This window comes from Vulpes vulpes, chromosome 12 (assembly GCF_048418805.1).
Source record: "Vulpes vulpes isolate BD-2025 chromosome 12, VulVul3, whole genome shotgun sequence".
In the NCBI taxonomy this organism is placed as follows: Eukaryota; Metazoa; Chordata; class Mammalia; order Carnivora; family Canidae; genus Vulpes; species Vulpes vulpes.
In genome coordinates, this window is record NC_132791.1 from 130252981 (window position 1) to 130377326 (window position 124346).

Genomic DNA, 124346 nt, shown 5'->3' on the forward strand with positions numbered 1-124346 from the left:
CACAGGGGTGCATGTATCTCTTCAAATTAGTGTTTTTATGTACTTTGGGTAAATTCTCAGTAGTGGAATTACTGGATCACATGGTATTTATTTTTTTAATTTTTTGAGGAGACTCCATACTGTTTCCCACAGTGGCTGCACCAGTTTGCGTTCCCATCAACAGTGCACAAAGTTTTCTTTTTCTCCACATCCTCGCCAACACTTGTTATCTCTTGTCTATTTGATACTAGGCATTCTGACAGGGGTGAGGTGATATTTCATCATAGTTTTGATTTATATTTCCCTGATGATGAGTGATGTTGAGCATCTTTTCCTGTGTCTGTTGGCCATCTGTATGTCTTCTTTGGAGAAATGTCTCTTCAGGTCCTCCGCCCATTTTTAAATCAGATTAGTTGGTTTTCTAGTGTTGAGTTATTTATATATTTTGTATATTAAACCTTTATTTGTAAATGTCTTCTCTCATTAAGTAGGATGACTTTTCATCGTGTTGATGGTTTCTTTTGCTGTGCAAAGTCTTTTTATTTTGGTGTAGTCTCAATAGTTTATTTTTGCTTTTGTTTCTCTTGCCTGAGGAGGCATATTCAGAAAAATGTCTCTAAGACCAATGTCAAAGAGGTATGCCTACATTTTCTTCTAAGATTTTTATGGTTTCAAATCTTACACTCAGGTCTTTAATCCAAATAATCCATTATTTTGTGTATGGTATACAAAAGTGGTCCAGTCTCATTCTTTTGTATGTAGCTGTCCAAGAAGTATTTATTGGAAAGACTGTATTTTCTCCATTGGATATTCTTGCCTCCCTTGTCATAGCTTAATTGACCATAAAAGCGGATTTTATTTCTGGGCTCACTATTCTGTTCTATTGATCTATGTGTCTATTTTTGTGCCAGTACCATACTGCTTTCATTATTATAGCTTTGTAGCATATTTTGAATCTGGGATTGTGATACCTTCCAACTTTGTTCATCTTTCTCAAGATTGCTTTGACTATCTGGGGTGTATTGAAATTCCATATAATTTGAGGATTATTTTTCCTCATCCTGTGAAAAATAGTACTGGTATTTTAATAGGGATTGCACTGAACCTATAGGTTGCTTTGGGTAGTGTGGACCTTTTAACAATATTCTTCCAAACCATGGGCCTGGTGCATCTTTCCATTCATTTGTATTGTATTCTATTTCTTTCATCAGTGTTTTATAGTTTTCAGACTATAGTTCTTTCACTTCTTTGGTTAAGTTTATTCCTAGGTATTTTATTCTTTTTGATGCTATTGTAGATGGGACTGTTTTCTTCTCTTTCTACTACTTTGCTTTACTTACTAGTATATAGAAATGTAACAGATTTCTATGTATTCTGTATGTTTGTATCCTGTGACTTAACTGATTTTTTACTTCGGATAGGTTTTTGGTGGAGTCTTTAAGGTTTTGTTTGTATGGTATCATGTCTTCTGCAAATAGTGAGTTTCACTTCTTCCTTACCAACTTGGATGCCTTTTACTTCTTTTTCTCATTTGATTTCTGTGGCCATAAATATTAATGGTAACAAAAAGATCTCTAAGAACTTCATCAAAATTAAAAATGTTCTCAATGGTGAAAGACACCTTCCAAACTTTGGAAGAAAATATCTGCAAACCACATATCTGACAAAAGCTTCATTTAAAAAATCCAATTAGAAAATGGGCAAAAAAAAAAAAAAAAAAACTGTGGAAGGAGCCTTGGTGTCCATCGAAAGATGAATGGATAAAGAAGATGTGGTTTATGTAAACAATGGAATATTACTCAGCCATTAGAAACGAAAAATACAAAAAAAAAAAAAATAAATAAAAATAAAAAAATAAAAAAAATTAAAAAAAATAAAAAAAATAAAAAAAATAAAAAGAAACGAAAAATACCCACCATTTGCTTCAACATGGATGGAACTGGAGGGTATTATGCTGAGTGAAATGAGTCAATCAGAGAAGGACAAACATTATATGGTCTCATTCGTTTGGGGAATATAAATAATAGTGAAAGGGAATATAAAGGAAGGGAGAAGAAATGGGTAGGAAATATCAGAAAGGGAGACAGAACATAAAGACTCCTAACTCTGGGAAACGAACTAGGGGTGGTGGAAGGGGAGGAGGGCGGGGGTGGGGGTGAATGGGTGATGGGCACTGAGGGGGGCACTTGATGAGATGAGCACTGGGTGTTATTCTGTATGTTGGCAAATTGAACACCAATAAAAAATAAATTTATTATTAAAAAAAATAAAGCTCCAAAAAAAAAAGAAAATGGGCAAAAAACATGAAAAGAAAATTCACAAGAGATATAAAGAGAGCAAATAAGCATGAGGTATTCAATGTAGACATTAGGAAAATGCAAATTAAGGCCATAAGAAATATCACTACATGTCTATCAGAACAGCTAAAATGAAAAATAGTGGCAATACATAATTCTAGCAGTACAGGAAAATGGATCTCTCATATATTGCTGGTAGGAATGTAAACTGGTACAGTTGGAAATTAGTTTGGCAGTTTTCTTTTTGATATTTTTAAAGATTTTTTTTATTTATTCATGAGAGACACAGAGAGAGAGGCAGAGACATAGGTAGAGGGAGAAGCAGGCTCCCCACAGGAAGCCCGATGTGGGACTCAATCCCCAGACCGGGATTATGCCCTGAGCTGAAGGCAGACACTCAACCCCTAAGCCACCCAGGGGTTCCAAGCAGTTTTCCTTTTTAAAGGAAATATACACTTATATGCCCCAGCAATTGCACTCTTGGGCATTTATACCAGAGAAATGAAAAGTTTTATTCACAGGAACTAGTCAATGACCCACTAGTTGTGGCTCCTTTACTTTTTAAAATTTTTTATTTTAAAATAAAAAGATATAATTGATATATAACATTATGTTCATTTCAGGTATACAACATAACAATTTGATGTTTGTAAATTCTGTGAAATAGTCACCACAATAAATCTAGTTAACATCCATCACCATGTATAGTTATAATGTCTTTCTTGTAATGCGGACTTTTAAGAATTACTCTCATAGCAACATTCAAATACACAATATAGTTTTACTAACTGTAGTCACCATGGTACAATATATTCCTGTGACTTATTTATTTTATAACCGGAAGTTTGTAACATTTGGCCACCTTCACTCATTTTGCCCATGCCCTGTCCCTGCCTCTGGCAACCACCAATCTGTTCTCTGTCACTCTAAGCTCCAGTGTTTGTTCTGTTTAGATTCCATGTGTAAGTGATAAAGCACCTTTATTCATAATAGCCAAAAGCTGAACACAATGTAAACGTCCCTCAATAGATGAACACCTAAGCAAACTGTGGTACATCCATATATGGAACATTTCTCATCAATTGCAAGGAGAAAACTATTAAAAGACAAAACAACTCTTGGATGGATCTCAAGACATTATACTAAGTGGAAAAAACGCCAATCTAAAAAAGTCACAATAATAACATTTATATAATATTCTCTAAATGACAGAATTATGAAGATGGAAAACAGATAACTGGTGGCCAGGTCACGGGATGGTGAGAGGCTGGAGGGAAGGGGCAGGTGTACAGATGTACTGGTGTACTGGTGTACTGGCAGGTGTACAAGTGTACGCACGAAAGGGTAAGCCAGGGAAATCCTTGCGGTAAAGGACTAGCTCCTCTCTGCTTGCACTGGTGGTTGCACAAGTCTCCACAGGTGATAAAATGACAGAGCAACATACAAACATTGCACCAGCATCATTTCCTGGCTGCAATATTGTGTTATGACTTCATAAGATGTAATCAGGGGAAATAGAGGAAAGTTACCTAGGTCCTCTCTGAACTATCTTTGCAACTTCGTGATCATTTTTAAATAAAAGGGTTTTTTAATGCTAATTTTTAAAAATTTAATATTTAATATTTGATTTGTCTGTTGCCCCCAAAAAGTCTTAAAGACACTAAGGGAAAAAAAGGTAAGTTCAAGAAAAATATATAAAATTATATGCTTCACTTATTTTTTCTTTTAGAAAGGCTAAGTTATATATATGCTTATGTACCTATAGAAATTTCTTCAGTGATGGTCAAGAGATTGATAGCAGAGGCTGCCCCTAGGAAGGAGCAAGCTGGGGAGGACTCCAAGGAGGAGATGCTTTCTTTCTTTTTTTTTTTTTTTAAGATTTTATTCATTTACTCATATGAGAGAGAGAGAGAGAGAATGAGGCAGAGGGAGAAGCAGGCTCCATGCAAGGAGCCCCATATGGGACTCGATCCCAGGGCCCCAGGATCACACCCTGTACTTAACCACTGAGCCACCCAGGCGTCCGGGAAGAGATGCTTTCAAAGGTCCATTAGTAATCACACAGGGACCACAGGCACAGAAGTGGGACAATCAGAGCTCATGGCCACTGACAGTAAGAACTCAATAAATGGTCATCGCTGTCATCTCTTCTATCTGTTGTGAGAAAAAATAAAGTGTTTATGGTAACAGGGAACTAAGTGATTTGTATTCACCCTCCTACTGAAAACCAGGATACGTGAGTTTTAGAATGCTCTTAGCCCATCAGATATGTGGTAGAGGACATCCCTGGAGACATGTGTAGATGACTCCACTGTCAACAAACCAAACGTGGCCAGCCCAGGCGGGTCAGGCAGACATGTGACCTGGGGCATGTGTACTATTTAGGAAATGATTGAGATGGTGAGAAATTGGAAAGAACTCCCAGAGGAGGCATTCAGATGCAAATGCTTCCAGGATGCAGCCTGGGCCAAACCCACCCCCTCTGGGTCCTGCCACCCCCTGGTAGCACCCGTCCCTGTCCGCTCGCTGAGGCATCCAGTCCATTGGAGCCACATCCACTCACTAGAGAGTTCTTGGTGCTGACCTGACACTCACCTTTGATGGCTTCTCTGTATTAACCCCTATTCTGAGCATTTCCTCTACAAGGAGGACTAGTTGGCCTGGTTTGAGTGGGTCTGAGAGGGTTTGCTGCTGTCCCTGAGAACCAGTTCCCACAGGAAGCTCTCAGAGCCACCGGCGGGTGGGTGAAGGGGCTCAGGGTCGTGTTGGGCACAGTGGGGTCAGATGCAGCCTCTGTCACGTCCCAGCTCTAGGATCCTGGGAAGAGATTTCATCTCTGCATGTCCTCACATTCAAACTGAAGGTAGTAAGAACACCAAGTTTGCGGGTCTGCTGTGAGGATTGATTGTGGAACCATGTAAAATGCCAAGTAGATATGAAAGAAATGACATCTTCTGCTGGAAAACCATTGTCTAGACGTTATTTGGGGCTAAATGGCTTAACCTTGGAATTTTATGACCAGTGGAAATCAGCAAACTTTCAGGAGTGATTTCACAGCCAAGGAGCGAAGGTGATACTTCCTGCCTTCCCAGCCCAGCAGGTGTTTCCGCATACTGTCACCAGATGGCAGTGGCCTCCCAGAGTGTGTGAGCTGGGAGGACGGAGGATACCCACAGCCTACCTCCATGTTACAAATCAGGCCCCAAGCCACACCAGATAATAGGGTAGCCCCTCACTCAGTGGCTGGGGCGTTCAGGGCCCCCTCCTGATGTTTCAGGGGTGAGGGGACGATGGTGCAGAAGAGCAGCTCACTTCTTCCATAAAGGCCCTCCCTCCACTCCCGTGAGTCTGCCCCTGCTGTGGAACCTTTGCCTCCTCTCCTGACTTCCTAGACCCTCACCCCCCAGGAACCTGTGCAGCTCACCCCGTGATACACCAGCTTACTGGCCCCTGTGTCCACATTGAGGTCCAGGTGAGCAGGGACTGCTTTCTGCCCCCCAGGACCCTATGCTTAAGAGTGGTGCCTGCTACAGAATCACTAACATTGGCTCCACAAATATTTTTCAGATGAAAGGTAAATGGAGACCCAAGTTCTCAGAAGTTGCTCATCCAGCAGCTGAAACAACATCCTGGCTTCTCTTCAAGAAAGCAAATCCAGACTCGAGCAAAGGAGACTTGGTCCATGCAGCCTGGGTAGGATGCTGGCAGTGACTCCTGGCTGTGAACGTCACATCTCACTCCTGCCTCTCCCTGAACCTTCAGGACAATGGCGGGGTTAAGAAAGCCCCCTGAGATCAGGGGGACCTCAGGAGCCCTTCCCCTGCTTGTCAATAATGAGGCTGGGAACAGAGTCCTTTCACAGAGCAGCAACCACCAGAGGCTACTTTTCCTCCGTGGGGTTTTCACCTGTGCCTCATTGTCCTGTAGGTGCTCCAAATGCAGTTGACTCCCTGTACACAGCACTTGCTCACAGCCCAGCCATGGGACTCCGGCCAGCGCTTCCCGGGGACCCCCCCCCCCCAGCCTGGGCAAGTGTTCCTCCCATCCAGTCCCCTGTCTTGGCCCTGTCTTCCCAGGGCCAATGCAACAGGCCAGTTGATGAAACTCACAGCCCTGACCTTGACCTTCTGCTCAGAACCTTCTGGGCCGTTTCCAGGCCTGTCCCCCAGCCCTGAAGCCTTCTGTGCCCCTGCCCCTCTATGCAGACTGACCCTCTCCAGACCATACTGCGTGCCACGGAGGCATCTATTGACATCTGGCATCTGTTGACAAGACCTATCAGGTCAGGTTCTATTTTGTGTGGTGGATTGTTCACTAGACCAGAAGGACTTGGAGGACAGCATCTCATCTGACTCTTTAGTGAGGGTCTTTTTTATACCCAACACGGAGAAATCAACCTGGAGTGTTTCCCCACTACCTATTGAGTAAATTCAAAGCCTCTTGCCATGTCACCCAAGGTCCCCAGCACATCCCCTGAGTACTCAACGACTCAAGCCCTGTGTACTATTGTTTACTGAACGGCGTTTAATGAGGCTCCCCCTCCTTTAAATAATCACAGTGGATGTGCAAACTTCACTTTACTTTCACAAATGAGATCAGAGTATTGGCCGATTCTCCTAACTCCTATTAATGTAAATAATTCTATTTTATTTTATTTTATTTTATTTTATTTTATTTTATTTTATTATTATTTTATTTTATTTTATTTTATTTTATTTTATTTTATTTATTGAGAGAGAGAGAGAGAGAGAGAGGCAGAGACACAGGCAGAGGGAGAAGCAGGCTCCATGCAGGAAGCCCGATGCTGGATCACACTCCGGGCTGCAGGCCACGCTAAACCACTGTGCCTTCGGGGCTGCCCAATAATTCTTAAATGTCCATCTTTCATGTAAGAATATTGAGCATTGCACAGAGTGTGGTAGACACAGTATTGTGCCCTGCTGCTTAACCTGTTTTTATTTACATGAATTTTACAAGAATAAGGTAGTTGATCTGCTGGGTGACCACAGAACTGTGTAACGATGTGCTTGTAGCTGACAATGTTGTACACTTAAAAGTTTATTAAAAAGTAGCTTGCATGTTGTGAGATTTTTGCCACAATTAAAAAAGAGCCAGAAAGGCAAAAAAAAAAAAAAAAAAAAAAGAATAAAAGAGAGTAGAGGAAGAGCATGCCAGGACCGAGTACGTGGGGAGCACCAGACTCCCTGCGTCAGACCTCAACTCGAGGCTCCCATCTGTGCTTCATAGCTTTCACTCACCCCAGTTCTGTTACATGTGAACAATGCCACACATCCCATCTTCACCCTAGATGCTAGAGGAAGAATAAATGATTTTTTATAAAATTTTATAGATTTTTAAATAAAATTTATAAAATTATTCACTGAGATAATATTGGGAGAAATATACTCTATAAATCAACATTTTAATTATTATCTGAGCAAATTAATGACTTGTACTCATCTCAGAAGCATACTATAACCTAGGACCACTCTGAGAAGGTCTTGTCAACACTGCAGAACTCTGTTACTGGATTCCGACCCCATCACTCATGTCAGGGGAAACTGTGCTCCCTCAGAAAAATGTAATTTCCTCGGCTGTGTTACTCTCCATCGAGGCTGGGTTTTCTCTGCGCTGTGAGCATTTATCAGAGTGAAGATGGAGTCCAGCGCATTTTATTCTGGGAATGAGATACTCAGCACTTACATCCAGACTAGAAACAGGAAAGAGGCAGATCCCCACTTACGGATTTCAAAGTCCCAGATGCTGAGGATTCTGAGCATTTTCACGGTGTCACTCTGGCCCCACACTAAAGGGACCACTGACCTCAAATCAACCCAGACTTCACAGGGGATCCATGTAGGTTCCACTCACGAATGCGGACACTGCCACGCTCCAGGTGGGAGGCAGGTGGAGGTCACTCAGGTACGTATTGCTCAGGCCGCAGCGTCTCTTTGCTAAGCAAGGGCAGGCACCGTTATTATTTAGTGCGTTCTGCTTCTCACTGTGCTTAACAAAGGCAATCTGGGGACGTTTGTAACACAATTAAAATACAACTGCTGGTAGGTTTTATGCTCTCTGTCAACATAAGTGAAGGTCAAACACATGGAAAATTTATTGTGTTACAAAATAATGCTTTGTATATTTTCATTTGCCACCATGTATTTTTTTCTTTTCTTCTTTGGTTGCTCCACTGACTCTGGTAGTCATTTAATATCATGTTGTTTAGCCTGCACACCTTTATATGTTTTCCAGGTTTTTTTCTTGTGATTTATTTCTAGTTTCCTATGGTTGTGTTGGGAAAATGTTCAGCACCTTCTAGTATAAGCTATTTATTCCAGGAAGAAGGAGGCTTGCATTTATACATCAATTTTGAGGGATGGATACGGCTGTCTGAGATGCAGTAGCAGACATGAGAAGACAGCCAGCATGCTCTTGGCCAAAGGCACTGGGCAGGGCCACTGGTCTAGCTCCACCCACTCAACTTTTCAGAGGTTATTCCTGCTGACTCCTCCTATTCTAGAGTTGTTCCCTTACTGGTAACCAGTACAGCCAGGTTTCTCTGAGAGACACTAGGAGGCAAAGAGGAAAGAAACTAGGACATCTCTCTTGTTCCTGGGTGCAAATACCGGAGGACCTGCATGGGGAACCCTGAGCCCTTAGGAAGACGGGTGGAAGGGCTACGGGACTCAGCGCTGGGTGGGGTGCCCCAGGGAGAGGAGCAGGAGCATCAGGAGCTGTCTGGCCAGACACAATAAGGTCAACGTGATGACTGTGGATCAACCCCCAAACCAGCACTTAGCCCCTGTCAGCACGCCAGCAGGATGCCTCTAAGTGCTTACTGGAGCTCTTCTACATGTATATTTTCCTGCTCCAACACATACTTAACGCAGATGTCGGGTTGTGGTAAGGGACCTCTCTCAGGACTATTTACCTGCACCAAGCCGTGATGCTCATGTGCACAAACCTCTACTTATTTGGTCCCATTTGAAGGATTAAAAAAAAACACCTCTTACTGACTCTCCCACTATAATTTTCCCTGTTCTTTCTGGTTAAGAAAGAAAAGGAAGCTTGTAGAGTAGTTACACTCACTCCAAAAACTACAATAAAAAAGGCAGAGGTCCCTCCCCTGCTGGCAATTCAAGAACCTCTTTTTCAGAAAATGTGTAAAGGACACTGTACAGAAAAGAATCAACATGGCAGGCCCGAACAGCATCCTTAAAAGTTTCTGCTTGTAAGGTTGGCCATTGACTGGCTTCTAGAAATACAGATTTTAGAAGGGTTCCCACCAATAATGGCTAAGAAAGGCTCACTGTACTCAGACTGTTTGTACAAATAATATGGCTTATGGTGAACACCTGCTTTCCTTCTGGGAGTCTGGGATTAGAAAACACACCCAGCAGAGGTGGACAGAGGGGGCGAGTCACCAGCTTTTTAAAGAGTTTCCCTGGTCGACAACTCTTCACATATATTGTCACAACCTGTTGCAAGCAGGTCTATGTGACCCCACTGGAAAGGACCCTAGGAAATATGCACCGGCTTTCCCTGGACCTGGCCCCTTCCACCTTTGCCCTCTGCTGATTTTTCTCTGTATGCCTCACAGTAATAGATCACAGCCATGGTGGTGACTCTATGTGGAGCCCCACCCATGGTCCTGAGGCTCATGGAGCCAGGGGTGGGCACAGGGAATCCTTCCACTCAGCCTCCTCTGCTTTGCTATGCTCTAGAGCCATGATCATGGTTGTGAAACCGAATATACTTGAGCTAAGAATCTGTGGCTTAAATAGAAGATTTGAACTCCAAACATCAACTAGGGAGTTGATCTATGTCTTGCACATGTGAGGAAACATGATAAACTTCTTGTAGTCATTGTAGTAGTAGTATTTTGCCCTGGAAAAGCAGCATTTAGTGTATGAGCTGATCCTGTACTCAAGAAAAGAAACTTGCTGTGTAAGTTAAGTGCTAGTTGACACAAATGATCCTCTTCCAAGTAGAATCACCTCAAAACTAGAAATCCAAGGATACTCCTTGATTTTTTATTTTTTATTTTTTAGGCCCTGCATTTAGAAAACCTTGGCTTTTAGAGAGGCATTTAGAAAACCTTGGACTTAAAAGGTATCTCAAGGGCCCCAATCTTCTCCTATCTGTGTAGAAATGCTCTAGAATATTCCTATTGGGTATTGCTTGAGCACTTTACTTACACCCAGGGCTTCTAGGATTTTCCCTCCAAAGTTCCCTAAGGAAATAATTCTTATTGACAAAGAAGTAGTTATAGGTGTAGTACAAACCGGATCCACAAATATAAATACCTCTAAATGTGCCTGGTTTTGCCTAAAAATCCATCTGAATCTGGCTTTCTATTTTACTGTATGTCTCTATTTGCTTAACATGAAAATGTTATAGATCCAGGCATCACCTGGCACATGTATTGCTGTGAAGATAGTCATCACATTTCAATAAGCACAGTCTGAAATATAATACATTTTTATGTGACTTTTTTCCTAATTACAAAATGCATAAAAGCACAATGTAAAAGGACCACATGACCTACATAACCTACTCTGGCCCTCATGATAACTGCTTCTAATATTCAAGTGTGTGCCTTGGACATTTTTTAAAGAAAAAAAAAAGAATTGTAATATCAAGTGACACATTCTAGTTGCATAAGAAAGAGACAGAGACAGAGACAGGGGGAGAGAGAGAGAGAGAGAGAGAGAGAGAAGGAGAGAAAGAGAATTATAATTTCAATAGAAAAAAACTTTAGTTTGACTGAAAGACCTGGAGGTGAGACAGAAAATTAGGTATAATAACCATGTTTCCATTTTAAAACATACCTTTCCAGTAAGGATCCAAAAGCTTTAGATACTATATGGCAAAGACTGAGTCCAGAGCATTGAAAAAAGGATGTCTGCGCCTTTATTCCCCCAGATGCTTTGTTAATGTAAGGTTAGGCCCCTCTGCAGCCCCTAGTTAGCCCCACTCCACTGCTGTCAGCAGAATCACTGCACAGAGTAAGAACAGTGTTGGGGATTTATTTTCCAGTTATGTATATAGGTCTTTCTAAGAGAACTGGGTCTCATAATAAAGACAATTGTGCTTGTACAACTATTAAACTCTGTGGTTGGCCAAATAGAAGACCTTGTAGGGTTTCCAGGGCCTGAAAGAAGTGAATGTTATATACACACATACACACACAGAGAGACGAGAGAGGGTAGAACCATGGGGAGGAACAAAGTCCTACTGAACAACAACCTCCCACCAGACCTCTCAATTAAGGACTGGAATTTACTCCAAAGACTGGAAACCTGGGGATGCCTGGGTGGCTCAGCAGTTGAGCGTCTGCCGTTGGCTCAGGTCATAATCCTGGAGTTCTGGGATCGAGTCCTGCATCAGGCTCCTGCAAGGAGCCTGTTTCTCCTTCTGTCTCTCTCTGTGTCACTCATGAAGGCTAAATAAATCTTAAAAAAAAAAAAAAGGGATGAGCCCTGGGTGTTATGCTATATGTTGGCAAATTGAATTCCAATAAAAAAATATATTAAATAAAAAAAGACTGGAAACCTGGAAATGGTGACAGTGCCCTACAAGAATTCCACTCTCTGTCTACTCCTGGTTCTGCTGTTCAACAGCTGGTTTCTCTAAGCCTGTTTTCCTATCAGTAAAGTGGGTATAGCAATGTTCACCTAGAGGAACTGAAGTTATTATATTTTATAATGCCCGGAATGTAACAAGTATTTCATACACAATAGCTCAGAGGACTATTCTGCTGGTAAAAATAAATAAATAAATAAATAAATAAATAAATAAATAAATAAATAAATAAAACGTACTTTATAATCTATACGGTTATCTGGGAATGGGAAGAGGCCAAACCTTTCTGGAATGCTACTCTGTAGAACTCAGGATTACAGTTAATAAGGTCTCCACTGACCAAGGAAGGAAAACAAATTTCAGCTGAAGGAACCTCTCCAATCAGTGAGGAGCTGCTGTCTGGAGTTGCTGCCTTGTGAAAAAAATCCTGAAAGACTCAGAAAGAAAGAGTTTTGTGAGAAATCAGTTCTGTCTTCCAATGGTTCAGAAGGGAAAGGATTACAGGATTCATGCCTGGCCCTGCAGTCCCAGATCATCTAAAGGAGTATGTATGTTAGACCTCCAGCCCGCCTGGGCACCTATCGAAAGGCTCCTGCTGGCACTCTCGCTCCTGATCTGCAACTGCTCCACTTAGTTTTGCAGAAGTTTTCATGAATGGATAACAGCAATTATAAACATCAGGCTTGTAAGGTGTGTATGCTTCATGATAAACCCACAATATCCCAACCTTTTCAAGTTTTCCCAAATGTATAATCCCAATCCCTTATTTATACTCCCTCTTTACTCATATCACAATTCTTTATTCAATCAACAGCTTAGGTTTTTTGATTATGTAAATATCAAAAATAGTTTACTATGATTAAGTTTCCATTTATGTACTGTTGTTCCTAAAAAGTTTTTTCCCCAAAAGTTAGTTATTGATTTATTTCTCATTGCTTAGTTTTCTATGTACTCATTCCAAGTTTTTTCAAATGCTCCAGTTGATTCAATGTGTGCATATTGATAATTATGCAACTCAGGCAGCCCGGGTGGCTCAGCGGTTTAGCTCTGCCTTCAGTCCAGGGCCTGATCCTGGAGACCCAGGATCAAGTCCTGCGTCAGGCTCCCTGCATGGAGCCTCTTCTCCCTCTGCCTGTGTCTCTGCTTCTCTCTCTCTCTCTCTCTCTCATGAATAAATAAAATCTTTAAAAAAAGATAATTATGCAACTCAATACTATCCAACCATTTAATTTAACTCCATTTTTCCTCTCTGAGGATGAAGCTGCCCACCCTGATCCAGTAGGTCTCTAGACTTGATGCTCAGCTATTTATTTAAACTATTTAAACTTCCCTTCATTTCTCTTCTGTATTATCTCCTCTGACTCCCAGATAGCATGTCTTTCTCTTTCTTTACCCCATCAATTCACTGAACCATATTCTCCAGTAACTTCCTGAGACAGAATACATGGAAAAGTGATTTTTTGACTTCTTGATTTGTGTCTTGATTGATAGATTGGTCAGGTATAAAAACCTAAGTTAAAGTTATTTTCCCTTAGAATTTTGAAGACATTTCTCCACCCTCTTCTAGAGTCTAGTAATCTAGCCATTTTAATTCTAATCCTTTCATTGTAATCTGTCTTTTCTATCTTTATCTGTTACTCTGAATCTCAAAGTAATATGCCTTTATGTGGATCTTTTTGCATTCATTGTTTCTGGGTATCTGGTAGACCCTTTCAGTCCTAAAACTCTCTGCTTTCACAAAAGAGAAAATTCTCTTTATTATTTATCTGCTAATTTCTTCCTCTCTCTGTTCTTAGTTTTCTCTTTCTAGAACTTTTTTTGGTTAGATGTTAATTCTTCTGGCTTGATCTCCAATTTTCTTATTTTTTAACTCTAATTTTCTTACCTCTTCATATTTTTATATTATTTTCTGGACAATATCCTTCACTTTACTTCTTACTTGTATTTTTTTTAATTTTATATATTTATTCATGAGACACACAGAGAGAAAGAGAGGCAGAGACACAGGCAGAGGGAGAAGCAGGTTCCATGCAGGGAGCCTGATGTGGGACTCCATCCCAGGTCTCCAGGATCAGGCCCTGGGCCGAAGGCGGCACTAAACCGCTGAGCCACCCGGGCTGCCCCTCACTTGTATTTTTAATAAAATTAGCCAATTTGTTTGTATCAGTCAGGTTATTTAGTTGCAAGCATAAGAAGCAAATTCTGGCTAGTTGAACAGAAGGGGAATGTAGTTAAAACATGTGGAGTAGCTTATGGAATATATGACTTGAAGGCTACAATAACCAAGAAACCCAAATATCTCCCAGAATTTGTTCCATAAAGATGCTACCTCACCATAACTGGACACAGTCACCATACCTTGCACTTCCAAGGACACTCCCACTGGATACTGATGCTGTCACTAGAATTTCTTCCAATCCACCCTGGTAGCTGGAAGTAACCACAACTGCCAGACCCACCAAAATGAATGTTTAGCCCCCGAGTCCTCCTGTCCTAGTATGGAAAAATGAATTATGCCCTAGTTGTTGTCAAATGCTTGGAATTTTCAATTTCAGCACTGGAGGCTGATCTGACCTCATAAGTAGAGAATCTCTAAACATAGGATAAGAGTTTAGATACTGGGTGATCACAAAAGATGAAAATGTCCAAAGAAGTCCACTCCTTTATCTTCCCTACACCAGTATTCACCCTTCTTCTACACTACACTTCTAAAGCAAATTGTCCTAAAAGATAACATACGTAACTCACTATCCTTTATCCAACTGAAAACATGTTCGCCCTTTGTCCTAACATTTAAAAAAAATAGTCAACCCAAAATCTTATTATTATTTGTTGCTTTCATTCCAAGGCCAGGATCTCTGAGTGATGTCCGTTCTCCTCTGGTCATGCAATGGTCCCATTTTTCATTCAATATCTTTTAATCTATAGATAAATGTGTAAAGATAACCATAACAAACAAATATAAAGTGGTGACAGAGGAGAAGAAGGGAAAGAAGACCATAAATTCAACTGTCTAGGATACATAGTAAAATAAAATACAGGTGGATCCTTACTTCTGCAAATGACTATAAAGCTTGTGATAGGCTGAAGAATGGCTCCCAGAGACAGATCCACATCCTAATCCATGAAACTTAAATATGTTGCCTTACTTAGAAAAGAGGCTTTGTGGATGCAACTAAATTAAGGATTTTTGAGGGGTGCCTGGGTGGCTCAGATGGTTAAGTGTCTGCCTTTGGCTTAGGTCATGATCTTGGGGTCCTAGGATCAAGCCCCATGTCGGGCTCCCTGCTGCCCCCCCCCCACTGCCCACTCATGCTCTCTCTCTCTCTCTCTCAAATGAGTAAATGAAAAAATCTTTTTACAAAATTAAGGATTTTGAGACATTATCCTGTGTTATCAGTGCAAACACTAAACCTACTCACAATTATCTTAATAAAAGAGACAGAAAACCATTTGACACAGCAGAGAGGAGAAGTCACTGAGACCATGGAGACGGAGTGGAATGATGCCGTAAGAAGCCAAGGGACTTTGAGGTCCTTGCCTGGCCTGCTGATGCCTCTTCCTGAATCTTCTCTTCTTAATACGTTAACTTTCTTGACCTCTTCCTTGTATGATGTGCTTTGAGTGCCTCTTATTTTCTGATTCCCATCTGTGGAGTTTCCATTTATGGTCATTCTAAAATGGGGATTCAAGAACTAGTCACAATGGTTCAGGTGTGTTCTGATCAGAGCTGAGACAGGGAATTATCTGGGCCAGCGCTTCTTTTGCAGGATGACCATCCAATCCCACAATACACGCAAGGCAGGGATCTCAAGCCCCAGACAGCTGATCACTCTACTTCTAGGCAGTGCCTATTCAGGAGCATACCGTCAATCAAAGAAATCGAGGAATTCCTACTCCTCACTGCAGCTCCCACAAAAGCAGGCTATTACCCCCAATTCCACTGTTTAGGATCAAGTCTTGTTGCATAATTTTTTAACTACAAAATTGATGAAAGTGGCAGTGTATTATGTTCCATTTGTCCATTTTACCTTATTTACATTTTTCAAATTCATCTCATTTTTTCCTCCTCAGTTCAAGCCACCAAGTTCTCTGGTGGGTTATTGCTCATCCAGCTATTAGAGTCCCACTGCTTCCAGTTTTTCTCACCAGGGCCAGAGTAAGCCCTCCAAAATACAATTAATGAGGCCATTCCTATCCCAAGACCTTTAGGTAGGGATAAATCCATCACTCTTGCCTTCTTAATATGACTTGCAAGGCCCCACATGACAAAAGCATATATACTGCTTCATCTTCATCCTTCACCTGCCCAACCAGTCTGATGAGTGAGCCATGCCAAACATTGACAGGCTTGCCCAAACATGGCCCTGTTCTCTTCCACCTTCAGGCCTTTGCTCTTGCTCTTCTGTTTTCCTAGGACCCTCTCCATCTACCATTCTGTCCTCTTTACCTGGCCTTCTCCTTGGCAAGCTTTAAGACCCCAGATAGCTCCCTCCTCCAGGAAGCCTTCCTGACTCCCACCGCTAAAGTTTCCCCTCCCATTCTCCTCCCTCAGCACAGTGACTAGTACTTGTGCCATCATATGTATCATAACTCTTTCTCAAGACACCAGGCCAGGAAGTCCATAACCAAATAAAGATAGTTGATACAATCCATATACCTTAAAAAAAATCAGTTGGACACCCAGCAATACACTGTGTTGACCTTTAGAATCCTTTGGCCTTGAAGAATAGAGAACAGCCCCCCTTTAGTATGTCTGAGAACAGGACAAAATGAGTAAGGGGGGAAACCTAGAAATGTGATGGGAAAGAAGGAAGACAAAAACAATAATGATGATGTAGAGTTTGCTTGCAAACAGTGGTATTTGCAGGTCCCAGGAACTGAGTCACCAGCACTTCAGTCACCCACGAACGGTACAATCTGGAGTGGTCTGGCCTGTTTTAGTACCCTGTCATCAGCTCTAAGTCCACATCCCAATGATGGGTGTTGGCCTGAGCAGAAGACCAGAAAGAGAGGAAACAGGGCTGTGTCCTATTTCTGGAAATGAAGCAGTGTTGTTGAGAGAGTGAAGGAGTGTGTATTCATGCATTTAGAGGACTACACAAAGAGGTAATGAAACGAAGAAAAATCTCAGTCCCCAAAATCCCCATTAGGGAAAGCACTGCATTTGTCCTGGAATAAACGTCTTACTCAAAGCTGAGAATGCCTCACATCCTTAGGTATGTACTCTAGAAACATGAACCAGAACAACATGAACCAGTTGTTCTGTATCATAGAGAAGTGAGAGGTTTAAAGTTCCCTTCAGAGAAAGAAGGAGAGGTTTCAGAGAATCCCCAGAAGCAGCAAGAAAAGGAAGAATCGAAAAGAGTGGAAGTATCAGATGGTTAAACCATCACCAAAAAAAGGCTGAAATAAAATATTATTTATTCATGACTTTACAACTGGAAACTTGTGCCCCTTAATTCTGGACAGCATAGGGAATATAGTCAATAATATGGTAATAATGTTGTTTGGTGATAGAAAGTGACCATGCACATCACAGTGAACACCAAGTACTGTGCAGAATTGTCAAATCTATATATTGTGCACCTGAAATAATAAGACAATGCATGTTAATTATACTTCTGTTCTTAAAGAAGAAAAAAGTATAACTTATTAAAAAAAAAAAAACCTGGACCTCCATGTGTCCTTCCTTTCCTGGATATTTTAAAAGAAAACTATAGGGTCAGCATTGTTTGCAGAAGTTTAAACGCAGGTTTCTGTAGAGACATTGGAGATCTTCTTGCTCCTGTGATTCTATGACATTTCATGGAATCAAGAGCATGATTACACCTGAAGAGCTATAATAAAAACAAACGCTAGGTTTAATTACCACATCCAAAAGTGCCTGCTTCGTCTCTTTTGCTGCTGTTTCTTATATTTTTCACCTAAACTGCTTCAAACTGCAAATTAGCATTTTAAAAAGATCCTGGGTTCTCTGGGGCGGCGGGGGGGGGGGGGGTAAATATTTCTGAATTCAGAACATGATTCGGGTTCCAAGTCCATATTTTTGCTGCTGCTATACTTTGACAGAAGGATAATTTGCTAACCTGCTCTCTGCCGTTTGCATTGATCTCATGGGAATGGGAATGCTAAGGTGAGGGAAATGCGATTTCTGCTTTTAGCAAACTCCTAATCTTGTTTGGGGAACAGAAATATGATAAATAACCCAAGTTAAAGGAGGTACATACTGAAATAGAGTTATGTGGAAACACTACCTTATAAGAAACGTTTATTTAAGACTTGGAAAAATATGTGCACTGCAAATCTTAAGCCTCGTCTTCTGCGGTGGTATTATATCCTGTTATCCTTCCTATCAAATCATGACTATAGCTACAGCCTTGCAGAGAGAAACAACAGAACCACGATGATAGACAATGATGCCACGTGAGAGGAAGAAGGCTCCAAGCCCCAAGCTGGAGCTTCACTCCATAAAGGGAACCCGTCTGCTAATCAGATTATTTTTCAGGGGAAGCCAGTGTGTGGCCTCACCATTAAGAAGGTCAAACAGGGTTAGAAGACACAAAATACCCCAGAAAGAGTCCCATAGGGAAGTACAGCTCACCATGACCACCACCATTTTATCTGGATGAAATCGGGCAGAGATAAACATCATGAGTAGAGAAAGAAGTCTTAAGAGGGCCATCTGCCCCTTCGTCAGGCTGGCTCGTGGAAGAGCAGGGCGCTGGCATCATGACCACGTCCAGGAGAGCAGCCCAGCCAGGCACTGTACCCTCAGACCTGGAGTGGGGCTGGGGTGGTGAGGAGCACACGCAACAACTTCCTTCCGTTCCCTGTGGGCTCCAATTGCTCAGGAATGCACAGTTTTAACCAGAGCCAGGATTCTATTCCTGATACTAAAACAAAAGAAGAAGGTAAATACAAACAGGAAACGTAAAGCAGTTAAGGTTGAAAGCATTGGCAGGGTCAAAACCCCTCAGTGTTTATCCCTCACCTCATCTCCAAGATGAAGTTCAAGCACTGGGTGGGGTGCACAAGACTCCTGGTGATCCGGGCCGCTAGCCTCTCCTGCCCGTGTCCTGCCATTCCACCTGCCCTTTCTGCTGCGAGAACTCTGGCTTGTCACGTTCTTGCACAAACCAGACCACCTGACACCTTCCTGTCCTCAGGCTGGTTCATGCTGCCCATCCCAACACGCACAGCAAGACTTCCCTGACTTCTGCCATCACTAGCGACATGACATCCCATGCCTGCCCCTGACTCCCATTCTGTGACTGCCCTATCTGTAGGGCCGTCTCTCGGACCAGCCACCGAGCTCCTGAAGAGTGGAGCTGGTCCTGTTTCTGCCATATCGCTGGTGCCAGGCAGGTGGCCATTTGTCAAGTGCGTAGTGACTGTGACATCTGTCTACTTCAGGCAGCAATTCTTCCATCTTTTGCTGACAGAAACCTCCTAATCATTGTTCCGGGGAAGATAGGGAGGACCAAGAGAAAGGGAAAAAAGTGAGCCACGTGTCCTCAAAGACAATGCTTCTTAACTGTGGAGTGGTGGGAAGGGAAGAGGGGAAGGAAAGATACATTTGGGATATGTTTAAAAGTTTGGGAAGGAAAAATCAGGAAAAGAAAGAGAAGAAAAAACAGAATATTCTTATAACCTCTCATTACCCTGTATGTGTGTGTTAGCAGTTCTAAGCTGTTCGAAGGCATCCAAATCAAAAAGGGAGTTAAATTGGGAGGCTTTGACAGATAAATCATATCTTAGGATTATAGTAATTATTATCTATGATATTAAATTATAATTGTATGTTGTATATGAACATAATATATGATGGTATGTAATATATAATATATGTAAAGCTATATAATAACAGCAGACACTATCCAGCACTTTCTACGCTCCAGGCAAAGTGCCAAGCATCGACGTACACCATTGCCTTCAATCGCTCCAACTCCATGTAGTGGGGTCTCCATATCCTATTTCATAGTGAAGAAACTAGAGCTTAGAGGAGTTCACTTGCCCAGGACCACACAGCTGTCGTGCCTACTTGTCTTGTGTAGATATGAACAGTCAGAGAAATCTATAACTTAGTAACTGAGACTTCCCATCATGGTGCATAAATAGGCCTGTCCAAAGAGTAGGTGTTCCAAAAAGAGCTTGCCAGGACTCCTGCTTTTTTACAAAAACATCACTTGTGTCTCAAACAGACTAACGGTGCCTTCCCAAAATGGAATGTTGCCCCCGTTTAGAATTGGGTTAATTGTAAGTGAATCGTAACAAGGGAATGGTTTCCTTTGAATCTGTCCCAATATGGGACAGTGCTTATAAATTAGGGAAAGTGCTTATAAAACAAAATTGAGATTTTATGTAACTATTTCGTGGGTCTGGAGAAAGCATTTATTTACAGAAGTACTTTGGGATTGCAGAATAGAGAGATCTGTGGCTCTGTCCTCATAGACATTAAAATAAAAGTACTTGAGAAGCTGGGTGAATACAAAGTATATTGTAATTGCTGTGGACACTGGACGGAAAGGTCTGTGTTTGGGAATCCCTATGACGGTGCAGTCCAGGACAGTGACACTTTATTCTACTTCTTTGCAATCACTGCTACTCCCATGGCACTTTGCCCACCACTTTGCTTACCCAAAAATACAAGTCTTCATATCCAATGACTTCCCAATTTTACCAGAATCCTCTCTCTGAAGGGGTTTATGTTACTGCATTTACAGAATTTCAATATCTATTTTTTCTATCCTTGGGACAGAAGCATTAAGCATCAGTAATGGGCCCTGAGGAGCGATGAGGCTGGAATAGGGTTATTTTAAGTCATTATTGTCAAGTTTATTTTAAGTTCATCCACAGCATGAGTTTTGCAGCCACCATAGGACCTAGTTGTCCTTGTCTTCCTTGCACTCTGCTCTTTCTCAGGTGACATAGGGTCCAGTTGACTGACAGCCTCCAGCATTCTGCTTCCGGAGCAGAAGGATGCGCTCTGCTCCTCCGACTGCAGACAGAAGGACCTGCTGCTGCCGCTAGCCTGCCCTGGAGCTTGTGCAAGGACTGGGTTGCGCCCCGGGCTGGAAAGCCTCCCACACCATCCCTGGAGCTCCGTGAAGCCTAGAGGATCCTTAATCACCCCAGTCACACTCCATGCTCATGCAGCCCAATCCACCCAACCCTGTGCTCATATATTGGTGGATGCTGTGGCACAGCGTCCGGATGCCCCTATCAACCAAGGGGTGGATTGCCTCCCCCAGACATCAGGAGCACAGCAGTCATTCATCCTTTCCTCAACTCCTTCAACTCACGAGATGTCCATCCCCTGAAGCCACGTCCCCTTCCCAGGGAAGACTGCACCCGTGACTGGGACAGCTCCAAGGGCCCTGTCAGCTGCAGAGCTGCCCCCTGGGGAAGGGGGGGAGACTGTCCTGAGACTGACTCAAGACAGTCTCCCCTCCCCCACCCCAGGCTCTCCTCCCCTGCCTTTCCCCATGTGGTGACCCCAGCAACTTCTCTACACTAATGCTCATCTCCGGGTCCACTTCCACAGATGCCCAGTCTATGACAATACACAAATCATGGGTACCACGAAAATCAAATATTTCCATTCAAACCACATTACGTTTGAACTTTTTCTCAAATGTAGAGAAATGACTATGTGATATTCTTAAATACCAACTTTTCATCCTTCTTCCACTTTTACCAAGTGATTTGTTCTTTCATTCAACAAATGGGTTGATTTATCCAACAAAATATATTTTGTGAATCTATTGGATGTTCTGCCTCAACAAGCACATTTGCTGGACGTCAGCTTTCTTGAGCATGGGGCACAGTGGAAGGGGACAGACAAATCGCCCAGCAGCGCCAGCGAATTAGTCCACAGGTGCAGAGGTGATGGTTAGCCACATCCAGAGAGACAGGCAGGCGAGATCGACATGCCCCAGGGAACCCTTCCGTAGAGAGCACGAAATAGGAAAGGCAGAGCAGCATGGGAGCTCCTGGCAGGACTCACGGGTGACATGGAGTTTAGGACGGATGCAGCGAAGGCCGCAGCGAGGGAGGCCAGTGAAGTGAGGCCAGGACAGGAATGCCATGCAAAGCACAATGGGCATTTTCTTACAGGTCTGTGGAGCCCTTGAAAGTTAGGTACAGAGTAGCATGACTCTATTTCATGCTTAAAATGTTACCTTGGTAACAGGACAGAGTTTGAGTCAGAAAGTTGCGAGACTAATGCAGGGAGACAGGTCAAGAGGGAGCGTTAGTGACCCAAGGGTGAAGTGAAGGAGGAGAAAGGAGGTGAGGAGGACAGGAAGCTGTTTAGATTATCGTTTTTTATGATTTTTTTAAATATTTAATTTTCTAGAAGCTTCAAACTTACAGAGAAGCTGCAAGAACAGTAAAAGAATTCTTACCCCGTGGTCTTATTCTGATTCTGTTGACTTATGCCAGTAATGTCCTTTTATCCAAGGATCCATGTGGCACCAAGTTGTCTCATTCCTCTGTTTTTTCTCAACCCAGGGCAGCTCCTGTCCTTCCTTCACTGTCATGACCTTGACGTTGTTTAAAAATTATAGCCATTATTTCATAGAAAGTCTCTCAGTTTGGGTTTGCCTGAAGCATCCTTGTGAACAGGCTCAGGTTACGTATTTCTGGCCAGAGTGTTACAGAAACTTTGTTCTTTTCTTCGCCACCTGTTGGGTGGCCCATGGTGTCTATTTATCCCATTCCAGGTGGTGGTAGCTTCTCCCCTTGGTACCTGATACACACTTTGTGTGATGGCACCTGTAACTCTGTAAAAATCCCTTTCTTCACCTGCTCTCACCTGTCAGCTTCAGCAATCCCCTGATGTTTCTTGCCTCCATCAGTGCTAAGATGGCTTCCAAAGTTCCTATGGAAACTTTCCTTCCATGGTTTCTAAAGTCATCATTCTTTTTGTGCCTGTTTATTAGTTGAAAGGAAGAGCTTTCTCTTCTCTCCACTATGTGTGTGTGTGTTTATATCAGGGTAGACTCACGGGCTCCTATTTCGTTTAGGACTAATACCCTTTGCTATCCTTCTGTGTTTTGAGGCTGACAGTGTCCCAGACTCCGCTGGAGGAGGCTCTACCACACTGCCTTGGGTCTTTTGGCATGTTTCCATCTCCACATTACACAGCCCCACAAGATGTTCTAGGTTCTTCTTTTAATTTCCATCCTCAGCTCTAGAATCTGCCATTTCCAAGAAGTCCTAGTTCCTCTTTGTGGAGGTGGTTTTGGAAACCAAAATCTGGGTGCAAGGTGTGTGTATTGTTCCTGGAGTATCCCTGCTCCAGGCCCTTCACCTCTTAGGGGACATGGACTTGCATCCCACTGTCCACCTGCAGCCACAAGTCACAGCCAACACAGAACCCTTGAGTTCCCCAGCTCACAAATTCATAGCTTCTTTGGTCCCCCATATCTTGGCAAAAATTCACAAATGATATCCACTGAGTGTTGGGTATGAGTCCAACACAGTTCTGAAAGCTTCATATGCCCTAACTTTTAATCCTCACAACATGCCTATTAAGGGATACATTGTGATTGTCATTCCCACTTTGCAGATGAAAAGATTGAGGCATAGAGGTCTACATCTCAGAACCTGTCCGTGACCCACTCCTGCCCCTTCGGCCCACCTCAGAGGTTACCCGGTTGCAGAGGTCACAGGCAATCCCCATCTCCTTTGGAGGGCATGCTCTGGTCACAGGTGCATACCTAACCCATGTGGGACAGTCTGGATGCTCTTGGGAATGAATGTCTTGAAAGCAACTTCAGTGAGGACAGGGGTGAATGGATAAACAGCCCAGCTCACCCTCCCAGGGGACAGTTCTGAAGTGTCTGCCACGCACCAGGCCTCAGAGGGTCCTTCGTGCGCTAGAGGCCCAAACGCCCACAGTGGTAACCTTGTCATTAATGTACCCGTTACTGGCTTTTGTCCTTTTTCTGAACAATGACCCAGGGAGCTCCTCCTCCTACTCCGGGGGTCACTGCACCCAGATGGTTGTCTTGGAGACCACTCGCACAGGAGACGGTGAGTGCACTGCCCAAAGTCACACGGGTACCTAGCGATGGAGTTAGAGTCTAAACCCAGGCTGACTGCCCCAGACTGCAGCACAAAATCACCAGGCTGTCCTGCATCCCATTCACCACTTCTCAGACAGAATAGGATTCATTCTGACTCCTCTATTGCACACACCGCATTCTCGCCATCCTTCAGCCCTATGATCTCCACGCACCCTAGCCTGGACAACTGTTACCCATGAGTCTGAGTCAGTGGTCCTCATACCAAGGCATGTATCAGAATCTCCTGCAAGCTTTTTGAAACACGGGTTGCTGGACCCCTATCACCAGGGTTTCCAATTCAGTAGGTCTAGAGTGGGGCCAGGAATATACAAGCTCCCAAGTGACGTGGATGCATCTGTTCCAGGGGCCACAGCTTGAGAACCACCAAGCTAATGACCACCACCTTTTGCCTGCCCACGGAGCAGCCCACCTGGTGTCCCTGCTTCCACCTGGGCCAGACCCACCCCTTCAGGCCCATTAAAGCCGATGGCACATCTACTTGAAAACCCCGCGGTTCCTCTCCCTCCAGTAGAGAGTCCACTGCAGATGGGATGACCCTGAGGGCACTCGGACTCCCTCAGATGGCAATCCTCACACTCACCCTGCCCCAGCCACCCCACTCCTGCCTCTGCCCCAGACACCAGACTCCTTCCCAAGTCAGGTCCTTTGTATCCACTATTTCCTCTACCCGGAGCATCCTTCCCCCTAAATACTAACGAGATAGCATTTTCAGCACATTCAGATCCCTGCTCCTATGCTCGCTTCCCGCTTCTTTTCCTGCACCTGCAACAGTGCTGGCACATGCAGAGGACACTCCACTCCATTTTTGGACCTTTGTAAAAGAAAATTAAGGAGGGGGAAGTGGTGAGAGGGTGGTAGAGTTAGAGTGTGTCTTGCCTTCAAAATGGCTCAGTGTTTACATGTAGATAAAACCTAGAGGGAGACTGGAGACGTCAAAAGGAACCGCTGGCAGCCACCCACTTGCAGAAACTGCTGACTTGTGCCCTGAAATACACGTCTAATTTAGTGAAGTGGCTCACTAGAGCTGCTGGGCAGGTGGAATGTGCTCTGATGGACTTAAGACACCCCTCCTTCCCCGTGTGCAGTGGTAAACACATTTCCATTCAACCTCAAGTGCTCACGTCAGTGATCATGGCATTACAGCCTGGGATTTTATACCAACAAACAACTGCTAACTACATGGACATGTCTGTCTTCCATGGTTCATGATGCAGGACACACATGTCATCAGCCCCCTGGCTGGGCCTTCCATATTCCTCCTTGGTGACCCCTCACCCCCACTCCTACACACCACCCATCTATGCTGTGCATCTTTCCAGGGCAGCCCTTCTTCTGATGCAGACCTGGCACTGCCACTCAGACAAGAAACCCTCTCCTGGCTTCCCGTCATGTACTGCCAACGCCCAGATGCCGTAGCCCCCCACACAGTGCCTTGCTCAGGCACTCCTCACCCCTTGAACAAACTCAGCAAGTCCTCAGAAGGTCCTGGCCTGTGTCTTCCATTCTCATCAACAGAACTGCAGGTGAGAAGGATCTTCTAACAGACAGGTCTCTGCCCATCTTTTCTGCCCCATCTCCTGACACTGCCCCCATGTCACCCTGGGTGTGAAAATACCTTCGACTTCCTAGAGCAGGTGCTCCTTGACATCTCATCCCTCGATCCCCTCAGCTCCAATCTCCTTCATCCCCATCACCCTGACCACCTGTCCTTTCCCCTGACCCACCCTGCTGGGGGGTCTGTAGTGGGACCGAAAGGCCACCCTGAGCCTCTGTCCCCCACCCTCCCCATCCTCAGAAGCCCAGGCAGACTGAGTTTCCATCTTCTGTTCTCCTTTGGACCTAAAGATTATTCTACTAAGTACACTGCAGGGTACTTGGAGTGTACAGCCGGGTCTCTCTCAGGGGCTCTAAGACCCTGACAGGCAGGAACAAGTTTCTGTTTACTGCTTGTGCATCCAGCACTGAGCCCAGAACCAGTGTACCTTGTAAATGCAGGTGCTTTTCATCCATGGCCAACAAAGGAACAAGCAAAATGCACAGCCAAGTTGATCGCACACGCCTTCTGTTTGTGCAAATGCAAACTATATGTAAAAAGTATGTGGAAAGATGTTCAAATTTCCACTTACTGTTTTTATTTATTTTTTAAAGATTTTATTTGTTTATTCATGAGAGACACAGAGAGAGAGCCAGAGACATAGGCAGAGGGAGAAGCGGGCTCCATGCAGGGAACCCGATGGGCTGATCCCGGGATCATGACCTGAGCCAAAGGTAGACGCTCAACCACTGAGCTACCCAGGAATCCCTCCACTTACCATTTTTAAAACATTGGGTGGCATTAAAGGAAAGTTCACCAAAAGCGTGAAGTAAAAAGTCTGAGCACCTGACCCCAAGGGTTCCAGTCCTGTGGTGGCTTTCCTTCCAACTTTCCTTCTTTTCTTTAGCAAACACAGCACCAAATCTATTCAATTCTGGAGTTTGCTCTTTTTATTTAAGATTGTCCCTCCTAGTACTTTATGCCTTGCTATCTTATTTCTAATGACTTAATTATATAATATTGAGTTGTCATAACGTCTATAACCACTTCCTTTCTTTCAGACACTGAGCGGCCTTCCACGTCTTTGTTGTACAACAAGACATAAAATAAACATTTCTGTTTCTCTTCTTTTTAATGACTTTCTTAGTGAAAATTCTTAGGGATGGACTATTACCCACATAGTACAGCCCCTCTCACGGCTCTTGGTATGTGTGGCATGATTGCTTTCTGGAAGGATTCTAGCTGCTTGCAATGTGAAGTCTCATTTTTGTTACAGTCACTCTGTATTCATCTACGATCTTATTCCAGGTTCTCAGTCTGAGCTCCTGGGACGTGAGAACTGCCTCGTGTCTTCGCATATCCAGAGCCCGAAGAGTAATTGATGCTCAACAGAGGAATTGAATGTGAATTAATGAAATAAATGAATGTGAATGAATGAAATGGACTATGAATTTATTGAAAAACTGTACTGTCTATATGTTGAATATAGTGCAATCTGTATTTTATATGTTTTTATTTGTATATATAATAATCATATATAAAATACATATATATATGTATTTTATACATATGTATTATATATATGTACATAATGTGAAAGAATCATCCAATCTAACTTGTCCATGTACACCCGGAACCCAAGCCAACAGGCAGAACCGCACGTAAGTCAAGCCGCCCTCAAGCATCTCTATCTCGTAGTCAGTCTTCTGGAGGCAACTCCATAAACTTCTTCAATAGCTCATTTTAATGATAACGATGGCTAGATCAAAAGGCTATTTGTTTCCTTCTCTCTACTAAATGGATAGACCTGTTTTCTTCCTGCTCCTCCTTCTGCCCCTCCCCCCCAATCTACTACAGCAGTAAGATTTTTCTCTAATCTTAATAAAAATGTGAAAACTTCAAGTCATAATATAATTATAAAATATTACATGAACTACAAGCTAAATAAATGAACAATTTTTAGAAGCCCACCGTTCAAAGCAGGGTGTATTTCCTGGAAGAGTCTGAAGGAAGTACAGAACCTGGGTGTGGGCTGAGGCTAGCTGCTGCCTAACTGCTAAAAGGTGGCCCCACTGTGAGGCATTTTCCCAGGCTGGGACTGGACTCCTTAGAAATCCAGAACTTCAATCCTTTATGAAAGCTAGATTAGGGATCCCTGGGTGGCGCAGCGGTTTAGCGCCTGCCTTTGGCCCAGGGCGCGATCCTGGAGACCCAGGATTGAATCCCACGTCGGGCTCCCAGTGCATGGAGCCTGCTTCTCCCTCTGCCTGTGTCTCTGCCTCTCTCTCTCTCTCTCTCTGTGTGACTATCATAAATAAATACAAAAAAAAAAAATTTAAAAAAAAAAAAAAAAAAAAGAAAGCTAGATTACTAGAGATTAAAATGTAAAAACCAGAATAACAACTGGATTGTTTGCAATGAGAAAGAGCATCAGGGAGCTGCTCGGTCTGCTTAGCCATGTTCTGTGGGGCAAGACACAGCAGGAGAGCCAAGGAGCCCAACAGTCTGTGTGCCAGCCACACAGGTCCTGTGTGCCCCAGTGCAGCGCAGGGCATAGGCACAGGTGTGTGTGCTCCCCGTACTGCCAAGGACACAGGATCTGAGCTCCAGTAGACCTGGGGTAGTGTATCAGAATGCAAGAGAGAGAGAGAGAGAGAGAGGTCACTATGGAAATGACCTCAAATCTAGTTTAAGTGAGAAGGCTTTTATACATTTTATACATTTATACATTTTGTCTGCTTAGCAAGTATATGTGATAAATTATATGCAACAAACTTCCCAAATGACATTCAAACAAGAAGAATGTCACCAGTAAAAGCACTGCTCTGATGGCAAGAGGAGGACTGAGTGCTCTGTGACTGGGATATTCTTGACACTTTTGATACATTTTTTCATTCATCCCATCCCCACGATGCTATCTGCTCAGCTAACACAGTGTTTTCCAACTTTTGCATGTTAGTGAAAACACAACCCTTGGGGCCCATTCCCAGGGCTTCTGATTCAGTGAGTCTGGGTTGGGCCTGAGAATTAGCATTTCCAACAAGTTCCAGGTTAACAGTGATGCTGCAGGGCCAGGAACCACACTTTGGGAATCACTGATCAAATCCATTCATCCATTCCAAAGGCACTTGCTCCAACCCGCCAGGAGCCTGGCACCAACGTGAAAAGATAAATCAAACGTGATTTTGCAGGAACTGGTGTCCACTGAACACTCTGCCAAGGCCTTCCTTACACCTTGATTTGCTCCTTTACAACAATCCAACAATGTGGGTATCTTCCCCCATATTTTACAGATGAAAATACCACAGCTGAATGAGATCAGGTGCCGTGCTCCAAGCCCACGGACAGGTGTCAGAGCTGGGATTTGTCTCCTGGATGCCAAGTGGCCATTGGATAGCACACTATCTGCTTCTCTGACAACACTGAGCTTACACACAGTATTGTTGTCAGTGTTTTGCAGAATAAATAATAAAAAAACAACCGTGATGTCCAGAGAGGTTAAATAACCTGCCCAAGGTCACCCAGCTAGGAAGTATCTTAAAACTGGATCTCACTTTGATGTCAAAGTGCTTTTCACACCATATAAACCATTTTTCCACGCTGTCTCTAGATCAAGATCTATGTTAATTGGATCCAGGAGAAAGAATATGAACCCAGCTAATCAGAGTGCACAGAGAATGCATAGTTCTTCCAATGCTTCAGTTAACTAAGATGCATCTCGTGCATTCACTTATTCAAGGCTTTTCTGACAGCTGTCAGCCTGCTTTCTGCCCTAAGTCAGCACTGTATAATGCAGTGTTTCCTTGATGATTCAGGATCCTGCATGCCCAGAACCATCCTTGGGAATAGTGCTCATTATTGGGAAATGCCCGAGTGGATGCAGGAGATATAGGCAGCTGGATCAGATTTGGGGGGAGGGGCACAATTACCAAAGATGGATTAAACTCTATTTTAATCATTGACCTCTTCTGTCAGTGGAATGGAAAAAGGCCCCCGAGCTGAGACCCATCAAATGTTTCCATTAGATTGGGTTAAAATTAATCAGGTACACCCCAATTCGTGCAAGCAGCTGACAAACTTCATGCAAACAGACTGTATCTCTGCCTCTGTGACTTGGCGAATCGCAGAGAATGAAGGTCTCCCTGACTCCCATGCACTGTCCTGTTACCCCGTCATCAGGGAAAGAAATGAGCTGTATAATTACCTTTTGAGACATGATTCATCCTTGCTCCAAGGGTGCAGACCTGTTTGATGCTATAAAAGCAGCTCCAGGCCAGAGTGCAAATGTGCAGTGTCTGCCTCATCCCAGGCTGATATAAGCACGAGGCGCCCCGAGGAGATGACGGTGCTCCCCACGTGCGGCCTGGCTCTGCTGCTCGGCGCAGCCCTCGAGTTCTGCACTGCGGCCCCCTCCGTATCTGCAGCCGCCCCCAGGACGACCCAGAACAACTACCACCTCGCACAGGTTTGTAAATCTTTACGCAATTCCCTCTTCCTCCTCCTGCCCTGGAAAACCTACGAGGGTGTAAGGAGAAATCAAGGGAAAATCTGTTACTGTTTTAAGGTCATCTCACAAATGCCCTGGAGCCCAGGAGAGGCTCCATCCTGGAGGTTTAAGGCCCATGTCTGGTGCACTAGGAGCCCTTGTGGCCTGACCAAATAAACAAGTAGCTGGGTAGCTTGCTCCATAAGGAAGCTGAAACAGCTTGCACAAATACATGCAAGACAAAAAGATAAGGAATTTGAGGAGTAATGTCGGAATAAGGCCAGAAAAATAAAACCTGAGGTGTAAGTGCCGCACACACAGGATAGGTTGTAAACGTAGTGCTCAGCTTCCTGGCGGTCACAGCAGAAAGATTTCCTGTGTTCACGCAGTAGCAAACAGCTCCAGTGTTGAGTGCAAATGAGATCAAAATCCAAAGTGAACAAGGTTTGTCCTGGGTGCCTACCTGCTCCTCACAAGCCTGTCCTCTCTAAAGCATGTTTCTAAGTACCTTGCTTACATACTTTCCTCTTTGAAGATCTTTCTGAACTGGTTGGAAAGGATGGGATACAAATAATTCACGCTAGAATTTTTGCAACGATTATGGGACTCAAAATGATTCAACATCTATTAGCTCCCAAGTGAGTTTTGCACTGAAAGGAAAGAGGCAATCTGTAATCTAAGGAGACATCCCTAGGGGCACCTGACTGGTTCCATCGGTAGAGTGTGCGACTTGATGTCAGGGTTGTGGGTTCAAGCCCCATGTGGAGTGTAGGGATTACTTTAAAATCTTGGAGGAAAAACTGTCTAACGATGGAACTCAACATTAGTGAGCAGTGTGCAGATGAGATGTTTTTTGGGCCAGGGCCTCTCTCTCAATCATCTGTCAGATGTGAGCGCATCTAATGATTGCCAGCCTAGCCGCCACAATGCTTTCCCACCTGCCAAGCTACACTGGGCAGTGCTTCGGTGGTTGCACTGCAGAGCTGATTTGCACGCACTCACACTGACTGTTTGCACGACCCATCCATCCATTCTGATGAGTCAGCCCCCACCATGCCTGTCATTAAACATTTTAATATCAACCCTGCTTATAATCAAGGTAGCAGATGCCGAGAAGAGAACTGCTAAACTGCACTTCCTTTGATTTGAAGCCATTGTTAGATAAACTAAATTCAAGATAATGTATCTCAGAATTCCGAGGTATATTTCAAATCGTGTTTCGATGGTATCATGTTGTAGTTTGGGGTCCTGTCTCCCCACCTATAATTATCCATCTGCTAGCATCATGCCGTTCTGACTGAGAAACTATAGCCTTTGTGACCTCTGGAAGGAGGGTCATGCTGAGGCCAGAATCCATGCGAGAGAGCCGAAGACTATGATTCTAGTCCCAGTCCGGACAAACGATAGTCATCGGGCTAAACCAGCCATGCATATTCACCTACATGTCATTCACTGCTCCTGTCCCACAGTGGTGGAGTCCCGCAGCACTGCAAATACTACCACCCTTCACAGGGAAAAGTAGCTGGCCCCCGAGCAGTCTATGCACGCATAAGACCAGAAGGTCTCAGGAAAGGATATGCTTGCTAGGAGTATTCAGGAAGAATGAATGGAATGCTGAGGATCCCTTACTACTTCTGCTCCAAAGTAAGTTTGCCCTTCTTGGGCCCCCTCACCACTTAACTCACAGAAAGATCTTCAACCAAGGGCCAGGGAAACATGAGAAAGGCACCTGCTCCTGCAACAGCCCCAGCCACCAGCTCTGCCAGGAAAAAGGCATCCTCTTTGGCAGGCTAGAGTGATCTGGGAAAACCTCTAAAGTGAGTCCCAGGGACTAGAAAGAATTATCCCACCCTGTGGTTTGTAGAAATACAGCAGCCCCCTCCCCCATCTGCTTCACATCGTTTCAGTTATACACAGTCATTCCTGGTGGGAAAGTGGATGGTTCTCCTTCTAACATATCAGAAGGTGCATTAGTAGCTTCACCCACTTCAGGCACCTGCCACATCACAGCACCCACGTGGTTCCCCTGTCACATCACAGCACCCCATCATGCATTTGCCACATCATAGTGCTCACATTATCACCTCATATCATCACAAGAAGTGTGAGTACAGTAAGATTTTTTGAGAGAGAGCCCACATTCACATAACTTTCATCACAGTACATTGTTATAGTTGTTCTATGTTATTATTAGTTATTGTTGCTAATCTCTCACTGTGCAATTAATTTATAATTAAACTTTACGGTATGTACATAAAGGAAAAAAACAGTGTTTACAGGGTTCAGTACTATCTGCAGTTTCAGGCACCCACTGGGAGCTTTGGATCATATTCTCTGTGAATAAGGAGGCTTCTATATGTAACCACCTTACAACACAACAAATGAAGCCATATGAAAATATGCAGTTTAAGTTCATCCGTTCAATGATTATTTACTGACAGCTGATGGTGTGCTCTGTGCCAGAGTCTGTTCGAAAAACTGGAGAAACGTCAATGAACAAAACAAGTCAAACCCTGTTCTTGCGGCACTTACATGGGGATAATGGAGGTGTGAGAGGGGAAGGTGCTGGGAGGAGATAGTCAATCAACAAGCACCCGAGATTATTTCAAAGTGATAAGTGATATTGGGAAAAATGAGCCAGGATGATAGTGACTGGGACAATGCGGGCGGGTGGGGGGGGAGGTTCACCCAAGTAGTTCAGGAAGGCTTCTCTGTGGAAGTGATATTCGAGGTGAACCTAAACTGTAAGAATGACCCAGTTGCATGACCCTGAGGGGCAAGGAGCCTGGCTATTTGTCAGGCTGGTGGTGGGAGCTGGGAGAACATTCATGGAGACTGGCTGGGTTCCATAGCCAGGTGGCCAGTGGACCAGGGGGCCCGCGAGCCAGGGTCAGGATAATCAGCTTCCACATGGCTCCCTTCTTTCCAGGGAGAACAGACCATTTCTTGCATCTACAAACATGAAACAGGCAAATTTTCTAAATGCCATATGCTTCCTCCCAAACTCACTAGCACAATAATCTACACTTAAAAAGATGAGCAGATTTTTAGTTTACGTACTTAATGTCCACTTGTGTTCTTTAACTTCTGTTTTTCTGATGAGCATAAAGGCTTTGAAAATTATGACTAATAAAACACTTAGTCTTAAACCAGAGTTTTATTCTATTTTTATTTGCATTTAAAAACCAGTAATATAAATACAATATTTAAAACAACATATAGGGACACCTGGGTGACTCAGCGATTGAGCGTCTGCCTTTGGCTCAGGGCTTGATCCCAGGGTCCCAGAATCAAGTCCCACATCAGGATCCCTCCCACCTCCCTCCCTCTGCCTATGTCTCTGCTTCTCTTTCTGTGTCTCTCATGAATAGATAAATAAAATCTTTTTAAAAAATGAAAATAAATAAAACAACATATAACACCTTGTTAAACTGTCCTTAAAAATCATGTAAACTTTCATCATCACATTATTATAAACTTGTTATTAAAGATAAAGATTAAAATTGAAAGCTTCCAAATACAGACTGTTAAATCTAGAAGTTTTTACTACCATTTTACTTTCTGTGCATGAAAAGATTTTTAAATTATTATGTTTGGTTCCTAACTTTGTCGCTGATTATGATTGCATGAGAAAAGTTTTATTTTTATGCTATTTTCATAAACATCACCTTAAAGAATTACAAATATTCCAGAATATAAGTAAGGTATAATTTATTTAATTGCTTCCTTTGCTGGATCCATAGATTATTTCCACATGAACAGTGTTGCTGTGAACGCCTCTGTACACCAGCCTGAGCTAAAGGATATTTTTTTCAGCACAGATTTCCAGAGGAGGAATTAGTATGTGAAAGGGTGTAACACATTTAAAATATGCCAGCCACTCAAACATTTTCACACTGAGGACCTTCCTGGATCCTGCGCTGGTATGGTCAGTAGAACAAATGCCAACCTCATGTTGTAGATGAGAGCCCTGAAAACATGTGAAGGGCATTGCCTGAGCTTGTTAGAAGCTAGGATTCCTCACACAGCATCCCAGTCTTCATGATTCCCTCACTGGGACTCAGCAAAAACAGAAGGAAATGTTGAAGAAATGCTTTCTTGGACTTCACCTTGTTTTGAAGCACACTTGACTCAGTTTAAGTTCTTAATTCTCAAGAAGGATGCCAGGAACACACACTGGATGAAGAGCTGTTGCTGAGGAGCTGGGCCAGTAGCTGAGACTGACCCCCTGGGTTTCCATTATTTCACTATCTCAAACCCAAGAGCCAACCCTAACATCCTGTAATTTTAAGAACCAAGAAGTGGGAAAGGTGAGAGCAAATAGGATGACTCTGGGGGACCTAAAACCCTTGACCCCCAAAGCCAACAGGGCCAGGCATTGAGCCAACAATACCCAAGTGTTAGAATGAACACAAATGCAATTCTCAGTGCTCATCAAAGTGCCTCCCTGAGTGTCTTGAGTCTGGAAAGATGCTACAAGCTTGTCAAAAACGTAGGCAAGAAAGTTCCCAAATAACTTGGGCTCTTAATACTCAGAACATCTGATGAGTCTTCAAAGAAGAAAAAGAAAATACTCATATTTTCCCTGAAAGAGAGGAGCCCAAATATTAACGGAGCATGTACTCCAAGTCCAGAACCATGGCAGGTACTGTTTTAATCCTCTCTTTTCTGGCCAGACTGAAACCTTTCAGCTGTAGGTCTAACATCTTCTGCATGTTTTAAAGAAAAAAAAATTTATTGTAGAATTATATATGTCCACAGCAGGAAAATCATAAAACGTAAGTAACAAGAAAAGGATCATCCTCAGTTCGATCACTGAGATAAAACCACTACTCATCCCTTCATCTGTGTTTCTCAAAACACCTTGCTCTGACTCCAGGGTGAGACCGGGGTGAGGAATGCTAAGGATCGTAACCTGCCTGTATCTAAAATATTGATGTTTTATTCATCGTGGATTTTTCTGCATTAATTTTTTTAGTGTTGCATTAAATATTATTCTTTCCGATTACTGAGTTTTTGAGGATCCTCCCTTCCTCATTCCAGTCCGCGTGCATGAGTATTCATCAGTGTGCGTATCCGTATGCACACACTTTGTTCACACATGGCTTATCCTGTAGGAATAGTTGTAAACTTCTTTCTGCTTAATAGGTCGTGAGCATCTTCTCTTACGTGACCATATTTTGTAAACCAAAACACAGAAACTACCAAGGGGACAGAATTTTTTGAAACTCAAACTGTATCAGGAAGTACAGAGCATCTGTTCTGCACAGAGCTTATGTCTGAAAAAGCATAATTCAGACCTGGTGTGAGTGTCATGCTATCACAGCATTAATTTGAGCAAAGACAAAAGGCTCCAAGAATCGTCATCTCACAAAGAAAAAACCAGAAACAGGAATGCTTACAATGGCATGCCCAGAGATGGGAATGAGCCGCCCTCAGGGCCACGGCTGTTTCCCAGAGCTCTTCACCCAGGCTCCGGGCTACACCCCCCCCCCACCCCTCCTCCTCCTGGGTCCTCGTCCCATGAAGATTCTCACAAGGAACCACCACCAGGGAAGTGAGGTTCCCCTGCCAGCCGGGCAGGAGCTGAGGATTGGTTGGCCCCCAGGAAGCATACGGAGCACCTTGTCCACACAAGCCAGTGCATCTCTTCTTTTACCTTTTTACTGAGAAACTGCAATCCACGTTCACAGCAGAAAATTTTGGGATGTAGGAAAGGATGAAAAATAAATCGTCACCCATAGTGTTAGAACCAGAGGTAAAGGGTGGCCCCAGGTGGCTCAGCAGCTTAGCGCCACCTTCAGCCCAGGGCCTGATCCTGGAGACCCCGGATTGAGTCCCACATCAGGATCCTTGCATGGAGCCTGCTTCTCCCTCTGCCTATGTCTCTGCCTCTCTCTGTGTCTCTCATGAATAAATAAATAAAATATTTAAAATATATATATTATAATCTTTATAAAGACTTCACCTCCACTTTTCTCAGTATATTGTCATTATATTGAGTGCATTACTGCATGCCATTAAATATTTTCCAAAAATGTAATCCTAGAGGCCTAGTATCACTTCATATGAATCTATAATAATCTATCCAACAAATCCCCTATTGTTAGACATTAAGTTGTTTCAATGTTTTATTATTTTTGTATATAAATTTGTACACATAACATAAATCATACACACAATTTATATAGAATATAAATATGGCTAATGTGATAAATATTTACATACAGTAAATAAATTCTTCCTATATAATACATAAATATAAAATGTTATATGAAGTAAAATATACACGTAAATCTTTTGCTGCTCTGTGCTTCCCTGAAATCAGGTGGGTAGTTGAAATCCCTGTGCCAACCACAGGCTCTGGCCAGGCACTTGTAGGAGTCTCACTCCACCCAGGAAGTCCTAGAAAATCTTGAATGATCAGTTTAGAGGTTTTAAGCCTTAATGTGCCAAAAAGCCTATAATCTATGGATAACTGTACTTGCCCCAAGGGACAAAAGGCCAGTCCTGGAAACATGTGCTGCAGGACAGGTCAAGCCCATGCACTGGACACCAAACGATGTAAGACCAGCAGGGAGACAGAAGGGCTGTGTATCCTTGAACCAGATGAGAGGCCGACACTCAAGCCTCTGAGCCTTAAAAACATGTCAATCTGGGGATCCCTGGGTGGCGCAGCGGTTTAGCGCCTGCCTTTGGCCCAGGGCGCAATCCTGGAGACCGGGATCAAATCCCACATCGGGCTCCCGGTGCATGGAGCCTGCTTCTCCCTCTGCCTGTGTCTTTGCCTCTCTCTCTCTCTCTGTGTGACTATCATAAATAAATTTTAAAAAAATGTCAATCTTGCACAATGTACAATGAAAACATGGTACCAAGGACTGCCTTCTAGGGAAATAGAATAGTCTTGGTTTTGCAAATTGGGTGAAGATTTCAATGACAAATAAGTGACCTGCGGGGAAAATGTCCACATTATTTTCCTCCCATTATTTTTTCCTCTTAAAATAACAAGACCTCATAGGAAAACTATAAAATGCAAGTGAGTAAAGAGACTACAATCCCCACTTCCCAGACATAACAATTGTTAATAATGCGGCATGTACCTGTCAAAGCTTTATCTGTGCAAATATATCTAATATTTCTCACAGATGGGAATATACTGTCCATGCTGTTTTTAACTTGTCGAGAATATTGTCCCTTTCTAACCTGAGCTTGAGTCTCTCCTGGAGACTGTATCGCAGACATGTCAGCCTGCCTCTCCGTTCCAGGCATATCTTGACAAGTATTACACAAGCAAGGCAGGGCCCCAGGTCGGCGAGATGGGGGCGCCAGGAGGCAGAGCCCTGATCAAGAAGATCAAGGAGCTGCAAGCCTTCTTCGGCCTCCGCATCACTGGCAAGCTGGACCGGCCCACGATGGACATGATCAAGAGGCCCCGCTGCGGAGTTCCCGACGTGGCAAACTATCGCCTCTTCCCAGGTGAACCCAAATGGAAAAAAAATACTTTGACATACAGGTAATGAGATGGAGTCTTTCCAAAGTCAGAGAGAAATCCCCCTCTCTCCTTTTCTTATCTTTTAGAAATTCCTTCCTTCCAATCTGTGTAAAAATCCCGACTCATCACAATCATTAGGAAGCAATTTTATGGCTAACGTTTAGACAGTGACATTGGAGGACTCACTACAAAACACCATCTCAGGATTACCATAATGGCCAGCCGTTTCGGGCTTTACAAATAATGTTATTAATCAGAGAGACAACACACTTGTCTTTAAAGAAAAATAACCTAGTTTAGGATTAATAGCCTGACAGTACCAACCCGTTTTCTTAAAACAAGTTCCTCCTCAATCAGAAGGAAACAATAAAGTTCACCTATTAACAAAGTAACTTTTTTATTAATTCCAAAAATTATTTATTGATGATTTATTAAATGCCTACTATAGACATTCAATTTTGGAGATACGAAAGTGAGTAGATCTCCTCCCCCCACCTCACAGTCCCTGTTGGGAGACACACAAGCAAACAGATCATCAAGTCCTCAAGTGACAAGTGTGAGCTCGCAGGTCTAAGCAGAAAACTGTGGTTGCACCTGGAGGGAGGGCAGGGATCCATTCCTGGGCCAGCAGGCCTCCTTCCTGGAGGACCCCCTGTCCGCCTGAATGCCTGAGCTGGGTTTGGAGGCCAGGGACACTGTTGCATGGGCTTTGCACCTGCTGGACAGATGTGGCATTGCAAGAGGGCGGCCCACGCTTGCATTCTTGCACCAGGCCTGGCTAACTGGAGCGTTTTCCCAGGGCAGGTGGAGTCCGGGCAGATAGAGGTGTGCTGGGGGGTGGCCCAGTGAGCGGGTGCCACCCTGGGCCGCAGAGAGCCACTCCAGGCTTCCGCCAGATTTTGTTCTTAGGATAAGCAAATCTGGCTGAGAGCGGGGTACAGGGCGAGGCCAGACCGCTTAGTCCCTGAAGGGCTGTTCTGGAGCTGCCCCCTCACGCTCACAGAAGTCTCCTTAACGCTCTCGGGAATTTTGCAGCTTGTTGTTAACTGCCCTAGAATCCCGCAAGCTGTCGGTAAACAGAGCCATTATTAAAAATTAAGCTATAAAACCTGCAATGAAATAAATTATATTTCTACACAAATTGCTAAATATTACATTGTGTATGCTAGATAGAACTAGAAATGTGATCAAACGTTGCTACCTGTTCACCACGCCACACGTTACTACCATCGGCGTTCATGAGGTCATTGGTGCAGTTTTATCCGTACCATGGATGTGCTGCCGCTTGTCTCTTCCCAACTGTACACACAGGGCTGGCAGGTTGGTGGCTTGAAACTCTCGCCAGTGAGAGTGTTTACAGCACGGACATCAGCCAAGCCCTCGAATGAGAGGTTAGGGCTCAGCAGTTCGTCCCCAGTCCCGGTGGCCCAAGGGAGGGCAGCAGGGCAGAGCCACAGAGGCTGCCCATTGGTGGCTACGAGCCCGAGTCCAGATGGTGGCACTCTGAACACAGTTATCACCCTGCTAACACCCAAGAATGCGGCAAAAATCTAAATATTTGGGGAAGAAGCGCCCCACGTGGAGTTGAACAGGAAACATATAAACCCATGAAGTCTTCCCATCATTTTCTTAAACTGTCTTACAGAATGTGAGTATGCACAGCAAAGACCAGAGCCGTCCATCCAGCTGATCTGAGACTCAGAGAAGTATATTGTTGTGATACTACTCCCTAGACAGGCCCCCCAAGCCCCTCAGCACACTCCCACTGCCCACCTGCTCCCTCCCAGGCAGACCCCAGCCCCAGAAAGCCCTAGAGGCCACTTCGCACCCGATGCAGACACTGGACCTCAGGATAACTTCCTCTAACAGAACCGGAGGATTGGAATAGACTGTGGCTTAGTGCTGTGTGCAGACGTCTGGGGTCAGAGAGGGCATGACACGCACAGCCCGGTCATATCTCACGGCCATTGTAAGAACGGACTTGCTGGGGCCCGTGTCTACAGGGGGCACATGCTCAGAGTATTTGTGGTTACCGCCCCCCATCCCCTCTATGTCACCCCCTGCCCCCGCTGCACTGCCCAATCTCCATCTCCGTGAAAGATCCTCGAGTTCCTCCATCCACCGCCGAGGTCACTGCTAGCCATGCCCTCCATAGGACCTGGTCCCTTCCCCGGTGACTGGTGGTTGAGACAGCACCACCTCTATCGCAGTAATCCGGGTACCTGCCACGGTGCAGGTGTACAGGTCACCCCGCACATTTATTTACGCAGCTTCTCAGGTAGTTCTCACAGGCGCTAGCTGGACCGCCACTCAGGAGGCTTTAAAAACCACTGGCTTTTATTCAGAGTCCATCCGTTTAGGAAGAGTTTGCTAAGCACCTACGATGTACACAGGAAGAGGAGCCGGAGAGACAAAGGATATAGGGCAAGGGCTGCTCCCCAGGTCGGCTCCAGCAGGACCCCTCGCTCTGCACCCAGGTTGTGCTCTGAGCTCAAGGTCCCCCCCAGCAAGGTTCCGGGGTCAGTTTCCTTCCCCTGCCCCCTCCTTTCCTTGCAGTCTGGGACTCCCAGCCCCCTGGGCTCAGGGCAGCACGTCCAGAACACCAACTGGCTCCACCTACGGTTTGTCCAGAAAGCTCTACACTGTTCTGCCTCTAGGTGTCATTGTCACCCAGGACTTCAGGACAGACTCAAGCCTTAGCGTCCAAGCTTAAAGCGTCCTCTTTAAGATAGGCATTATCTTAAGAACAAACATCCCCCACTGGGGAAATCGCAATGGCCTTTGAATAAGAATGTGCAAAACCTCACAACTCACTGTTTTTTACATAGAAAATTTTCAGTCCCTTTTGGGGCAAAAGAGGTTTTCCCTTCTCAATTAAACCGTTTTAGGGGAAACGGGTTCTTGTGAAATGATACTGGGTTATCATCTTTACAATTCAGGCTGATCTAAGAGCAATGAGGGCCAAACCGCTTCTGCAGCAGGTGATCTCAACTCTTTCACTTCCCCCTTGACCTTCCCGGTTATTCTGCATGTTCCAGTAACTCAACACATAGGAAAGCAAACCAAGATTTACTATTTGAGAGAAAAATGCCTACATTGTAGATTCACGTCCAACCCTTCGATTTTTAGTACCACCTCAATGTAAGGCTTGCCTTCTTCACTAGGAGCACTCGCCAAAAGGAAAATATGTTCCTTCTGTTTTCGCAGAATTTCCAAATACACATCCTCCATGAGTCCTGCTGAGGTGGACAAAGCAGTGGAGATGGCCTTGCAGGCCTGGGGCAGCGCTGTGCCTCTGAGCTTCATCCGCGTGAACTCGGGAGAAGCGGACATTATGATATCTTTTGAAACCGGAGGTACTGTGGTGCATCTTGGATCTTGCCTTCCTAATCCACAGGAGACATGTTCCAACATATCTTCCTTTCCAACATTTAGTGCAAGGGATCCACTAGATCTTCTTCCACACATGGTGTGAAGGGCAGAGGCCAAGGTCATGGTCAAGTCATGCTTGTGTCTGGCCAGAAAATAGAGCCAGGGAAGTCCTAGACCAGGTGGCAGAGTGGACTCAGCTCTCCCTGTTCTGCTGCCTCATCAGAGACAGAGTCTGTCCTGTTTAGCCTCCCCGTTGGCTGGGAGGCCACCTGAACCCTCGCCCCATGGTCACCACTACAACCCCCCTTCCATATTCACCAAGAATCTCCCACCTTGAGTCCCCAGTGAAGGAAACCCCCACCGGACCTCTGACCACCTCCCCCAGCAGCAGTCAGCACAGCGGTGCTGCCGTCTCACCCACAGCCTCTGGAGCCTGCAGGCCTGCTGCACCTTGCCCTCGTCTCAGCCTGGTAACTGGGCACCAGGTGGTCTGCACAGAGCCCTTTCCAGGGCCACCTGTCAAAGAAGCAGATAAAGGGAGAGCCACAAAATTCGTTTGCTTTCTCAGCTTCCACGAAGCGGAGGTGAGCAAGTGCTCCGATCCTCCCTCCCCAGACACCACGTGGAAGGGCCCCTGTCTCCACGCTGAGTTCAGCCTCACATCCTGGGAGGTACATGCGCCGAAGCCAGGAGACAGGAAGTGATGCAGGTCCCCAGTGTGAAACTTTCAGAGGGGGCCCTGGGCGTGACCTCCTGCACAAGGGGGTCACCCTGGGGAAGGGGCAGGCTGGTGTGGTTCAAAGCAGCTTTGGAGGCTGGGACGCTAACACTCCCCTGATCTTGCCAATGTGTACCCTCTCCCCACAGCACAGCCTGAGTGGGCGCGGAGCTGCCAGGAACAGGGTCCATAGGGCCCACCCAGAACCCTGGCACCCGGTGCACCAGGCCCCATGAGAGACCGTGAAATACGGTTTCTGCAACATGCCTCGCTTTGTTCTTCCCCCTTTTTTATTGTAATAACCTGTTAGTTAACAGGTTAGTTATAATCACGTGTTAGTTAAATATAAGTAAATATATTTTATATTTTATATATACTTATGTAAATATAAGTAAAACAAAAACATATAAAGCTCTAAAAGTTATGATTGTAGACACCTTTATTGCTTGCTTGTTGAAATTACAGAGGAACTCTCTCTCCTTTTGGACACCTCCTTACATTGTCTGGTGGAAAGAGACAGAAAACACATCTGCTCGATGTGCTGTCTTCACTGAATCAGCCTACACACTTGCACCCCAACCAGTAGGTCTTGCTCCCTACTTCTTTTGTAATCTGCCGTGTGGGCACAATCCATGGAGTGCCAGGAGTCAGCCGATAGACACTGCAACAAAAACAGTCACAAAAGAACATTTTTTTTTATTTTTAATGTTAACTATCTTTGAAATGACAAATATCCCTCTTCATTTATCAATGGACGATTGCTTATTGACATGTGAACTTCTTATAAAAAACGAATATTGGAAAGTAAATCTATTTGTATGGGAAGTGTCAACGCTGTTAACAAAGAGGTGTCCACTCCCTGTAATGTGAGGATGCCTTAAACTTGCCAGGCCTAACTGCTGTTGGCGTTTCTGCCCGCCTGTCTAGATCACGGGGATTCCTACCCATTCGACGGACCCCGAGGGACTCTCGCCCATGCGTTTGCACCCGGAGAAGGCCTGGGAGGGGATACCCATTTCGACAATGCTGAGAAGTGGACTATGGGAATGAATGGTATATATGCACAATTCACCATAACCTGGAAAATATTGTACCTTCTTCGGGGCCATCACCATGACACCCTGAGGTTCAACGTCCCAAGCCACCCGTTAACTAGGGAGGCTGGCTAGGAAAAACAAGTAAGCCAAAAATCCAAAAGGGAAAAGCCCTCCCCCCGCCCCCCGTGCTGTAGACTTGTCTGAGCTCTGGTTCGTGCATATGGTACCGAGGAGCTGAGAGGCCTCCTCCACATGGCCCTCTGTCCTTTAACTATGCAGCATTTATTGTCTCTTACTCATTGGTGGAAATAGGCTATGTTCAGAGACGACCCCAGGGAATCCGTGCTGTCTCAAGCAGTGTGATGGGAATGGGTGTTAAAGCTTCAGAATACCCCGGACGTCTTGAGTGTGTGTGAATGATGGGGGTAGCATGTACCAGCAGGGATCTGGTGAAGCATCTGTGGCCAGACCTGGATCTCGTTGCCCCTGGTAGCTCCCATCAGGCCCCTGTATCTACCAACCAAACATCACTGACAAGGAACAAAATGGATTGATTTACACTTCCAACCTTCCCCACTTCAAGGTCCTTCTAGCCAAGGGGGAAAGCGCCAGAGTCACGTCACCAAAGCTCACTACCAGATAACCTACCAACCTTTGATAAACTGGTTATGAGAAGAAAACAAGTTTACTAGGATTTGGGCATAAATTATCCTGTAAAGACAGAAAACATTGAAAACAAAACCCCATGTTGATGCTGTCTTTTTTGTGTGTCCTACTGCATAGGTTTCAATTTATTCACCGTTGCTGCTCACGAATTTGGCCATGCACTGGGCCTGGCCCATTCCACAGACCCATCAGCGCTGATGTACCCAACGTATAAGTACCAGCATCCCTACGGATTCCACCTGCCCAAGGATGATGTGAAAGGGATCCAGGCATTGTACGGTATAGTCACTACCCTCCTTTGGCTACTAGCCCGGAAAGCCACAGGCATTCAGTCTCCAATTTAGAGAAAGTATACATTGCCAGGAGTTACTTGCACAGGTAAAGAGGAAGCTGGGGACTGCGGTCTCACCTGTGCCCTTTGAAGAAGAGCTTTTTCACCTGACATGACTACAGCTTTCTTTTGTAAGATGCACAATTAAATTGTGCATCTTTCCTCCAGGGCATGCTGGTCCCTCACCAGCCATAGAAAATGAAATCATTTGCCTGGGGTTTTGGTGGGGTTTTTTTGTTTTGTTTTGTTTGTTTGTTTGTTGAGTATAGGTCAGAATTTAGATCCTGGAAGAAGATGGGTATATTTTGTAGTTTCTATATTGTTCTGACCCACCTGCAGATAATTGACCTTATCATCCTAAAAAAAGCAAGGGTGATGCTAAAACCTACACTGCTAGGTGCACAGACAGCCTGCACTCAACTACTCGGGTTTGTGTGAGTCACCCTCTCACCTGGCCTGACGACCGGCCTGTTTGGCGTGATCAAGTGTTTTCCTCCCTGAAGAGCTGAGAAAGTTGAGGCTCAGAGAATAACTATCCCAAGAATCAAATTGTCTTAGGAGTTAGCGTTCTTTCAAAGGTAACGAAGGATTATTGGGAGCTCTGTATCCTGCCTTCCTTAGCACCCTGACAGACCCATGAAGTCCTGGGTGAGAGGGGATCTTGGAGCACTCCTAGATCTTGACACTTTTGCTTTCACGGATAAAAGGCAGACAACTCTAGGAAACGGACCTTCTCCTAAGGTCGGGGAATGGCTCCTCTGCCTTCGCCCGGCAGAGGCTCTGGCGTCCGGTCAGTCCCTGCGCACCTGGCGGTGCAGCATCGGTGCAGCATCGGTGCAGCATCGGTGCAGCATGGAGCACGCCCTTCTGCAGACTGTGCCTCCTCGCGGGAGTCAAATCTCATCCAAAGAACTATTCAGCCAACTCTGCCCACCTCAGGGCCGCGGGCGCGGGCCACGCGGGTTGGGTCCTCCTGCCTGAGTGTCTTCATTGTGGGAACCTGGCTCGGAACACCGGGGGCTCGACTCCAAGGAAAGCAATCCCTGGCTCCACCGAGAAGGACTGAGCCCAAATGTTTGCCTGCCCCCGTAGATCCGTCTGCTCCGACCATCTCCAGCGTCTGATGGCCACCGTCATGGGGCCAGGGGCTGAAGCACATATTTTGATGTGGCCACTTTTGCACAGGTGAACGAAGTGCACAGACGTGCTTCTGTATCACCAGGGAGCGTGCACATCACTCACCGCTGGCCACCCTGCTGCCTCTGACCCTTCGTAGACGACTTGGCACATAGTAAATGTTCAAAGACTGGCAGCCCATTTCTGCGCTGACCACCTTCCAGAGCCTCGCCCCATTGCTGAGCCTTCTGCACCCCGGCTCTTCTCCAACTCTCTCACCCCTGGCCCTTCCTGTTCCTCCCTTCCTCCCTGCCCCTCACCCCTGGTCACCACAGATGTACTCTGCTCCAGAGCAGGGACCTGCCGGGGCCAATGGCTCAGGCAGCACCAGCAGTGTTCTGTAGACAGTAGATAGTCCTCAGGAGCACGGACTAGGATGACAACTCGCTGGCAGCTCTCCCAGGGCCCGGCTGCTCTACAGAAGGATCCAGCAGGGGGTGCCTTTAATAGCAGGTGCCTGCAGTGTACCTCCTGGCCCAAGAATTCACTCAGGGTTTCCTGGGCACCTGATAAAAGGCTGATCAGTCCAGGATGCCCGGAAATAGATACGAAATACACAATAGATACGAAATAGATACGAAATGATGCCGGAAATAGATGCCGGAAATAGATACGAAAATGATACGAAATACACAAAGAAGTTATTGAGAACAAAGAATTCAATTACCAAGGAATAATCAGTGGCAACTTCTTAAAAAAATCTTTAATTTAGAGCACTTGCAGCTGTCAAGGAAGCTATGTGTGGTAACAAAATAATGGATCCCATTTTTTTTAACATTTACTACATGCCAAGCACTCTACCGAGTGCTTCACAGATGTGATTTCTCACCAAAGCCCTCTGAGGCAGGGACTGTCCTGGCCCCCTCCCATTTCACAAAGGAAGAAACAGAGGCTTGCAGAGGCTGGGTGATGTTCCTGCTTATGGTACAACTGCAGGACTAGCAAAGCTGGATTTGAACATGGGTCTGCCTGCCATGGACAGCCATGCACCTTACCGCCTGTCTCATGCACTCCAAGGGGGTCGCTAGAGCAGTGGACAGACTCTAAGAGTCCTGGTACCATGTTGACCAAGTCACTTTGAATCCTAGGACCCCGGAAAACACTCCTGGGAAAGCCCACCGTGCCCCACGCACCACCCCAAAGTCCATCCATCCCCGACCTCTGTGACTCCAGCTCATCCTTTGATGCTGTGACGATGCTGGGAAAGGAGCTCCTGCTCTTCAGAGACCGGTAAGCCTAAGATGAGGCACTAAGTCTTCCCAAGCCTCAGCCCTTCACATCCCTCTAGAGGTCCTTGCTGCTGCCACGTGTGAGGAGCATGCAGAAACACCGTCGTGTGGGCAGTAGAGTGGGAGGCAGGGATCTCTGCGGAGACACAGAACTGCCAAACCACTATTTGTGGGGCAGCTACCATGCTCTTGGCAATGGACACAGTATTTTTCCATACACATCAAGTACTTATTCTAAATACAAAGGAGAGATTAGAATCCCCAATTTACAGATGCAGATAGAAGCTCAATGAGAACAATGAGAATCTCAGGTGCTTTCCTGAGGTAACAGTTTCACCAAGTGGCTGAGTTACACCAGCCCAGGCTTATCTGATGGCTGTCTGTCTTGTTCATCACTGTATCCCTAGTAAGAGTACACAGTGTATACTCAATAAATATTAGGTAATAGGGATTGGATAGATAGATGGACAGACAGATGGATGGATGGATAGTCAGAGGGATGCCTAGATGGGTAGCTAATTTCAAAGCCACTGCTCTGCTGAAACCCCTCTTTCTCAAGGTCCCTTGACTTTTCAACACAATGAGCTGTCAGCATAGGGGAGGGAGGAATATTGATAGGTGTTGGCTATCCTGTACAGCTCCTGAAGAATACCCTGAGGTTTGAGCACCTAATACTGTCATTTTAGGAACGTTTCTTTTGGGATGATTAATGGAAGTTTTAGTAGTTCTGTGAGTTATAAAGGATGGCAAGGTGAAGTTGGTATTTAAACATAAAGGCATAGGAGGGGTACCTGGGTGGTGTAGTTGGTTAAGCGTCTACCTCTTGGTTTTGGCTCATGTTGTGATCTCAGGGTCCTGGGATTGAGCCCAGGCATTCAGCAGGGAGTCTGCTTGAGCTTCTCTCTGCCCCTCCCCCGGCTCATGCACTCTACCTATCTAAAAAAATTTTTAACTAAAAAATAAATAATTTAATGGCATATGATATTGAGTAATTCATAATGTTGAGAAAGCTAGGATCTTTAATGACAATACTGCATGAATAGCTGTGTTTACAGCTGTGTGAGTTGATCAGCGGGAGTACTGGTTGATCTTTATTAATATTTTTACTGTCATGACATCATTAAGGGAAATTAAATAGAAATAAATTCAAGATGAGTGTAATAAGGAAAGAACAGAAATATAATTTGATTAAGCCTTTCAGGTTTGAAATTAATGTTGAAGTTTTCATTCGAAGACAAGAAATGGTTTTTGGTGATACATTTCCTAGTTGAAGTATGTCTAATTGACAACAATGTTATTTTTTTTGAATGACTGATAAATGGTGAGAGGTGGTGAGTAGTCATTGGAAAAACTCCAAGGAGGTTGGAAAATTCACACAAGGGTGAAGGAGAATTAAATTTTAAGTTTCACGTTCTAAGGTTTTGTTCAAGTGCTAGAATGGAAGCATTACGGCAAATCATTCATTTTAGGTCATAGGTCATGTGTGAAAGCCAAATTGGGCAGATTTACCAGTCATAGCTAGATAAAGTACAATTAGTGGGATGAGATCATGATTAAGGTCAAATATGCAGATGGTTGGAAATCTCATGCATCGACATCCGATAGCCCCTTTTCTCCTGGCACTCTGGGCTCCCAGGGAGCATTAGGGCCGTGTCCATGACACTGATGGCTGTGATCACTTCTTTTCTTGGAGGAAAAGACCTACCAACACTCACCCCCAGTCCTCCTTGTACTGGGGACAGAATTCATTCACAGGAGAATAGTCAGAGGTAGCTCAGGAATAGCATGGCTGAATGATTTTTATCCCTTTTCTTCACTGCAAGAGTGGTTATTGAGCCCAACTGGAGGGCCAAGCACTACCGTAGTGGCTGGAGATCTAAAGGACCAGTACTCACCCTGTCTTTGCACACCTCAGTTACATAAGGGAGTGAGACATTCAAAAACACTGCCATGATCCCGTGTGCTCACAGGACTTTTTTGTCTCCCCGTTGTGGGTAGAGGGGGTGATCTCTCTGATGTCTCTCCTTATAAGGGTACTAATCACATCAGACCAGGGATCCCCCAGCAGCGCTTCAGATAACCCTGGCTACCCCACTGCTCCTGTCTGACTAACACCATCCCATCTCCCTGGGCGTTAGGCTTCAATTTATGAATCTGGTAGAGACACAGATGTTCAGCCCATAACAGAGTAATCACATTTTTAGATATGCATTTCCCTCCAGATTTTTTTCTGTATAGAAAGATATAGTCTAAGCACAGGAGGGGATCAGGGATATGCACAAAGATGGGATTTTAATTAGATATGCTGATTTGTAAACTCTTTTCACTCAGCAATATCTCATTTTTCCATGTTGGTGAGGTTGTTTTTTTTTTTTTTTTTTTGTCATCTTCATTATATATATGTGCAGATACATCGTCACATATTCAACCAATGCTGTACTTTTAAGCCTGTAAATTGTTTCTAATTTTTGAAAATTAGGAAATCTTCAACAGTGGTTGGGTATCCACTTCTCAGAAACAGATTAGAGTAGAGCTCAGAACCCAGGTTTTAGCCTGAGACTGAGTTGGTTTAAATTCTAGCCTTTCTTCTTGCTGAGCAGAGGGCCCCCAGCAAATAATGTGCCAAACACACAGTGAGCACTCAAACAGCAGATGCTACATTAAGGAATGAGAATCGGAAAATCTGTACAGTGGATTAAGGCTTAGAAACAACTTGAAATATTTTTTATTATTTTTTAATGATTTTTATTGAGACTTATTGATTATTGACTTTCTTTCTATTGTTACCAAAAAGTAAAACAGAACAGAATTGGTAGGCATTGACCCAGGAACCATAGGCAGGGCACAGAGCAGATGGAGCCTGGTGCACAGGAGCCTCATCGAGGGGTGGTGGTGTCAGCTGATAGTCAGCCCAGACAGGGCAGGGAGCACTGGTTAGGCAATGAAGAAGTGAGATGCAGGCTGCCCTATAGCACAGAGCTTACTCTTATGGTAAATATCGGCAGTTGTAAGAGATGCAAAGGAAACCATGATGTCAAAGATACTATGCCCTTATGTATAATTATGACTGTTTTCTTTAAAAAGCAAAAAATGTTTAAAAACCCTCTAGTATCAAACTATGAGCATTTAGCAAAGGCTACTGGCTATTTGACCGGGTCATGGCTGCAGATGGTGAGGATGGTAACAGTAGGAGGGGAGGCCAGGTTCAGGAGACCTTGAGAAATGAGAGGTCAGAGGAGGAGTAGGGGGAGGGAGGGAGCAAGGCTGCCAGCACAGGGATCTGTGTTCAGTCAGCCCGGTGGCCTCTGACCTGTCTGTGGCCTGGAGTGCAGTAGGGCAGGCAGTTCCAGAGGAGGAGGAGCCTGAGGCAGGAAGTGAGTAGAGCTCTCCTTTCAGCCCTGGGTCTGCCACATGCACACCCCCGTCCCCCTATTAGGACCAAGGTGCTCTGATATCACAGGGGCTTCCTTGAGTGGGTACTTCCTGTGATAAGCACTGTTTTCACACCTCACAAGGGCCCCATGAGATTGGAATTACTGCTGCCTTTTCACAAGATGCTGAAAGGAGAAGCACCTTGTCCAAGGACATGGAGCTGGGAGGGCCGAAGCTGGGCCCTGGAGTCACAGGGTGACTGGCCAGCACCCAGGCCTCCTGACCCCAAAACTGTGGTTGCCCTGCTCAGATCATCATGGGTTTTACCTAATTTAATTTTACCCATAAAATCAAGATTATCACAGTCAGCAATAGACCTCAGAAGTGTAAAAGCATTTTGCAGAAGGAATGAGTATCAAGCCTGATTGTCCAAATCCTTGTGTTGGAGAGAGGAAAGCTGCACCCCATCCATCTCAGCCCAGCAGAACCCCCTCCTGAGGGTCTTCTGGCTGCTAGTCTAGAGCCGGTCGGGTCACTCAGAACACCTGAACCTGCACTGGAACTCCTAAGAGAAGCAGTGCTTTCTGACTTGCATGAACTCAAACTTTCTGACTGGTATGCATTTGAGTTTGTGGGGAAAGCAGGTGCTCCAGGCCCTCATGTGCCAGTCAGGCAAACAGCCACCAGGAGAAGACAGTTCTTAGATCATCGTGGTGTCTTGAAACTGTTGGATAGGCTGGTCCACGTTCTGTTTTATTCTCAAAATACCTGTCAGTCACTAACAGTCACATTTTGAAAGATGTTATACATCTTAGATTAGCCAGCAAAGGAGAGCATCTTTAAGGCTATGCAGGTAGGAGAGGAAGACAAGGATGAAGAGGGGCCTGAAGGAGCTGCCAGCAGGACTTGAAGGCTCATTCAGTGCAGGAAACACTGCAAAAGAAGAGTCAAAGATGGATAGGAAAATCAAGGAGATTTGCTGGGCACACACAAAAACTCAGTATTAGACATGCTGCATTCAAGACAATGACGATTCTAACAGGTCCTGTAGAAGCAGCCAGCGCTCAGGGGAGTACTCACAGCTGGAGGCTTCACAGGCTGCCCAACTTCTCACATGGAGGAGGCAGGTAGAGATCTGAAAATGAGCTCTAGTAGTAAGAGCTGGTATTTCATGATCACTTACAATGTGCTGTGTGCTGTGCTCAGCTTTCTTCACTTGCTCATTTCATCCACAGTGTCATTTCTCCATCTGGAATTTTAACCCACTTGACATCGGAGACAGAATCCCTCAATGGGGCCTCACATAAATCAAAGAAAAGAAGCTATTTTTTCCAAAATGACCAATAGTGCAAGGAATCCTGGGTGGTTTAGTCCATTCAGCATCTGACTCTTGATTTTGGCTCAGGTAGTGATCTCAGGGTTGTGGGATTGAGCCCTGTGTTGGGTCAGTGCTCCATGTGGAGGCTGCTTGGGATTTCCTCCCTCTCTCTCTGCCCCTCCTCCTGCTCATGTGTGCTCTATCTCACATAAATAAATGAATCTTCAAAGTAATCAATAGTGGGAAAGGATGCTGGGACCATCCGGTGGACAGACTGGCCATGACGACGTACATGTGTCATGTCAGAGGAGCACTGAGGGAGGAATCCAGATTCTGAGGAGCCAAAGAGCAAAAGGTAGGGAGCAGGAGGGAATGGTCTGTATAGACCATTCACCCGACAGTTGTGTTGTAACAAGGAGAAGGGGGGTTCAGATCAGAGCTACAGCAGGCAGCAGGGTCCAACGAGGACTTTTCAGAACTGGAAAATACCTGGACCTGGGGAAGACAGGACAAGGGGCCAGTGGAGACACAGAAATGCATGGCACCAGGGGATGGAGGGACAGCAAATCAGTAACCCCTACTGTGGACAGAACTTTTGGAATCTGGCATTTTGCAGGGTCCATGGGCGGGAGTGAAGCCCACACAACTGAGGGGACCTTGTCCTCCATCAGTCTCCCTGGGGACGTCTCTTCTGGCTGTAAGATTGCATCACAAAAAGTCAACAAGCAGCACTGTATTGGCTCAGACTGAGTCTGGGTTATATATTAAGAATTCAGACAAACAGGCAGAAGGTGTGGTACAATCCCTGACTCATCGTTGTCTCTTCTGAGTCCCCTCCTCCCGGCTAGGGTTGGGGGTTATGGCTTTACAGCTCACAGGTTATGGCTAATAAATAGGGATCCCCACAGCCTCCTCTGGCGTGATTAACAAGTTAGGGGCACTATGCATGGCTTTCACTATTTTTTTTATTTTAAAGATTTTATTTATTTATTCATGACAGACAGAGGGAGAGAGGCAGAGACAGGCAGAGGGAGAAGCAGGCCCCATGCAGGGAGCCTGACGTGGGACTTGATCCCAGGTCTCCAGGATCACACCCAGGGCTGAAGGTGGTGCTAAACCACTAGGCCACCGGGGCTGCCCGGCTTTCACTATTTTTAAGCACTGCCTACACTTGGGATTTTAATTTCATAAGCTGTTTTTTTCTAGGGCTCCATGAGATGAATGATAACTGATTTCTTGGCCTCTAAAGCATTCTGACATTAGCACCCCTGGTTAGTGAAATATCCCAAAATGAGTGGCATGTCAGCCAAGGACGTGACCCTTTGTACCTCAGAGTTTCCAGTGACAAAAATATGTCAGAGAGGCAAATTCAGAAAGAAACTTAGCTCCATTGATAGACTTTAAGTTTTGCCAGTCACCAATCAATACATTTGTAGAGTGAAACATGTCTTTTTACAAGATATATAAATTATTGTAAGAGTAGTCAAGAGCTTATAAGACACTTTCATATGTATTATCGCAATTAATCCTTTAAAGTATGAGAACACATGTTATTAGTATTCTCACTTTTATTTGACAGAAGGAAATTGAGTCTCAAAAATTGAGTGACTCACCCGAGGTCACACATTCAATGATAAAACCAGGTTTCAAGCTCCCAGCAGAGCAATTGCACTGCAAGCATCAAAAACAAAAAGAAGAGAGACCCTTCTTCCCCCTGAAACCAGGGATCGGGATGAGAGAGAACAGATCAAGGAGAGTAAAGGGCTGAAGATGATGATGCATGAAGATCCCCACTCAGCTCAAGCTGAATCACCCTGACGGTCCAGCAAGAAGGAGGTGAAAGGCTCCTTACGTAGATGGCAGGGAAGAGAGGTGAGCACTACACATGACACAGGAAGAAGCAAGTGCAAGTCACGTTCCCAGGTGCTCCAGGCACCATGTAAGCCAGAGGACAGAAACACAGATAATCCATGGCCCTGCCCCGGGTGAAGGCCACAAGTGAACTAATCTCAACCTTGAGTTAGCTGCTATTCTTTGGGAAAGAGGAACGAAAATCTCAGCGAACATGAAAATTGGTGATCTAATGAGTTGCTTTCACTCCCTGGTGCCCATTCATTGAGCCAACAAATATTTATAGAGCCCTGACTATATCCAGGCACAGTATTGGCTCCTGGGAGCACAGACAGCAACAGAACAACTAAATATATAATCAGCAGATCCCTATTATCAATGGACACCATTGTTTTTTCCTCCTTACCAAAGATCAGATTATACGCTATCGATAAAGTCTATCGATAAACCTATTTCCACAACCAGTTCCAACATGCCCCGCAGCTGCTCTCTTCCAATAAGTTCAGATTGTTTTTCTTTTAATCCATTTGCAGATGCATTAGGTTACTATACTCAGGTTTTTTGGTCAATTTTAATTTATTATTGTAATCTATAGCTCCAAATTGTTCTGGTGTTTTGTTACCGACCATTAGGTACTGAAAATTTTCATAATTACAGATTCTTATGGAATTTGTGTTACTTTACATAAGTGATGGATAGTATTTGTTTCTACCTAATGTTCATGGTTATACATTATAATACGTTATAATAATACATTATAATTATATACGTTATAATAACACTGTTTAAACCAGGGCTCCTTAACTTTGGCATTGCTAATATTTTAAGTCTGTGTTGGATTGGGTTGTCCCACACACTGGGGCATGTTTTATTGGCATCCCTGTTCTCCACCCATTGGAAGATAAGCAAAACAGTCACCAAACATTGCCAAGTGTTTCCAGGGCCATAAAATCACTCTTGGTTTAGAAGGACCACTCTGCTTCCACTGAATCCTCATAATTCCTGCAATGTCTTAAATCAAGGTTCATTTAGGAAGGAATTTTAGATTCTACTACATGTGAAAGTTTCCAAAAGCATACTTTTCAGTTTGCAGCACTCTTAATTACATTTTACCACCTCTCCTACTGGGTCGTTGGGATGTCAGTGCTCTTAGTTAAGCCCAATGAAACATAGGGCTGAAGTTTGACTAGAGCCACCTGTTGGTTTTTAAATGAAAAATGAAAGAAAATAGTTCCCCGCTTTAGGGGCCCAAGGAGAAAGGGGCAGGAAGTCCGCTGTACCTCATCAGAGATGTGGTTCAGATAGAGCCTCCTCTGCCTGCCTTCCTCACTTCATGCATGCTGCTGCCATCCCCCAAAATACGCCTCAGTGCCTGCGTCAACACTTAGCACAGTGGCGTGAACAGAGTAAGCATTTCAGAGTCATATACTGAATTAAGTGAAAAACACTTGCTTTTTTGGATTTCTCATCAGGTTCCCAGTTAATCCATTATTACCAAAACCCAGATGAAAGGCTATGAACATGAAGCGTTTATCTGTTTTCATTACCCAGATCTGCTGGGTTCTCCAAACCTGTGCTCATGTCGTGGTGGCAAAGAGAAAGGGGAAGGTTGTCCCTCGCACCTTCAGAGAAGCCTAGATCTGACTGGACGGTTGGTCAAGTTGTGAACACAGGAAAGCAGAGATCACAAGGCTGGGGTTGAACAAGTAGATGAGATCAGGTGAAGATGAACATGGAGACAGGTGGAGTCCAAGCCGGCTCTGTCTGCCCCTAACCACCAGACGATGTTTGGGCCCACCAGCCTCCCTGAGCCTGTGTTTTATCTGTTAATACAAACATTCTAAAGAAGGCTGTGATGTGTAGGGCATGGGGCGAGGCAGCATGCCCAACACAGACGCCTGCCACCCTGTGTATCATGTATGGTGGGTGCCCAGTTAGCAGGTGGGTAAGGCCTACGTAAATAATCATGTTTCAAATGGACAGTATGGTCCATTGAAACTATGGCACTTCATGGATTAATCACTTTCCTATGCGTCTCTCCTTGGGTCCTCAGAATGACCTCATGAGACAGGCTAGGTATCATTATTTGCATCTAAGAGATGATAAGCTTGATTTTAGAGATGCCAGTCAGAGTTAGAACTCAGGCCTACATCTTCTAAAGCACAATGTGCTTTAGGAAACATGAAGACACATCTCTCTCAATACAGCTCTTCTAAATTCATCATCAGCTGACACAGCCTCACCTGGGACACTGTCATCCAATCCCTGACAGCAGTGGAGTCTCCCTCCTGTGGGGTACGCTCTGTGTTCACATCCTCAACTTGCCTCTGTAGCTCTGTAGTCCTAGCTGCTTCCTCAGTGTAGTCCTGTCTGCACTCTCAGACTGTAAGCTCCCTGAGGGCAGGGCCTGGGTCTTGTTCTGCGTCTCATCTCAACCTCTGCTGCAGTCCTCGCTGAGAGCACCCTATGAATATTTGTTAAATTAACTGAACAGGAAAATGCAACATAAGATTTTGGAGTTCCTACACTAGCTACCCAGGAAATTAAATGTCAAAATTTATTATAGTTTCCCTGTCCACAAATAATTTTATGTATAGATTCTACTTTCTACAGAGTCAAGTAAACTATTCATATTTTATAAAAATGATTTTCATTTTCAAAATTCAAACTGGACCACATTTACATTGAATGTTTCAGCCCAATAGCCTTGTGATGCTGCCACAGTTTTATGGACATAATTTTGGGTGAGTGGATGGACGAGTGGCTAAAACTTGAGTTAGTTTGTGTGTATCAGATTTTCTGTTAACTGGCCATCGATTTCAAGGACATAAGCACCTTGGTAGATAAGCATTTAGGCAATTTAATTGATCATCGGTAATGCTCTTGCTGGCTTTATTGGGAATAATTTACATATCCCAACTACAGTTTTGATTCAATTGTAATATTCATAATGTCCACCAGGATCATTTTATCTTTGTAAGATTTTAGTTTTTAAAAGATCAGAACAGGAAAAGGGCATCTGTATCCAGGGATACTTGGAAATGGAAGGTGCACAGCTTACATGTGTAAAACACCAGTGTTATCGCCTTGCTATATCTTTCCATGTTTTGAACATCCTTAAGGAGATGAAGGAAAGGGGATTGCAGATGTGCCAGAAGAACAAAAAGGGGAAAGAACTGTTAACTCGGGTCAAAAAATGATGTATTACCCTTAAAAGCAAGCAAAGGCAAGAGGCATTTAGAAATGGCCCCTGGAGTGTGGCTTGTAGAATACGTCAGTCCAAGTCCAGTCGGTCCAAGATCTGAATCACCTCTTGACCCTGCTATCTTTTGTGGATTGCCCAACAGGATTTTCTGGCGCCGGCAGGTTCACCTGATGGCAGGGATCCGGCCCAGCACCATTACCAGCTCCTTTCCCCAGCTTATGTCCAACGTGGACGCAGCTTACGAAGTGGCTGAGAGGGGCACTGCGTACTTCTTCAAAGGTACCCTACTGATCCCCAGAGGAAAGGAATAGCAGGGTGCAGTGCCCAGTTCGGGTTTGGAACATCTGGTACTGTCAGCATGTGGTCCGGGATCACTGACCGTGCTCCCATCACTCCTCCTCAGGATGGGCATGAAATATCACTCTGTTGTACTATAACAACGGCAGGAATGACAATGGCTCTCAAATGCTCTCAGAGCCAAAGCTTTACCCTAGAGAGGCTCCGTGCTAAGTCACAGTGCCCAGGGGGCTACAAAGCTGTCCCCGCCCCTCAGAGTGGCATGGCGTCCCCTACTGAGAGCCCCAAGTAAGCAGAACAAAGCCCTTGCTGCTCTGTCCTGCTCGGAAACAGCTGGGAGTAGAAAGACCCGTGTGACGTCAGGAGGTGGGCACAGTGTCAGTCTCTGGCTCCAGCCCTTTACTATTAGAGTGATTGTGGAGAGTTCTCTAACATCTGAGCCTTCCTTTCCTCCTGTGAGAAGTGATTGTAGTAATGTCAACCTCACAGATGTGACAGTGGCTAGCCAATGGACGTGATCCAATAAGTAGTCATTGTCAATTTCAGCTTATTTTTCTTGATGCTGAGGGATGAAGGTCCCAGGCTAGTCCCAGCTTAAGAATCATAGCATTTGGGGATCCCTGAGTGGCCCAGCAGATAAGTGCCTGCCTTCAGCCCAGGGCGTGATCCTGGAGTCCCGGGATCGAGCCCCACATCGGGCTCCCAGCATGGAGCCTGCTTCTCCCTCTGCCTGTGTCTCTGCCTCTCTCTCTCTCTCTTTGTGTGTGTCTCTCATGAATAAATAAATAAAATCTTTAAAAAAAAAAAAACTAGTTGAGGGGCAGCCTGGGTGGCTCAGCAGTTTAGTACTGTCTTCAGCCCAGGGTGTGATCCTGGAGACCGTGAATCGAGGCCCACATCGGGCTTCCTGCAAGGACTCTGCTTCTCCCTCTGCCTGTGTCTCTGCCTCTCTCTCTCTCTCTCTCTCTGTCTCATGAATAAACAAATAAAATATTTTAAAAAAAAAAGAATCATAGCATTTGTGTGTCATGAGCTGCTTCTCTTTCATGAGACTGAAATGAGGTTATACACATGAGAAGTATCTTGAAAAAAATTAATGTGTTAAATTAAGACACAATGGTATCAAAATTATTGTTTTCCTAAGGCATCACTAGAGATTTTTGCCTCCAGAGTAGTTTTAATTGAATAAAAACTTATATATTGGGCTATAGCCGTGGCAAATATCCCATAAAGTACTGCCATTTGTGATCCTGCTTAGAAATTCTCATGAATGAAGTGCATCATTAAGTGGTACAGAGTTTTTATAAACTTTAATTACTGTTTTCAGGCCCCCACTACTGGATAACAAGAGGATTCCAAATGCAAGGTCCTCCTCGAACTATTTATGACTTTGGCTTCCCAAGGTATGTGCAGCGAATAGATGCTGCCGTCTATCTCAAGGATGTGCAGAAGACCCTTTTCTTTGTGGGAGATGAATACTACAGGTATGGCTTTTCTCCTTTTGATAGTCCAGATGTATTCAAAAAGAAGGAAAAATCGTTTTGCAGGAAAGAATGCAAAGCAAGTTTGCTATAGGCCCACTGGCTCCTCTTGGCTCCTGGGGTGCCTTTTACCCACAGTGGACATGGTCTCTAAGACATGAAACCACCTAAATAAGTGAGACATTCATTCAATAATCCCATTGTTTGTTCTCTGGCACATGAAACATCCTAGCCTTTCATGCACTTATTAACTGGACCCCCAGTGGCCTAACAGAGTGAATGCAGCATCTCCAAATACATGACTAGCCACAGGGATTGCCTGAGCACAGAACTGACTCGCTGTTATGTGGGTACCAATGCATCCCAAAATACTCTGTGATTTCGTGCAGAAAGGATGTGGTTATGACTGTGGGGATCTTTGAAGGAGAGCTCTGCCGAAAGGTAAAGCCCTTATTGCAAAGTCCTTTTATCTGACCCAGCACATGAAGACTCTTCTTACATGAAGCGGATCATACACAGTTGCCCTGCCCATCTTGCAGACCTGAGTTAGGTGCCCCCTGACATCCAATCTCTGCTCACCTCATCCCACCTCCTGGGTTCCTATCCTTAACTGGCTTATGTGAAGGGTGGGCAGGCTCTGCTTCTGCACACCTCCCCCCTACTCCCAGCTCTAACGTCCATGGTGTTTGTTCATTGGAACTTCAGAAGAGAGAGGTAAAAACAAAACAGATTCTAAGTATTTGACTATGCAAAATACTTTAGGTCCATGATAGGATCTGGTTGGAAGCAGGAAAGTACCCAACTTTGGTCTAAGAGTTTTCATTTTATTTTATGTGACTTATTTAAGCTTTTATTAGAATTTTTATTAAATTCCAGTGAGATAACATACAGTGCTATATTAGTTTCAGGTCTAGAATGTTGTGACTCAACACTTCCATACATCACCTGGTGCTCATCCTGACGGATGCACTCCTTCATTCCCATCTGTTTCTCCCATCCCCCTACCACCTCCCCTCTGGTGGTCATCAGTGTGTTCTCTGTAGTTCAGAGTCTGTTTCTGGATTTGTCTCTCTTTTCTTTTTTTTCCCTTTGCTTATTTGTTTCTTAAATTCTACATGTGAATGAAATCGTATGATATTTGTTTATTTCACTTGGCATAATACTCTCTAGTTCCATCCATGTCATTGCAAATGGCAAGATTTCATTCTTTTTTATGGCTAATATTCCATTCTGTATACATTTCTTTATCCATTCATCTGCCAATGGACATCTGGGCTCTCTCCATAGTTTAGCTATTGTTGATAATGCTTCTATAAGCATCAGGGTGCATGTACCCCTTCAAATTCGTATTTTTGTATCCTTTGGGTAAATACCCAGTAGGACAATTGCTGGATCGAGGGTAGCTCTATTTTTAACTTTCTGAGGAACCTCCAGACTGTTTTCCAGAGTGGCTGCACCAGTTTGTATTCCTGCCAACAGTGTAAGAGGGTTCTCCTTTGTCTACATCCTCTCCAATATTTGTTGTTTCCTGTCTTGTTAATTTTAGCCGATCTGACAGGTGTGAGGTGGGATCTCATTGTGGTTTTGATTTGCATTTCCCTGATGATGAGTGATAATGAGCTTTTCATGTGTCTACTGAGCATCTGGATGTCTTTCCTAGAAAAATGTTTCTTCATGTTTTCTGCCCATTTTTTATTGGATTGTTCATTTTGGGGGTATTGAGTTTTATAAATTCTTTATATATTTTGTACACCGACCCTTCATCAGTTGTTTGCAAATATCTTCTCCTATTCCATAGGTTACCTTTTAGTTTTGTTGATTGTTTAATTCTCTGTGTAGAAGTTTTTAATTTTGATGAAGTCCCAATAGTTATTTTTGCTTTTATTTTCCTTGCCTCAGGAAATATATCTAATAAGAAGTTGCTACAGCTGATGTCAAAAAGGTTACTGCCTGTGTTCTCCACTAGGACCTTGATGGTTTCCTGTCTCATAGTTAGATCTTTCATTCATTTTGAATTTATTTTTGTGTATGTTGTAAGAAAGTGGTCCAGTTTCATTCTTTGCATGTGGATGTCCAGTTTTCCCAATACCGTTGGTTGAAGAGATTTTTTTCATTGGATATTCTTTCCTGCTTTGTCACAGGTTAGTTGACACACAGTTGTGGATTCATTTCTGGGTTTTCTACTCTATTCTATCGATCCGTGTCCATTTTTGTGCCAGTACCATTCTGGTTTGGTGATCACAGCTTTATAATATAACTTGAAGTCCAGAATTATGACACCTCCAGCTCTGCTGTTTTTTTCAAGGTCAGTTTTGAGTCTTTTGTGCTTCCATTTGTTTGTTCCAGTTCTGTAAAAACTGCTGTTGATATTTGGGTAGGGATTGCATTAATGTAGATTCCTTTGGGTAGTGTAGACATTTTAACATTATTTGTTCTTCTAATCCATGCGCATGGAATGTCTTTCCATTTCTTTTTGTCTTCAATTTCTTTTATCAGTGTTTTATAGTTTTCAGAGTAAGGTCTTTCACTTTCTTGGTTAGGTAGATTCCTAGGTATCTTATTGCTTTTGGTGCTATTGAAAATGGTATGGGTTCCTTAATTTCTCTTTCTGCTCCTTCATTATTGGTTTATAGAAATTCAACACATTTCAATACACTGATTTTTTTTATCTTGCAACCTTACTGAATTCATTTATCAGTTCTAGCAGTTTTTTGGTGGAGTTTTGGGTTTTCTATATATATAGCACCATGTTGTCTGCAAATAGCAGTAGTTTGACTTATTCCTTACTGATCTGAATAAATTTTATTTCTTTTTGTTGTGTGATTGCTGAGGCTAGGACTTCCAGTACTATGTTAAATGACAGTGGTAAGGGGCACCTAGGTGACTCAGTCAGTTAAGCATCCGACTCTTGATTTTGGCTCAGGTCATGATTTCAAAGTCATGAGATCAAGCCCCTCATCAGGCTCCACACTCAACAGGGAGTCTGCTCAAGATTCTCTCTCTCTCTTCTTCTGCCCCTCTCCTCCAAAAATAAGTAAATAAAATATTTAATAAAAAATCAGTGGTGAGAGTAGACATCCCTGTCATGTTTCTGACCATAAAGAAAAAGCTCTCAGTTTTTCCCCATTGGCTCTTTTGTAGCCTCTGCCTTTATGATGTTGAGGTATGTTCCATCTATCTCTACTTCCTTGAGGGTTTTTATCATGAATGATGTTATACTTTGTCAATGCCTTTTCTGCATCTATTAGAATGATCATATGGATCTTATCCTTTCTTTTATTAATGTGATATATCACATTGATTGATTTAAGAATACTGATCCACCCTTGCAGCCCAGGAATAAATCCCACTTGATCATGGTGAATAATTTTTTAAATATATTGTGGATTCAGTTTGCTAGTATTGTATTGAGAATTTTTGCATCTATGTTCATCAAGGATATTGACCTGTAGCTTTCTTTTTTTAGTGGGGTCTTTATCTGGTTTGGTATTAGGATAATGCTAGCTTCATAGAATGAATTTGGAAGTTTTCTTTCCTTTTCCATTTTTTAGAACAGTTTGTGAAGAAGGTATTAAGTCTTCTTTAAATATTTGAGAGAATTCACCTGTGAAGCCATCAGGCCCTGGACTTTTGTTTGTTGGGAGTTTTTTGATTATTGATTCAATTTCTTTGTTGGTTATAAATCTGTTCAATTTTCCTATTTCTTCCTGTTTCAGTTTTGATAGTTTATATGTTTCTAGGAGTTTATCCGTTTCTTCCAGGTTGTCCAATTTGTTGGCCCGTAGCTTTGCATAATATTCTCTTACAGTTGTTTGTATTTCTGTGGTTTCAGATTTTTTCTCTCCTCTCTCATTTGTGATTTTATTTATTTGGGTCCTTTGTATTTTTGGTAAGTCTGGATAGCAGTTTATTAATTGTATTAATTTTTTCAAAGAACCTGCTCCCAGTTTCATTGATCTGTTCTTTTTTTTTTTTTTTTTTTTTTTTTTAGTTTCTATATTATGTATTTCTTCTCTAATCTTCATTATTTCCCTCCTTCTGCTGGCTTCAGACTTCTTGCTGTTCTTTCTGCAGCTCCCATAGGTATAAGGTTAGGGTATGTATTTGAGATTTTTCGTGCTTCATGAGGAAGGCCTGTATTGCTATATACTGCCCTCTTAGGACTGCCTTTGCTGCATCCCAAAAGTTTTAGACCACTGTGTATTCATTTTCATTTGTTTCTGTGTAGTCTTTTATTTCTTCTTTGATTTTCTGATCAACGCATTCTTTCCTTAGTAGCATGTTGTTTAACGTCCCTGTATTTGTAGTCCTTCAAATTTTTTTCTTGTGGTTGACTTCAAGTTTCTTCATGTTGTGGTCTGATAATATGCAGGGTATGATGTCAGTCTTTTTGTACTCGTTGAGGGCTGGTTTGTGACCCAGTATGTGATCTATTCTGGAGGATGTCCCATCTGCACTTGAGAAGAATGTGTATTCTGCTTTAAGATGAAATGCTCTCAGTGTGTGTGTTAAGTTTATCTTGTCCCGTGTGTCATTCAAAGCGTTTGTTTCTTCGTTGATTTTTTTGCTTAGATGACCTGTACATTACTGGGAATGGAGGTTAAAGCTCTTACTCTTACTGTATTATTATCAGTGAGTTTCTTTATGTTTGTTTTGAATTGTTTTATATATTCAGGTGCTCCCAATTTGGGGGCATAAATATTTATAATTGTTATGTCTTCTTGTCAGGTTGTCCCCTTGATGATTATATAGTGCCTTTCTTCATCTCTTGTTACAGTCTTTGTTTTAAAATCTATTTGTCCAATATAAATAGTGCTACCTTGGCTTTCTTTTGCATGCTAGATGGTTCTCCATCCTCTCACTTTCAATCTGCAGATGTCTTTATGTCTAAAATGAGTCCCTTGTAGGCAGCATGTAGATGAATCTTATTTTTTCATCCATTTGATTGGAGTGTTTCGGGACACCTGGGTATCTCAGTAGTTGAGTGTCTGCCTTTGGGACAGGTTATGATCCTGAGGTCCTGGGATGGAGTCCCGCATCAGATTCCACAGGGGGGGCCTGCTTCTCCCTCTGCCCATGACTCTGCCTCTGTGTGTGTGTGTCTTTCATGAATAAATAAATAAAATCTTTTAAAAAATGCTTGGAGCATTTATTCCATTTACATTCAAAGTAATTACTGATAAATATGTATTTAGTGCCATTTTATTTGTTTTGTGGTTATTTCTGGAGGTTTTCTCTGATCTTTTCAGCACATAGCAGTCTGTATTAGGTTTGAACCCATTCTTTTGTCCTCTCCTCCCCACATTTTAGATACATGTGACTGTATTTTATATCCTTTTTTTGTGAGTTTCTTGACTGATTATTTATAAAAAACATTCATTTTTACTGCTTTTGTGTTTGCTGTCTTTATACCTTCACTTTTAGTATCTCCTTTTCACTCAAAGAGTCCCTTTCAATATTTCTTGAAGGGCTGGTTTAGTAATCACAAACACCTTTAGTTTTTGTTTGTCTGGAAAATTCTTCAACTCTCCTTATATTCTGAATCATAGCTTTACAGGAATATCACCCATTTCCAATAGCCATTTCTATGGCATAAAAGAAATTTATATATAAGCATGTGTGATCTTCTTCTACCTGACTGATATCTTCTCCAATTTGGCACTGAGAAAACAGTATTACTGGAGAACATATCTATTTCATGAAATGGAAAATTTATTTTTTGGAAATGAATGCCAAACAAATGTAGATCCTGCTGATTCAGGCCACTGAGAGCCCTGGTAGCATTGCCCACATTATCATGTGGTGTCCTGACATGTCACTTCCAGTCCAATGATTAAACCACTAAGCCAGCTATTTTTCTTTCAGAGCTTCCTTTCTGAAACCCTGTTGGTATTTATTAAGCCCCTAATATCTGCTGGGCAGATTCCCCCATGTCTTTCTTTAAAATAAAGTGGCTGTAATCACAGTGCTGACATACAGGAAGATAGGTATTAAGAAACTCACCTCCCATTGTGAGTTTTCAGAGAATGAGATTGAAAGATGCATGTATAAGCATGTGTGTGGGAGCGGGAAGACATTTATATTATGATTATTCAGTTAATTTCCTAAAGATTGCTCACAGCCTGACTCTCACTGGGGAATTATCCACTCTCCCATTATTTCAGTTCTCCATTCATCGTCTGGTTTTTGGGCTAAGCTACTATTCACCAGCAAAGCATGCACCTCCAGCAAGGCAGAAGCGAGGCTTAGCAGCTAACACAAGAGACTTGATGAGAGGTTTTTAATCCTCTGTAAATGTAAGATTGAGGAGGGAGAGGGGCTCTGATTTTAATGAGGCCTGATTCCACCCCAAGAAAATCACAATGCACCTTTCCAACTAGGCTTTTGTGAGTGTCTATTAAGAAAAAGTCAGTAATCTGGATAAGACAGATTCATTAAAAAGTTGGTCTGGGGGATTAACTCAAATGTTAAAGACTCATTTTGGTATTAAGGGAAGGTATTAGGCACTTCTAAAATTAAATTTCTGAGGTTATTGGGAGGATTAAGTGAGTAACACATGTAGACACTAGCACTGACCCTGGCACATAGTAGATGCTCAAATAGAGTAACTTTTCAGTAATTGTAGGAACTTAAATGGTAATCAAAAAATACCTGCTGACAAAGTTGTGATTATTAACAAATGATCATTTAAACCTCAATGGTACTCTGAGCAGCAAAAGAAAGCAGAGAGCTGCTCAAAGGGAATTTCCTTTTTAAAGACCAAAGGCCCCAACACTGCACTGAAACTCCAGCTTTCGGCAAAGCATAGACAATCCTCTCACCAATGAAGGTCCTCTGCCAAATGTACTGCAACACACTGTTCAGGCACTAAAGAATAAAACAACCTTGACCACAGCTTGGAAGTTCAGAAAAGGCTGTTTTTAGCCACTCCATAGTGAACCCTGTCCCCGCAAACTCCATAACCCTCATAGCCCTGTTTTAGCAGAGCCTCACATGTATGACATCTTCTTGTCACATGAAGCCATGTATTGGTTAGAAATTATGTTCAGTAGATAATAAGAGAGACCCAAAAGTAGCTGTGGCTGAAACACTTAAGGGTCTGTTTTTCTATATATTAACATATCTGAAGTTTAACAGACTTAACAGCTGACAAGGTGAGCTCATGGTCGCTAAGCCCCAAGATCCTTCTAACATTTTGCTCTGCTGTTAATACGTAGATGCCTCTCTCATGGTTGCCCTAAGACTCAAGGTGGCCAGTGACATCTGGTCACTACATCCTGTTCTAAACAGGAAGAAGGAGGAAATGGGAGGAAAAACCAAAGGAGACAAATGTTCTGTCAGTAAAGTACATGGTCATACTCAAAACTCACAAGGCCAGAGCCTCAAGTTATAGATCGAGAATTCAATTGACAGTGTGTGACTTATTTCCCTTAGTCATTCATCACATCCTTCTTCGGTCCTCAAGCTACATCAGGGTGTGACACAAATGTGCCAAGGTAAGAGAAGTCTCTGGACATGCTTGTTTCAGGGAGAGTCTCCATGAACTCCCAAGGTGAGACCAGTTCTAGTGAATGATGTGCCATGAGAAAACTATGGAAGAGCTCCCCCCACTGAGGATGGGTGTTGGTGTGGGGTCAGATTGGTTCAGGCTCTAGGAGTGAGAGCCCATGTCAATGCAGTAGTAACTCATAGGGAAGCAGCCACAGAGAAATACAGGGTGAAATCCAAAAGGGAGCTCTACCACGCTAATGCCACCACACATTTCATGATGTGCTGCTTAAACTTACCAACAAGGGCTTCTTCCCTATACATCCATTTGGTTTTACTCCTTCCTTTCCTCTTCCAGGCAGGCCCAAATGATCCAACTAGTCTCTCTTTCTTTACATTACTTCCATTACCTTTGGCTAATTTCTCCCTACAGATATTCTCTCTTGCTGAGCAACAGCAGAGCAGAGGCTACACTAGGGAGTTCCTGGAGACTAGGGGTGCCAGAGACTCCATCATCCTTGGAGACAGTCAGTGTTTTCTGAATTTTGTATAAAATGACATGCAGATCTACAGGCCCCAGCCCCTTTCCATCCTTAAGTCACTCTTTCTATGCAGACAGACTGGAGACATAATTAATGCAAAGCAGAACACGTTCCCTCCTTCCTGGATGCCCCAAGTATACTGAAAATTGATCTGTTTATTTAAAGACTTTGTAGAGAAATAAGTAATAAGTAATAGAAATAAGATGGGTAGAGTTTAAAATCTTCTTTTTTAATCTTAAATTGTTTAAAGTGCATTACCAAACTACCACTTTCAATCTACATATATTGGGCATGATTATGTATCAGACTCTGTACTAGGACCTTACCACTCAAGAGAGAGCACAGAGTTTGCTGCCTGAGAATGTGGGCAGGAGTAACAGAGTGTTCACCTCAACTCTCACAGCGATCATCAGGCAATCTGGATTACCTTTCTGTTTTGGTTTAATCATCTTCACAAGAGAAGCAGAAATAGCATCTCTTCATAGGGCTGTGGGAATGGGTGAGAAAACTGTGAGACACCCATCACACAATAAATAGTTCACACTGGGTGCTGTCCATGCCCTCCATAAGGCCTACAGCAGAGAGGATGTGTATAGGGAAATAATTAAGAGCCATCCAAGTACGATAGGTGACCTGAGAGAAGACTAGATGGAAATTGGGCCAAAGAAAAAACTAAATGGCCAACGCTAGTCAAGATGTCCAGAACATACTCTTAGAGGAAGTGATGACTGCCCTTCATCTTGAGAAGGGAGCAGGAGTTTCCCAGGCAGGAAGCAGAAGGGTAGCATGGCTTCCAGGCAGAGACAGCAGTGAAGCAAAGGCATTGGTGTATGAAATAACCTGCATACATGGGGAAGACCTCACATGGTTCAGCGTGATAGCAGTGTGGATAAAATGGAGATGTGGCCCAAGGATAAGCAGGGTGTAGATGATGGAGACCTATACCTTTCTAGGGAGACCAGCATGAATTTATATAAAAAGAGGGATATCTTTAAGTAGCCTAAATAAGGGAGTAACCCAGTAAGGTTTGTAAAATATTCCTCTAGCATCAGTGTGCCTGGAGCAAAGGGGGATAAAATGGGAGGTCGGCTAAACCAGGGAGGCCAGAAAGCAGTGGGAAACATCAGAAAAGTACTCAAAGAAAATAACTCTCAACCAAGAATCCTACATTCAGCTAAACTATCTTAAAAATTGAGACCAAATAAGACATTACCAGATAGACAATATCTGAGAGAATCTGTTGCTAGCACACTTGCCTTACAAGAAATACAAAATAAAGTTATTCAGAATGAAGGCAAGTGGCCCTGGACAGTAATTTGAATCCACATAAATAAAAACCAAAGAGCTCCAGTAAATGAAATTATGTAATCATGAAAGATAGTATAAGGATGTATTGCCTCTCTTTCCTTCTCTTAACTAACTTTAAAATTAACTGTTTAAAATATATATTTATGTATGTAAAATTGTATTGTTTGGCCTATAACATTCAGAAACATAGTATATTTACCAATAACAGCACAGAAGAGCAGGGTGTGAGGAAAAGGAAAAATGTATTAAGCTAGGGAAATGATATCAAACAGTAACTCAAATTCACAGGAACAACAAAAGAAAATAGAAATGATACATAAGAAGGTTAATGTATTAAAATCAATAAATGTATACTTTCCTTTCTTCTCTCAGCTTTTTAAGAAGACATTAAATTGTATAAAATAGTAATTAGAACAATGTATGTTGGGGGTTTGTAACACATACAGATGTAATATATACAACAACCATCAAAGGGAGGGCAAAGATATAGACTTTACAAGAGTAATGTTTCTGAATATCACTGGAATTAAGTTGTTATAAATCTGAAGCAGATTATGGAAGGTTAGGGTATCTGATAAACTCTAGCAACCACTAAGGAAATAACTTTTTTAAATATAGTGAAAAAATCATGGAAGGTTAAAATGGTACATTTGAAATTTTTCACTAATGCAAAAGAAAGCATTAAGGAGCAAAAAGGAACCAAAAAGACATGAGACATGTAAAAAACAAAAAAGTAAAGTGACAGGTATAGATCTAATTATATCAAGAACATTAAAAGTGAATGGATTAAACAATATAATCAAACAGCAGATAAGAATGGACTGGATAAGAAAAAAAGGAAGACCTAACTTTATGCTGTCAATGTGAGACATGTTTTATATTCAAAGATACAGATAGATTGAAAGCAAAAGGATGGGAAAAATATCTATTGTGCAAATACCAACCATAAGAAAGCCACAGTGGCTATGTTAATATTTAGCCAATATCAGGCAAAATAGACTTTAAAAAAGAAGGGGGGGGACACAGAAAGGGTTACTAGGGATTCAGAGGGACATTTTTTAGTGATAAAAGGGTCAATCTATCAAGAAGATAAAACAACCCAGCAACACCCCCGAAAATGCATGAAGCAAAACAACAACAAAAACCTGACAAAAATTAAGGAAGAAAACAAAAAACAACTGAATAATAATATTTGAAAACCTCAATACTTCACTTTTAGTAGTGAATAGAGTAACTACACAACAAGACCTATTAGGAACAGGAGCCATGAACAGCACTGTAAACTAATGACACCTAACAGGTGTCTCTAGAATACCTCACACAAAGGCAGAATGCACATTCTCCTCAAGTACTTATAGAACACAGTACAGAATAGGTGACATGTTAGGCCACCACACATGTCTCAGTAAATTAAAAACAATTGAAAAAATACAAAATATCTTTTCTGATCACAATGATATAAAGCTAGAAATTAATACGAGAGGGAAAACTGGAAAATGCACAAACATGTGGAAATCAGCATACTCTAAAACAACCAATGTGTCAAGGAGAAACTCACAAAAGAAATTTGAAAATACTTAAAGATGAATGAAGACAAGGACACAGTATTTAAGAACATGGATGCAGCGCAAGCAGTACCAAAGGGAAATCTATAGCTCTCAACGCACATTAAAAAAGATCTCAAGTCAATAACTTGCCCTTCCACCTAAGACACTGTATAAAAAGAGCAAATGAAACCTAAAGCAAGTAGAAAGAAGGAAACAAAGATTATGGTGGAGATAAATGAAATAGAAAATATTAGAAGCAATTTGAGAAAATCAACAAAACTAAGTTTGGTCCTTTGAAAAGATCGACAAAACTGACAGATTTCTCAGTGGATTGACCTAGTTAAAAAGAGAAGGCTCAAATTATTAAAATCAGAAATGAAAAAGGGAACATTACTAGCAATCTTACAGACATTAAATGGATGATAAAGGAACACTATGAATAATTGTATGCCAGTAAATTTCATAACTGAGCTGAAATGACAAATTCCAAGGGAGACAAAAGTGATAAAGCTGAGTCAAGAAGAAATAGCCTGAATCAATCTATAAACAAGTAAAGAGATTTAATTCATAATCAAAAAAAATTATGCACGAAGAAAACCCCAGGCCCACATGCTTCAGTAGTGAATTCTACCAAAACATTTAAAGAGCAATTAATGCCAATTTATCACATAATAATCTAAAAAATAGAGGAGTAGGGGCCATTCCCCAACTCATTGTGTGAGGGCAGCATTACCCAGACCAGCATCACAAGAAAATAAAACTTCAAAGCAATATCTTTTGTGAATATGGATGCGAAAATCCTCCAAAAATGCTAACAAATCAAATCCAGCAGGATATAAAAAGAATTGCACACCATGACCAAGTAATATTTCTCCCAGGCATACAAGGTTGGTTTGACTTCTGAAAATCAATTAATGTAATACACAGTATCAACAGAATAAAAACCAAAAGCCATATGATAATCTCAATAAACACAGAAAAAGCATTTGACAAAATCCAACACTGTTACAAAATAAAAACTACTAAATAAACTAGAAACAGAAGGACACTTTCTCAACCTGATGAAAGGTATCTACAAAAACCCACAGCTGATCTCATACTTGGTAGTGAAAGCCTGGATGCCTTCCCCCTAAATTCAGGAACAAGACAAAAATTTTCACTCTCAGGATGCCTGGGTGCTCCGGATGCTCAACAGTTGAGCATCTGCCTTTGGCTCAGGTTGTGATCCTGGAGTCCTGGGATCGAGTCCCACATTGGGCTCCCTGCCTAGAGCCTACTTCTCCCTCTACCTATGTCTCTGCATCTCTCTCTCTCTCTCTGTGTCTCTCATGAATAAATAAGTAAAATCTTTAAAAATAAAAAAATAAAAAAATAAATGTCACCTCCTCTGAGACACCTTTAAAAAAAAGTTCACTCTCACCACTTCTATTCAACATAATATTGAAAGTTCCAGCTAGAGCAATTAAGCAAGAATGAATAAGACAAAAGGCAGTCAGGCTGGAAAGGAAGTAAATCTATTCCTATGTCACGTGATCTTTTGTAAGGAAAGGCCTAAGGAATCCTCTAAAAAATTTGTTAGAACTAATAAGATTAAGATCAGCAAATATGCAGAGTGTGAGTTCAATATGCAAAAATCAGTTATATCTCCATATACTTCAACGAATAATCCAAAAATGAAGAAAACAATTCCACTTCTAATAGTGTCAAGGAGAAAAATAATATTTAGAAATAAATTTAACAGAAGTGGAAAACTTATAGCCTGAAAACTACAAAACACTACTGAAAGAAATTAAACAATCTAAATGGAAATATATCTCATGTCCATGGATTGGAAGCCTTAATATATTTTTTAAGATTTTATTTATTTATTTGAGAGAGAGCAAGAAAAAGCACAAGCAGTTGGGAGGAGCAGAGGGAGAGGGAGAAGCAGACTCCTGGCTGAGCAGGGAGCCCTATGCAAGACTCAATCCCAGGACCTGGAGATCATGACCTGAGCTGAAGGCAGATGCTTCACCAACTGAGCCAACCAGGCGCCCCAAGCCTTAATATTTTTTGAATGACAATACTCCCCACAGTTAACCTATAGGACTCAACACAACCTCTATCAGAATACAACTGGTTTCTTTGTAGAAATTGACAAGCTAATCTTAAAATTCATATGGAAATTTACAGGATCCAAAATATCTTAAAAAAAGAAGAACAAAGTTGGAGGACTCAGACCTACCAATTTTAAAACTCACTATGAAGCAAGAGTAATCAAGACAGGATAATATGAACATGAGAATACACATATAGATCAATGGAATAAAATAAACCTGTATATCTAGGCTCAGCCGATTTCTGAGAGATGCCAAGGCCGTTCAATGGGGAAGTGATACAATGACAAAGTACAGCACAAATGAAGGAATAAACAGGAGTTCCACTTAGTGCATGGGGAGTTTGCTATGTTGCTATGTTGGTGAAATCCAAGAATGGAAATGTCCAGAAGAGAGTTCTCTATTCAGGTGGTAGGCTCAGAGAATTCTGAGCAATACAAATTTGCATTTTGTCACACAATCAGGTGGTAACTGAGGCCATCGACGTCTTTCACATTGTTACATGGTCTTGTTTCAAAATCCTCTAGGCAGGGTTCCTAACCTGCATCTGGGATGGCACATGGCAGCTTCTCATTCTCCCCCACCCCTATCCCTGACCTCTCTCCTTCTCTGGTGTAGATCACAAAGGCCCCATCCTCCCTGAAAGCCATGTAATTCCTGGCTGGAAGTGGATTATGAATAAGGGACCTCCAGGTTTCCATTTCACTAGAAAGGTCTCCTTGAATAAACTTTCTGAAAACATGTATTTTAGATACCTTACCAGTAAATTCCTCCTTTTGCCATCCTTTCTCACATTTTCCTTCAGCCTCCTTTCACAGACACAACTTTCTATTCAGTACTTCAAAGGAGGCAGGATGGGGTCAGTTTTGCCAGTGATTTGTGATAGAAACCCTCATAATCGACACACCAGAAATTCCTAATAAATCTAAATTCAGAGCATAAGATTAAACAACATGCAGGCACTTTACCAAAATAGTGCCCTAGCCCTTAGATGACCAAGGTGGAGAGTAAGATAATAAATCTGAAAAAAACACCTCACATCTATGGCACCATGACAGTGCCAGTAAAGTTTAACTGCCAGTAATGATTTCTATAATATCTATTCTCATTAATCAATATTCAATGATGAAAGAGAAGCCCATAAAGGAATTAAACATAGTTACAGATGGGTTGTTTTTACTTGGTATTTAGGATTCACAAACAAGATGTCAATCATGAGAAAATGCAAGCAAATGAAATCACTTTTCAGCAAGTCCCTAGTAGGTAGTAGGTGCACAATAAAATGCATTTCTTTCCTTAACATTCTAATCCAGCTAGTATTTTTTGATGTTTTATTATGTGTTAGGAATCCTGCTGAGTATATCCTCATATTCTGTCATCCTCCCATATGCCTTCTCAACAATCTTGAGAAGAAGAATTCCTATCTCCATGAAACAGTTAAAAACATTGCATCTCCGAGAGCTTAGATCATTAGTTCAGGTCACTCAGCTAACGAGTGATCCTTCTGAGGCTGCACTTCACACCTTCCGAGTCCAGATGTGGAGGCCCTCACCATTCAGCACACATAGAGTTCTTCATTATTTTCACCATGAATTTGCTATTGACCAAAATACCCCACTCATGATTCTCACCCTGTCTTTTAACTTCCTTTTCTATTATCCTCCACAAAATCTGCAACAGAACAGTTGACATTCTCAATCCTAATCCCTTCTTGGCTGCATTCTCTGGACTCCCTGCACATTGTCCAGCCCTTCTCTCTCCACATCCTCTCAGCTTTACCTCTACTACAGAATGTTATCCAGGGGAGGTGTGTTTGAAGATTAGGTAAAGAGTAAACTCCTTGATGACTTAGGAGCTCAGATCGAATCACGAAGTTTACTCAAGCTCCTACTGGTCAGTTAATGGTTCTCGGTGCCCTGGATGTGTACATGTGCCAGGCTTGTGAGTGCATGTGTGCGTGCATGTGTGTGTATAAGTTGTCTCTCACGCTCATGAGCACTGTTTTCCAGATAAAGAAATCAGAGCTCAGAGTGCTTTCCCCGATCACAGAGCCAGGAGGTAACAGAGTCAGCTCAAACCCAGGGCCATCTGATTGTACAGTGTGCTTTTTGCTCTACAGCAGAAATCCTCAAATACCTGTCCACAAGCCAAGGCCTAGACTATCACAAAGCTTCCACCAATCCACAGCAAAATAAGAACAGAACAATATTATAAATATAGGGGGGTATATTCTGGGTCAGTATAAAGACATATTATTGGCAAGAACCATCTTTTATGCTGAGATTGTGTCCTTTCTGCCTTTTTGGTGATAAAGTTTATTTTCTTTGTGAAATGATAATGAAAATAAGTGATAATTTTTTTGATGGTTTGGTGGTAATGTTCTTACTTGGTACCATGAAAAATAGGTAACTCCATGGTAACTTTGTAGGTCCCATGTACGTAGTGCCTACCAAACAAGTCCAAATGAAATATTTCTATGTTATCATCTAATGCCAAAATGGTGATTTGTGTTTCAGACTGATACTTTGAAATAGATTTTGTTAGGAAGCAGTTACAGGACAAGAAAAGGGCAGAGAGGAAGCTAGCCAACAGGGCAAGGATCTGTTAAATACATAAGTGTTAGAAGAGGTGGAGAAAAGAAACAGTGATTTCATAATTTCCCTGAGGATTTTGCCCAAGTTTTTATAAATGTGATTGAGAACTAAAATTCCCAGCTAGATGTTACTTCTCTAAAATTTCTCCCTAAAATTTTTTTAAGGATTTTATTTGTTTTAGAGATAGCATGGGTGCATGGGGGGGAGAGCCAGGGGGAGAGACTCTCCAGCAGGCTCCCCGCTAAGCAGGGGCCCCGATGCACTGTGGAGTCCATCTCATGATCCTGAGATCATGACCCAAGCTGAAATCGAGAGTCAGCCACTTGACCAACTGAGCCACCCAGGCACCCCATGAAACATATTTTATATATAATAGTATGACCTCCATTATCCTCTGAACAGGTATATATCATATTTTGGTGTCCCCCCCCCCGCCCACCTTAGTGAAATAAGCAGACAGATAAAAGAAAAAAAATCTTTCTTCCATATCTTTCTATTGGATTAATAGTCACTATTCTCTCTTTTAAATGCACTCTTGTATTTAAACTGTTTCTCTGTTCTCAAGAATAAAAAGATATTTCCTCTGTCCTTTGATTCCTTCCAGTCTTCCCCATCCAATTTAAACAGAATACAGGAGATCCTACTTTAATAGTCTCCCTCCAGATAGTCTTTGTTCTGTCATCTGCTCGGAACTGAGAACATATTTTGCCATAAAACAATATAAATGGTGATTATGTTCTTAAAATCCCTCCTAAATGTTTGCTTAACATGCTCAAAGGTAAGGCGCAGTCTTAGTTTAGAAAGCTCAGCTTTGGATCTTCGGTTCCGTGCAGACAGAAGAGAGCAGAGACGTGAAAGTGAGGCCACCTTTCTCCCTGAGCAGCGGGCAGCACAAGACAAAGGCTGGGGTCCAGGCCTGGCTGTCCAATGCCCTGCCTGAGCTCTCGGCACCTGCAAGCAGCCTCGGTGTCACTCTGCCCTCTCATCTGCATCCCACCCACCAATATTGAAGGATCCTCTTCCTCACTCCCTCTGCCAGAGCCTCCGTTCGCTGTGTACAGCTGTCTTGGAGACCTGAGAGAAGAAAACAGCCTCATGATCAAAGATAAATATGTAAACAATTTTTAATATAGGACTCCAGATTTCAGGCTTTGGAAAGAAGTGAATGAAACATATCTGGAAAAAAAATAAGAAACAAGTCTGGGTCACCGGGGAGCCAATGTGCCCAGGCTACTCCTTTTTCTGTCCAGTTTGTCCCTGACTGCACTCCTGAGCCGTTGCAGTCACTGGGATGACACAGGTGCCCTGTCCCCACCACTGTCTTGGCCCTTCTGTGGACAAGGAAACACAGGAAGTGATCTCCATCTGTGTCTGCGCTACAGTGACCTGCACTGCAGTTTTCCCCTGAGCCCCTGCAAGGTTCACTGACCCTCCTGCCAAGGGCATCAGGGACAGTCAGCATACAGTCCCATCAACACTCCCCCGAGCAGCTCAACCCACTAGTCACGCTGGCCTGAATACTTGCTGCCCCGTGTCCGGTCCTGCTTGCTCAGCGTCGAGGGACACCAGTCCCCAGGCTGCACGGTCATGGTCATGGCCATAGGAGAGGCATACATCAGAAGGTGGGTGTCATCTGTGGCTGCAGGAAACAGCTCGGAGCCCCAGGCACCAGCAGAAACTGTCTGAGCTTTTGGTGGGAAAAGAGTGGGGTGTCCCCCCAGAAATGTCCCTGACGAGGGCACTGTGCAGATGAAGAAGGAACTTGGTCATGCTTGAGACCAAGTCTGCCCAAGTGCCTACGTGCCGAGCTCACAGCCATCATGCTGATTCATATGAGCCAGTCCTCTGTTCAAGGGGCAGCGCGGATCGCAAAGAGCTGTACAAGACATTCCTCGGGGTTATCATCACACAGTGGTTGCTGATCCAGAAAAAGAAACCTGATCTACTATTTGGTCAGTTATATAATCCTTCTGGGAAACAAAAGCATGTTTTAATTCAATTCATCTAATGTAAAAGGCAGACGCTCAGTCATCAGAGACTTTCTTGCTACTTATCTATTGACTATTCACATGTGTGTTTATTCATTCATTGTGCATTTTTGTCCAATCCCTCCTCTACAGATGCATAGCAAGGGGCCCCTGAATAAGAGCCCTTGTGAAGGGCTTCCAATGGATTCTTGCGTAATCCAAGCCCAGAAATTCTTTACCTAGGAGGCAGGTGGGGGATAATTGCAACAGTAAATAAAACAGTAAAAATATGTGTAGAGCTCCTTTTGAAAGGCAACATATCTTTTTTAATTATAGGAACATGTTGCTATAATATAGAGAATAATTCTAAGACTAATTCTAAGAATATGTATGTTCACAGACTATGTAGAGCAAATGAGCAGTCTTAGAATCTCAGGAACTTGAGAGAGAAGTGATAACTCTGTGTGCATGTATGTATGAGTGTGTGTGTGTGTGTGTGTGTGTGTGGTGCATGTGTGTGGCACAGAGAGGTAGAGAGACACACAGATATGCATCTAAAGTAAGTCATAAGTAAGCCCTGGCTAATGATGCCTGACAAGCGCATTGTCACCTACAATTAATAAAAACCTCTTATTAACATTATTTATGAAATAATACTTCTTCCAGCTATGATGAGCGAAAAAGGAAAATGGAGAAAGACTACCCGAAGAACACTGAAGAGGAGTTTTCGGGAGTTAATGGCCAGATAGATGCTGCAGTGGAACTAAATGGTGAGCATCTCCACCCAAAACTTCCTTTGTGGAAAAACCGTAACAAGACATCTGGGCTCTGCTTTCACATGACAGAAAGCAGGTTTCCAAATGGGGGTCCTCGGTCCTGAGTCCCTTATAAATGTAGCTAACCAGAGTGAGTCTAGAAAGAATGTAAAACTGTCTGCCATCCATCAAGACTCTCTCTCTGTGAATAGAAAGTCTTAAGAAGTAGAGTGTGAGTCCCTAAGCCAGGTACGTCTTCAAGCCCACCCAGTCAACACTGCCTCTCTGCCCTTGAGAATGCACACACTGTCACACTGTCCACCTCCTAGAGCCTGTTCCCCACCCCATCACCTGATCCTGAACTATGATGCATCGTGGGGAAGGTTGAAGCACACAGGGTAGGATAAATGTAACCAAATCTTGGAGACCAGTCAACGCATCCTTCCTGAGCCTAGAGCACAGAGCTGGACTCTGTTCAGAAGTTCACAGATGATTCCAGACACATTCTCTGTGCTTGCAGAATGGCCACTAACCCTGGGAAAAGCCCCCTTCAGCAGAGATTACATTACTAGTCACCTTGACTATCTCTAATGTGGTACGGAGTGGTGCAACAGGCCTCACAGCCACAGCGAAAGGCAAGCTGAGAAAGGAAAGATGAAAGCCAGTATCCACAGTGGAGATGGCACGGCAGGACTTCAGCGAGTTTGGGGGACAGGCTAGAGGTTTGGCTAGGGAGGAAGGACTTCCTGGAGGAGGGCAGAGGCACAAACATTCCCAGGCAAGTCCCCCTGGAAGAAAGGTGAGCAGTGACGGAGAAGCCAGGGGTGCCAGGTCATAAGGGTCTTGCCAGAGCCATGCACAGGACTGCAGCTACGCCTGAGGCCACCTACAAATCCTCCATTTGCGGATCTGCAAGCCATTTCCAATAACAACATTTTCCACTTTGTCTCTTGTAGGCTACATTTACTTCTTTTCAGGACCCAAAGCATACAAGTATGACACGGAGAAGGAAGATGTAGTCAGTGTGCTGAAATCTAGCTCCTGGATCGGCTGCTAAACAGAAGGGTCTCGTGTTTTCTGAGCAGTGAACACAACCGCAAGCAGCGGGTCCCGGGACCACAAGGACTAACGCAGAATGTAGGATAGGGCTTCTTCCCATGGCCTTGATCCTAAGGGGAACATAGAACTCATAAAAAATTATTATGCTTTTAAATTTTTATATGGTTGCAGATTCATAATTTTAATCTAAATGGGCAATTTCTATGTGGTCAGCATCACATAAAATCAGAATCAACACAATACTCTCTTCCATGAGACACCCACTGCTTTTTTTCCTTACCTAATATACGGAAGCAAATTGATAAATTTCGTTCTTATTGCCAAGAAGAGGCCTATTTGGTTTCTGATATCTATTCCTAATATCTATTATAATTCTTTTTCATAGGAAATGTTATTAGCATACAAATTATAATCACTCCTTGCAAGCAGTGGCTTTCATGGCCTTTACATTCATTGTGATGACTGTAAATTTGTCCATCTTTACCTTGAACACATCACAAAATACTGTGTAAGTCTTGTTTCTCGTTGATGGCAGTTTAACTGTGCTCACTGGTCTTTGAAGCAGCTCATAGCAGGCAAATCCACTCAAATGACTTTTCACACTAGGCAAGAGATGGACACTCTGCAACAGGAAACTTTTAACAAAAGCCAATTAAAAAAAATGTTATATAAGAACAGTTCCTCATTTCTCTCTTTCAATTAATATTTACTAGCTTCAATCCCACTTTATTTGGCAACAAACTCTATGTAGCTAGGGGAAACTCAAAACCCAAGATAGTATCCTGAGCATGCAGACCCAGAAGACTGTAACTTGCTCCATTTCCTGCTTCCTGACAATAAAATACTGCGGGCAAACCGCCTTCAACCTGGCAAAGTGAGTCTCTTCAGAGCACTTTTGCATTTAGGGGAGTCTCTCTATTTAGTTTTTCTGACTTCATGCTGAGCCTTTTCTCTTTCTTATCTACTCCTCAGTATGGAAACCACAGCTGTTTGTCATTCTTATGACTTTTTAATCTTACCCTCTAGAATGTAAGGATCTAAAGGTTAAGTGAATCTAAAATTAGATGATAAATACCTATAGCATACTTCATAGGCCATAGTGTTCAACACACATTAGCTGTTCCTGCCACCATCATGATTGAACCCCTGTCATGGCGTGAAAATGGCGGGGCCATTCCTGGAGGTCTCTGTAGGCCTTCCACTTGGTTTCTGTCACCGAAAGTGACTATTTATAGCCCACCAGATGTTAAATCTTTGACCATTGAAGACAAACTCCAGCATGCCTGCTTTCTAATGTCAACTTAATTTTTGAGGAAGAAAAGTCACTTTTGCAAACAGTCAGCAGAAGAGAAGTGCTTAATGGCAACAAGCAAGGAGGAAAAGCAGCCTGGTGCTTCCTCAAAGTTTAAAGACAGAGTTAGTGTCTGAGCGAGCAGCTCCACTCTCAGGTGAGCGCCCGTAAGACGGATGCCACGCGCTGCAGCGTGGATGAAGCCTGCAAACAGCACCTTAACACATCCGACACGGAAGGCCACGTATTCTATGACTCTGTTTATATGAAATGTTCAGAATCAGAAAATCCATAGAAACAGAAAGCTGATGCGTGCCTGCCAGGGGCTGGAGGAGGGGCCGGGAATGACCGCTAAGGGGGGGAGCGGGTTTCTTTGTGGGCTGATGACAATTGTCTCCAAGTGACAATGGCGAGGGTTGCACAACTCTGTGAATATACTAAAAGCCATTGAACTGTACATTTTAAGTGGATAAATTGTATGTGACTACATCCCAATAAACCTGTTGTCTTAATAATAAGCAAGGAGATGCAGGCGGCCTGATGATCTCTGCAGGGTGCACAGGCTGGCCAGCTGGGTGGGAGCAGGGAGGCCTACACAGCAGTGAAGCACTATCCCCAAGACACCTGGTGCTGAACACCACCAGCCAGAAGGGCCCAATGCAGTGTAGACACTTCACTAACTAGACGAATGTTACTGAAAGCAAAATAGCATGTGCTTTGAGGTCTGACTGGCTTCAACCCCCAGATCTGTTATTTTTAGCTGTGTGATGTTGGTCAGTTCCTTAATCTCTGTTTTGGTTTCCTCCTTTGTAAAATTAGAATAGGAATAGTTCTTATGTCCTAGAGATATTTAGAGGCTTAAGTATATAAGTCAAAATATACAAAGCCCTTTAGATAGTCCTTGGTGCCCGATAGGGACTCTGTACTTGTTGTTTTGAAGCAATTAGAAATAATTTTGTTTTGGGACATTTCAGAGAATGTGTATATATATCCCTCAAGATAGCTGAAGACATGACGAGGATTGGCACCACGAGGATTGATAACCAGCGACCTGGAAGTTTTCCTTTCCAAACTCCAAATGAAATCAATAATTAGATGCTATACTAACTGTTGTTACCTCCCATACCCCCCCAAAATAATTCTTACAAATCATTATCCCTTTGTTGGGTAAGAGATATACAGTCATTTGTATTCCAGAAAGACAGTCCCTAAACCTGAAGAAACAGGGACTGTGTTTGTGTCAAAACTCAATTGGGATATTTATGTGCTCACCTGAAACAAGAATTTTGTGTAGAAATAATTTATATACATATATATTTGTCACTTGGCTTCAGAGTAGCTCGGGGCAAACATGTTTTGTTAAGTAAGTTTTGAACACAATGTGGTTCAACCACTCCTCTTGAGAGCAAGAGTAAGCAGAACAGAGTTTTCTTTCTCATGACCTCTATCATTGTCCCATTGACCTCAGTGATAACTGTTTATGGACTGCCCAGAAGCTTCTGGAAAGCACCAGAGGGTCCAGAGAGGATGAGAGGATTCACCCAGGTGGGGAGCTTCCTAAGAGCTCTGTACCAAGTTTTCTGTGGCAAGAACGAAGCTTGCCTGCCATTAGCCTAGAGTGAAATGGCAGACCCCCGTCATCCGTCAGGTCTCCCTTCTTTTCCACGTGGTCATTTGGAAATGCCTTAGACCCCCTTTCACATGGCAGATGGGAAACAAACTATGCAGGCTTTTATTTGGAATTGTGTTTGATATATATTTAAATTATCACAGCGCCTTCAAGTGCTTGTGTTTATATTATCCAGATGCTTTCTTTTTATTCCTATTTTTTCACCATTTCCTTCTATAGACAATGATATTGGAGGTTCTTTGTGAATATTCATAGCTAAATTACCCAATGGAGTGCCATTTGAGAAGAAATGTATAATGCCGGTCAATATATTGGAGTTTCAGACTCCCTTCCAGAGCATAGGAAAGTCCAAGCCAAAGATTTTCTGTATGTCTGCTCTATAGACTTGAGTAGAAGGATGAGAGAGAGCCTTTGCTCCTCTCATCTGCTGAGCCTATCCTCGATGCCATTCCCATCCCCCAGTGACCTGTCAGCGTGACCAGACTAAAGCACATCCTATTGTTCTCATCATGCCACAGTGCCTACCTTGCTCCTGTAACTGGAATAAGAACAGAACCAGGAAGATGGCTGGTGAATGATTGGTCATAGGAAATCAGTGAAAGAGTCTGGGCTCTAAGGAGGATTCTTGTAATGCACACGTCCTTAGTCTCTCTGCCATTAATCCTTCCCTTTATTTTGGGACATCATTTTAAATGGTTGGGGATGAAATTAAACTTTTGTTGCATGCTGTCCTGACAAGAGTGGGAGGAGAGATCAGAAGAGAGAAGGACCAGAGGGACTCAGTAAGAAAACATTTGCAAAGACCACTTGAGAAATGTAACATAAATCCATTTTAGATCGTCCACAGTGGGAAGGGAGGAACGGAAGCCTGTCTGTGTAAGCAGCCAGCAATGTGTTTATCCTTGGAAAATCCCCAGCTTTTAAGGAAGGATAAACAATGTGAGCTATGGGGGATGGGCAGTAGATGTTTACAGCTGCGGGGTGGGGGGTGGGGAGTGGGGAGGCTGGGGCTTCCCAAGCCTGACTAGAGCCCGTCAGGTGAGCTGCAGGCTGCACAGTGGAGTACTACTTTTCCACACGGTAGACGGGTACCTGCATATGAACTGGCCATTTCTGGAAGTCAGTGGTTTTATCAGCAGTTTCTTTTGAAAGATTTCATCTCTTCCCTAAAATAGTTTATCTCCAAAAATAACCACTCCAGCCTTCCTGAAGGGTCTGGCCACCCACCATCTCCACCCTCATGTCCACTCTTAATCCAGTGAGAAATACTCATTTTCATGAAGCGTTTCCTTTATGCTGGCACCAGCGAGGCTCAGCTGCGTTCCTATGTGAACTTCGGCCCCCAAGAAACACACACTCTGGTGGGAGACACAGTCAGTAGGCAAATGAATAAACAGATCTAGATATACTGAAAGACATCGAACATGCTTTGAAAAAAATAAAGCAGAGGAGGGGATAAAGTGTGTTGAGTGCCATTTTTTTTAATAAATTAATTTTTATTGGTGTTCAATTTACCAACATACAGAAAAACACCCAGTGCTCATCCCGTCAAGTGTCCCCCTCAGTGCCCGTCACCCATTCCCCCCCACCCCCCGCCCTCCTCCCCTTCCACCACCCCTAGTTCGTTTCCCAGAGTTAGGAGTCTTCATGTTCTGTCTCCCTTCCTGATATCAGGAAGAGTGCCATTTTACTAAAGGTGTTTGGGGAGAGGACTTGCTCAGCTGGGGATATTCAGGCAGGGATGTGAGCAAAGGGAACGAGAGGCATGGAGGCACTAGGTTCAGGCTGAGGCCTCGAGGACAGAAGGGGCCAGTCATGTTGGAGGCGTAGCAGGATGGTCTGCAAGGCCAGAGGCAGTGAAGGAGATGGGGAAAGCCCGCCCAACTGCAGAGAACCTTGCTGGCCCCCAAAGAAGATCAGTTTTGGCTAATTAGACAAGCAAGGCTCTGAACAGGGGCATTACATGACCTCAGTTATGTTTGGGAGAATCACTCCGGCTGCCAGCAAACATCTTGCTAGAGCAAGGGGTGCAAGGACGTCTAACAGTGGCCTTCTCCCAGGTAGAGATGGGGATGGCACTGACAAGGAAGCAGCAGCACAGATGCTAAGAAAGGTCAGGTGAACAAGATTTTTTCCAGGTAAAACCAATAGGATTTGCTCCTAAAGAGTACGTTGGAATTAAAGCCAAGAATAAAAAATGGCCCTGAGGTTTCGGGGCTGAGGAGACAGGGTGAGAGCAGCATGCCATCTGGAATCAGCTGGTGTGAGCTGCCCATCCAATGGGCCAGGGGAGGGGCTGACCAGGTGGACAGACAAGGTCTCCTGAGTGCCAAGAGGAAGTGGAGCTGGAGGCAGCCCCTAGGGGTCATGGCCTTCCTGCTGCCCTCCATGACCCTGGGGAGCTCCACCCCCACAGACTGCCGCAGGAATTGGGCAAAAATGGATTCTACAAGGATGAGAAGGCAGGGGAAATGACCTCAAGCAGTCTATAATCACATGTGCTGTTCCATTTACTAACCCATTCTCCTTCCCTCTTCAAGAACATGGTTTAATTCTCAGCAAGAGGCTTGGTTTTTCTTTTTTCTTGGTACAAAAATCAAAGCACAATCACAAAAGGAAACACAAAATCTTAAGGATTGCTCTCATGGAAGAAAATTATTGGTCACCTGGGAACATTAGTTGAAAACAATAAAAGATGTCCCAAGACTTTTAAATATCCGTTTGTTCCTACAGTGAAAACACCCTGTGTTGTCAGCAGACCATATAGAGATGGTGAGTGGCAAGGTCTCTACCACATTTCGCAGTCTTTGCCTGAAAACCAGAGTTTCCGTGTCTCTACCACAGGCCAAGACATGTCCTGGTCCCCAAATCAATGTTCGAGTCAACATTCATGCTGGGAACCCACTCAGCTCGTCAGCGGAGCCTGTTGCTCTCCAGCAGCCCCACACACCAGGGGCCGGGACAAATCCCAGCTAGGAATCTCTTTCTTGAATGACCTGGCATGGGCGGCCCAGCCTCTGCCTCAGTCTCCTCTCCCGGCACACAGGTTTCTAATGCTGCTTTGATCCCCACACAACTTGGTTGGTATCCCAGAATTGCATGCAACCCTTGAGTTCCTCAAGCCTCACCACATACCAACGTGCTTGGAGACTCACAGTAACCCCGACAGGTGTTGCTACCTTCATGTCATAGGTAAGAAAAGGAATGCACATTAGCTTGTGCAGGAAGGACAATCAGTGCTGACCACCAAGTGAGCAGCATGGACCACACATGCTACAGGAGCCCAAATCACTTAGACATGGCCAGAGGGAAAGAAAGAGAAAAGAAGGCTTGGAGTTTCCTTCCTACAGAAGAACAAGAAGCTCACATTTTTCACATTAGTACACCCAGTGGTTGGGCTTAACCAACAGGACCTACACCTTTCCAAAAGAAGTACAACTGCATCATCAATCTCTCAGCCCCTCCCTCTCTGCCCCTCTTTCTCTGTCAATTACAAGTTAGTCACAGAAACATGTGGATAAGTTTTGGCCTTGAGATAAGCTCAAATCTCCCCAAAAGCCTGAAAGCTGCACAGGTTACATGCATCCTAATGAAGGTCTCTGGGAGCCAGCTGAGGACTTGCCTTCTGTTATCACCAACAGGCGCTGAATTTTGAAGAATGATTATCTGCATACCAAAAAGACTAAATAGGTTTCTTTTATTTACTCCTTTGCTTTTTATCATCAGTTAAATAAAATGACTTTCCAAATCTTCAGTAGAACCTTGTACTATTCCTGGAATAAACCCCACTTACTCATGATACATTATCCTCTTTATATGTTGCAGGGTTTGTTTTGCTAACATTTTGTTTAAAACACTCACATCTGTGTACATGATGGGTTTCATCCAGAGATTTTCTTTTCTTGTGTTTGTCTGGTTTTGATATTTGGTTTATGGTGGTCTCACTAAACGAGTTAGGAGCTTGTCCATGACATGAAACAGCTTATCTATCATCAATATTTTTTCCTTAAATGTTCAATAGACTTTACAGTGAAGCCACCTGGGCCTGGGGTTTCCTTTGGGGAAAGTTTTAATTACCAACTCCATTTCCTTAATTCTTTAATTTCTAGGGCTATTCAGATTTTCTGGCTTCCTAGTGTCCGTTTTAGAAATTATATGTTTCAAAGAAACAGTCCATTTCAGACAAGTTGTCCTTTGACTTACTATGTGATCTAATTTTTATAAATGTTCTCTGTGTGTTCAGACATAGGTTTGCAGTGTGAGGGCTGTTTCTGGACACCCTGCTCTCTAGAGCTGTCTCACTTATTTCCTCTGTGAGCTCCCACTTCCATGGGATTATCAGTTTCTGGCAATGGGAAGGGCAAAGGCCCCCATCCTTGGCTTCCTTGCTGAGTTTAGAGACCGAGAAGGAGTTGAGGACCAGAGGGCAGAGAGGGTGCCCTGTGATGATGTCTGGGCTCAGCCCCCCTCATCTCTCATCCTCACCACCATCTTCGCCTGAGCATCATCTCAGAAATTCAGCCTTAGGCTCTGTGGATTTGTGGGGGCTGCTGCTGTGTCTATAATGTTTCTACTGTCTAGTCTGGAGCGTAGTGAGAGAGGGGATCTTTCAGAGACTGGTCAGGCTGACTGTCTTGGTAGTGACTTCTTATCTGTGCTCGCAGCCAGCATCAATTCCACATTAATTGTTGAGCATCTACTTGACCCAAGGATTATATCAGCAAACAAAACAAAAGCTCCTGCCCTTTGTGAGCTTCCATTGGATCCCAAGGCAGAGAGGCAATACGCAGTGGACATAACAAGTGCTTAAGTTTATATAGTGTGTTAAGGGCACCTGGGAGCTCAGTAGGTGAAGCATCTATCTGCCTTTGGCTCAGGCCATGATCACAGGGTCCTGGGATCCAGCCCCACATTCCATTCCCTGCTCAGCATGGAGTCTGCTTCTCCCTCTGCCCCTCCCCCAATATCTCTCAAATAAAAAAATTAAATCTTTTTTAAAAATATGTAGTGAGAAAATGATGATAAATTCTAAGAAAAAAAAAATGAATTGTAGAGCAGTGTCAGTCAATTGGAGCTAGAGGCCTGGGGATAAAGCTTATAGTTTTAGGCCTGGTAAGCCAGGGAAAGTCTCACTCAGAAGGTACAAAAACCAATCAGCCAGATTCTACATTGTTTCTCACCAACAGAGAATTCCTTTCTACCATCTAGTTAACCAAATGGTTATGCTATAAAACCAAATTCCCAATCATTGATGCAACCAAGTGAAAATAAATTCTTGGCTATGGGCAAGTCCGGAAGAAAAACAAAACACAAAACCAGTAGAGAGAGAGAGAGAGAGAGAGAGAGGAAAAGCCAGAGAAACAGAGAGTAAGCAAAGCTAAAGTTCTGGTGTCACTTGGAATTGACTCTGGAAGCCAAGAAAGGATGGGCCCCATTGAGCAAACACAAGTGAGCTATTCAAGAAACACAGTTTACTTGATGCTTTGTCAAGGAATCTCAAGCTTCTTGGTGGAACCTTCAATATTACTAAGCTATAATTTCTTTAAAGGTAAAATCTTGACTCTCAAACAAACATGAAATGGACATGTGTCAAAGAATGTGTTTATTTGACTAATGAATGGGGGATTAGTAAGAGATATTGGAGAATGTGTACGTGCAATTAGCAGTGCTGATATGATTGTGCTAACACGTGCAAAACTGGTTAATATCATAAGATATCATTTTTACTTCTTAATACCTTATCTCTATGGGACGATATGGCTTTTCATTTCTACGGACAAGAGTGTTTGTGTTACTGTGGACAGGAAGAACTTGCATCGTTGCTCGTTACCCTCCAGAGCCATCACACAGCCCCACCAGTCGGAGACCCTCAGATAAAGAAACAGCCCCAAATTCCCTGGACAATCAGCTAGACTGCGTGCAGGACTGCTTGCCCAAAAGAACACTCGGTGCTCTCTCTGTTTTTACCCATTTCCAAGTCTGATCATTATTCCTAAAATGTAAAATAAATAACAAAAATGAAACTCCCCATATGAGTATGTGCTGTCCTAAAGAATTAATTCTTTGTCTCACTGACCCTGGGCTGACAGTCTGCTGTCCTATGTCCATCTTGGCTAAGACGACAGCAGTGCAACATCATGTGCATTCAATTAGCTGATGGGTAACGCTATTTGAAAAGTTAATTCTAATATTAGTTCCTAAGATTATAGTAGGACTTTGTATTCATTTTTTTTATTTTCTGGAAGTTATTTTTACAAATAAAATCAACATATTTAAGGTGAAAATTAAGGGACTCCTGGGTGGCTCAGTGGTTGAGCATCTGCCTTTGGCTCAGGTTGTGACCCTGGGGTCCTGGGAAGAATCCCACATCGGGCTTCCTACAGGGGGCCTGTTTCTCCTTCTGCCTGTGTCTCTGCCTCTCTCTGTGTCTCTCATGAATAAATAAAATCCTTTAAAAAAAAAAAGGAAAAAGAAAATGCTAGAAGAGTAAGGACCTGTTAATAATTATGAAAGGGTGGGGTTTGAATCCCATCCTGAAAGAAATATAGGATAAGGGTGGATGGGAAAGCAGGAGTGGGCCCCCCAGAAAACAGGGGAGTTGGGCTAGAAAGATGGCACCAGCAGTAGTGTAGGAAAGGAAAGGAGCTCGTGTAGAATATGTTCAGTGTAACACAGAAAAGAATATCCCTCTGACAGCCATAGTGGATTGAAATAAAGAGCAAAATTTTTTCATAGGAAAAAGAATAAAATAACATGGAGTGTGTTATATGTTATGCCAGGCGGTTTTGCCTCATCATTTTTTTTAAATGAATCTTTTCAAGGAAAAGATCACTATAATCCCCATTTTACAGATAAGTACACAAATGAAACTCAAGAGATGAAGTGACCCAACCAGCTGAGGCCCCACCTGAATCTCTCGACTCTCCTCTGAGAGTATCAGTATTTTCTCCCAATGCTCCTCACAGAAGGCAGGACTGAAGGCGCCCCAGGGAGCAGGTGTGTGGTGGAGACCCCTCCCAGCATTTAGTAAATGCTGAATAAATATTCATGACGTGGAGAGTACATTTACAAATAAACAGAGAACACACTCTGGGAAGAGAAGTGGCTTAAATAGACAACAAAGAGAAAATGTTTTAAGTCTTTAAGACAAATGAGAGACATTGAGACCGTTACATTGGGCTTACATCATGAAGGATCCTGAAAATCAAACTGAAGAGGTTGACTTTATTCAATAGTTTTAAAATGCAGTTTACAAAATGGGATTTTTTTTAAAAAAATGGAGCTTCAGAGTAAAGTAAGTATTACCTAGTGGTTGGTTGGAAAGTTGTGGGGGTTGGGGAGTGCTTCCTGGTGAAATCTGAAACCAGTCCCTGGACACCCGGACAGGGAAGGGCTGCAGGGGACATGAGGGTAGGCGGGGACAGACCATAGGCAGCCCCGGGTGGGAGACAGGCAAGGAGTGCTTCCCTGCAGGCTCGTCCTGTCCCGGGTAACAGGAGCCCCGCACCTATCCACACCTGCCACACCTGTCCGCTCTTTAAACATTGCAAACAACTGTAAAAAGTCTACTGAGTGGAGAATAAAAAAACCATTGAGTTGAATTTCCCCAAATGAGAGTTTATTCTGATGCAGGTAATAGTGTCCTGACGGTTAAATTTCAGGGTCATACCAAGAAACTGAGCCTCGAGGCCTCACATCATGGGACCTGCCCTTGTCTATTTGGAGATGTCAGCCAATTCCTACCCAAGATTTAATTATTCTTCTAATGACAGAGCCCAAAATTCCAAAACATGACTACATGACTAACCTGGCCGTGCCGTGCCAAGAACTGCGGGTGGTAAAGCTCAAGAATTTGAGTACCAACAAGCACCAAACCACAGACCTATTACAATATGGTACAGACAGTCCCCAAGTTATAACTGGGTTGTATTTCAAAGCTTTGCCTGTTGGCTTTTTGGAACTCAGACTGCATCTCCCATAACAGCGATCTTAGAAACTAACAAAGACTAGGGTGCTATCGCCCCACAAATAGAACTGTTGGGTCATCAGCTATGCACAGGTTTGGCTTTGACATCTACCCAAGCCCTCGTGGGAAGCAGTTGTCCTATGTGCAACGTCCCAGCCATGTGGGAGTTCCAGCGGGAGTGATCATTTTTACTGAGCATTTATGATGTTCCGGGTGCTATGTGAATGCCTGACAGGTGTTTCCTCTGATCCTCAGGACAACTCACTGCGGTGGTATCTCTGCTGTCTCTGTTCTCAGTTCAGTGAACCTGCCCTGGGCATTTGGCTGAAAAGGGGCAGAGCCAGCAGCAGGCCCCTGATGGACACTCTCAGATGAAGAGGTCAGCAGGGCCCACAGGCAAACACTGAGGAAGCACACCCTCCCCAGCTACCCTGAAGGGAGAGCTACTGTGAGTCCTACGCAAAAGGGGAGCATTGCTCAGCCCTGGAAACACCTGCCGTGGGAAGGGAGCAGACGGGTCTATAGAATGCAGTTGGGGTGAAGAGATAGTCCAGGACCTGGGGGGAGGGAAGGATGGCTGGGTGGTGGGTGCCACCAGAGCGAGGACTCTGATTTGGAGACCGTAGCGCCCTTGACAGCAGTTGTCTGGTGTCCCTGCGCTCTCCCCAGAATAATACAGACCCCAAGGATTTGCATGGAAGAGTGGTTTCACACACTTCACCTTTCCCACAAGAGATTATTGCTATCTCTTTCTAGAGCTCCGCCCTTTGTTCTCTGGCCCTGTTTGTTGATTCTGAGCGGTACTTTCTTCCCATCTTCCTCATTCCCCGTGCTGGTCTGTCCTCCCTCACCTCTGATGGGAATCCCTCTCCACATGCTGAGCGGGCTCTTTGATGAGCTGAGCTCACTGGCAGAAGGTGAAGCTGGGAAGGGTGCCCGAGCCCCCAGCTGTCTGACGACCTTCCCGCAGCCCGCAGGTGGAGCATGTAGATGCAGACCATTGACGCGGCCTTCTCAGGGCCTCCGGAGTCCCTCAAGGGGGAGAGCCTGGGGGACAATGTGCCTCTTTGAGACCCAAGTGGACACTATTCTTTGCAGAAATCAACACAGCTATGTCCCCCCAGGGTGGGGAGAACCGGCACTTTAAAAGATCATCATAAAATGCTGGAGATGATTTTGCAGCTTGAGGGAGCTGCCCTCTTGCTCTCTGATGTCCCTGAGGCTACTGCGGGCAGCGTGCTATCATAATAAGGGGCTGTGTTTCCCCATAGGAAGGACCCAGGTGACATCTGTCCACCCTCTCACCTCACTCACCAAATGATGAAGTTTAAACCATACACCTGCAGACTCCCAGGTTGTCAAAGTAGAGATGAAAAGCCAGATCCAGCCTCCACTCCCAGAATCCTTAAGCAGAAAGGTGAACATCAGATGGGGGACTGTGGGCAGACAGGGGCCGTGGGCAGGTGGGGGGCTGCGGCAGCAGCAGGGGCTCACAGCCTTCAGACAGCCCTGTGATCAGCATGCTTCCTCCCACCTTTACCATATCTAATAAGCCTCAGTTTTCTCATTTGTATAATGGAAATAATAATTATAGCATTTTTGATGTGAGAATTAAATGAGGTAATCTAGATCAAACACTTAACACAATGCCTCGTTTATAATAAGTAATAAATTAACAGTTGGTATAATAGTAAAGTAATTAATCATTATTTTTATTTCCTTTTAAAGGCCTGAGGACACGTCTCTTGCAGCGCTTTCCCTGTTGGTATCTAGCACTAGGTAACACGCACTCCAACCCAATCTCGGTCTGCTTTCTCCTATCACCGTGTGCCGGCAATTCTGAACAATATCGTTGAAGAAATATCCCTCCTACAGTATCTTGTTTCAGTGTGTGTTCTAAACAAATGCTGACATTGGATCTTTAAAATAATATGTATGCTTCCAGTTAGCACGTAGATTTATCTTTAGTAGATACAGCATCTTTAGTAGATACAGCATCTTTAGTAGATACAGCATCCCACATAAAGGGGACTCTGGAGCCCAACAGTGAGCTCTGGACAATGGGGGGCTCAGCCTCACACACTCCCCCTGAGAGTGGTTTTACAGAGCTTCATGCTCAGGTTGGCAAAACCCATGTCTCCCACACCTGCATTCAAAATGGTGGGAACATGGGATTATGAAGACAAGAAAACAGAATTTGAGCTCCATCATTTCTGTCATCCCTGTGGCAACGTGGAAGTTTTATTTGTATTTAATTTTTTTTCAATAGAAACAAAAGGGAATATGATAAAATTGATCCCAAAGAAACAGACATGGATGACATTGTGATTTCTGAAACTGATGTGAAATGGAATTTTTCACAACTCTGACAGTCTCCCCAAGCTCAAGATTTTTCCTATTTGTATAAGCATTGCTCCATGTGAAAGAAATTTTTCAAAATTAAAAAAATTAACAAAAAGTGTTCTTCAGTTAACTGTGAATAAAGAAAGATTGACAAATTTTAACACGAATATGCAGAGATCAATCACAATGAAGGTCAGGCTCAGAAGCAAACACTGTAAAGTCAGTCATTACTGTGATAGGTTATTATGGGGGACATGGGGGTTTTATCCTTTTTTCAACATTAATAAAAATTTTCCCTTTTGTACTTGAATATTTTTTAAAGATATCTAGAAAATCCCCAAATATTCTGTAAAGATTTTAGTTTTTTAAGTAATCTCCACACTCCACATGGGGCTCAAACCCACAGCCCTGAGATCAAGAGTCACACGCTCTATCGATGAGCCAGCTGGGTGTCCCTGATTTATTTTTTATTTTTTTTCCTGGCATGAATGTATAAAATATGTTCAGGAACTGAAAATTTCACTTTCTGGCTTTCTTTTCCAGTCAGTATTCTTATTCATTTCATTTCCTGATTGTGACTGAAAATGATTTGGTCACATAGAGAAAGTGTGAAAACATGACTTGCCCCATGGACCATGTGCGCTGGGCTGGCTCCCACCTGTCAGCCAAAGGGGAAGGGTGGAGCTGGTTTCAGAGCTGGAAACCAGTGGCCCAGGGGGTTTTGTTTGAACCAGATGGTGATGGGCCACATGCTATTGTTACTCATTCATTCATTCATTCATTCATTCATTTAAATGAGAAGAGACTTTAAAAATTAGGATTTTCAATGTAGTATTAAAAACTTCTGGGGACACCTGGGTGGCTCAGTGGTTCAGTGTCTGCCTTTGGCTCAGAGCATGGTCCCAGGGTCCCGGGATTGAGTCCCACATTGGGCTCCCTGCTCAGTAGGGAGTCTCCTTCTCCCTCTCCCTCTGCCCCTCCCCACATCATGCTCTCTCTCTCTCTCTCAATGAAAAAATCTTTAAAAAATACCAATTTTTCTTCCAATTTGCAGTTATTTTTTCAAATAGTTTCTAAGTTTTTGAAACGAAAATAATAAGTTTATTTGGACTGAACTACTTCATAAATAGGGCTGTTGGACATCTCCTTTGGTCTGAAAGATTACTAAGACCCAGAAAACCAGAAACAAGAAAGTTTTAAGACTTCTAAATTAACCCACTTCAGAGGTGAGAAGAGGCCCAGAGGAGTCCAGGAACCAGTCCAAGATGATAAAAGTGAGACTTGGATCAATGAGCATCTGATTCGGGCAGCCCCCGTGGCACAGCGGTTTAGCGCTGCCTGCAGCCTGGGGTGTGATCCTGGAAACCCGGGATCGAGTCCCACATCGGGCTCCCTTCATGGAACCTGCTTCTCCCTCTGCCTGTGTCTCTGCCTCTCTGTCCCTCATGAATAAATAAATAAATAAAATCTTTAAAAAAAATAAAATGAGCATCTGATTCCAGAGTCCTTCCTCCTGTCACAGCCCCACTCTGTCAACACCAAGGAACCAGGACCAGACTTTGCCTCCACCTCAAGGCGTTCATAGACTCAGTTGTGAAGGCTACACGCACTCCGACCAAATCTCGGTATCTCCAGCATACCACCCCCATCATCTGTAACTCTCCTGGAACCTCCATTCCCTGGTCCCCAATGGAAAAGATGGTTTCTGCATCCCATCCCCAAGTAGAGTAACTGTGCTTATAATGCATGGAAGCCTGATGTCAGCTCAGGCTAGTCTGTGACCAGACAGGGATGGAGGAAATTCAGAACAAAGGGGCCCCGTGAATATGAAACCCATGGTGGGGTTTCATAGTAACCAAGGGGATCTTTCTGACTTGGGAGATTCTGACTCCAATGACCAGCCTAAGACATGATGCTGGAATTCCTTCCAAGGATTAAAATAAACATCAGAGTAATCATTCTTGTACCAAAGTGACTGCAACTTCTTCAAAACAAACAAAAAAGCAGAGGAAAATCCTGACAGCAGAAACTGTGAATGTATCACTAAATGCCACACACGCAGAACAGTAGTGGCATGGTGTCTAATTTAATGGTGATTTACATTGAGAGGAAAAGAGGACAAAAATAAATAACATGCAAATTATCAAAAAACACCAGCTACTTTCACAGGCGTTACTGTAGTCCCCAGCACCTTCTCCTCCATCCGTGCTCAACAACCGTGAGAGGGGTAAATTGAATCAAATTATTGGACACGAAGCTAAATACCAGAGTGGATTTGAAAATTCTACCATGAGCTAAAACAAAACTCTAACTAGGACTCTTCTCTTTAAAAAAAAAAAAAATCAACACCATTAGCAGGCAAATTTTATGGTATATAAATTGTAGCTCAATAAAGCTGAGGGTTTTTTTTTTTTAAGATTTTATTTATTCGTGAGAGATAGAGAGAGAGGGGCAGAGACACAGGCAGAGAGAGGGGCATAGAGAGAGAAGCAGGCTCCTTGCAGAGAGCCTAACATGGGATCCTGGGTCTCCAGGATCACGCCCTGGGCCAAAGGCAGACGCCAAACCGCTGAGCCACCCAGGTGTCCCAATAAAGCTGGTTTAAAAAAAACTATTAATATCTACAAGGCTCTTTTTTAAAAAATCACAGTTTAAAAGTTTAAAAATCATAGTTTAAAATCATAGTTTAAAAATCTCTCTTCATCTTGTAGAAATTATAATTTGTAGAGTAATTTTGTAGAAAATTACTCATTTTCCCTTCACATTTCTTATGACAGTTTTAAATTTCTCCAAGACATATGCTCATTCATGAGCATGCTTACAAAATCCTCTAAAGTGCAGGAGAATTGAAAAGGCAGTTTGATGATTAAGAAGAGCATCGGTTTTGGTGTCCAACTCAGTCGAACGCTTGGCCTTACCTCTTACTGGAGAGTCACTTAAAAACTTTGAGCCTCACTTTCATCACCTGTGAGATAGAGAGGATGATGATCGTAACAGTGACAGCAGTTTCCAGAGCACTGCCAGGCGTCTGGGGCTGTTCAAATAAGTGACATGGGCTGTAGTACCCTCACCTGCAGGGGATAGGCCCGAGACTCCCAGTCCACACCTGAAACCACAGGTAGGACCGAATCCTACGGATGGGGTGTTCCTCCTACACATACTTGCCCCTGATAAAGTTTAATTTGTAAATTAGGCTCAGGAGGAGATTGACAGCCGTAATTAATAGTCAAAGAGAACGACGGTAATAAGAACTAAATCAGGCACCTGCTGACTCTGCTGACTCCCAGCCCCGGTGGCAGAAGGATCACCCACTTCGGGCTGCAGTTGGCCCCAGGTGACAGGAAGTCCCTTGGGCGGGGGAGAACTGCTGTGCATCCCAGGTAGTCCTCACAACACACCCATAACTTAGGGACCAGGTCTATTTACATTTTGCAGGTGAGGAAGCCATGACTGAGGATCCCGGCACCTGGTTTACAGGTCACAGTCACACAGCCAGTCTCAGACACAGCGTGTGAACTCAAAATCTGTCATATTTGCAAAATGCTGCACTCCCAACTTCCTCATGGGGTTTCCATGAGTCAATAAATAAAACAGAGAAAGCTATAGAACATGGCCTGAAACGTGCAATAAATGTTAACTTGCATCAATTGTTTTAACATAAAAAGCAAAAATTTCCCCTTCTCTGTATCCCACTGCCCTCCTCTCCCCAAAAGCAACCACTATTGCACATGGTTTATATTTCAATGTGTATTTACTTCTGTAAATGGAATGTATGTAAATACTAACCATATTGTTCAGCTACTTTTAACTCATATGTCTTTGGACACATTTCAATGACAGTGGGTAAACATCATTTAATTTAGGATAAAGATGATGGTTCGATTCAGTGGGAAAGATGGATTATTTAATTCACAGTATTAGTACTACCAGTTATCTTTTCTTCCATACAGTTCTGTTCACCATATATTGGGTCCAGGAGCCTGGGGCACACAGAATGTCCCCTCCCAGGTGAACAACAAGCTCCTGCATCTTCTACCTCTTACCACTAAGAAATAAGAGTGACAATCTTTAGATTTTTGAGATAGCAGCTGTCCTTCTGACCTATTTGGAAGAATGACAAGGCTCCCAGATTTAAATAGGGTCAGATTTAAATAGAGGAATAATGTTATTACAGGTTCACACCTATACGACCTAACAAGACCCCAAAACAGAGTCCTGAGGCAGACCCCTGGGATTCTGGAGCAAGAATGTGCTCCCCAGAACAGAGACATATTCATGGCAGGAAGAATGCGAGTGATGGCCCAACCTGGCCTGGAGAGCATGTGTCACATGGACAGGTGGTCAGAACCTCTAGGTCACCCACACCTGTCCACCATGCCTTTCCCCCCGCTCATAATCTTGTGGGGTTCTCTCTGAGTGATGCAGGGGAGGAAAGAAAGTTTTCTCCTGGATCCTCCTGGGTTCTCTGGCTGGCACCTATAAATTAGATCAACAAAAGACAGATTAAGGAGAAAAGCTGAAGTTTATTAACACAAGTGCCTTATGCCTACACACAGGGGCACCTGACTCATGAGTCAGGAGTGCTTAGAACTGGCCACAACAACAAAATTACATTTTCAGAGAAGGAACAAGACAAAGGAAAAGAAATCTAAATTTCTAGGGGCAGCAAACTGTGGGAAGGTCAATATATAGGGAACCAATGAAAGAAACCACCTCTTAGTAGAGTTTATCACATAAATGCCTCTGGGGCCCCTGGGGGCTGGCAAGGATATAGGGCTGCCCTGGGGGATTAACTTCTGTCCTTCCTGGAAGAGAGGGAAGTGGTGGGAGGTGCAGAGGCACGGCCTGTGTCCTAGTGAACCCGGACAGGGCAGAGGACACTTCTCAGCTGCCCTCAGCTCAAAATAACGCCTCTGGCAAAGTGACAGCACCCTCTGCCCCCTTCACAAACCAAGGAGGAAGAATACATTCATGCCTGGGTTAGCGGCTGTCACCCCACGTGGGGGGACCTTGGAACGGTGGAGAGGGGTGGCACTTCCAGCAAGCACAGCGCTGAGTCCCACAGTGATGATGATAAGCAGTCATTAGCTCCGTGTGCAGGGGACAGACCGAAGTCAGAGGAGACATCAGTCTCTGGGTTTTCCCAAGTCACCTGACTGGTTCATCAGGGTCTGAAGGAACGAGACAGAAAGATTATAAGATCAGAGACAGAGAGGCCCTGGAAAGGCCACCTGCATGGACGTGCACAGTTGAGCGCATGACGTGGGATCTCTGTCTCCCCTGAGTGAGCCCGGGAGAACTTGTACTGAAGAGGAAGTGGGGCTCGCCCACGAGGAGGGTGGCGCGGCAGCCTCTGCCCGTGAACACGACAGGCCCTCGAGCAACGGTGCCTGGCGAAGGGCATGTTTATGAGCCCGAGTACCGTCAACCCAGCCACTCCGTGGCAGGTCGGCCTTGTCAGTACTGAACACTGCATCTGAGCCCTCAGGACGGGACCATCCTCAAGGGGAAGTGGACACACAAAATTAGAACATAACGTGGTGTGTTCGATGATAACGTGTTTGCTGAGATGCTGAGGTGGGGGAGGAGGATCAGTTAGCCCAGCCTGGAGGCACGCTGAGGGCTGTGAGGCAGATCCATACCTTCAACGCCTGGTTTAATCAGTAGGTCACAAGGGACTCGTTGGTCCCCTCAAGAGAAGATTCCAGGGATTACTCTTCATGAGTCCCCAACCTCACCACCAGGCCAGACCACACACCATGTGCTTTATAAATATGTGGTAAATAAATGAACAAGCAACCAAATCACCCAAACGCTCCAGTGAGGGTAACTAAGAGCCATAGCAGGGCAGTGGCTATGGATTTGGGGAGTCTGGTAGGGTCAGCCCCGCTTACCACACCAAGATTATGACAGCCAACAACCCAGCCCAGGGGCTGGTGTGTAAGAAACATTCTACACATGTCTGCAGAATGAATGACTGCATGTGGGAATGAATGAATGAGCGGTGGCATGGGATCCTGAATAGGCTATGGACTTCTCAGACAGACAGGTTCAAACCCCAGCTGTGCCACTTGTTACCGATGTAACTTTGAAACTCAAAGGGAGACAACAACTTTCTGAATGATTTGGTTGAGAGCATCAGAAAACCAACCCAATGACACACAATCAAAAACCAACTAGGACACCTGGGTGGCTCAGTAGTTGAGTATTTGCATTCGGCTCAGGGCATGATCACAGGGTCCTGGGATCAAGTCCTGCATCGGGCTCCTGAGGGGCCTGCTTCTCCCTCTGCCTGTGTTTCTGCCTCTCTCTGTGTCTCTCATGAATAAATAAAATCTAAAAAAACAAACAAATATATGGGGGGATTTTATCAGCTGGCACAACTGGGAAATTCAGGTAGTGAGAGTCCCTTCAGCTCTGGCCGAATGTAAGCAATCAAGTGGTAGGGCTGGACACCTGAGGCCCTCTGCTCCGTTTCATTCTCAGACAATGGTTCTCAGGCTAGCAGGACAGCCGTTAGCTGCTCCAAGCACGCATGGTTCTCACAGCTCATACGCCAAAAACACAAGCCCCTCTCTCTACAGCTGTGCACACTGAACCCAGAGAAGGCTTCCCACGCCTACTCCTGGGGTCACCTGCCCACTCTTGAACTGGTGGTGTATGCGAACCCCTAGGGGGGAGGTGTCTGGGGAGCAGGACAGACGCAGTCCACAGAAGGAAAGTTTGCTAAGACCAAAAAGTCACACTCTTGCACTTAATAATCTGTCAGCACTGATGTGATGATTAACAGCAAAATCACATGTAAAGCACTTACTAAGTCGTGAAAGGCATCCAACACATAGCAGCTATTGTTCATAACAATGCCGTTAAGGGGAACAGAGTTCAAAGGAACTACAAGAATTATACATTCAATTTGAATTGTGTCCTTATTCAAATCCCCCCCAAAAACTCTTCTTTTTGAACGTTGAATTTCATGTGTCATATGCCATGATTTAGGAAACAGAAAACTGCAGCAGTCTCACCAACCAGCAAGGAAAACTCTGAATGTTGAGTTAGACCATTAGGCCTTCCAAGCACAGTCACAGAGATGTTCGATGTCATCATCCAACCAGCTCATCTGATTAGCACTCTGCTCTTGCTCATTTGGTGAACAGGATCAGACCCTGGAACAGAAAAGGACCCAAACCAGTGAAATCCAATGAAAGTCCATAGACTAGGTAATAGTGATATGCCAATAAATGGACCCTGGTTAGGTGAGATGTTAACCTTCCAGAAAACTGAGGACAGGATATTTGGGAGCTCTCTCTCTTCTATCTTTGGAATCTTTCTGTAAACATAATTTTTTTTGTAAACATAATTTTAAACTAAAAAGCTTTTTAAAGGCAACTATCAAAAGAACAAAATACTTGGAGGACCGGCAAAGTGGAGGACATAGAAAAAAACACAAGTCCCTGCTCTCAAGGACCTTGTAGTCCTATTAAGGAAATAATCTAGAAATAATTTATGAGCAATGTTTCATCCCGAGAGAAGCAGTGTTACACAGTGATTTCAAGGACCGACTGCTGTCCTTCCCACGTACTAGCTGTGCGATGCAGACTCTGCCCCTCAGTCACTTCATCTGTGAAAGGAGGTGATGATACCACTACCTGCCACAGGGCTGTTTGAACACTTAGCACAGAGCCAACTACATGGTCAACTTTATAAGGATGATTACTATTATGATGATATTATAAAGTACAAAAATATATAGCACTTGTTAAGGGAAGCAGGAAAGCCTAGAACAATCCATTTCAACAATATTGATGATTGGAACTTAAAAATAATTCAAAGACCAATTGTTGAGCTTTAATTACGTGTCAAGCTTGGTTGCTTTTTTTTTTTTTTTAAGATTTTATTTATTTATTTCACAGAGAGAGAAAGAGAGAGAGCCCAAGCAGGAAGGAGGATCAGAGGAGGGGGAGAAGCAGACTCTCTGCTGAGCAGGGAGTCCCACATGGGACTCCATCTCAGCATCCTGAGATCATGACCTGAGCTGAAGGCAGACAGTTCACAGGCTGAGCCCCCCAGGTGTCCTCATGCATGGTTTTAAATATGCCATGTGTATTATTTCATTCAATGCTCAAAATAACCCCATGAAGTACGTGCATCAGTCAGGATTCGGCTGAGAATGACAGGATTTGCCTCTGCAAGTTTTAGAAGAAAGGAAATACAGGGAATTAATTACCTGTTAACAAAAATCACAGAAAGCCCAGGCCTCCGAGAAGGACTCCCGGAACAATAGCATGAACTAACTGACTGTAGAAATCATTCATTCCACAGCCTGGAGACTAGGAAGTCGGCAAGCTGCTCTGTGCATCCCGGGTCCCAGGATGCCACCGTCAGATCTGCTGCCTCCCAAACCACTGTGCCTGCAGAGCCACAGGGGTAAATGTGAATCATGCTAACATTCACCAAAATAAAAAACAGATGAGAAGGAAACTGGTGAGAAAGTTCACAATTTCCATTTAGCTCCTATAGAACATCCAAACGGACATTTCTAGAAGGCAGCAGGAAATACGAATTTAAAGGAGACAGACTTAGACCAAATTTAGGCCAGGGAATGAGGCCAGTGTTTTACAAATATGTCCATTATCCTAATAGCAACTAAGTGATGAGATATAATCACCAAGAAAATGAGGTTTAGAGACGTTAGTACATGTCTGAGGTCGCATGGTTCATAGGAACCAGCCAGAATTCACAGTCAGGACACAAGCACTTCAGCACTGGACAAGCCTGGAACTGATTGTGGAACCAAGGTGAGTTCTCCATTTTGAGCAACGCAGTCCGCTATTCCACCCTGCTGCCACGCATTTATACTTTAGTATGTAAGAGGGTCCCATTGTGCCTCCCCATAAGATGTTTGAGGTCAGAGTACGTGTCTGTTTAATCCTTCGTCCCTAGGACTAAGCATATATGATGGATAAATTAGTGTTTCTGTTGCATGAATGAATAAATCTGGGGATATAGACATATATGTCCTTTTTTCAAAAGATTCTATATTTAATTCACCTCTATGCCCCACGTGGGGCTTAAACTCACAACCCCAAAATCAGGAGTCACACCCTCCACCCACAAAGCCAGCCAGGCACCCCCTAGATATATACTTCTTAATGGTGCTAAATCCACCCAGCTCAAAGATGAGATCAGGGGAAAAGCCTTCTCTCCTGAGTGGAGTCCTGTACATAAATGAGAGAGTTGCTATGATGAATTAAAAATATACCTACAAAGAAAGAGTTGTCAAACAATGCAGGAAGTATTGCTATCTGGTTTTAGGAAGACCCCCACTCCATTATCCCTTGTCCTCACCAATATTTACCTAGTCTGTGTGACTCTTTTTTTTTTTTTTAATAAAAATCATCTAAAGCTGTGGCCCCAGTTCAACGAAAGCAGGTGCATTCTGTTGGCAAAGTGATGGTGTAGACGGAATGGCGTGATGACACGGCAACTGTGCACTCCTGTAGTTCTAGGTGTGATCCTGCTTCCTCTCCAACTCATCACGTTGGTGTCAGATCCGCAAAATATTTCAACTGAGATACCATCCAAAATAAGGAAGCAAAATGGCAAAACACAAAGGAAATTTTTGAGAAGACTTAATGTCTTCAGACAGCAAGAAAAAAAGAAAGAAAAAATGACAGAACTTGCTGGCCAAGAGAAGGAAGATGAGTCTCTGCAGCCCACGTGGCTCACCTCCTGAAACCCGGAAGGGAAATAGCTTCCCCCTTTCCCACATCATGTTCAACAGAACCCTGTGTCTTGGAAATGCCTAAGTAATTAGAAATCCTTGGTCAAATAAGTTTGGGAAATTAAAAAATAATAATAAGTAAAATCATAGATTCAAAACACAGGTTTGCACATTGGAGGCTCTAGGAAATCCTGCAGCAAGGAAACCTGTGAGCCTGTTTTAATATATTCTTTCCCAAAGTTATGTTGCCACAGTGTGTTTCTACTTAGTATCTGTTCATGTCCTATATTTATGTTCTTGGGAAGTCCTGCTGGATAGGCTGGTCTGCGGGTGCAGACCTTGGAGGCTTGGCAAGTGTGTAACCAAATAATCAGGTATAAGACACATCAGAGACATCTCCCCAGCTATGGTGAGCTCCTTGGGCTGCTCCCTTAGACCCCTCAAGGGTGCCTGAGTGCAGAGGTTTGGGAAGCACAGGTATAAGCAATAAGCAGCTAGCTATAGAACTCTTTTTTAGGAGACAGAGGCCCAGAAACAAAGCAGGGACTAAGGGAAGGCTGGAGGGGCTGGGGGCGGGGCAGGAGGCAGGGCTGGGGACCTGGGAAAGGGATGGGGGCAGTGCAGGAAGCAGAAGACACAGCTGGTGAGGGTTTCTGTAAGAATGAGGACGAGGATGAGGATGCTGGCACTGGGTTTCACAGGCCCCTCGGCGGGGTGCTGGGCAGTGACCCTTCCCCTGCCACCCCTACCGTCCAGTCCTGCCTGAGCCAAGTCCAGCTGTGGAGTTCCTGGGAGGAGGTCAAGCACCCATCAGGGGAGGCAGGTGGGCTCCTCCACAAGGTGCAGACCTTGCAGGCTGTGGTCCCACCAGGACAGAGGAGGAGAAACACCCGCTCCCATGTGCTCCCTTTGGTGCTGGTGGAATAGGAAGCACACGGGAGCAGAGCGGAGGCTGTAGTCCCAGACGCCTCTGTGCTCCTTCCTCCTCTGTTTCCTAATTCTAGAACTTTCCGGGAGCTGATGCTGTGGCTTCAGGGAGTGGTGACCTCACGGAGAGTCAGCGCTCCTACAGCAGCTCACACTGACTTACAAGGGGCTTGGAGGCCACCTGCAGGGGCCGCTGGTCACTGGGCGGGGGCACAACCCGAGGGCCCGCCTCCTCTGCTGCGTCTCTGCCTTTCTGTGCTCTGCAGAGAAACCCGTCTTCTCCTGAACGTGAAATGTGTCTGTGCATTAAAAATTAATCTGTGTCTTGTCAAATGCTTTCTCTGCATCTAATGAGAGGATCATATGGTTCTTGGTTTTTCTCTTGCTGATATGATGAAACACACTGATTGTTTTATGAGTGTTGAACCAGCCTTGTGTCCAGGGGATAAATCCTACTTGGTCATGGTGAATAATTTTCTTAATGTACTGTTGGATCCTATTGGCTAGTATCTTGTTGAGAATTTTTGCATCCATGTTCATCAGGGATATTGGTCTGTAATTCTCCTTTTTGGTGGGGTCTTTGTCTGGTTTTGGAATTAAGGTGATGCTGGCCTCCTAGAACGAATTTGGAAGTACTCCATCTTTTTCTATCTTTCATAACAGCTTTAGTAGAATAGGTATGGTTTCTTCTTTAAACGTTTGATAGAATTCCCCTGGGAAGCCATCTGGCCCTGGACTCTTGTGTCTTGGGAGGTTTTTGATGACTGCTTCAATTTCCTCCCTGGTTATTGGCCTGTTCAGATTTTCTGTTTCTTCCTGTTCCAGTTTTGGTAGTTTGTGGCTTTCCAGGAATGCATCCATTTCTTCTAGATTGCCTAATTTATTGGCGTACAGCTGTTCATAATATGCTTTTAAAATCGTTTGTATTTCCTTGGTGTTGGTAGTGATCTCTCCTTTCTCATTCATGATTTTATTAATTTGAGTCTTCTCTCTCTTCTTTTTAATAAGGTTGGCTAATGGTTTATCTATCTTATTAATTCTTTCAAAGAACCAACTCCTGGTTTTGTTGATCTGTTCCACAGTTCTTCTGGTCTCGATTTCATTGAGTTCTGCTCGAATCTTAATTAACTCTCTTCTTCTGCTGGGTGTAGGATCTATCTGCTGTTTTTTCTCTAGTTCCTTTATGTGTGAGGTTAGCTTTTGTATTTGAGTTCTTTCCAGTTTTTGAATGGATGCTTGTATTGCGATGTATTTCCCCCTCAGGACTGCTTTTGCTGCATCCCAAAGCTTTTGAACGGTTGTATCTTCATTCTCATTAGTTTCCATGAATCTTTTTAATTCTTCCTTAATTTCCTGGTTGACCCTTTCCTCTTTTAGCAGGATGGTCCTTAACCTCCACGTGTTTGTGGTCCTTCCAAACTTCTTGTTGTGATTTCGTTCTAATTTCAAGGCATTATGGTCTGAGAATATGCAGGGGACGACCCCAATCTTTTGGTATCGGTTCAGACCCGATTTGTGACCCAGTATGTGGTCTATTCTGGAGAAAGTTCCATGTGCCCTTGAGAAGAATGTGTATTCAGTTGAGTTTGGATGTAAAGTTCTGTAGATATCTGTGAAATCCATCTGGTCCAGTGTATCATTTAAAGCTCTCGTTTCTTTGGATATGTTGTGCTTAGAAGACCTATCTAGTATAGAGAGAGCTAGATTGAAGTCACCAAGTATAAGTGTATTATTATCTAAGTATTTCTTCACTTTGGATATTAATTGGTTTAAATATTTGGCAGCTCCCACATTCGGGGCATATATATTGAGGATTTTTAAGTCCTCTTGTTGGATAGATCCTTTAAGTATGAGATAGTGTCCCTCTTCATCTCTCACTACAGTCTTCGGGGTAAATTTTAGTTTATCTGATATGAGGATGGCTACCCCTGCTTTCTTTTGAGGACCATTTGAATGATAAATGGTTCTCCAACCTTTTATTTTCAGGCTGTAGGTGTCCTTCTGTCTAAAATGAGTCTCTTGTAGACAGCAAATGGTCCTGCTTTTTTATCCAGTCTGACACCCTGCGCCTTTTGATGGGGTCATTAAGCCCGTTCACGTTCAGAGTTACTATTGAAAGGTATGAGTTTAGTGTCATCATGATATCTATTCAGTCCTTGTTTTTGTGGATTGTTCCACTGGACTTCTAAAAGGGGAATTTTAAGAGTCCCCCTTAAAATTTCTTGCAGAGCTGGTTTGGAGGTCACATATTCTTTCAATTCTTGCCTGTCTTGGAAGCTATTTATCTCTCCTTCCATTCTGAATGAGAGCCTTGCTGGGTAAAGTATTATTGGTTGCATGTTCTTCTCATTTAGGACCCTGAATATATCCTGCCAGCCCTTTCTGGCCTGCCAGGTCTCTGTGGAGGGGTCTGCTGTTACCCTAATACTCTGCCCCATAAAAGTCAGGGATTTCTTGTCTCTTGCTGCTTTAAGAATCTTCTCTTTATCTTTGGAATTTGCAAGCTTAACTATTAGATGTCCAGGTGTTGAACGATTTTTATTGATTTTAGGGGGGGATCTCTCTATTTCCTGGATCTGAATGCCTGTTTCCCTTCCCAGATTCGGGAAGTTTTCAGCTAGGATTTGTTCAAATACATATTCTGGCCCTCTGTCCCTTTCGGCGCCCTCGGGAACCCCAATTAAATGTAGGTTTTTCTTCCTCAGGCTGTCGTTTATTTCCCTTAATCTAAACTCATGGTCTTTTAATTGTCTGTCTCCTTTTTCCTCAGTTTCCCTCTTTGCCATCAACTTGTCTTTTATGTCACTCACTCGTTCTTCCACCTCATTAACCCTCGTCGTTAGGACTTCTAGTTTGGATTGCATCTCATTCAATTGATTTTTAATTTCTGCCTGATTGGATCTAAATTCTGGAGTCATGAAGTCTCTTGAGTCCTTTGTGCTTTTTTCTAGAGCCACCAGTAGCTGTATAATAGTGCTTCTGAATTGGCTTTCTGACATTGAATTGTAATCCAGATTTTGTAACTCTGTGGGAATACAGCATCCATTCCTGATCAAACTCTTCAGAGTGTAGGGATAGAGGGAACTTTCCTCAACATCTTAAAAGCCATCTACGAAAAGCCCACAGCAAATATCATTCTCAATGGGGAAGCACTGGGAGCCTTTCCCCTAAGATCAGGAACACGACAGGGATGTCCACTCTCACCACTGCTGTTCAACATAGTATTGGAAGTCCTGGCCTCAGCAATCAGACAACAAAAAGACAATAAAGGCATTCAAATTGGCAAAGAAGAAGTCAAACTCTCCTTCTTTGCCAATGACATGATACTCTACATAGAAAACCCAAAAGCCTCCACCCCAAGGTTTCTAGAAATCATACAGCAATTTGATAGCATGGCAGGATACAAAATCAATGCCCAGAAATCAATGGCATTTCTATACATTAACAATGAGACTGAAGAAAGAGAAATGAAGGAGTCAATCCCATTTACAATTGCACCCAAAAGCATAAGATACCTAGGAATAAACCTAACCAAAGAGGTAAAGGATCTACACCCTAAAAACTATAGAACACTTCTGAAAGAAATTGAGGAAGACACAAAGAGATGGAAAAATATTCCATGCTCAAGGATTGGCAGAATTAATATTGTGAAATGTCAATGTTACCCAGGGCAATTTACATGTTTAATGCAATCCCTATCAAAATACCAAGGACTTTCTTCAGAGAGTTAGAACAAATTATTTTAAGATTTGTGTGGAATCAGAAAAGACCCTGAATAGCCAGGGGAATTTTAAAAAAGAAAACCATATCTGGGGGCATCACAATGCCAGATTTCAGGTTGTACTACAAAGCTGTGGTCATCAAGACAGTGTGGGTCTGGCACAGAAACAGACACATAGATCAATGGAACAGAATAGAGAACCCAGAAGTGGACCCTGAACTTTATGGTCAACTAATATTCGATAAAGGAGGAAAGACTATCCATTGGAAGAAAGACAGTCTCTTCAATAAATGGTGCTGGGAAAATTGGACAGCCACATGCAGAAGAATGAAACTAGACCACTCTCTTTCACCATACACAAAGATAAACTCAAAATGGATGAAAGATCTAAATGTGAGACAAGATTCCATCAAAATCCTACACAGGCAACACGATTTGTGAACTCGGCCACAGTAACTTCTTGCATGATACATCCACGAAGGCAAAAGAAACAAAAGCAAAAGTGAACTATTCGGACAGCAAAGGATACAGTCAACAAAACTAAAAGACAACCTACAGAATGGGAGAAGATATTTGCAAATGACGTATCAGATAAAGGGCTAGTTTTCAAGAACTATAAAGAACTTCTTAAACTCAACACCAAAGAAACAAACAATCAAATCATGAAATGGGCAAAAGACATGAAGAGAAATCTCACAGAGGAAGACATAGACATGGCCAACATGCACATGAGAAAATGCTCTGCATCACTTGCCATCAGGGAAATACACATCAAAACCACAATGAGATCCCACCTCACACCAGTGAGAGTGGGGAATATTAACAAGGCAGGAAACAACAAATGTTAGAGAGGATGCAGAGAAAAGGGAATCCTCCTGCGCTGTTGGTGGGAATGTGAACTGGTGCAGCCACTCTGGAAAACTGTGTGGAGGCTCCTCAAAGAGTTAAAAATAGATCTTCCCTACGACCCAGCAATTGCACTGTTGGGGATTTACCCCAAAGATTCAGATGCAATGAAACGCCGGGACACCTGCACCCCGATGTTTCTATCAGCAATGTCCACAATAGCCAAACTGTGGAAGGAGCCTCGGTGTCCATCGAAAGATGAATGGATAAAGAAGATGTGGTTTATGTATACAATGGAATATTACTCAGCCATTAGAAATGACAAATACCCACCATTTGCTTCAACGTGGATGGAACTGGAGGGTATTATGCTGAGTGAAGTAAGTCAATCGGAGGACAAACAGTGTATGTTCTCATTCATTTGGGGAATATAAATAATAGTGAAAGGGAATATAAGGGAAGGGAGAAGAAATGTGTGGGAAATATCAGAAAGGGAGACAGAACGTAAAGACTCCTAACTCTGGGAAACGAACTAGGGGTGGTGGAAGGGGAGGAGGGTGGAGGGTAGGGGTGAATGGGTGACGGGCACTGAGGGGGACACTTGACGGGGTGAGCACTGGGTGTTATTCTGTATGTTAGTAAATTGAACACCAATAAAAAATTAATTTATTAAAAAAAATTAATCTGCGTCACATGTCCTAACATCTGATTTACTCTGTCTGCATCTTTGTGACTTTCTTCTGGATGTTTTCTTGTCCATAGAGGACACCCAAAGATTTAATTGATAAATACCACAAATGCTTTTCTTATTTAGAAAGTCAATAGCAACTATGATAAGACGATTTCTTAATTGCTTATTATAACTCGCCACATTATAATATTAAAAATAATTCATTCTGTCTCAATAAAAATTGGAATTATCAGCATAGTAAAATTTTTGGAACAAAACCACTTAAACTTCCTATTTTCTTTTATACCTAATAATATGATGACCATAAAAAAAAAAATAATATGATGACCATGCTGAGTTCATAGAGGTTCTGGTACATAAAAACTCCCAGTTTATGACAAGGACAATGATCCAATTAGCATTTATTATGAAAGTCTTCCCATGCTTACACACTTAATCCCCCCATTCAGTCCCCACCACCACCAAAAGAGAAAAGCAGCATCCCTATTTTTCAGATGAGAAGTTTGAAGCACGAGGGGTCAGGTACTTAGTCACTATGACACAAGGAGGCTTCCCAGGACTGAACACCTGCCTTTAATATGAAAAGTCTGTCTGCAGGACACCAAAGCAGAAAATCACACTACAGCAAAAGAATGCAAAGGTATGAAAAGGAAATCTGTCAAAGATAAAGTGTTTATGCACCTGTCAGGATGGCTAAAATCAACAATACAGGACACAACGGGTGTCAGCGAGGATGTGGAGAAAGAGAAACCCTCATGCACTATTGGTGGGAATGCAAACTGGTGCAGCAACTGTGGAGAACAGTATGGAAGTTCCTCAAGAAGTTGAAAACAGAGATACCCTTGACTCAGCAATTGCACTACAAGGTATTTACCCAAAGAATACAAAAATACACATTTAAAGGTTACATGCACCCCTGTATAGAGCAGCATTATCTACAATAACCAAGCTATGGAAGCAGCCTAAGTGTCCATGGACAGATGGATGGATAAAGAAGATGTGGTGTATATACTATGGAATACCATCAGAAGGAATGAAATTTTGTTTTACAATGACATGGATGGAGCTAGAGGGTATTATGCTAAATGAAATAAATCAGTCAGAGAAAGACAAACACCATATGATTTTACTCATGTGGAATTTAAGAAACAAAACAAATGATCATAGGAGAAAGAAAGACAGGGAGGGGGCAAACCAAGAAACAGACTCTGAACTACAGAGAACACACTGAGGTCATCAGAGGATGTGGTGAGGGGATGGGAGAAACTGGGGATGGGGATGAAGGAGCTCATCTGTCATGACGAACACTGGGTGATGTAGGGAAGCATGGAGTCACTATATTGTACACCTGAAACTAATGTGTTAGCTATATGTATTTTAACTAAGTGGAATTAAAAACTTTTAAAAAGAAAAAAATAATAAAGCATGTGGAAATAAAGCACAAGAAAATATAGACAAATTGGACTTAATCAAAATTAGAAACTTTTGTTCGTCAAAGGACATTATCATGAAAAGACAACCTACAGAGAGGGAAAAAATATTTGCAAATCATATAAAGATTTAACATCCACAATATATAAAGAACTCCTAAATTCAACAACAAAAAGGCAACTCAATTAAAACTACAGTCAGAAAGCTTAAATAGATATTCCTCTAATGAAGATTTACCATGGACAACAGCACATAAAAAAGATGGTCAACATCGTTCACTGATCATTAGAAACACAAATCAAAACTATAATGAGATACCACTTTGTGATTATAATAAAGAAAAATCTTTAAACAGGGGAGATAGTAAATGTTCGTGAGGATATGGAGAAATTGAAATCCTCCTACGTTGCCGGGAAGAATGTAAAATGATGCCATATCTGTAGAAAAACATTTGGTGGTTCCTCAAGAACTTAAACCTAGAATTATATGGCCAAGCAATCCCACCCATAGGTATCTGACTAAACTGATTGAAAACAGGGACTCGGACAGATATTTGTACACTGCTGACATTGTACAATCATTCACCATAGCCAAGCAGTGGAAGCAACCCAAAATGTTGACAGATAAATGGATAAATAATATGTGATACATTCATATGATGGAATATTATTCAGCCATAAAAAGGAAGGAAGTTCTGACATCTGCTACAACATGGATGAACCTTGAGGACATTTTGCTAAATGAAATAATCCATACACTAAAGGACCACTCTGATATGTATACAATCGTGTAAGTTGCCTAGAATAATCATATTTATAGAGACAAGATGTAGAATTGAGATCACCAGGGGCTAGGAAGACAGGGAGGAAAAGTATTATCATATAATGGATATAGAGCCTCTGTTTGGGATGACAAAAAAGTTCTGGACATAGGTATTGGTGATGGTTGCCCAATACAATGAATGTACTTAATGCAACCAAACTGCACAATTAAAATGGTGAAAATGGTCAATGTTATGTTATGCATATTTTATTACAATAAAAAAGCATGATTCTCCTTCTTTTGAAGTAAGTCACTTGTGATCGCTCTCTGCAGACCAGATCACCCCCATGAACTCTAGATCTGATTTTCCAGCTGAAAATACCCAAACTCAATACCCAGAACTGATGTCACAATCAACCCCGTTTCCCTTGAAAAATTTACTTCTTGGGGCACCTGGATGGTACAGTTGGTTGAGTGTCCAACTCTTGGCTCAGGGTGTGATCTCTGGGTCATGGGATCAAGCCTTGGGTAGGGATCTGAGCTCAGCAAAAAGTCCGCTTGAGTATTCTCTCCTCTGCCCCTCCCCCCTTGCTCTCCTTCTCCCTCTCAAATAATTTTTTTTTAAAGAAAAAGAAAAATTTACCTCTTTCCCTTTCTCCAAAGCCTCATCTCTGTAATAGCAGCACTACTGTCCACAAAGTCCATTAATCCATAATTCTGTCTTCCTCGCTCCCAAGACCATCAGTGCTTAAGCTTGGTTTTGGCTTCAGTCTTACCTTCCAGCAGATCATGAACGGCCTTCCTCTTTCCCATTCCTGGGTGGGTCCTGGTCAGGGCCTCACCTTTCCTCTCTCGCCTGGATTATTCAATGACTTTTTTTTTTATTTGTCTGCTCTTCAAATACCATCCCTCCACGCTCCATCTTCAGGACAACCACCAACATTTGCTGACAACCTTACAGATATAATAATGCTACTTTCTTCCTTTTAAACATCCCTGACACTGTTGGGGATAAAGTCAGAAGCCAGTAGCAGACACAACTGGCTCTTCACAACTTGACCCAAACTCCTTTCCCAGCCACTCATTTGCCAGCAACGCCAACAGTTTGCCCTTCATCATGTGTCTTTCCTTCCCCTGTACTCCTCCTCTGAGGCCTACCCAGGGCAACCGTGAACTACCCTCCCACATCCAGCTATAAGGCCACTTCCCACAGGGATCATTCCTCCATTCCCATAAGAAGGACTAGCTGTACCCCCTCCTGGATCACATCACATACTATAAGCAATTGTCCCATTGTTTTAAGAGTATTTCCCTCCCTGTACCCCCACCCCAGAGCATCAGCTTCTGCAGGCAGGAACTGGTACTTGATCACTTGATCTCGTTCATTTTTCTCTAATTACAATTCAAAGGAACAAGACAAAAATTTCTTTCTTGCTCTCCAGAAATAACTACTCGAGGGGTCACTGAAATTTATTTTAAGTATTTGTAATACCTGGGCAGGCCCGGTGGTGCAGCGGCTTAGCGCCGCCTGCAGCCCGGGGTGTGATCCTGGAGACCCCGGGCAGTACCACGTCGGGCTCCCTGCATGGAGCCTGCTTCTCCCTCTGCCTGTGTCTCTGCCTCTCTTTCGCTCTCTCTGAATAAATAAATAAATAAATCTAAAAAATAATAATAATAAATAAAGTATTTGTAATACCTAATTCTTTTTGAATTACTAAAAGTAACAAAAATAGAAAAGATAATATCTGGAGAATGTCTTTGAATCTTAATTCAAAGCAAAGATGATGGAAAAGCTCATATACCCCATATGAGCTGATCCAAATCCAGAAGTGTTAATTTACCCTATAAACATGCACTGACCTGTTACATGCCACTTGCTGACTAAACATACAGGTTCTCAAGTACAGTTGAACTGTGATGATACAGAATTAATGCATTTATGTAAAGAGAGTAAATTCAAGTTATTGATCTGGAAAGTTTGCTGAGTCACAGCACTCAATCTCCAGATGATTTAGGAGTTATTTGAATAAGTAAATTTTTCAGCTCCAGCATATCTGGAATGTTTCCCATGATGTATTACAGTCCAAAGCCATGGGACTCTCCCAAGAAATGTATAATAAGTACAACAACAAAATGAAGAGGCAACTCTGGACTGGGAGTCAGGCCTACTATCAATTAGCTGCAACACTGGGGAAATACGTTAATCTGTTATTTGGGCTTCAATTTCAACTTTGATAAAAATAAAGAAATTAGGGGATCCCTGGGTGGCTCAGTGGTTTAGCCCCTGCCTTTGGCCCCAGGGTGTGATCTTGGGGTCCCAGGATCGAGTCCCGCGTCGGGCTCCCTGCATGGAGCCTACTTCTCCCTCTGCCTGTGCCTCTGTCTCTCTCTCTCTCTCTCTCTGTCTCTCATGAACAAATACATAAAATATTTTTTAAAATAAAATAAAAATAAATAAGTTGGACTCAAATCTTGACTTTGGAGATTGTTACAGAATGTTTGCTTGGTAATTGTTTGATTATTTTTATGTTTTATGCACTTTTCCATGCATTTCAAATCTTAAAAAAATATTTTTAGGATGCATGTACAAGGTTCAGTCAGTGAAGCATCTGCCTTCAGCTCAGGTCATGATCTCAGGGTCCTGGGTTGGAGCCCTGTTTCGGGCTCCCTGCTCAGCAGTGTCTGCTTCTCCCTCCCCCTCTACCCTCTCCCTGCTCTTGTACTGTCTCAAATAAATAAATAAAATCTTAAAAAAAAAAAGATACATGTACAATATGTCCTAAATGATGCTACCCCAAACTTTAAACTGCAAAAGTTTTATCTGAGTAGAAATTTGATTCTGGCAAATAACATGAGTTAAATTTATACAGAAGACAGGAAAAAAAAAAATCCTTTGAAAGGCAAATACACTGTGTGTTTCCTGACAATAAGGACATAAAACTTCCTTGTTGGCATTAATGAAAAATAACACACACTTCCAAAGTTCTGTAGACACCTACAAGAAAGAAAACAGCTGAATGAGTCACCTATTTCCACATCAGGGCTGAGAAGCTATATAAATGTCTGCAGCCTCTGGCAGAACCGAGCAGACTGAGCCTCGGTCCAAGAACTGTCCAGGGCAGCGGCGATGCGGCCGGCTATGCTATGTGCCCTGTACCTGCTGCCCAGCTGCCTGGCCTTGCCGCTTCCCCGGGAGGCAGGTGGCATGAGTGAGCCACAGTGGAAACAGGCTCAGGTAGGTCACAGGTCCACTCCCCGGGAGCTCCCCATCTCACCATCAGCATGATGAGGTGTGGTTTTTGATTTGGGTAGTTTTTCTGATTATATATATGTTTTAATCAAGTAGCTATTAAAAGCAGGCTGACTGGGGGGCTCAGTCAGTTGAGCATCTAACTCGATTTTGGCTCAGGTCGTGATCTCAGGGTCGTGAGATCAAGCCCCATGTCGGGGTCCAGGCTCGGTGCAGGGTCTGCTTGAGATTCTCTCTCTTTCTCTGTCTGCCCTCCCCTCTGCCCTCTCTCTCAATATCTTTTTCTCAATCTCTCTCTCTCTCTCTCTCTCTCTCTCTCTCTCTCTCTCTCTCTCTCTCAAAACAACACACAAAACCAGAATGGCTTTATTGCTACCCAAACTGGGTTCACACTGCAGTTCCTGCTCCCCTCACCAAGTAAACAGACATGAGGATGTTATTACACTTCTCTGCACTTCGACATTCTTTCTGACTTGGAAATTGGCAATGATAGTGGCATCACCAGGTGGGGTGCCATGAGGCACTTAACCCAGAACCTGGAACACTGTGTCTACTCAATGAATTGAAGTTGTTAATGTTTTACTTATTGTGACTTGAGATTCTTTTCATAAAGAGCTGAGTGTTGCCTCTTAAGGTGAGGAATCAGGTCATGGAGAAGCTTGAAATCAAAAAACAGAGGTTACAGCTGGCTGCTCAGCAGCGGGGAGGATGATGGGCAGGTGCAAACTCCTGACTTTGCCCAGTAGGGACAGCCACACTATGTGCTCACAGGATTCCTCTCATGAACAAAGAAGTGACAACAATGCCAACAATCATGAGTACAATAATCATAGATTACAAAGTGCTCCATATACTTTGTGTCATTGAATCTTTAGCTCCAATTCCGGAAAAAGAAGGAGCCAAAGTGATATTGATTCACATACTTGGTAATGAGAGTGATAGGAGTCAAGGACAAGTTTTTCTGGTTCAAAAGCCATGGTCATTCCAATATACTACTTAATAAGCAAACTGATAAGTATAAATAATAATATTTGGTAAAATAATGGGTTGTTTACTCCTAACTACTATTCAAAAATTTAAGCTTTAAACATAAGAAAAGTCTACTTTTATTTCACAGTAACTTTGACTTTGAAAAAGCCCCAGTAATATGTTAGATTGAACAGTATTAAATTACTGATATTTAACTGGTTTTTTTTCCTGTAAAACAACAATTCCATAAAGTTCGATCTAATGGGTTCTCCATAAGGGATGCTTTTGCAGGAGCAATGAGTCCCTTGACTTCATGCACAGGTCGCCAATAAACTAGAGACACTAGCTGGGTTTAACAGAAGGCAGGAAAATTTCTGTCAAGAATGCAAAAAGATTTCTTCCAAAAGAGTGTGTTTGTGAAGCCTGTGGCTCTGGAAGAGATAAAATGACTTACTTATTTTAAAACAACAGATTCATTCTTAATTGTCCTGGATGTTTGTTGAGTGAAGTAAAACACAATCACTGGAATCTTGAAAAGAGAGCTCAGTATGATGAAGTTTACTTCCCTGACACGCACGCCCCTGAGGGACTCAGACCACACCAACACCATCATGCATCCTACATCCCTCCGCATTTTTCTAATGAAATGGACTTTGGGGGTGGAACACGAGTTCAAATGCAGCTCCTCATGGGGTGAGCTCGAGCAAGTGATTTCCTTGTTTGAGTCACTAGTCTTCATGTGTGAGTAGGAATGATAACGCAACACCTACGTCCCAGGTGGCTTGAGGTCTGGATGAGATTTGCACAGAAAGATCCTGGTCCTGTCACTCAGAGGTGCTTGATACAAGTTCTCGTGAAGGTGCTGCTCCTCTGTCATTGACTTTTAATGTGTCTTATTGAGGCCACTGGGCTGCCACCCTAGTGTCCACACACTGGAGTCTTTGAAGAAGGTCCCAAGGCCCCAGGTGGAGGACGCCTGAGAGAACAGCTGTGTCCTGTAGCCCACAGGACAGGCCGTGAGGAACTCAGGGCCAGCTCTGCTGCTAGATTAACATGTGGCCCGGGCACATCACTCAGCTCTCTGAGCTTTGCTATCTTCACCAGGAGAGTGTGCACAGTAAATGAAATAATTTCATAATACCCTGTCCTAAGACTAAATTCTTAAGACCTTTTAACCTCAGAGGACCAGTCCTCTGGAGAACCTCTGATATGGCTGGGGGACCTGGGACCTCCCACAGGGTCTCTGCTGCAAGGACATGCTGGGTGCTCTTCCTGATTGGCTCTTACAAGCAAGTCTGTGTTTTATAAAGCATACGGTGGGTTTCTCCTCAAAACATTTAATGGGATAGGGCGCCTGGGTGGCTCCATCAGTGAAGTGTCTGCCATCGGCTAAGGCCATCCCAGAGTCCTAGGAATAGTCCCAAGTTAGGCTCTGGTCTGCTTCTCCGCCTCCCTCTGTTCCTTCCCCCTCCCCTATTCATTCTCTCTCTCTCTCTCTCTCTCAAATAAATAAATAAATAAATAAATAAATAAATAAATAAAAAAAACCTTTAAAATAAAAAAAAATCATCTTCTTAAAAAAAAATGTAATGGGAAAAAAAAATGTAATGGGATAAAAGGGAAATGGAGGGACTCTTTGGCTCCTGAAAAAGAAGGACAATGTATCATTATCAATATTAGATTTTCTCCTCATTAACGCACACTTGTTTTACCTGGTGGCTGCATAACTACTCTACCTTCAAACCACTACTTGAGTCCACAGAAATCTGAGGCAAAGATGCATAGCCCTCTGAGACCTATAAAGGAGACAATAAATAAGATGGTAGAACAACCACTCTCTTTCCAACAGGACTATCTCAAGAGGTTTTATCCATCTGACTCAAAAACAAGGGATGCTGACAGCTTCAAAACCAAACTCAAGGAGATGCAAAAGTTCTTTCGCCTGCCTGTAACAGGAATCCTGAACTCCCGCACGATAGAAATAATGCAGAAGCCCAGATGTGGTGTGCCTGATGTCGCCCATTTCTCACTGTTCCCAAACAAGCCAAAGTGGACTTCCGAAGTCATCACTTACAGGTTAGTTTTACTTTGGCACGTTTTGGGGAAAGCAGCAAAGCCCTCTCTTCCTAAGTTCAAATGTTGTGTTCTTCTTGGCTTCCAGGATCGTATCGTACACCCCAGACTTACCACGCTTCAGAGTGAATCAATTAGTGGCAAAGGCTTTGGCAATGTGGAGCAAAGAGATCCCACTATCCTTCAGGAGAGTTCCAAGGGGAACTGCAGATATAATGATTGGCTTTGCAAGAGGAGGTAAGGCAGGCTGCTGTAGGCTGGTCCTGTGTGTGGTCACTGCCTTCCTCTTTTCAGGACTTAAAATCTTTATAATAGTCTTTACATATGATATATATGTGACATGTATAATATGTAATGACATATCTCTGTCATTATAGTTTTGCTAGTTTAATTTAAAGCCACTTTTTATAGCAGGAGATGCCAAATTACAGCCCATGAGCCAATGTGGCCCACCATCTATTTTTGTAAATAAATTTCTATCTTTTTTGTGTGTGAGGGCAGTTTCAGCATTTTATGGAGAAATTTTTATCAGAACACAGTGATGGTCCTTCACTTACCTACTATCAATGATGCTTTGGGGCGACCATGGGAGAATTTAGTGATCATGACATCTCAGATACCATGAAGCTCATAAATCCTAAATTACTTATGATCTGGTCCTTTACACAAAAAGCTTGCCAGCCATTTTTTGCAGTGTGAATCCTGATGGATGTACATATGTGTCTGTAGTTATGGAACAAGTTAAAATATAGCTAACTAACATCAACATTAAACCAAGACACTGGGAGACAACCTCCAGAGGCCCTAAGTGCCTCCTCAAGGGCCTGTTGCCAACACTCTCAACGGAATAAGAAAGTAGAAACTCAGAGAACTCAGATTACAGGACTCAAGAACATAGAACCCATACACACGAACTATTAATTGCTAGCGTTTTATGGTGCAAATTTAAAGAAAAATGTCGCTCTTCTCGGTCTGTTCTAATGTTGAACTGCTCGGGTGCTGTGAATTTAGCTGAAATTTGAGCTTTGGCCACAATACTGACAACAGCAAAGAAAATGTCACAGAAGGCGTGGATCATGGCCACTATGTCTTCCAATCAAGGATCTTGAATCCATTGGATTCACATGGTTACAGCCTGATAGCAATTCAAAAACAAGCATCATAAATACCAGCACTAACAAAATTCATTTTGACACTTTGTGTGTGGTTCTCTGAGACTTTGTCTGTTCTACGCACAAAGAATAAGCTAGGTTTTTAAGAAAGATTGTACTAAATGGTGCACAAGTAACGTGATGAGTGCAGTGCACCACTCCTCCATCCTGCCACCATTCGGCCAAGTGCAGTGATTGGATTTAACCCTGGAAGTTAACTGTGATGTATTTAAAGTCTCATATTCTGGAAGCCTTCAGTCTCTGGTGGTTGTCAGGGCTGAGTCTGGACTAGTGCCTGTGACCAGTAAACACCCCAACCCCCTGGGCGCGCAGCTGGTAACCAAGAGCTCACAGCCACACTGGGCTGATCTTTGCAGCCTCTGTAATTCTGTAAACTCCCAGGTAAAATGGCTGGAGATCATTTCACTCACCCTATTTTCTTTCAGCTCACGGGGACTACTATCCATTTGATGGACCAGGAAACATCCTGGCTCACGCCTTTGCACCTGGGCCAGACCTAGGAGGAGACGCTCACTTTGATGAGGACGAGCGCTGGACAGATGGTAGCAGGATAGGTACGACACACTAGGGCTCTTCTGCTGCATGTTGTTCCTAAAAATCTGAACTTCCTATGCTAGCTTGAGTTTGATGATGGCTTTAGTTCATGCTAATTACCAACCCGTCGCTAACTGCCAAAGACTACGTGATTCAAAGGCATGACTTCAGGATGGAAGGAGGCTGAGCGCCCAGACACACTGGGCTCAATTCACCATAGCTCTACCAGCTACTCACCACATGTCTCTGGTCGGGTTATCTGACTTCTCTGAGCCAGTTTCCATCTATAAATAATTCCCACCCCATAGGATTATGGTTTGAAGTAAATGAGATCATGTTTACACAGTGCTTTACACGGTGTTGGGATATCTTAGTATTCGATAAATTACAGTTCTATTTCCCAAAAGTAAGTTTTTTTATTTAAGGAGAAGGAGGAGCAATGACTATGATATTTAAGAATTGTGTACAATTCTGAGATTATAGTCTGTTGTTCAGAAGGCAGCCAGTCCATTGTATTCATCACCTTACAAAGTAGGAGATTACAGACACTCCAGGAAACTAACAGGAAAGCTCTGGTATAAATCATACTAAGTGGAGAAGATTCTAACAAGATATTAATTAAATAAAATAGCATGGCTGCTCACTGTCCCTGAGAAGGAGATCTGTGCTTATGTTTGGTGATGGGAATTCATCTCCACAGCAACGCCTGACTGTCAACATCCAACCTTTGTGAGGTGGTGACACTGGCTGGCTTCCACATCCTGCGTGTCTGGCTCATTCCCCTTTCTTCCCCCTCGGGGTCAGCTCACTGAGTGTCCCTCCATCTTCATGCCACCCACTATCCGCACTCTGGCCACTCGGCAAACTCCCAGGCTCACCCCTTCCGCCTTATCAAATACATCAGAAACCAAACCCAGTGGCACTAGGGGACATTTCATCCCAGCTTCCTCAAACTGTCTCTCCTGGTAACTCACCATCAGTAAACAGCCATTATTTCCCAGAAAGTGGAAACTCCCAGTAGAATGACAAACCTACACAGTGGGAGGATTATCTCTGTTATCAGATGAGGAACTGAGACTTGGGGCGGTCAGTGCACGTGTCCAGAATCTGCACTGGTAGTAGCAGAGCCGGATGTCAAGCCGGGATCCTCGTGCCTCTGAAGCCTCGTGTTCCCCTCCAGAAGCCTGCTATTTGATTGCATTAGAAGCACATAGGCAGAAACACAGCAGAAGGGGCGATGAGATTAAAGCACTCTGTGATTCTCTTCAACCGTCCAGTTGGGAGGGCCTAGAAACAAGGAAGTGAGCTGCAAAGGCTCTGAAGATGTGTGCATTCTTACAGTTCTCCTATTTTTTTTATTACGTGTTATGTGTGACGTTATTTACAGTGTAGCTCTTATAGTCACCGTGTGTCACTCTTGGGTTGTAGGAATTAACTTCCTGATTGCTGCAACCCACGAGCTCGGCCATTCTCTGGGCCTGGGTCATTCGTCAGATCCCGATGCCGTGATGTATCCGACCTACAGCATTAGAGATTCTAAGAATTTCAAACTTTCACAGGATGATATAGAAGGAATCCAGAAATTATACGGTAATGTTTAAGATTTCACATTGTCTCCTGCAGGAAAGGCTGGGAGATGGGTATCCACTAGGATAAACAAACTGGAATATACATCTAAAGGCCCATTGAGGGGAGAAATTTGAGACCTTAGATACTTGAAATGTTGCCAGGCTATTTTATCCTGTGATATTGATTTTAAGTTTTCGGTAGCATAGTATCATTCCATGAAATCAGGAAAATGACACTAGGCAGGTTGTTTGTTTGTTTGTTTTTCCCCAGGCTGCCACCCACTGTTTTTTCTTGCTCTGCTCAGATACTTTAGGAGATTGTCCCTAGGGGATGGACTGAGAAACTACCACCTTCCTCCCTAGTTGCCAGTCAGAATGACCAGAAGGCAGTGGAAGTGCTTCCAAATCACCAGGCGATGTCCTCAGGAGATAATCATTCCTAGAATAAAATGGATTTAAGCAATTGATCAAACCTAGAATTTACTATCAATGGTGTTTCCTAAACTGTGTTCCCCGAACACTAAGTAGTCCTACAGGACAATCCCCAACAGAGGAAGCTAGAGAAGAACAAGTTCAAGAAGCAGGAGCTCCCCTACTTCAGGTGCACATGATCTTGAGGTCCCCGCTGTGCATGCTGACTCAGCGCCCCCAGGTTACAATCTCCTATACTGAACAGCGACTGAGCACTTGCCGATCAGGACAGCAGGGAACATATTTTGGAAGATACCATGTAACTGGGCCTGAAAGTTGTGACTCAAATTGCTGCGATTGCCAAAAAGTTCACGTGACACAACACTTGCCGATAAAGTGATCGCCAGCAGAGTAGAAACAGCGCCTCCCCTGCCATAAATCTGTGGCCCATCGAATGCTCCTGGCATCTGTAACTGTCCTAGAACCTCAAGAAAATTAGGAAGGGCTTGATCAGATTTCACATGAAGCAGACAGACCAGGGCATTATATTATTAACTATCAGACAATGAGGTGCCCTAGGCCACGGCGGAAAGAGGTAGCTTCTGGACAAATGAAACCAAGACTTAATGAAATAGGTTTTAAATTTAACCAGTTCATTTATCCAAGAAGGCCTATGAACAGAGAATATAAGTTCAGAAGTATATCATTAAACTCATGGATGTTCTTCTCAGAATCATAAAAATAATAGCTATAATGCGCCCCGCGCGTTGGGCACCCAGCGTTCCACGTGCATTAGCTCATTGAACACGACAACCCAGCGAGTTGCCCTTACCCTCATCTCGCACATGGGAGACCGCACCTGAAGAGGGGCTGAGCGGTACCTTACCCGAGACGGTGCAGCTGCTGGACGGCAGGCATGGGGTGCACAGCCACCCGGCCCCCTGCCCACGAGCACCAACACCTCCCTCTCCGCCTCTGGAGGAGGGTCCTCAGAACCTACATTCCAGGCACGAGAAGGGGGCTGGGGGCGGGACAGCTTGTGACACGTCTTCTGCTTTTAGCATCTCTCAATGGTTTTCATGTGTTGTATATACCATATCAAATGATCTCATTTTCTCTCAACAGGAGAGAACAGAATTTAAGGAGAAATTTGGAGCTGCAGGGAGAACACACTTCCATTCCCTGGATTCGGTGTCATTGTCCTCGAGCAGAGGTAATGCACACGGTCCCTGAGCTCCACTGAGTACCTGGTTCGTTCTCCCCCATGCCGTGGTCATCACATGTCTTGCTGTCCCAAAGAGAAGCTCTTCTATGGTGCAAGTGCCTCATTTGTCGATGACTTTGCATTTGGTGAATTTTAACAAATGCACAGATAAATAAAGTTTTTATTCCATAGCAAAAGGATTTCTATCAGGAAGCATTGTTTCTGGGTCAGAAAAGACAGGCTATGCAACAAAATCAAGACCAAAGCATGGGATCCCTGGGTGGCGCAGCGGTTTGGCGCCGGCCTTTGGCCCAGGGCGCGATCCTGGAGACCCCGGATCGAATCCCACATCAGGTTCCCGGTGCATGGAGCCTGCCTTCTCCCTCTGCCTGTGTCTCTGCCTCTCTCTCTCTGTGACTATCATAAATAAATAAAAATTTAAAAAAAAAAAAAAGACCAAAGCAAACAAACAAACGAACAAAAAATCCCACCTCACCCCGGGTCCTCCATGGCACACTGACCTGTCACCGTGTGGGCAGGGCAACCCCAGCTCTTCCTTGTTCCTTATGAAGCCCGTGGAGGCACCTAGTTCCCCTTCTTCTGCTGGCCCAGGCTTTCACTCTGAGTATTCTGGAAGTTCAGTTCTTCCCACTAATACATGTGAATTCCCAATGTTTTACATTCCTGTCATCACTTCTGGTTGAGTCCCTACCCCTGACCTGACTTCACTGTATCTCCCCTGACACTGTCGCACCTGTGTTCCCTTTCCTGGGCCCAGGGCCAGCCCCGAAAGACTTTGGTGACACACTGAAGACGTGCCTCCGTAGTGGGATTTCATGTAGTACGAGGTTGATGGAATTGGACAGTATCCCCATCCCTCAAAACCTCCTCCTGCCCCAGCATCAGGGGTTTCTCAGCAGCTGCCTACCTCCCCAGGCCCCGGCCCCCTACCCCCGGGTCTATACCCCATCCCTCTGACTTCTCCCGGAAACTCATTTCCTGATGTCCACACAGCTCTCCCTGCAGCACAGAGGATGTGTTTCTGTGGGAGAAGCACTCTCTGTGGAAGAAAGAATCAGCAAAGTTGAAAGTAGGGCATTGGAAAATATCAAAACTGAGGGAGAAAAAGAAAAAGAACTTAATGGGACACCATCAGGCAGACCGTAGTGGGAGTGCTGATAAGGAGGGAGGCTATGCCTCAGAAAGAATGGAGGCCTGTGGAAGACATCATCCCTTCCACTCGATTTTGCTGTGAACTTTAACCTTATAGATTAAACATTAAATTACAATCTGGAATTTTTCAAATCAACGAAATTGACAAGACTTTACCTAGACACACTAAGGGAAAAAGAGAGAAGGCTCAAATCACTTAAAGTTTAGCTCTGAAAGTGGGAACATTACTAGTGACTCTACAAAAATAAAGTTTAAAAGTAAGAGCCCTGTAAACAATTATATGCCAGCAAATTGGATAACGTAGACTAAATGGAAAAGTTCCTAGAAACACAAAACCTGCCAATATTAAATCATGAAGAAATAGAAAATCGAAATAGACTCATAACTAGTAAGGAGATTAAACCAGTAATCAAGAATCTCCTGACCAAGGAAAGCCCAGGACTGAAAGCTTCACCAGTGAATACCACCAAATACTTAAAGGAAAATTGATACCAATCCTTCCCAAACTTTTCCAAAAATTTGAACAGGAAGTAACACTCCTTTACTCATTTTATAAGGCCAACATTACCTATATATCAAAGCTAGACAAAGACACTACAAGAAAACCACAGACCAACACTCCTTATGAAATTGATACAGAAATTCTTAACAAAGTACTAGCAAACCACATTCAGCTGCATAGTAAAAGGATTACACACCATGAAAGTAGGATTTATTCCTGGAATGCAAAGGTGTTGCAATGAGATGAAAATCGATCAATGTAATAGACCACATTAACAAAAGAAGGGGGAAACTGCATAATCATCTCAATTGATGCAGGAAAGCACTTGACAAAATTCAGACTCTTTTATGATAAAAACACTCAACCACTAGGAATTAAAGGAAACTCCCACAACATAATAAAAATATGAAAAACAAACATCATACTCAGTGAGGAAAAATTTAAATCTTTTCCTCTAAGATCAAGAACAAGACAAGGGTGCCCACTTTTGCCACTGCTACCCAACATCATACTGGAAGTCCTAAGCAAAGCAATCAGATAAGAAAAATGAATGGCAGCCAAAATAAAAAGGAAGGCGTAAAATTATCCCTGGTCACAAAGATAAGATCTTACACACAGAAAACCCTAAAGATCTCTTTCTCTCTCTCTCTCTCTCTCTCTCTCTCTCTCACACACACACACACACACACACACACCTGTTAGAACCAATAAATTCAGCAAAGTAGCAGGACAGAAGGTCAACAAGCAAAAATGGGTTGCATTTCTGTACACTAACAATGAACAATCTGAAAGGAGATTAAAACAATGCCATTAATAATTGTATCAAAAAAGAATAAAATACTTAGGAATTAAGGAAGGAGTAATAGAAATCAAAGAAGGTAAATTAGTGGGAAAATCTCATGTTCATAGACTGGTGGACCCAATACTGTTAAAAGGTCAGTAGTACCCAAAGTGATCTACTACAGATTTAATGCAAATGACAAAAACTTCTGCTAAAATTCGTATGGACTCTCAAGGGACCCTAAAGAGCCAAAACAATCCTGAAAAAGAACAAAGCTGGAAAATTCACACTGCTGAGTTCAAAACTTACTACAAAGCTACAGTCAAAATCATAAGGTGCTGGGGCAACTGGGTGGGTCAATCGGTAAAGCATCTGCCTTTGTCTCAGGTCATGATGTCAGGGTCCTGGGATGGAGTCCCACATTGGGCTCCCTGCTCAGAGGGGAATCTGCTTCTTTCTCTCCCTCTACCTGCCGTTCCCCCTGCTCATTCTTTCTCTCTCTTTCTCTCTCTCTGTCTCTCAAATAAATTAATAAAATCTTTAAAAAAAATAGATGGTACTGGTGTAAAGAGAGACCAATGAAATAGAATAGAGTCCAGAACAAACCCCCACATATATGGTCAAAGGATTATTCCTGTAACTACACACGAGACATAATTTGATCATTATTCTCAGCATTCAACAAATATTCATTGAATCAGGAACCTGCAGAGAGAAGCAGCACGGAAAGGTAAAAAACAACAACAACAACAACAACAAAAAAAAAAAACACATAGTGTGTACCTTCCAGAATCTAAAAGTTTGGTCAATAGAACAGATATTCCAGAAATTACTATAATATACCACATTAAGTGCTACAATAAATGACTGAGAAATGGGTAATGGGCTCCGGAGCTCCACTGTATGAATTCTAGCACAGATTATATGCAAGTCCAAAACTCCAGTTTGACCAGAAAGTATCCTGGACAAGTAGGGCCTCTCTAGCAGGCTTGGGACTCACATTGGCCTGACTGAGACTGTCTTACAACTGTGATGTACCCTAATACCTCACAGAGTCCTGACCCACATCATGGCCTGGAGGCTCCCTCCACCTGCTCCATTCTTTTCCCCTGTATCCCTCCTAGGCATGGGAAGGATACCCAGCAATAAATCTCTTGTGTGTCTAATCGTGTCTTGGCATCTGCTTTTTGGAGGACGTGAGCTAACATAAGGGGTGTTTCAGTAACCTATCACTGCACTAAATAGTGGCTTACACCAACAATCCTTTTATGAAGTCCCATGATTTTGTGAGTCTGAAATTTGGGCAAGTCTCCACAGGGCAATTTGTTTGCTTCATGGGGTGGAATGGCTGGTTTGGAGGGTCCAAAATGGCTTCCCTCCCATGTATGCCATGTTGTTCAGGTGCTGGAGATCTGGGCTCAGCAGGGACTGCAGCTATATCGTGCGCACGGTCCTCCAGCTTGGAGATGGGAAGATGATGGGACTCCACATGTGGAGGCTCCAGCCTCCAGCAGCAGGTGTTCCCGCAGGCAAGGAGAAGCTATATTGGCTTTTGCATCTAGCCTCCGAAGTCATAGAGCTTCAGTCCTGCTGTAGTCACTGGTCAAAGCAACCCCAAACCCACTAGATTCAAGATGAGGGTGTGTACAGGCCACCTTGATGCAGGAGGTGCCGAAACATTGAGGTCATGTTTTAAAACTGCCACAGGGGGTCACCCTTTCTCTTATGAAACCATCTATCATTTAAACTGGAGGAGCTCTATTCATTCCAACTGAAAGTACACTTGCTTCAATAAAATGCTGTGTGGATCAGCAAAAATAAGTCCTAGTTTCTACCCTCTTTGCCAGCACAGCCCAGATATCAATGCCCCAACCAACAAAGAGGGAATTCAGTGTTTCAGTATAAAGGAGACAGATGAAGTTGGAGAACGTGCCTCTGGTGACCACAACTGTTTCTTTATATTTTCTGCAAGGATGGAAGCTGTCACGCAACACGATGCCTGCCCACATATTCAGTGATCTTTCCACGTCTGTGACAGAGCCACTCCGATGCTAATGGCCATGGAGATCACAGGGACTCGCACTTTGACCTGACCTCCAGCTAAGGGACAGCTGTGACCCACCAGGCAACTTCACCTGGTGACGAGAAACATGGTGTGATGGTTACCAAAAGATGATGGGTCAAAGTTTAAGAAACAGCACCACTTTGAGAACTACCTCAGCATTCTTCAAATACATTTGAAAGGCTGCTTCTTCTTCTTGCATCTCAAATTAGCAAATTTTCCTAGCCCCGAAAAGAGCAAGCAACTATATAGAAAAGTTGGGAACCTTACATAATAGGTTAAAGTTCTGTTCAAACTTAACACCTAGTCCACATCCTCAGGTTACCTGTAACTAGATCACACACAGGAAGTATCTACCTCAGCGTTCACAGACCACAACCTCATAATCTATGGCACCATTCTGAATCCGTGCTCTAACACTTCCTTAAGCTTCTCCTCCCC

General features: G+C 43.4%; 2 protein-coding genes across 2 annotated transcripts; both read left to right on the plus strand.

The window, feature by feature from the left end:
- The first annotated feature begins 29829 nt into the window (after window positions 1-29829).
- MMP20 (matrix metallopeptidase 20) lies at window positions 29830-78683 on the plus strand. Its single transcript, XM_026006704.2, has 10 exons — window positions 29830-29955; window positions 37242-37489; window positions 40676-40824; window positions 42486-42611; window positions 43379-43540; window positions 45857-45998; window positions 55886-56022; window positions 57368-57524; window positions 75730-75833; window positions 76775-78683. Exons 1-10 carry the CDS (start codon window positions 29830-29832, stop codon window positions 76873-76875), a joined length of 1452 nt encoding a protein of 483 aa, XP_025862489.1. The 3' UTR covers window positions 76876-78683.
- Window positions 78684-111283: 32600 nt separating this feature from the next.
- MMP7 (matrix metallopeptidase 7) lies at window positions 111284-119584 on the plus strand. Its single transcript, XM_072732048.1, has 6 exons — window positions 111284-111441; window positions 114275-114501; window positions 114587-114735; window positions 116096-116224; window positions 117633-117794; window positions 119309-119584. Exons 1-6 carry the CDS (start codon window positions 111334-111336, stop codon window positions 119323-119325), a joined length of 792 nt encoding a protein of 263 aa, XP_072588149.1. The 5' UTR covers window positions 111284-111333; the 3' UTR covers window positions 119326-119584.
- The last annotated feature ends 4762 nt before the right edge of the window (window positions 119585-124346 follow it).

What these genes read in the sequence shown, in the direction of transcription:
- MMP20 (XM_026006704.2), top strand. Translation starts at nt 29,830, where the DNA reads ATGACGGTGCTCCCCACGTGCGGCCTGGCTCTGCTGCTCGGCGCAGCC. An exon ending in AGGGATCCAGGCATTGTACG is followed by an intron (nt 43,541 to 45,856) that starts GTATAGTCACTA and finishes TTTGAATCCTAG; the next exon opens with GACCCCGGAAAACACTCCTG. An exon ending in CTCCTGCTCTTCAGAGACCG is followed by an intron (nt 45,999 to 55,885) that starts GTAAGCCTAAGA and finishes ATTGCCCAACAG; the next exon opens with GATTTTCTGGCGCCGGCAGG.
- MMP7 (XM_072732048.1), top strand. Translation starts at nt 111,334, where the DNA reads ATGCGGCCGGCTATGCTATGTGCCCTGTACCTGCTGCCCAGCTGCCTG. An exon ending in GATTGGCTTTGCAAGAGGAG is followed by an intron (nt 114,736 to 116,095) that starts GTAAGGCAGGCT and finishes ATTTTCTTTCAG; the next exon opens with CTCACGGGGACTACTATCCA. An exon ending in GACAGATGGTAGCAGGATAG is followed by an intron (nt 116,225 to 117,632) that starts GTACGACACACT and finishes CTTGGGTTGTAG; the next exon opens with GAATTAACTTCCTGATTGCT.